The following is a 144,179-nucleotide window of genomic DNA, read 5'->3' as shown; positions in this document are numbered from 1 at the left end:
AGGCCCATGGAACATGGTGAGCGAAAAGGAGGGAGTGGGGGCATGCACACAGACATCAGAGCTTCAGGGAGCAAGAGGGTAGAGGCAGCAAGATAAGACAAGGGGCTAAGCAGGAGAGCAATGTTGGGGCAGATAATTGGGCAACAGAGAGCAGGAGGAATGGGCAAGGCTGTAATTAGGGAGCATGGTCTTGTAGAGGGTCAATGGATGGCAAGGAGAAGGGGGGAGGAGCAGCAGGCTTGGGTGGAGGTAGCATAATGCCAGGCCCTGCTTCCAAACCCCCTCCCACCGTGCTTATGAAGGGCATCTTACTTAACATAATAAACCCTAGAAATTTGCTGAAAAAAACTAAGGTTGCAGGGATGTTATAGATAGGAAATGGAATAAAAAAATGGTAGAAATTCACACAAAAAAACAAAGGTTACAGAACATTATAGTTAGGTTGAGATTTTACATGCACAAAACCATAGATATTCAGCTGTTATAGTTAGTTATTTAAAGTAACTATAACTTGTGCCCTATGGTAACTATAAATCACAACATCGCCATGCACTGCAAATAATCCCAGATATTATATAACTCATGACATCTTCTATGACATCATTGATAATATCGCTGTAACATTTGTGGTAAAGTTATTGATGAGAAAGAAACGTCATTATAAAAGCTTTATACTTGCTTGTGAAATACTTACATTTTTGTTGTAAAGGCATGCATGGTAATAATATATGCATGGTAAAATGCATGCCTTGTAAAGACTGTTTCCCAATAGTAAATGGTCTGGGATTTCTCTTTATTCAGATGTTTTAGGAATTGGGCTTGGTCTTCCACAACTTCCTTTTTTTCTAGATACAGAGTTTTCTCCGAAGGCAAATTGTAGTTGTGCAATTCAGTGTCTAGGAGTTTGTGGACATATTCTTTAGGCACTGCTACAGTTGGGGCAGTTGAGTTTGCGGAGGTTTCTTTAAGATCTTGAATTATATTGCTGACCATGATTTCTGCCACATTTGGCAGATGATTATGTTCAGTAGTATTTTCTACTTCTTCATTTATTGTTATTGCCCTTCCCATAGCATCCATTATAATAATATTTGGCACATTCCAATGTATCTTTGTCTTTTTGCTATGTTCTTTGCTGTAGGTGTAGCCTAGATATTTTGGGATAGCTTTTCCTTTCTGGAATACAGTGAACCCTGCTTATTTGGGCTTGTTGTGATCTATGTTTAATTTAAAAAATAAAATATATATGTTACATCAAATAGGTAATTCTTTAAATTTAATATGTTTACTTTCATTTTAACTTGCATGTTGGAGCAATTTTATTTTTTCTGTTTGGTTGCTTTAAGTTTTTAGATCTTCTGGTTTTCTCTGTAATTTGTGGTATTTTTTTTTTTTTGTTAGTGCCTCTGTAATTTTAACATAATGCATATATTTCATTAATTGATCAATATAAATAAGAAAATAGAAATGTGTTTGTTTTAAGGTCATTGTTTACTTAGTAATTTCCTGTATGTTTTTGGGCAGCTTGGCTAGCATTTTCCTTCTTAGTTAGATGTAGGCACAAACATTGTGCAAGAAATTGGTTTCTTTTATAGTTGTTTGTCCCTAAAGTGTGTTGTTGGTTATGTGTTTTTAGTGTTCTTAGTTGTTTTGTATTTTTCACATTATATTATAAATGCTAATTATTGCCTATTTGTGTATTGCTATTTTTTTCTTTTTATGCTATTTTCAAAAATAATAATTATATATCCACATATCTATATGCATACATATATACTATCTCTATCTATATCTATGTATATTTATTTGTCGATATTTAGTTATATCAGTATTTTTATGGTGAATAATTAGAAAGAGATTTGAGTATTGATATTGTGTGTTTCTTTATTTGCAGACTGAATATTTTTTCTTTCAGTATTCTTATGCTCACTATGATGATATTCAATATAGTTTCACATGGCACAGAAGGGCAATGTAAGGTCCATATGGTGTTCAGCAATGTTGTGGTTGTGATATTTGCATATGTTCATAATTTTATTCTCAATAATCAGTAGTACAATTGTACTGGACTTCACATTGTTTTAAAGCCAGGACTAGCAGAAGGTGCCACACGGGCAAATGATCCTCCAGGCAGCTATGGAAAACTAAGAAGTTATTAGCATATATCAATAAAGGGCTTTTACAGCCTTCTTCAGTTGCAATATACATGATAGAGAAGTTGTCAATTTTTTTTGCATGTAAGGAAAATTTATAACAATTTGAGGTTTGAACATAAAAGATCTATGTACAGATTTTGTAAGATTTTGTAAATAGCTATTACTATTTCTTAAACTGGCAAGTTCAAAGAAGGTGCACTGTCAGTCTGTAACTATATTTCTTCAAAGTATGGAAAATAGTTTGAGATTCACTGTACTTTGTGGTTGGTGTCATTGCCTCTTGAGAAAAATTCACATGTAAACTGCATCATGGGCATAGAAACACTATGCTCCATGAAAGTTGGCTGGTTTTCCAGCAGCCTGCCCAATTAAACTTTAGAGTGGAGCAGTGCTTAATCTGTATTGATGGTGTGAGTGTTTCAATTTAGGCCCTTCCCAGGTCAAGGCTATTCACCTTGACAGTGATGTCCTGTCAGGCAACTTCAATCAAGAAGTCCTCACCCACTCATTGATTCAGATCATTGGGGCTTATCAGCCTCTCCACCAACTTGCTTAAAGCGGTGTAGGAGGGCTGGGCTTCTCTGGCTTGGTGCTGCTCTGGTAATTTGCCTTGCAATGAAGCATCCTTGCCTTCAGTTCACCACATCCACTCTGTCTGCTTTAGTCTGGAGTCACTGATCCTCGAAGCTCTCTTGCTGCCAGGCATCCAAAGCCTAACTCTTGGAGTTCAGCTGGACATGCTATAGGTAAAAGTTTTCACAAATCTTGACAACAACTCCCCTATAGATATACGTCCATTGCTTTATGGATGTTGATTGCACTCACTGTTGACATATTTTTTCACTTTCTTCAGCACAGTGACAATCAGCAGTTGCTCAGTGGCAGATTAATAAGCAGATCTAGTTTTCCATACTGCCATTAGCAGGAGATTCTGCATATGGACAGACATAGATGAAAACTGGCAGCTCAGGAACTTCAAAAAGAAAGAGTGACCTAATATTACACTGACAGATCAGGAGCTTACAAAAGAGTGAGTGACCCAATGTTCACACTTAACTTTGTTTTTTAATAAACGTGTAATGACCTTGTAGCTTCACTCAAGATGCATTTGTAGTTGCCTGTACTCACAGGTTCTTCTGTGTTGCAAAATGCAAGTCACCCTAAGATTAAAATAAACGAGCACAACAAGAACTGTCTAAGGCAGTGCTTTCCAAACCTTCTAGAACCACAACCAACCTTTTAGTACAAGACATGTTTCTGAGCCAACTGGCTTTAATGGGCATAAGACCAGTGCTTTTTTTTTTTTTATAAATAAGGCATTGTGTGGTAGTGCATTCTCATTTACAGACACGCACATATTCCATTGAAATGGTCACTGAGTCCCATATTTATACTTTTTTAACACCGCATTTGCACCGCATTTTGATGCAAAAGCGGCGCAAACGAACAAAATACAATTGTATTGCATTTGCGCCGCATTTTGACGCAAAAGCGGCGCAAACGAACAAAATACAATTGTATTTTGTTCATTTGCGCCGTTTTGCGTCAAAAAGCGGCACACATGCGGTGTTAAAAAAGTATAAATATGGGACTGAATTTGACCAGATAAACTATGTTGTACACAAACGATAAGATGTGCTTGATTTGTACGTCTTTAACTGCTGAATGTGGACAGTTAATTTACTGATATTTACATTTTGTTGTGTGTTATGAAAAAGTTACATGCTACATCCTTCTCTTTCATTCTTCACGTACCCAAGAACTGTCACATAATTCACTCTACTTTTTGTCCTTGAACTGCAAAATGAGAGATCTTGTACACACCAGTCCTCAGGTTGAAAAATAGCAGCAGAAAACATTGCCTGATATTTGACCTCTGTCTTTGAACCCCAGCAAATGTGCCAAGATAAGTTCAGAATTTAAAGGCATCCTTATTTATAGCTTGAACTTTGCAACCCACCAAAAATCTACTCACGACCCACCTGTGCGTCATAAGTCACAGTTCGGGAAACACTGGACTAAGGCGGTAAACACTGGACTAAGGCTACTGGAATGTTGCTTTATTTCCCCAGGCAGCATGACCATTTTAAAAAGACCTTAAAACCATAGGACAGATGTACAAAGGATTTTGCATTGGCAACTCAGATTTGGAAAAGCAAATGGTTTGCAAATGCTTAAACTCATTTACTTATATATTAAATGCAGTTAGCGATTTGGAGAAGTTTTTCAAAATTGCTAAATGTGTTCAGTAATGGATACCAATTCGGTATCTGGATGGGGCATGTTGTAGGCTTTTCTTTCAAATATCAAATTGGTATCAAATGTACCAATATTTTGCGACCAAAATCTGCTTGAAAATCATTGATATTTTACTGACCCCCAAGTTGGGGTGGTAGTTGATTCTCAAAAGCAAAAGCGTCTCTTTAAAACCCCTTATCCCTAGTAAGTGAACAAAAAAAGTTTGTTTAAGAGGAGTCAGTGGTCCTTAGCACTACTGTCTCCTCTTAAACAAACGAAAAATAAAAAATAAACTTTCCTTTTTAAACACAGTTCGATGTTGTTTAAGGAAAACTGTCTGCCTTAAAAAAAAGTTGCGTTATTAAGTAGAAATCACAGACATGGTTGTCTGCTGACAGCAGCAGGCCACCATCCTTTTTATGGCCATTAATCTCTTTGATGTTCCCATTAATGTTCATGAGGTAGAACGAATTGCGACCCGCTACAATTCAATATTTTGTGAAACAAATTATTATCATCTAGGTCAGTTTGCGAATTCGCAACATACTGCATTGGTTGCGAAAATACTGTACATGCTGAGCTGATGCACAAAGGGTTTTTGTGATTCTTTTTTTTCCATCTACAGCGCATGTATTAACTGGAATAAAATCTCCAATTGAATGCATATGCTGTAGACAAAATCACAAAGAGGTATTTACTACCCTTGCTATCAGTCTTGGCTGTCTGGAGTCCATGAATTTACTCTCAGATTTTCAGAGCTCAGGTATGCACCGAAGATGAGAAAAAGAAGCGCACTGATCTCTTCTGCTTTGGAGCAGTGCAGAGAACAAGATCATGATATGGCTCCAACAGTGTGACAGGATAATGAGATGCTACTGTGTTGAAGCAAGAACATGAGCAAAGAAAACATAAATCTTTATTACTGCAGTGTGTGCAGCAATTAAACAGCAGTCTCACAGCACATGTGTTTCTTGTGATGGGTATCCTCACCTGTTTCTTACTATGGTTGTCAGTATGTCTTTTTTATTAAGATACATTTTGAACCTGGATCAAAAAGACTGAGCCATCCTCACAGTTTGAATGCTTGGGCAGCAGAGATAAGAATTTGTCAGGCACTCCTAAGGTAAGTGCATCCTATGGCAAAAAGAGCGAAGTTGCTGGGTTCCTGAATTCAGTGGGGAACCCATTGTATACTCCAAAATTCTAAATAAAGGCACGGCATCACTCCCAAATCCGACAGATCTGGAATCATTAATAAGCTAAAATATAGTAACATAATAAGACATAAATTCTCACTTGTGCATATCTGTGTTTTCATGCATTAGAAGACTGAGTAGTTTTGCAACTTACCACATTCTTACTTGGCAATGGATTAGTCAGCAGTCACATTTAGGGCCAGATGTACCAAAGGATTTTACCCATTTTGTGTCTATGGGAAAATGCTTTAGTACATTTGGCCTTAGATCCTTCAATTTTGACTGCCGAATCACCCACCTTGTGGCATGTAGGATAGTTGAGATATGTGCCACCATCAGACTAAAATTGTCAACAATAAACAATCTGATATACACAGCAGCTCACTGGTTCCCAGGTTAAGTATTTATTTTCTAATAATACAATCACAATTTATGAATATTTTAAAAGATTTTGGATGTATTTTGTGCAATAACTCAGACAGTAGCACAGTGAAAACACCACAAAAAGTGCTCCACACCACATCTGAATAAAACAAGTCCGGAATGACCAAAATCCACACAAGTCAAGCTATCACTTTTAGATTCAATGGCGGCATCCCTTCAGCACAAAGTACCTGGGATGCATCAAAAATAAAGACGTTGCTGGCCGTAGGGGAGGTGAGACATCGCAAAGTAAAGTGAAGCATTGATTTTTCTGGCGCGGCAAAGGTGATGCGTTGATTCCTTCCTCGCAAGCAAGGTGATATGTCCATTTTGGGCATGCAGCCTTGGTTCCTTACTGTGGTGGGCCTTTGTATGACAAATTGATGCCCAGGGAGAATGCATGGTAAATCCAAGCATGCTGTGATAATAAAACAGGCACTGCATTGATTCTGCAGGTACTGTGTCAATTTTTCGGTTGCAATACAGCAAAAGCAGCTGGCAGCAGGGCAACAAGCAGGAGGGCAGTCCTACCAGAATAGCAATCCAGATTAGACTTGTGGGTAGCACTGCAGTTCTAACAGTGTCCAGATGTAGGTCCTGAAATGTCTGATTTTAGGGGGTTACAGACCAGTATATATACCCAAATGTGCCTTTAAAGTGTAGGACACTTTAAAGAGTGGGTTTGAAATGCACCAGTTGCCCTTTCAACCCAATCCTGTCTACCAGGGGATCAATCCTTTGTGTGGGATCAGGCCACTAGCCCTTGAAGTTTAAGTGAGAGCCCCTCCATCCTTCCTGCCCATGAAGACCCATCGGTATGCGGATGAATGCAGATGCAGATGAGTGTCCTGTGTTTGTAGCTGTCTGGGTAGAATGCACAAGGAGAGCTGTCAACCAGCACAGACTAGATGTGGATTGGCTGTAAGGGACAGAGGGAAGTAAGTGCAGAGAAATGCCTTCTTTCTAAAAGTGAAATTTCTAAAATAGTGATGGTAAATCCAACTTTACCAGTAAACAGATTTTCTCACTACCATTCCAACCATACCAAACATGACAATGCCACTCCTTTTAGATCAGAAATGACCACTTAAAAGTATAGAAGAGAGTTCCCAATGTTGGCCTATGAGAGAAGTAGGCTTCACAATAGTGAAAAACAACATTTGGTGCTTTTCACTACCAGGACTTGTGAAACTTAGAATTACATGTCTTGCCTTTAATTACGGAGTACCCAAGCCTATGGGCTACCTCGGGCCAACCATAGGGGTGACATATCCTATTAAAGGGGAGTTTAAGGCTTGGCAAGTAGGTTTAAATGCCAAGTCGAAGTGGCAGTGAAACTACACCACAGGCCTTGCAATGGGAGGCTAGGTACAAGGTTAATGTGCTGCTTATGTTGGTGGCACAATCAGTTCTGGGGGCTCACTAGTAGCATTTAATTTACAGGCCCCGGGCTCATCTAGCGCACTTTACTAGGGGCTTATAGGTAGATTAAATATGTCAATTGGGTAGGAGCCAATGTTACCATGTTTAGGGAAAAGAGTGCAAGCATGGTAGCACTGGTCAGCAGTGGTAAAGTGTGCAGAGTAATAAAACCGGCAAAAACGAGACCAGAAAAATGCAGGGAGGCAGGCAGAACATTGGGTGAAGACCACCCTAAGGTGGTCAGCACTAAAACATATTATAAAACAGGAGGGCCTGAAATCACTCAATAGAACCCCACCTCTAATTTCCTTATTACTGACAAGTTGTGATATCTATAGTGACCTGTAACAATGTGACAAATGTGCTCATCTGTAATAAGTTACTATAAGTGACTTGTGACATCAGAATGCCTCTTGCCAGCAGCCAAGGAGAAGGGCACATCTCAGAAAATAATTAGAGTTGCAGTTTAAACAATGGAAGTGAGAACTGGCTTTTAGGTTTTCTTACCTGTTTTTCTGAAATTAACAGTGATTATCCAAAAGGAAATATATTTATGACAACATGTCTATTGTTACCTACTCTGCACATCATAACTGGAACATCGGGCGCATGTATGTTTCAACACTTTCTGCATGTTAGACTTTTCAACCTTGGTGTGGTCTCCCTTAACTTTTTGCCTCTGCTGCCCAGGTCGTTGATGTGTGCTGGGCTCTGATTTTACTGTTACTCTGGGCACTTTATCACTGATAACCAGTACTAAAGTGCAAGTGCTCGTTTACAAAATATGTATGTAATTGGCTTATCCATGATTGGCATATTTGATTCATTAGTAAGTCCCTAGTACAGTGCACTAGAGGTGCCCAGGGCCTGTAAATCAAATGCTACTAGTGGGCCTGCAGCACTGATTGTGCCACCCACATACGTAGCTCTATAATCATGCCTCAGACCTGCCATTGCAGTATCTGTGTATGCAGTTTTAACTGTAAATTCGACTTGGCAAGTGTACCCACTTGCCAGGCCTAAACCTTTCCTTTTCTTACATGTTATACACCCCTAAGGTAGGCCCTATGTAGCTCCAAGGACAGGGTGCAGTGTGTGGTTAAGGTAGAGCGAATAGTAATGTGTTTTATATGTCCTGACAGTGAAATATTGCTAAATTTGTTTTTCACTGTTGCAAGGCCTGTCCCTCTCATAGGTTAACATGGGGGCTACTTTTAAATCTGATTAAAGTGTAGATTCCCTTTGGGAGCAGATGGACATGTGGAGTTTGGGGTCTTTGAGGTCACAATTTAAAAATACATCTTTTAGTAAAGTTAATTTTAAGATTGTGTGTTTGAAAGTGCCACTTTTAGAAGGTAGGCATTTTCTTGCTTATACCATTTCTGTGACTCTGCCTGTTTGTGGAGTCACTGTCTGGGTCAGTTTGACAGTTGGGATGGTTGCCCCTCACACTAGACAGTGACACAATGGGAGCTAGTGTGTAGCCTGCATATCTTGATGAGCCATCCGTGCTAGGCGGGAGGAGTGGAGCGGTCACTCACACCTGAAAGGGCTGTGCCTGCCCTCACACAATGCAGTCTCCAATCCCCTGGTGAGTGTCTGGGGCCTGGCCTGGGCAAGGAAGGACTTCACATTCAAAAAAGACTTTACTTTGAGGTAGGCCTACTTAAAAGGAAAAATTGGGTATAAGAAGGGAACCCAAAACCACATACTTTAGAAACCCTTCTGGAAACAAGAGGGACCTCTACCTGGTGAAGAGCTGAAGAGATGAAGAAGAAGAGCTGCCCTGCCTGTGACTGTGCTTTGTGGAGCTATCCTGTAGTTGCTGCTTCTGCCAGAGTAAGAGGGCAAAGACTACACTTTGTGTGCCTTCCACCTTTAGAAGAAATCTCCAAGGGCTTGATTTAGAGATTGCCTCCTGTTGTTTGAAGTCTCAGGGAAAGCAAAGACTTCCCTCTGCCAACACCTGGAGTCTCTGGAGAGACTCCTACTCTGCCCTGTGGTGCCCATCCACTTCTTGGGACCCTGGCAGGAGAAGCTGGCAACCTAAAGAAACGGAAATCCACACATAGAGCGTCGTGCGGGGAAAAGATCGTCGAGACTCCGATTTGCGGCTGAAGAACCGACTCCCCGCCAGCTCCGCAGCTGAGAAACGACTCTCGCAGGAAACGCGACCGAAGAATCGACGCATGGAGCAGGACAAATGACATGCAGCATTGCTGACGGTGGCTGGGAGGTCACAACCCACGCTGCGGGGTTTTCAGATCATCATGCAGCGGGATTTCTGACGCAAGTACCGCTGGGCGTATAAAAACAGTGCAAGGCCTGCCCGGACCCGAGATTGCTGACCGGATCAACGCATCGCTCTCCTGTGGAGAGAAGAAATGACGTGACCGACCCGGCAAATGGAGAAATGACGCAAGGTCCCGCTCGTGAGTAGTGGAATCAACGCATCACAAGCCCTTTTTGACACGCACTCGCCCGTGCGGGGTTATTATTGACGCACCCAAGGTACTTTTTTCACACTGACAGTGTTAGTGTGTGTTTGAAACTACTTAAAGACTCTTTTTGATTTTTAATTGATAACTTGAATTGTGTATTGTGGATTTTTGTCGTTTTGGTCTTGTTTTGTTTAGATAAATATTTCCTATTTTTCTAAACTGGTGTAATCTCATTTTGTAGTGTTTTCATTGATTTACTGTGTGTGTTGGTCTGAAGTTAATCCTACTGCTCTGCCAAGCTACCAAGGGGGTAAGCAGGGGTTAGCTGGGGGTGATTCTCTTTTACCCTGACTAGAGTGACGGTCCTTGCTTGACAGGGGGTAACCTAACTGTCAACCAAAGACCCCATTTCTAACACTGCGCAACACCATTTTTTAGTCTGACATACTTTAAACTAAATGTAATATTATTTTGCCCTCTTCAATTTTGCCCTACTTGCATGTTTGCAAATTACTATCTCTTTGATATGAAAGAGCAAGACAACAGGGGACATATATTTGACAGTACATTTAATTCACATTAAATAACAAACATGGTAACATTGGTTCATACCCAATTGGCATATTTGATCTACTTGTAAGACCCTAGTAAAGTGCACTAAAAGTGCCCAAGGTCTTTAGATGGTATGCTACTAGGGGGCCCGCAGCACTGGTTGTGCCACCCACATAAGTAGCCCCTTAACCATGCCTCAGGCCTGCCATTGCAAGGCCTGCGTGTGCATTTTCACTGCACTTCGACTTGGCCTTTAAAAGTACTTGCCAAGCCTTAGAATTCCCTTTTCTACATGTAAATCACCCCTAAGGAAGGCCGTAGGTAACTCATACAGCAGGGTACTATGTAGGTAACATGTTCATGTGTGGTTTATAGGTCCTGGTAGTGGAAAACTCCTGAATTCATTTTCCATTGCGGTGAGGCCTGCTCCTTTCATAGGCTACCATTAGGGCTACCCTCCTATACTGTTTGAGGGGCAGATTCTGATCAGAAAGGGGTAAATAGGTCAGGGTAATTATGGCCAGACTGGTAATACAAAATCCTGTTTATTGATGAGGTTGGATTTTATGTTGCTATTTTAGGAATGCCACTTTTTGAAAGTGAGCATTTCTCTGCACTTAAAATCCATCTGTGCCTTACAGCCTGTCTCCAATCCACATCTGGACTGGACTGGTTGAAAGCTCCATTGTGCATTTCACCCAGACAACCATAAAACACAGGATACTCAGTCACACCTGCACTCATCTGCATACTTAAAGGGTCTTCTAGGCTGGAAGGGTGGAGGGGCCTGACACTTACATTTCAAAGGCTAGTGGCCTGCCCTGACACACTGGACTGCCGAAACCCCTACTGGGACCTTGACAGACAGACCGGTACTGAAAAGGGGCCTTGTGCACTTTAAAAACACTCGTTGAAGTCTCTCCCACTGCAAAAGCACTTTTGGGTATGTAACCTGGGTTCCTGACCCCACCAACTCAGACCCTTCCTGGGACAGACACTCTGAACCAGATCCTGCAAACTGCCAAGAGGAGCTACCTGGCTGCAAAAGGACTCACCTGGACTGCTTTGCTGTGAAGGACTGCTGCCTTGCTGTTGCCCTGCTGCCTTGCTGGCCTCTTGGATTGAGCTTTCCTCCTGTTCCTGAAGTCTCAGGGCCAAAAAGACTTCTATTCTTCAAAGAAACTCCTTGTGTGCCAGAAATCAACACAGCCAGCCTGAATCGATGCACAGCCTGCCCAGCAGTGAAAGGATCACTGCATTGCCAAACTGGAATGACGCAGCCCAGTTCCCCAAGTGGAGATCGTTGCAGTGCCTGCGTTGCAACTGGAACTTCGACACACAGCCCTATCAGATCAACGCATCTCCAAACCGGAATGATGCAGGCTGACTTCCTGCATGAGGAATCGATGCAGCGCCTGCCGTGTGACAGAAACTCAGATGCATTGCCACACCAGATTAATGCAACACCTGTGACTTCGCCCTGCACGCCCTGAATTTCCACACATCTTCCCTGAGTGTCTAAATACCCTGCATCGCAGTGAGGATCCAAACCTGCACGCCGGAAATCGACCCAAAGCCCTTGCCGCGTGGAAAGAAGCAACACATTGTCTGTGTGTGTCTGGAAATCCAACGCACACCTTCCTTTTTCCAAGCATCTCCTCCTTTACGGTCTTCGTGCATGTAATTTTGACACATACCTGTTAATTTGTGCACACAAGAGACATTTGTTGATTTTTAAAGACTTAAGACTCTTATCATCATTGCAAAAGTGATATTTCAAATTATGCTTATCAAATCTTGATTGTTTTTAACTTACTTTACTCAGATAAATATCTTATATTTTTCTAAACCTGTGAGGTGTATGTTTGTGGTGTTTTCACTGTGTTATTGCATGATTTATTGCACAAATACTTTACACATTGCCTTCTAAGTTAAGCCTGACTGATCAGTGCCAAGATACCAGAGGGTGGGCACGGGATAATTTGGATTGTGTGTGACTGACCCTGACTAGGATTGTGGTCCCTACTTGGGCAAGGGTGTATACCTCTGCCAACTAGAGACTCCATTTCTAACATTTCCCAAAAGAAAAACAAACTGTTTAATAAGGCCACAAAAACACACCAAATGCTACCTGAAAATAATTACATCAGGTCAGTGTCATTCAGCTGGACTGCAACTCCACAAAGTGCTACAAACAAAACCCTAAAACTATTGTTAGAGACAAATAAATATAACTATGCTGCAAAAATGTATTTCTCCAAAAACAAGTGCTTTGACTACAAGAAGAAAAATGCTGAAAGGAACCTGGAACACAGAAAAGACTACCTTGAAATTATTTATTGTGACTAAACCGTAAACTAACATTTAAAGTAAAAATAACCTTAAAACATAGTGTACGAATAAGCTAAAATCAACAAACTCAAAACTGCAAATTAAATCAACAAATAAACCAATAGAACTAACAAATCTCTTGTTCTCTACGGACTACATCAAATGAAAACTAGGTTTTAGTGGTACCAGAGGAAGAGGAATCTGGTTTGAAAGCGTTAAATCAGCAAGGTTACAGCCAGGGTAGATGCCTTTGGAAGAGATGTTTGCTCCTTACCAGACCACTCACTAGACTTCTTATCTCTTTCTGCTTTGGGTTAACATATTTGTGTATCCACTTGAAGAATTACCATATTGACACAGACATTTTATGCTGGTGGTCCTGGATTGTCCTCATTTTGTCACACTTTACAATTGATGTTTGAATCTAGAGGCATTTATAAAGTACAGTCCTAACTAGAGGCCTGACCAAGGGCGGGAACTCTGAGTTTTTAATTTAAAATCATATACAATGAAGCAAGATATTTGTCGGTGATGATTTGTGGGCAGTGAATCCTGTTATGTGGAGATGGCTTTTGCTCCTGAACTGATGTAAGGTTGAGGCAGTTCTAATGTTCTTGATGATCTTAGAGTATAGATGATAGATGCTGCATCAGTTCACAAATGGGCAAAGGGCTAGAAACCCAATTTTGTTTTTGCACCTCAACTGATATACTTCTGAAATTCAGAGGCCTTGTTATGTGCGCACCATTTCAAGGACTAATCCCAAACACAGCTTCAATGATAAGCTTGAGTGTACTCTTAAATGCACCTCTGTCACTGTAACAACAGATCAATTAACAACATCTTTAATCGTTCCTTTTAATATCAATATTGCTAAAATGGATTGGCCCTATTTATCAGAAGGCAACCAGGCAACTATTGTAAGGGCATTAAACTGATCTCAGATAAACTACTGTAGTTGCACATAAGCAAAATGTTGCAAGCAAATCAAAAATGGTATTCTGGATTTTCACTCTAACACAAAGAACGCCTTTGGTATGATCCAGTTCTAAACAAAAGGCTATATTGCGTGTACCTTCCTATATGATGCAGATTATGTAAATGAGTGATGGCACTAAAAAGACAACACTAGAAAAAGATCACCTCAAGCACTGAGTCAGCCCCAATAATGATAGCTATTACATAAGGATCGAATGAGACCGAGCTGAGTGGAAAGTGTGTACATTCAGGTCTGTGATGCTGTGGAATAGGTTATCAATTTAGAGCCAAAAAATCACATTCCAGATCTATAAAAGAGACAAATGTAACTGTTGAAAACACAATAGAGTAAATCATATTCACCTATTTTAATTTGTGTAATAGGGGAATGTAGAAAAACGTTTTTACAATGGTCTACATTTCGGAAATAAATTTGCAGTAGGGATAAATTAAGGTCTAGAGTGTTGGAAACATTTGTTACAAAATGAAAATAATCCATTAGGTATGAATAACATCACATGTACAGTAGAGAATTAAAAAAAGATTTTTGAGTAACAAACAGGTGATATTGTCCCATATTTCATCTTCATGTAATAAATAGATGAAATGTAGTGTTGTACCCCTTACTGTCTCTCATCTTAGAGGGCATAGGAGATGTACAAATAACTGTGCTTGATTTATATGTTACAGACTAGGAACGCTCCTTTCTGAGGTTGTTTTTTGACTAAGTACATCTGTGAGTACCTGATTGTCTAAATTCTTATAAGATGGCCCTTTGTGTTTTTGCTTTTGCTGGATTGTGGACAGTATCATCTGCTGTAGTGTAAATAGAGTGAATATAGCATGTGGCCCATCCAAATATATGTTTTACTTGTGGCAGGAGAGATAAGGTGTGTTTTTAGGCACTGATGACAAGGGAAACATATTCCAAATGCTGATGTAGAGCCACATACATCCCAAATGCCGATAAATTTAGAGTGATTCTTATTTTAAAAGCTGTATTTGAAACAATTAACTTTTCTTTGAGCAACAAATCAAGTTGAATCTCGGGGCAGACATCCTTTCAGATTGCCAACAGATGATGGTCTTTTGTTGATCAGGAAATGTATTTATAGTGATGGAACCTAGGGAAAATAAACTTGGTATTTCTAGTTCGATCCATCCCACATCAACATAGTAAGTTTAGAGATATGCTGCCCATGACGGTAAGGAAATTTGCCTATGTTGAAAACCCAATAACATGAATTGTAGTTTAATTTTGTAATCTTTCCAGACTATTGATTCTCTCCAAGACCTCATTTGCTTTAGGTTTGGTTTTATGTTTTGTGGCAAAGGTGATCCCTGTATTTAATATGGTAAAGGATATCTGAAATTTGGGAGGAAGCCAGATTTTATCCGATGGTCTGGGAAGACTGTCATATGCATGCATATTGGGGAGACATAGTGAACATTGTTAAAGAAGTTACAGAGCTGGAAATGTTGTTGACACCTCAGCAACAATGTTTGTTGGGAGTTCTTCATGCAGCTAAACCCAAAAGTCATTATAGATTTATTTTTTTGGCATTAGTAATTGCAGGGCGCAATATAGCAAAGAGTTTGAAAGCCAAGAAGTCCCCTGAGGTGCACAGATGGATGCACAGGGTTTAGAAGTAGTCGAAAACAGTACTAGCTACATTAATAACATTAACAGAAGACATAATAAAGGCACCTTCGACTTCTGAGACATCATATTATAGGCCTTTGAGGGTAAATCTGATACACAACTTCTGTCAAATTTTCACTTACACGTAATATATGGTTAGATACTATAAGAACTACAATCATTTTTCATTTCACGGTGCCAGGAATGCTCAATATATCTAGCATAACCACTGTACTATTATGAAAATGCCATGGAGGATGGCGGGCGTGGGTTTGTTATTACAAAAATGCGTGTTCATCTTCTTCAATCATATAGGCTGTCACCGTGTGTCATGGCAACTTGTGTGGCACTTTGGCCCGTATTTATACTTTTTGACGCTAAACTGCGCTAACGCAGTTTAGCGTCAAAAAATTTTGCGCCGGCTAACGCCATTCTGAAGCACCATGCGGGCGCCGTATTTATTGAATGGCTTTAGCCGGCGCAAGCAGACCGGCGCTGCCTGGTGTGCGTGGAAAAAAAACACGTACACCAGGCAGCGCCGGCGTAGGGAAAAATGGCGTTAGGGCGACTTAAAAATGGTGCAAGTCAGGTTGACGCTAAAAAATCACCTCCACCCGATTTGCGCCATTTTTTACGACGCCCAGACGCCATTTACATGACTCCTGTCTTAGTAAAGACAGGAGTTATGCCCCCTTGCCCAATGGCCATGCCCAGGGGACTTCTGTCCCCTGGGCATGGTCATTGGGCATTGTGGCATGTAGGGGGGCACAAATCAGGCCCCCCTATGCCAAAAAAAAAATATACAAATAAAAAAAATTATACTTACCTGAACTTACCTGAATGTCCCTGGGGTGGGTCCCTCCATCCTTAGGTGTCCTCCTGGGGTGGGCAAGGGTGGCGGGGGGGGTCCCTGGGGGCATGGGAGGGCAGCTGTGGGCTCATTTTGAGCCCACAGGTCCCTTAACGCCTGCCCTGACCCAGGCGTTAAAAAGCGGCGCAAATGAGGGTTTTTTTGACCCGCCCACTCCCGGGCGTGATTTTTGCCCGGGAGTATAAATACGACGCATTTGCGTTGCAGTCATTTTTGGGGACGGGAACGCCTACCTTGCATCTCATTAACGCAAGGAAGGCGTTCACGCAAAAAAATGACGCTCTTTACTCCTACTTTGGCGCTAGACGCGTCTAACGCCAAAGTATAAATATGGCGTTAATTTTGCGCCGAATTTGCGTCGAAAAAAACGACACAAATTTGGAGCAAACAGAGTATAAATATGCCCCTTTATGTATCAGTGTTACTATTCCGTTTAACAAATGTCCGCATTTGATAATACAAGATTCTTGTTGCATTTTACTGATTCGGCCAATAAAGAAAATAATAAAAGAGTACCTGCAATGTGTAAGATTCTACATTAGCATGTGTGATAAATGTAACTGGTATGTTTAAGTATTTGTACGATTCCTGTTTCTGCACTCATGCTAAACTATTTCTTTAGTTTTGTGAAAACCCTTAGATCTTTATCTACTTCAAATCACCCTGGCTGAAGAGCCAGGAAAATAAAAGCGAAGTAAAGACGTGGAACATGAAATACAACAGAAAATAATAATCAAAAACAGCTTGAACATGTATGCAAAATAACTGAATTACTGAAATATATGGTCTGAATGAGATAGGAAGAAGTACAAATAACAAATAAGTAGAACAGGTGAAGACATGGGAACTAATAGTGAAAGGGAGGCCTGTTGTGTTATCATTAAATCCCACTTTCTCTCCTTCTTAATGACACTTACCCAGAAGGTGAGAACTTTACCTAGCTTTTGCCATCTCATTTATTACAGCAGGACCACTAATGTTACCACTGACAGTTAAATATTGACACTCTACTTTTTTAACCCTATTGTCTAGGTCCAATAAGGCCTAGAAATTTTGCAATTATACCCTCTATGGACAAGGAGAGACAGGTGGCAATTGAGCCAGTACTCTTGCATGTTCCACAATAAACTGAAACATGAACATACGTATTGTGTGACACTGGCTACATAGGATCATGCCTCTTCTGAGTACAACATTTCTCAGATTGTTCCTATTAAACATTAGCAAAGGTTACTACTAGGGCTGTCATCATTTTTCCCAACTGTGGAGTAGTCAGAGAGTCACAACTTTGGGAAGTTGCAAACTCTGTCAACTTCAGGGTTTTCTCTGTTTCCTCTACAGCATGTTACAGTAGGAGAATTTACTTGATAAAACCTTTCTAAAAGAGAATGTGCTCGTTAGAACATTATTTTTTGGGAAAGTTCATCACCAAATGTAAGTTTCATGGGACTTTTGTATGCAAAATCCATCTTATTGTAAGAGATTTTCCATCTATAATTTTTAAACTTCATCCTTGTGAAGTTTGCGATGTTTAAAAATGCAAGTTCACAAAGTGAGCATAAGAAAAGTAGCCTGAATCCGCTTCAGCTACTTGATACCAGTAATATATATAGGCTTTGTGACATAACTTAACTTGTTCAAAAAAGTCATGACCCGCAGTGCCCTTAAGCCCTCCAACTTCTACAAATCCAAAATGTCAGTGTTGGTAAATGTACATTAATTGAATGATTTATTTTGGTGTATGGTAAATACCATATGTGACAGAAAATATCTGAAATAAACTGGGAAATTCTGTTAATCTAATACAAGTAGAGTGTCTAAAGCACTATGTATGAATTTTAAATAATTTATCATATTTATCCTAATTAATCTTGAGGGTATAGGGTCCTTTTTGTTTTACTTTTGTAGCACATACCATGTTGAGTTTGGTAAGGAATAAGGGTCTGATTAAAGAATTGGTGAACCTGAGTAAAATTTCCATGCCCAAAAAGTGAGATCTCCAAAACATTCCAATCCTAATCTGAATGGACAATGAAAGCATGGTGAATGCCCACAAATGCCCTTTCCACATGTTTTTAAACTTACACATACATAAAGTTTTCATATTCTAGATAGTCTGCATGGGACATTGTCCCTGATGCCCCCTCGTTTAAGGGACTTAGAGAAAGGGATTTCGTCACATGAAGCTATTTTTTCTGATGGAAACAGGGAAATCCAAAGCTTGTTCAGTTTTTTACTAAGGACCTCATTTTGACTTTGGTAGTCTTCCACGAAGACCACAGTTGAAGAGAGCACCAGAAGACTGCCAGTGTTGCCTGTCCGAAGACTGCCGTATTACGTGTCACCAACAGATTTCCACCCATAAACAGGCGGAAATCTGACATCGTCGGCCTGACCAACAGTGGGTGAGAGGCAGTTCCAATGCCAGCACCACCACGCCGGAAGTACTCCGCCCACCATGTTACAAGTACTAATATGGCACAACAGTCCTTGCACGGTGATGCAGCATTGGCGGTGGGACCACCCACATCCACCCCCTACCGGCAGACCACCTCAATGTGGGCTGCTGTGTGACCTTGACAGGTAGGTGGACCAACCGGAAGGGGTGTATGTGTGTGTGGTAGGTGCATGTGTGTAGTGTGTGCGTGTATGTGTGCGAGCATATGTGTTTTGGAATGGGTGTGTGTGACTGTATGCCTGCGTGGTGGTGTGTGTTCGAATGTATGCAGAGGAGGGTATGTGTGTGGAAGCATGCAGAGGGTGTATGTGTGTGAATGTATGCAGAGGGGGCATGTGTGAATGTATGCGGAGGGGGTTGTGTGTGACTGTGGAGGGGTATGTGTGTGAAAGTATGTGGAGGGGGTGTATATGCATGAAAGCGAGTGGGGGTGCATGTCTGTTTGTATGCAAGCAAGTGGGGGTGCATTTCTGTTTGTGTGCATCAAATGGGAGTGCCTGTCTGGATGTATACGTGCGGTTGGGTGGGAGTATCTGTATAATGCATGTGGTTGGATAGGGGTGTGTGTCTGCAAGAGTTTGGTTAGGTGGGGGGGTGTCTGCAAGTGTGTGGTTGGGTGAGGGTGCTACCGCAGGTGTTCTAATACAAATTATTAATGAGAAGTTCATGTATTCTGAGTAATGCATTTGTGTAGAAAATATAATAACATAGAAAAATAATGCACACATTTGAAAATTTGATTACGATGAGTGGCCCCCAATGTTCACAAAGTGTACTTATGAATAGTCTAATTCTATGAAATATTGAGCATATGTTTGTCTAATATAGTAATATGTCATATTAAAAGTTATGCATTATTTATGAGCTTTAATAGTTGTAGGCCTTAACTTAGCGAAGGTCTTGGCCTATTGGCCAGGCCTCATGTCAAGCTGCGTTTCTTAACATTTAACAAATGGCTGTCCTAGAGAGTTAAACTGTGATTTTCCATTGCATGTGTAAATGTGCTCGTAGCTGAGAAAGTTTTCTCATGAGAACGGACTGCTAGACTATGCAGTTCTTGCTAGCTGTAACATTATGTGTGTAATGTGCGTAAGACTGACTTTCTCAGGAGGAGAACAATGAAGACACTGACTGGAGTAGAAGCAGCAACAATATTGTTACCAGACGAGCCGGATGATGAGGACATTGCAGGGAAATCCAATCAGCGACATGTGAATGGAGTAATGGTAGAATTAATAGATTTGGAGTTTTAGTTTTACTGAACAAAAGGTGAACATGCCATCCCTTGGAAAATAGGGATTTGGGAAGTTGTTTTAGTGAATTTAATTTAACAAGACTGCACCCAGGGAAGACAGCCCATTGCCCATTTTCTTGCTGGCCGAAAGGTCAATGTTTTCGTGTCCATGTTAACAAGAGACATGCTTAACTTTATTGCCTAAAGACTTTGCGTTTTCTGAACTTTGATGCTGAATCCTGATGCCTTGCTGATCGACTGAGGTCCTGATGACGAAGACTATCTTGTCTTGCCGATCCAATTGAGGAGAGGTATTAATTGAACCTTTGTGTCTGTTATGCATATTTACTTTTTCTTTCTAGGTAGCAACCACACTGTTTTGCGAGAGCCATAGTTAGATGTTTTCCCAAATTCGAGTTACTAAATTATTTTGCATGAAACCCAACATACTGATGCTAATCTGGTCTTAGTTAGAAATCCTCACTAATGAAAATCTGCTAATAAGGAGTGATGTTTGATAAATTTCTTTGCTGAATCTACTTGTATGTGATCTCGTAGTGAGATTGTTCTTGTGCTTAATTTGCACTGTAACCTTAAAATGTGTAATAGTTCAAGCTTTGATTAGATTAAGTTCCTCCGTCGCTTTGGACAGCCATTTTTGTTTCTGTATGTGTATAATTTGATTTTAAGTTTAATTTACATGATGTTAGCATTATTACAGTAGGAAATAAATATTCTAACTTTTACTAAAAGGTGTGGTTATTCATCACTGAACGGTCATGGTGTGTGACAGTTACTGACTGTATTGATTATTAATGTTATTGATTATTGTTGATTATTGATATTGTGTATTGGTTATTGATTATTGATCTGCATGTACTGGAATTATGGTGAGATCATCTTAATTGCGAGTCAAAAGGTTCATCAACCTGTTTGTGTCCCCTTGTAAGTTTACTTATTAAGGTCAGACGCACTAAAAGTGATGGTAGCAGAGGTGATGGTTAGTCTCCTTAAGAGCCCATCATAGACATTCAGAGATAGTAACAGAGGTAAAGGCTTGTCTCCTAAAGAGCTCACCATTGACATCCAATACAGAGAAGGTATCAGAGACTGATGGTTCGGCTCCCTAAGAGCTTTTTGTAGGTGTTCCAATAGATGGTGGTAGCTTGATGATTTGGTCCTGTGAGAGTTCATTATTACTGAGATTTGGATTTTATTTTTCAATGATGCTAATTGGAGAGAAAATGTTTCCCTCAGTCCAGAAATGACTTTCCCGAATCTCGAATCTTGCTAATGATTGTCTGAGGATGTTCTCGGCATTCTAGTGACAGTGTGAATGAAGTAGGTTGCGCTTGAACAGCTTATGCAAATCGCAGGTGAATTGTGAGGTTTGTGAGGGTTCAGGGAGTTTGCGTACTCCAAATGAAGTTGTAGAAGTAGTGTGCGTACTCCGCAGTGTGAGAGTAGGGAAGTTGTCGAACTTCACTTGTGTGGCACTTTGGGCTCAAAAATTGTCCATGTGGTTGTTGATGTACGGATCCTACGTGGTCTAAGGCTCCGGAGTATATTGAAAAGTGTATGAGACACTTGGTTTTACGTTGTAGTTTGTCTGCTTTAATAGGTCGATCGGGCGTGGTCGACAAGTCAGAGTGTGAGTCAAAGTTAGTGAAAGCAAATTTCGACTGAGATCTATGTGCACCAGGACAGACCCACTGATCAGTTGAGAGTAAAATTTGAGGGTCGAATTTTGCTTGCGAATCTGGGAGACTGAGAAGAAGGAGTAGCTGTAAGTGCGGGAAGAGCCGTCGGTGAAAAATCCATAAAATTTCCAAAGCAATTGTGTTACCTTTCCTGTAGTAAACCAGCAGATTTGTTTTTTGGGTTTTGATTAGTGCTCATAAATTTGCACTAGTTTTATGTGAATTGTAGTTTGGAAGAATAAGCCGCAAGACTTTGTCAGCTGCAGTGCGCGTGAGTGTGACATCATTGGAGCCGTGCTGAGATAGGTCAGTTAATGAGAAGGGTTGCGCACGGATTTGCAGTTTTCCGTGAGAGGCAATTGGTTGAGAAAGTAGTGAAGGGAATTCTGGGATTAAAAGTCACTTCCTGGTTTGACTTTGAATAACAAAAATGTATAAAAGATGACATTTTTCAAAGCTTTAAGGAGTGCTTTAAGGGGAGATACGTATATTGCAACAAGTATAGGCGAGGCTACACTGCCAGAAGTTACACCAGCTTACATTGTAATGGAAAAGAAGGGTGGTGTTGCACAAAGTATTTGGCTAAAGCAATGGTGCAAAGTGACAGAGAAGGAAGGAATCTTAGCATTTCCTATAAATGGGATGTTCAATTTGAGGGTTCTAGAGCATTTAAGGATGCTGCTATATGAGTCAAATCCCCTTCCAAGACCAGCACAGTTTGAGGCATTAGCGATTTGGGAGCTAGTAGCCAAACAGCAACAGAAGTTCGAGAGGAGGATGAGAAAGGCAGAAAAGACTTTAACAGAGGCTAGGTGGGACAGTGATCAGAGAGTTTGGAGGATGGAGACTTTGAACGCAATTAAGTTGTTTCCAGCAATTACGAAGGACAATGAGAAGGAGGGAAAGAAAGCTACTAGAAGGACTAACAGAAGTCCGTCTGCAAGTAGGGAGGCTAGAAAGTCTTCAGCAGTAGAGGAGGAATCAAATGATAGTGAGTTTATTTTACAGTTATTGAGAAATCGCCCACCACCATATGCAGCCCATGATAGTGGTCTGAGCACCAGTGCTGATCCCACCGCTCTGACACAGGTTTAAGAGACAATGAGTCCGATGCAGGTTAATGCTAGCCTGACACAAAATGCGATGCAGAGTGGTATTAACATGCCTACTACTCCTGTAGTGCAAAATCAGGTGTAACTGCCACAGGTTCAGAGAATTTACCCTGATGTGCCCATTATGGAAACAACTTCGAACTTAATAGTGCCTACGGAACAGGTTTTCCTGAGACCAATGTTGGTTCAGAGTCAACCAACTCCACTTTTACTGCCCCAAGTTCAGCCGCAGGTAATGCCAAGATTCACTCCTGTAACAGGGACACAGTCAGATATGTCTTCAGTGATGAATCAGAACATGGGAGTTACTCTCCCACAGAGCTTAAGTACCAGAACAACCCCAGATGCTATATCGCTACCTATTACTGTTGGTCCAGCCGTATCCTTATTTACACAGAAGAAGCCTACTGTAGATGAGCATGTCCCAGAATATAATGAGGGGAGGACATAATGAAAATGCTCAGGTAGTCTCTCCTGTGAGACAGACTTTTGACGGATCAAGATCATTGTTAGAGCTCAGTCCATTTGAAGCACTTCCAGATACTGTGGTAGGGTCAAATGCCAGCCAAAGTTTGAAATTATTGACACCGCAGGCCCCAAATGCAGTTGCACAGCAGGTACCACCAGTCCAAGCCAGTAACATTTTGTTGCAAGGTTTGACATCTCAGCAGTTGACTGAATGGTTAGACAAGTTGAACACCCCACAGAGTGCTCCTAAAGGAGAGTAGTTTTTGAATTATGCTAGGCTAAGCATGGAAGCGGGTGAACTCATTGAGGGAACTGTGGGTGTGAACACGTTAGAATCCTACACAGAGGAAGAGTTGAGATATTTGTGTCTGAAGATTTTGAGGGAACTGAGCATCAGAAACTAGCAGACCTGGCAGAGAAGTACGGTATAGAATTAGAGAAAACGAAGAAATTGAAAAGGAACTAAAATTTGATTTTTAGGCTAAAGATGAGATCTGCCGGAATAAAGGCACACCTTAAGGAATTGTTTCAAAGTGCCCAGACTTGGGAAGCATTAGACAAGTGGGAAGGCAAATGGGTAAAGAAAAGAGACACAAGAAAAAAGGATTCTGTGGAGCTGGCTGCAACTGTGCAGCAAGGCCAAGATCCAATCAAATGTTTATCAATGAGAGAGATTCCAGGGGGGAATTTTATTCATGTCCCTTGGAACATTAATGACATTCTATCATTTACAAATGATTGTCCAAAATTGAGACAGAAGCCAGCAGAGTGGTTTCAGCAGACAGACAGGTTTATGAAACTTGCAAAGTGCCTGTGGGAGGACTTGAACACGTTACTAGAGATAGTGGTTCTAGCTGATCTGTGGATAGAGTGTTAGAGGAGTGTAGATTGGCCAACAGGCGAACCAGAGAGAGACAAAAATACAGGTGCACCGTCTCCTGAGGTGATGAAATATTACTATAAGGTGATTGAATTTTTGAAAATGAGAATTTCGCCGAAGGATATTGATTGGCAGAGGATTGACAGGATAGCTCAGGAAGCAAAGGAGTCAACACATGTGTATTATGAGAGATTGTTGCAGGCCTTCAAGCTTTACAGTGGTACAGAGACCATTGAAGCAAAATACATGATTCATTTTGTGTTCAGATTTGTAGAAGGGTTGAGACCTGAAATTAGCCAGATGATTAAGAGTCATTTGATTTGCTGCAAGCAAAGCCGATTTATGAGGTGTTGAAGTATGCAGTGATGAGATTGAGTTGAAGCAGAGAAAGCTGAAAGAGAAGGTGAAGGCGATGCAGATTAAAGTTGCTCAAAAGGGAATGCAAGGAAATTTTCCACAACAGTTACCGCAGCAGCAGCAGAGAAGCATGATGTTTCAGCTCCAGATGAGAGGTAGAGGTAACATAGGTAATGTGAATAGTGGTCCAGGCTTGGGTACTGTATTGGTTCAGAATGGTGTGCAGCGGATGAAGACATTTTTGCCATGTCACGTTTATGGAGCCGTTGGACATTGGAAACAGGATTATCCGATGATGGTGCAGGAAGGTGTCGTTCAACAAAATAATGACATCAATTTGTTCCAGAAAATGAGAGGGCTGAGAGTGAGAGGTCCTAATCCAAATTTTCAAAATAATGTGAATCACGGGCAGAATTTTCAACCAAGCAGCAGGTGCAAATTCCATGTGTACAAATGATACAGTTGCAGCCAATGCCACGGCAGGTTCCCATGGTACCTAGACAGCAAATTCAAATACCTCAAGCCCCAATCGAACAGCAACAGATGATACTTTCTCAACAGGTCACAGGTCAGAGGCTTAACTAAAGTAATAACCCAGTGCACTAATTCTCGTTACACAGTAAGAATGGGATAAATGATGAGTGGATGAGCGACAATTCCGATGAGGACCCATGTGTGCTAACAACTTCCTTAGAAGTAGATGAGAGAGGTCCCTAGGTGAAGGGAAAGGTTATGGGTCACAGAATTTCATTCTTGGTTGACATGGGAGCTACATAGTCTACAGTGAGAGGTGTAGGAGTTCCAAACTTGCCCCTCTCAGGTAAAACAGTTCAGATTGTAGGAGTAGCAAATCAGTATTTGACCAACCCAATTACGGTACCAGTTCAGGTTAAAATTGGCAACTTTCAGGGATTGAACAAATGTGTAGTCTGCGATTCAAGCTCGGTGCCCCTACTGGGAAGAGACTTGCTGTGTAAAATGAAATGTGCGATTACTTGCTCAATGATGGAATTGAGATACAGACGAATAGTGATGATGAAGATGACCAAGCCCCAGAGATAGAAGGTGAAATTACAAATGAGGAGTACCCTCTGATTGAATTTTTCCCAATGTTCACAGTGAAGGAGCTTCAGCCTGATTTGCAGGGAAAGGTTAAGGAGAAAAGTGTGGGATTTGACAGGATAAGAAGTAGGTTTGATAAAGGGAGTTGAGCCAGTTAATGTTACTGTAAAGCCGAATGCAGTCTTTCCTCAACTTCCGCAGTACCACATGCCACAAGAAGTCCTTATGAAGGTCAGCCAGATCATTGCAGACTTTGTAAAGCAATGGGTTTTGAAGGAAGTATTGAGCAGTCCATGTAATTCACTGATTATGGGTCTGCAAAAGAGTGTGGGAAAGTTCGAGCTGTCCAGGACTTGAAAAAAATAAATGAGATTGTGGTCAAATGTTGCCCCGTCATGACAAATCCAGCTGTAAAAATGTTTAAGATTCTGTGTGATGCTGAGTGGTTCACTGTCTTTGATTTGACGAAAGCCTTATTTTCTGTGCCTCTTCACAAGGACAGTCAATTTCTCTTTTGTTTCAAATTTCTGGATTGCCTTTATTGTTGGTGCAGAATTCCTCAAGGGTTTTCCATATTCAGTCAGATCTTGAAAAATAACTTGGAGTCGTTGGAATTGCCTTTCCAATCGACCTTGGTGCAGATCATTGATGACTTGCTGATTGCGTCTAAAACAAAAGACGAGTGCAAGTATGAAACGATTGCCTTACTGAACCATTTGGGAAAGATTGGTTACAAAGTGTCTCCACTTAAATTCCAATACTGTTAAAAAGTAGTGAAGTACTTGGGTCACCTGATTGAGAAAGGATAAAGAAAGATATCCAGAGAAAGGATTACAGCCATATTGCAGATAAATCCCCCAACCACACAGAGAGATGTCAGTATGTTTTTACGGATGGTAGGCTACTGTTGCCAGTGGATTCCAAATTTTTCAGTCATTTCGAGACCATTGCAGAAGCTGACTCATAAGGAAGTCACTGATTCTATATTATTAGACCAGTCTGGAATGAAAGCATTCACTGATTTGAGTCAGAGTCTGTGCAAGGCTTCAGCTTTGTGTATGCCTGACTACAAAAAGCCTTTCACATTGTCTTGTCATGCACGTGATGCATGTTCTTGTTTTGACACAGGTCGTGAAGGTGTAAACCGCCCAGTAGCATATTTTTCAGCTACCTTGGACCCAGCTGCAGCAGCCTTACCAGGTTGTTTGTGTGCAGTTGCAGCAGTTGGTCAAAGCCTTACATAGTGAAGGCATTTTGATGGGACATCCCCTGACTATAATCGTCCCTCACTCTATTGAGATTCTACTTACAAGGAAGAAAACCCAATATTTGACTGGTGGGAGGTTGACCAGATATGAAACGGGTATTCTAGGGTTACCAAATGTGTCAGCGAAAAGATGTACAGAGCTGAACCCGGCAACCTTACTCTCAAATAAAAATGTTGAAATTGAGAAATTGGCAGACGTCGAGCATGATTGTCTTGAAGTAACTGATTTGTGCACAAAACCAAGACCTGACATTAGAGACACCCGATTGATAGAGAATGACAAAATTATCTTTGTTGATGGTTCCTGTCTGAGAGACAATGCAAGGACATTGAGAGAAGGATATGCTTTGTGCACAATTACAGGTATTTTAGAAGCTTCTTGGCTTTGAGGAGTGCATTCTGCCCAAGTTGCAGAATTGGTAGCCCTTACTAGAGCGTGCCATGTTTCTGCTCAGCTGAAAATTACAATCTATATAGATAGCCAGTATGGATTTGGAATAGTTCATGATTTTGGCCAGTTGTGGTCAAAGAGAGGTTTCATGACCTCTTCTGGTTCACCAGTGAAAAACGGTGAAAGGATTAAAGTACTGTTACATGCTATTCAAATGCCTGAAAAGATTGCCGTGGTGAAATGCAGTGCATATCTGAAGTCGCAGGACTTTTGTATCATTGGGAAATGGATATGCGGATCAAGTCGCAAGGTTTTGCACATTGAACTGTATATAGTTCAAAGATAAGTAGGAACTGTTACCTGAAGAAGATGAAACATGTCTAAGTTTTGCATCGAAGTAATTGACACCTTGGAGGAATTGAAAATGTTGCAGAATAATGCTGACAGGGAGGAAAAACGTTCAAGGAGCAAAATGAAATGTGTACATAGACAAGATGAATTTTGGGTTTCAGAAGAGGGTCAGTTGGTTTTGCCAAATAGTATCAAATGGCTGGGTATTATCATGGTCAAGCACATGTTGGGAGGGATGCCATGATTCAGTTTTCGAACAAGATTGGTTCACCGGAGGTTTAGACAGGTTGCTGAAGCAGTTGCCATCTTTGTGCCATTTGCTGACAATTGAATGCGGGGAAAGGGACAGTGGTTAATTTGAGCCACATTGGAAGAGCAGGAGGTCCATTCAGCAGAATACAGATGGATTTTATTGAGATGCCTGTGTGTGGAGGTTTGAGATATGTGTTGGTGATTGTTTGCATCTTTAGTCACTGTATCAAAGCTTACCCTTAACGAAGAAATTATGGTATAACAGCAGCAAAACTACTGCTTAGGGAACTGATACCACATTTCGGGTATCCAATCTCTTTAGAATCAGATAGGGGAAGTCACTTCAACAATGAAGTAATTAAATTATTGTGTGCAGCATTGAACATTGAGCAGAAGTTGCATTGTAGTTGCATGGTATGTTGAAGTCAAGAGTTGCAAAGATGTGTGCGTCCACAAATTTGAAATGGTCTGGTGCATTGCCGTTAGTTTTGATGTCAATGAGAAACACATCCTACAGGAAGACAAGATTGTCGCCGCATGAGATCCTTATGGGTCAAGCCATGAGGTTGCCAGCTGTGCCTGGAAATACGCTTGTCAACATTACAGATGATATGGTGTTGGACTACTACAAAGGACTGGCTGATGTGGTTCGCTTTTTCTCTCAGCAGGTGGAAGCCACCACACTGCCACTGATTCATGAACCAGGGCACAACCTGACAGCCAGAGACTGGGTTGTGGTCTGGAAACACGTGAGGAAAACATGTTTGGAGCCTCGTTGGAAAGGACCATTTCAAATAGTGCTGACAACTAACACAGCTGTTAAGTGTGCTGGAATTCTGAATTGGATTCATGCCAGTCACACAAAGAAAGTGTCATCTCCACTGGATCATGAGGTAGAAGAGTTGTTGAGAGTGCCAACAACAGCAAAACAAGTCTCAGAGCAGGAAAGAGAACAAAGAGGAACTGAGACAGGATCTGAGCCCATTGAGGACAGTTCAGTCACACCTCTGAGAGATGAAGGAGAAGACCTCGAGGAGGTTAATGGGGAGCCTATCTCAATTGAGGCAGCAGGAGAGCTTAGTCAGAGGAGGGCTTTCCCAGAAGCAGATGATCTTTTGAGACAAACAGAGCAATTGCCAGACCCAGAGGGGAAAGAAGTTAAGGTGAATCAAAGTCATTGAGATCTGACACTTCCTGAACCTGTAGCAGGTCCGTCAAGAGAAAACACCACAGAACAAGGGGAAATTTCAAGTCCAACACTGAAGAGAATACTGACAAAAGGGCCACTGAAAGGAGATAAGTGGCCGGAGTCGCAAAGAAAAGGAAAGGAAGTGGTTGTTGAAACAACAATCGAAGAAGAAGTCAATACAACAAGGAGAGAAGATCTACGTGAAGGAGAATTGAATGGTGATCTGAAGTTGAAAAGAAAGAGAATAGCTAGTCAAACATACACACGTCCTGAATGGGTGTATGCAACTACAAGTGAATAGCAGCAAGAATATTTGTCTTTTTGTTTTGATAGAGACATTCCGGGTCAGTATTTTGGCACTTGAAGGAAGCTGATGAACTGAACTGTTTAATCAATTTGGGAGAAACATTTTGAGAAAGGGACTGTCAAAAGTAACCAAAAGAGACATTGATAACCTGATTTGACTCTTGAAGCCTGATTTTGACAAGGGATCCTGGAAGTGAGGCTGAAAGCTGTAAATAACTGCTGAAAGAGGAGTTGTTTGTTTTTGTGTTTTGCTGCAGTTGTTCTAAATTTCTTCTCCTTTCTGATTCTTTACAGATCATGAGTAACATTAACTAGCAGGGTAGGAATACTAGGCGTTGTAAATATATGAGTATTGTTTTGGCGATTATCTGTGGGATATTGTTTTTGGTGTTGAACATGGGCATGTCTGTTCATGATGAGAGTGAAGCCAACCACACTTCTGCATTTGAAACAACTTCTGCACTAACTGCAATAAGAGGTTTAGGTTAGATGAGAAGTATTTGCATGGGGATACTAATGCACAAGGAGAACTTTAAGCCACCAACCTCCACTTAGGTCCAGTTAGGTCTCATTAAATTAAACCCAGATCAACCCTTGGTAGCTTGGCAACGAGCAACAAGGCTGAACTAAGGAGACAGAGTGTAAGACATTAAAATATCACAAAACAGTCATTAATAAAACACAGGAAACAGTTTAAAAATCCAAAATCAATTTATAAAAATAGATTATATTTTTATCTTTAAAATGACACCAAAACAAATAAAACCGTCTAAGGGGAACCGGAGATTTGAATTTTTAAAGAATTAATGCTTTCTAGTGCATAGAAGCAACTAGCGCTCAAATGGTTAAAAAAGGTCGCACTGGAAAGGAACAAAGTCCAGAGTTCAGGCCACCCACGAGGTAACACTGTCACACTTACTTTCAGAAGTGTTTGATTCAGGAAAGTGGTCCACAGCACCAGCCAAGGGTTCAGAGGCTCTGGTATGCCTCTTGGGGTCTGGGACTACAACTCCCACAATGCACCCCTTCAATTTATGGAGTTGCGCCAAACGTTTCAAAACATCTGGATCTTCTTCCAGATGTCCGTTTTGTGTCCTTGAAGTGTCCACAACTTGATCCAAGGTTCCAGAAGCTCTGAGTTGCTCCTTGGGAGTTGGGACAACAATTCCCAGAATGCACCTGGTCAGAATCCTCAAATGGCCACTGGACGCTGGTCAGCTGGGCTCTGCTTGCAGGACCTGATGCAGGGGACTCTGGGCAGCTCATTTGTAGCTGTAGCAAACAGGGAGTCCCTTCTTGAAGCAGTAGAAGACAGGTAAAGTCCTTTTAGTGGTGAAGCCCAAGTGTGCAGCTGGTGCAGTCCTCTAGAGTGCAGTGTCCAAGTGCAGGTCAGGGGTCCAGCAGGGCAGGCCTTCTTCTCCTGTACTTCTTCTTTGTTGGAATCTGGTAGGTAACTGAGGTTTGGGAACAGGTCTGCCAGTTTTATCCCTGCTCCTGGGTGAAAAACAGGGTGGTCCTTCAATCAGGGGCAGGGTCCTTCCCCCTGTGATAACCACTTCCTGGGAAGTGTGACAAAACTCAATCCCAGGGAGCAAAATTCTTCAAAAAATCATCATGGCTGAAAGTGATTTTTGGAGGTACATCTGGCTGAGCCCACCCTCTGGTGTGTCTAAAAATCCTAAACACACCCCTCTCCTGCCCTCTCCTAATCTAATCAAGGGGGCAACTAATTGTCTGGGTTTGAAGGATGTGGGGGTGTTGCTGGGTTGCTCCAAATGTCCTTCTCTGCCTTTCAAGACCAGTTTGGCAGCCCTCCCCCCTCCTGCCTCACCATCTGCTGAGGGGAGATCTCCTCCCACAGGCACATCTCTTTGTGTGAAGCCAGGCCACTTCACACCTCATCAAGGCAGCCTGGCCAGGCTGCCAGAGGCTTGCCAATCATAGCACAGCAGCAAAAACACTGCAGGGCTGAAATTGGCAACTTTTCCGGTAACGTTTAAAACTCTTTACCTGAACAAGTTATATTAAATCCCACAACTGGAAGTTGTGGGATTTATTCTAACAATTAATGTGATACCAAACTTCTGGTATCTGTTACTTAAGGGGACTTTTAAAATTAAAATAAAGTCTCCCCATTCTAGCCTATGGAGGCCATTCACTACAATGAGGGAAAACGAGTTTGGCTGTTTTAACCTCCCTCACCAGGGCTTATAAAACTATTTTTATAAGGTCCCTGCTTAGAGTTACATGGCGCCCAGCCCTAGGGGCACATAGGGCACACCTTAGGGGTGACTTATATGTAAAAATAAGGTAGTTTAAGACTTTGGAACTACTTTTAATTCCAAAGTTGAATTTGCATCTAACTTTATTCTAAAAGCAGCCACCAAGCAGCCTGCAGCCTGCCTTTAAAATGACACTGGGCACCTCAGCAGTGCACCTCTGGGTGCACTACCTATGCTGGGGTCCCTAAACCTACATGCCCTACCATATACTAGGGACTTAAAGGTATGTTGACTTAGCCAATTATAATTAGCCTAATTTGCATACTGAGTTTACACAGAGCACAGACCCTGAGACTGGTTAGCAGTACCCAAGGCACCATCACAGTCAGGAAAACACCAGCAAAAAGTGGAAAATGGGGGCAAAAAGTTAGGAAGCCTATGCAATCACCCCTGTTCTCTCACACTCGAATTGTCCCTATAATTAGGTGTTTGAGTAGAGTAGCTAAGGATATTGACATAGTATTAGTTAGAGGTTTGTTTGAACCTACATTGATGTTTGGCACAGTTTATGCTCACAGGAATAATCTGACATGCTTGCTTACACCTTTAGAGAAAGGCTTCATAGATCACACAGATGACAGGAAAAAGGCATTGAAGGAGAAGCTAGAAAAAGGCTTAGAGAAAAGGACTTACAGTAATGATTATGCTTATAGTGCAATTAAAATGCAAGGGAAATTAGCTTTAGATGCGCAACATGTAGGGAAACATTGTATATATAGGCCTAACTCACGCGCTAACACTTCATTTGTGGGAACGAGTGAATGTATGCATGTGTTTTTGTTTCAGAGTAAATGGACATTTATGTTCAATGGACAGGACCCAGCTACTCCTGGGATTTATTACATCTGTGGTCTTAATGCTTATTACCGTCTTCCAAGAGGATGGTATGGGACATGTTATTTGGGAATAGTTTTCCCAAAGATTTATCAAATGAATGATTTGAAGAAGTTTCCGAAAGGGACTGAATTACATCATTTGAGACAGAGGAGGGAGTCACCTTCTGATATAGTGGGAGATATATTTGGAGCAATGATTCCTTCATTAGGAGTCATTCTGAATTTGATGAAGATTCAAAAGTCATCTACTATTGTGGATAGCATGCTGACAAATTTTGCAATAGCCATACTCCTGATACATACCGAACTAGCTGCTGAAAGATTTATGACTCCTCAGAATTGTCTTGCTTTAGACATTCTTTTAGCAAAGGATGGCGGAGTCTGTAAAATGAATATTTCTAAGCATTGTTGCTCGTATATTCCTAATAATAGTAAAGAAATTAGAAGCTTAATTACTAATCTGACTAATGAAAGTGCAGATTTGAAAGAACTGAAGGAACCAGGTGTTTGGGAAAAGATTGGCAGAGGTTTTGCTTCAGTTGTCGTGCTGCGGTGGCCCGTGGCGTCTCCTGATCGGGCTGCGGTGGGTGCGGTGGTCTGTGTTTGGGGCCACCGGCCCACCGCGGCCCTTTTTGCATGCCATGCACTGTTCTCTTCGCCACGGCGAGGCCTGGGGCCCAGACTCGGAGTCGGTCTTCGCCACACTCAGCGTGCAGCGCGGGTGTTGTCGTGGGGTGTCCTCGCCTCCCTCTCGAATCCCACACTTACCGGGAGTCCCATTCCAGGGCTTTCTTTTCTTCCTCCTTCTGGCTAATGGAGTCCTTCCCAGCACACCATTCATCTCTCTTTTTCCCTCCATGCATCTGTTCCCTTTTTTGCTATGGTATCTGTTCCTATCTGTTGCATCCCAATCAATAATGGTGGTGTTACTTTTTCGTGTCCAGGGGTACATAAGGGGAATCAATTCTTCTTCTCATTGCGTTGCAATACTTCTGCTGTTGTGGTCATGCTCCGGCTGGTATTTGCTAGGACTCCAGTTGCTCCTGTTTTTTCCTCTGCTTTCCAGTATTTCCAGGCTTCTGAGTGCTAATTCCTTGTGTCCTCCTTTCTGTTCCAGGGAGTTCCTGTTAGAGGATTTTTCCCCTTGGGGTTTTTCTTCTGGGACTCCTTCTGGAGGGCATGGACTGTGGTGGAGTACTGTTGTCCACAACACCGTGGCTACCGGAAGGGGTCGCCCCTGCTTCGGTCAGAATAGGACTTGCAAGAACCAGGGCCACACACCATCCCCCTCTGATCCGGATGGTAAGCCAAGGGTGAATCGTGACATCAGTAGGAAATTGGCTCAGCAACATTTGGAATGGTATTCTATTACAAATATTGCAGGGTGTATTAATTACTATGGTTTGCCTCATTGGAATATGGGTAATGTGTAAATTATGCAAAAGAATTGAGTTGAAAAGGTTGAAGAATAATCAGAGGGAGGAAGAAAAGAAAAGGGAAACATTGTGCAGGGAAAATTCAAGAAGGGAACAAAGGTATGAAGGGATTGAATTGACAGAATTTTAGCTGATGCAAAAATTTGTGGTTGTTAGTTAGTGTGATGACACATTTAGGCCCTCATAATGAACACGGCGGTTTTCTTACAAGTGACCGCCAGCTCCCCCGGATCCCCGCCTGCCGTATTAAGAACATTCCTCTGGGCCGGCGGGTGGAAACATTGATTCCGCCCACCGGCCCAGAGGAATGCCTGGCCGGGACATTGACAGCGGCGCCAATGCCTCTGTGTGGCAGGTGCAGCTGCACTCATCGCGCAGATCACTGCCCATCAATTGGGCAGTGAGCTGCACTCATCGCGCAGATCACTGCCCGTCAATTGGGCAGTGACCTGCACGATGGGGCACTGCACAGGGGACCCTGCACTGCCCATGCCAAGTGGCAACTGCATTGGCAGTGGAGGGCCCCCCAGGGGGGAAAACCCGCCAGGGAAAGGCTGGGGACTGCAAGATCATTATCCAAAGGGGTAGCACCGCTGTCCTGTTGGATGATGATGCCGACCGTCGCCAGGCTGCCTGACGGAGGCAGCCTGGCGGTGAGTGAGGGTTATCTCACTCACTGGCGGCCCTCCAAGGGTTCATTATGTGATGGTGTGGGCCGCCATGCCGACTGGTGGGTTTTCCCGCCAGCGCTGGCATGGCGTCCCACACCGCCATGATCATAATGACCACCTTAGTCATCAGAAGAGGGATTGTTAGGTGTTCTAAGAAAAATTAATAATGAGAAGTTAATGTATTCTGAGTAATGGATTTGTGTAGAAAATATAACAATGTAGAAAAATAATGCACGCATTTGAAAATGTGATTACGATGAGTGCCCGCCAATATTCACAAAGTGTATTTATTAATAGTCTAATGCTATGTAATATTGAGTATATGTTTGACTAATATAGTAATATGTAATTTTAAAATTTATGCATTATGTATTAACTTTAGTAGTTGTAGGCCTTAATTTAGTGAAATTAGCGAAAGTCTTGGCCTAGTTGCCAGGCCTCATCTCAAGCTGTATTTCTTAACGTTATATAAATGGCTGTCCTGGAGAGTTAAACTGTGATTTTCCATTGTATTGTGTAAATGTGCTCGTAGCTGAGAACGTTTTCTCATGAGAACTGACTGCAAGAAGATGCTGTTCCTGCTAGATGTAACACTGACTTTCTGAGGAGGAGAACAGTGGAGGCACTGACTGGAGTAGAACCTGCAACAATATTGATACCTGACAAGCCAAATGATGAGGACATTGCAGGGAAAACCAGTCAGTGACACGTGAAGGCATAGATTTGAAGTTTTTGTTTTATTGAACAAAAGGTTACCATGCCATTGCTTGACCAATAGGGATTTGGGAACTAGTTTTAGTGAATTTAATTTAACAAGACTGCACCGAGGGAAGACAGCCCATTGCCCATTTTATTGGTGACCGAAAGTTCAATGTTTTCTTGTCCGTCTTAATAAGAGACATGCTTAACTTTATTGCTTAAAGACTTTGCGTTTTCTGAACTTTGATGCTGAATCCTGATGCCTTTGCTGATCGACTGATGTCTTGATGACAAAGACTATCTTGTCTTGCCAATCCAATTGAGGAGAGGTATTAATTGTACCGATGTGTCTGCTATGCATATTTACTTTTTCTTTCTAGGTACTAACCCCACTGTTTTGTGAGAGCCATAGTTAGATGTTTTTCCAAATTTGTGTTACTAAATTATCTTGCATGAAACCCAACATGCTGATGCTAATCTGGTGTTAGTTAGGAATCCTCACTAACGAAAATCAGCTAATAAGGAGTGATGTTTGATAAGTTTCTTTGCTGAATCTACTTGTATGTGATCTTGTGGTGAAATTGTTCTTGTGCTTAATTTGCACTGTAACCTTAGAATGTGTAATAGTTCAGGCTTTGATTAGATGACGATTGTCTGTCGCTTTGGACAGCAAGTGTTGTTTCTGTATGTGTATCATTTGATTATGAGATACACTTACATGGTGTTAACATTGTTAATATAGGGAAATAAATATTCTAACTTTTACTAAAAGGTGTGGTTATTCATGACTAAGAGGTCCTGGTGTGTGACAATTACTGACTATTGTTTATTAATGTTATTGATTATTGTTGATTATTGATATTGTGTATTGGTTATTGATTATTGATCTGCATGTACTGGAATTATGGTGGGATCATCTTAATTGCGAGTCAAAAGGTTCATCGATCTATTCGCTTCCCCTTGTAAGTTTACTTATTAAGGTCAGATGTGCTAACAGGGGTGTGTGTCTGCAAGTGTGTGGACATGTGGGGATGTGTGTGCCAGTGACAGGAATGGGGGATCCTGTAGTTGGGTGTGTTACTGCCAGGGTTTTCGTGGTAGGGTGACCACTACTAAAAGCCTGGCGGTTTGCTGCCTCGCAATACAGCCAGCGGTCTTTGGCATGCACTGGCCCTGAGGAGCTCACGGTCAGTCACGCCAGTCTGACCGCACCGTGGGACTGGTAAGGTTGTGGCGGTTTGGCTTCGGCCAAACCGCCAAACTCGTAATGCGTCAGTCTTTACGGTCGGGACCGCGGCAGTAAGACCGGCACTACGAGTGTGGTGGTCTTCAGATTGCCACACTCAGGATGAGGGCCTAGGTCTGTAAATGTCTATACTGCTCCGATCTAGGAACTCCCATATACATTGACATTTATGTAAATCATTAATTCCCTGGAATTTGGTGACTAGAGGAAACGTATCAATGTTTGTAATACATATGATAAGTTTACACATCTGGGAATTCAGAGACTTTTTCTGTGAATTGAGACCTACATTTGTGGCACCCCATTTCTAAAGAAGAACTAAGACCCTCAAAATCAAGTTTTGGGAAGCCAGAAACTGACTACTAGACAGCTGTTCAGTGTCAAATAATTTTGTGGTAGCTAAGTGGGTTTACAATGCTGCTGTCCAGTATGCTGAAAACCTAAAACCCACAGAAAAGTCTAACATAATTATATGGGAAAATAATATAATATTTGAGGACACCAACTACAATCTGGCTTAACACAGGTTGTATTCATAGGACTAAGTGTATAGAATTTCTCAACTATGCAGTGAAAATGAACAAAAACATTGTTTTCTAAATGCATCAGCAGTAAAATGAAAGTATGTCAGGTATTTGACAGTCTAACAGAGCAATTTTTGCAAGAGAAAAAAAGCTTTGACAAGTCATCTTGATTTTGTTATTCTGCTGACCATCCCCTAAGTGCTGTATCACATGCTGCACAACTAGCTCTGCTGTTCCTTCTAGAGAAGATCACATTATTTTTTCACACAATAATATCTTACTAACTGAAATGAAACAATAAGTCCTGGACTTGTTTATGAACAAATGGATTGTTTATTTGTAAATGTTATATGTAACATTTTACAGGAATTTAACATTGTATAGATGGATTGCTACATCACATGTTGAGGTAAATTCTGAATTATTTAAAATAACACACTGGTGAACAGTGTTGTGGAAATCGTATCCTCTGTTTGGTTGCTCTTTGCAGCTCTTAATAGTTGTTCATATCAGCATTCTGTTGTGTCAATCAAATCTTTGCCCTTTACCTACTATCAGCAGGTGTCAGAGTAGAATCTAGATAGAAAGAGTGATATTATGAGCATGGAACAGCCAGGTTAATGCTGAAGTATGTACAGTATTTACCACTATCTGCAGTATCAATATCTTCAGTATCAACATCTGCACAACATACTATTACACATGCACAAAGTATACACTGTTTTTTGAGATGCAAGATCACAATTTATCGTTAGAACATGCTAAGACAATGCCAATGGCATAATTGTGCGTCTAATTATTTGGTAAAGTACTAACACATCCTCTACCACAGGGTACAGGATTTACTGGAATGTGATTTGTACAACTCAGAACTGTGAAATACTTGATAATTTTGCAAGTTCCCCCGTTCCAAACAGTGAAACAATAATTTGACAAATTCTTAATCCTGATTTTGATGCAGATTGCTATTTTATGTAACTTATTTTTTATAATAGTTTTAAGTTAGGCAAACAGTACTTTTTAGTGAAATAAGGTTAGGTTGTCTACCCTGTATTTTCCAATAGTGTATTTTGTTCAAGAATATAAAGCAAAGTAGTCTAAAACCCATTTACATTTTCACCTACCCAATTGAAGAGTAGGTGAACCACAGGTAGAAAAATAGGTAAACATTCAAGTCCATTGGCATTACCTAGAGGAAACCATTTCCTTAATCCATCATAAAAACGTATTAGCTATACATAGGTGTACTTATCCTTCTGACTTGTACATAGGTGCTCATTTCAGTCAAACAAACATAAAGCTCTCTGCCATGGAGAGCATACCACCTCCCTATGGTCACCTAGGCATAAGTACCAAAGAAATATAAAGTCACTTGGAGGAGACCTAAGGCAAAGCCTCTGAGACAAAGCCCAAAGAAGCAGAAAACTACCTGGAGTTGCTTGTTTATCTGTGTTGTGGCACAATCAGCTCTTTGCTTTATTGTGTCTGATAGATTTGTAATGGGTGATCAACTCATACATGGGTACAGCGAATTACAAGCACAGTGATGTACAGGTCATAGTCACATACATTACTATTCCAGATTTTTGAAATATGACATTTCTTGGAAATACTTTTTGAACAATGTTTGGCGAAACTGGCAAACATCAGATAGAGTCATTTTAATGGTGGTGTGTGTCAGTGTTTTTATGTATGTGTATATATTCATGTGTGTGGTAGTGTGTATGTGTTTGTTGTGTGTGTGCGGGGGGTAGCCATTCTCTTCCTGGATTCAGAACTTTGCTCCACATTGAAAGTCTTCCTTTACATCATTAAGAAATATACAAACATCTAAGGTGCTAAATTGTTAAAATATTGAACGCCTACCATTAAACTAACTACATCTGCATTGCGACAGTCCAATTGCTCTTCAGAATTTAAGATGAATTGTGCTTACATATTTGAAGTTATAATATTAGGTAATAACATAGAGTTTACTAGGACAGTACATTTGGGAAAAAGTACTTGAGAGAGCAGATACGTGTTATTGCATTGATTGAATTTCCACTAGTCTATGGGGTACAGTTGGTTCCTTGAAAATGTTGATCATGCTATGATGATGATGTTGGAGTTGTTACACTCTTTAAATGAATGAATTTTGTAAGCTTACCATGTGTTAACCTTCTATTACTGGCGAACAGTACAAGACTCTTCAGTAATCCAAGACTGGACAAAATTCTCCTCATCTTTAGCAACAAATCCATCTGGCATCTGATATTCCTGTTCCCGCTCATCATCATGATGACCACAAACTCCACAGGTCTTGCCCTTCATCCACAAAGCTGGTTTAACCTTTATCAGAAAGTAGGAAGAGAGATTGTTCATGTACATGGTGTAATATTGTCAATATGGCCAACCATGCATTAAATTAAATGGCTAGAATACCTGGCATGTCACTCTGTCGTAATAAAGCTTCTCAATGCCGAAGTCAGGTGCAATCAGGATGAGACCATCAGCCTCCTTTTCAATTTTCAAATGGGGTTCTGGAATCAAAAGAAGTGCACTGCGTTTGAATTTGAAAAGAACAAGACACTATATAATGTCAGGTAAAGCATAAGTTGCAGAGGTCAAACAGTGTTAGAAGCAAGAAAATAGATATTTCTATTAAGCATTTGGAAGAGAGTGAGAATCCTGCTTTATAACTTTCTCTTATCATTTACTATACTGCACATATATATTTGTATTTCAAATGTCTATTTAGAATTCAAAGAGCTGTCTAATAATTCTGCTTACTATTTATGAGGGGTATTTCTATTGATATGCAAGTACTATGCAGTCTTTACAGAAGGTGGTCAAAATAATTACAAAACAAATTGTGAAGACTTAAACCTGAAGTTAGGCCACATTAGAAAGTTGCTATTCTGGTACCATACCCACATTAATTTACTTTCTGGTGTAGTTCCTGAATTGCAACCTAGAAAACCTAAGAAATGTATTTGAAACACACTTCCCATGCCATCAAGAGAGAAAGCGCTGTCTAATACATCCTCAATTAAATTCAAATATAGATCTGTGCTGTAGATTCACCAGGATTATCCATAAAAAATCATTGTTCAAAACTTTTAAAATGCCATAATTGTAGGTGGTCAAAACAATTATAGACTATTAAATGCCTCTAGGAAGACTGAAAAGAATACAATCAGGTGTGTAACCAATTACTTATTTTATTATCAAGAAAGCATAGTTACTCTGGAAAACTTGGTTCTTGAGTGCATTTTATTGATTTTTGAAATCAAATATGCAGGGGCTGTAAAAAATCGACAAATTAGCGAATGGAATAGGGTGGTACAGGGGAGTACTCTGCAAAATGTAATTAATGTTTTGCAATTAGCTTACCTCCCTGGAAATGTATGTAAAGCTACTCCTACTACAAGCAAGTGTAAGTGCCTTTCTGGCACTGGGAAGGGAATAGAATACTCTGATATTTCATAGAAGCATAACAGACCAGACTAGATGTGTCTCCGAATGCTCCCCTCCAAAAATGTTAAAGCAGAAAATACACATTTGATCAGGGCTACTCAAGCACATTTCATTTTCTGGATGGTGAGAACCCAGACAAATACATTTTTGGAAGTAGGGGTACTCTTGGAATTGCATGACTGTCATGAATTTCCGAGATTAATTTCCAGGATTTGCTTGGCAATTCAAAAAAATCTAAAATGTGCTTTAAAGCTGGACTTTGTGAGTCGGAATGTACATAATCTATTCATTGTATTTTAGGTGTTTTACAGAGCACTACATTTTGCCCACTCTAGACTGATTTCAGGTTACATTGAAAGCAGGTGAGAAAGAAGGTGAAGAAAGCAGAATTTAGAAAATGATGGGGAGGACAGAAGAAAGGGTCAGGAGAGGGTTTGACTTATAAGAAAAGGACAATGACAAACTGCACAACTCTTAAAAAATATTAAATGAAGATTATGCTCTGATGTTGTTATTGATATTATAAAAGTGTGCAATATATGTAAACAGTTAGCATCATCTGCTAATAGAAGTAAGTGATGATTTTCTGGATGCAAATGATTATTTGATTATTGGAATGTCCAATAAACTCTGTCACCTACCAGAATGTGATTCATATGGCAGGCTGTTCACCTCAATGCCATTTATTGTCAGCTTCAGGGAGTCAGCAGAAGGATACATGTCGATATCGCTAAAGAAAACAAAAGAACATATCATATCTATGCTTTTTAATATTTTTCCTAGCTACAAAAAAAATCATACATCATATTATGACAAGTGTACAACCCAGTACGTACAACCCTCACTTCTGTTTGCATGATGGGCTTTGTACTTTGTAATTAATGGACACATGGGGCTTTATGTAAAATCACAGGGTTTTTCTGTTAAACTATAGGTGTGGTCCCTGCATAAGCACCAATGCTTTCAATTCAGAGCATATCAATATTTGCCTGATTTGTACCTCAGGAAACTCAAAGAATCTATAATGGCCTGTTGCACATTCCCAAGAAGAAGTACTTGTGTGATAGATATTGGGTTTCTGGTTGGCAGAGGTAAGTACCCTGCTGAAGCAGGATCTACAATACTAGTCAGGGTAAGTAATGAACACACACTCTAAATTAACCTATACTCAAAACCTGGTAGTTTGGCACAGAGAAGTCAGGTTTAACTTAAGAGGCAACAAATGAAATATTTGTACAGCAATGTAAACAATAAAACAGTGCAAACACCACAAATAAAGATACTACACATGGTTGGAAAAAAGATTTCAATTTAATGAACAAAACAAGACCAAAAGGACTAAAGTCCAATGAGTAAAGCCAGAGTAATGATTTTTTAAAGAATAAACTGAAATGAAGTACTTAAAACAATGAAGCTCCAACCGGGCATATCTGGTTGCACTAGAATGGGTCTATTCCAAACATTTAGCCCAACCGCAATGGAGCACTGGTCGTATACAGGGACTAGCCTTTGCCTGCTGCGAAGTACCTTGTTTGGGTTGATGTTGAGGGAGGTGCAAAGAGCAGGGGAGGATGTGTCATTACCGATCCTTAGAATGGAGGTGATGCATCAGCTCTGAGCCATGCAAAGTTGGAAATGCGTCAGGAATGGAGGTGGCATGTCATGCCATCGGTGATGTGATGCACTCAATCCTTGCAGCAGAGGCAATGTATGGATGGATATGCACAGGTTTCGAGTGGTGCAACAGCATTGATGCGTGGATTCTTGTTGCAGCAGCACTTTATACCCACTTCTGGACTGGATTGGGTCCACTTGGCAGGGCAAGACTCACAGATGGAAGAGTCCAGGTGTTGTAGCAGGTGAGTTGAAAGACTTTTGCATCCCCGAGTCTTCAGAAAACATGAGACCAGACCTTGGAGTCACTCTGGGTGTAGGATTCAAATGATGTGGGTCCAGTCCTTCTCACACAGGCAAGGAGGGCAGCAGACAGCAAGCCACCACAGCAAGAATGCAGTTCTTCAGGAGCAGCAGTCCAGCAGAATGGCAATCCTTCAGCAGCATAGCAGTCATTCTTCCTGGGAGAGTATCCACAGATCGAGAAGTGTACTGAGGCCCGTATTTATACTCCGTTTGCGCCGAATTTGCGTCGTTTTTTTCGACGCAAATTCGACGCAAAACCAACGCCAACTAACGCCATATTTATACTATGGCGTTAGACGCTTCGGGCGCCAAAGTGCCCGGAGTGTGCGTCATTTTTTAGCGTGAACCCCTTCCTTGCGTTAATGAGATGCAAGGGAGGCGTTCCCGTCTTAAAAAATGACTCCCAGGCCTTTACGTGGTATTTATACTCCCGGGCAAAAATGACGCCCGGGAGTGGGCGTGGCCAAAAACGGCGCATTTGCGCCGCTTTTTAACGCCTGGGTCAGGGATGGCGTTAAGGGACAAGTGGGCTCAAAATGAGCCCACAGTGCCCTCCCCTGCCCCCAGGGACCCCCCCTGCCACCCCTGCCCACCCCAGGAGGACACCCAAGGATGGAGGGACCCACCCCAGGGACATTCCGGTAAGTTCAGGTAAGTATTATTTTTTATATATATTTTTTTTTTTTGGGTGGCATAGGGGGGCCTGATTTGTGCCCCCCTACATGCCACTATGCCCAATGACCATGCCCAGGGGACATAAGTCCCCTGGGCATGGCCATTGGGCAAGGGGGCATGACTCCTATCTTTACAATGATAGGAGTCATGTTGATGGGGGATGGGCGTCGAAAAAAAATGGCGCAAGTCGGGTTACGACGATTTTTTCGACGTAACCTGACTTGCCCCATTTTAAGACGCCCATACGCCATTTTCCCCCTACGCCGGCGCTGTCTGGTGTACGTGGTTTTTTTCCACGCACACCAGGCAGCGCCGGTCCGCTTGCGCCGGCTAACGCCATTCCATAAATACGGCGCCCGCATGGCGCTTCAGAATGGCGTTAGACGGCGCAAAATTTTTTGACGCTAAACTGCGTTAGCGCAGTTTAGCGTCAAAAAGTCTAAATATGGGCCTGAGTTGGTAGGGTCAGAGGTCCAGTTAGTATACCTAGTGTTGCCTTTGAAGTGGGAGAGACTTAAAAGAAGGGATCTGAAGAGCATAGAGGTCCTCCATTCCTGCTTTGGCTCCGGGCTCACTCCTGGGGTTAAGCAGACCTTTGTGTAGGGACAGGACACAGCCTATTCAGGAGTAAGTGAGAGGGTACAGGCAGCTCCTCCCTCTCAGCCTGCTCAGGACGGCCCAGCAAGATGTGGATTGTCAGTCACACCTAAGCTCCCTATGTGTATGTCTGTCTGGAGTGAATGCACAAAGCCCAGCTGTCGCCCACCCTAGACATGTATTGAAGATAGGCTGCGGGCACACATGGCTAAGAGCAGGAAAATCCCAAATGTCTAAAATTGCCATTTTCAAAATTGCAATGATAAATCCAACTTTACCATTAAATAGGATTTATCTTTATAATTTCATAGGTACCTAACATGGCAGGTCTACCCCCTCCCAATCAGGAATTACAGCTAATTAATTGTAAAAAGGAATCCACAATGGTATCCTATGAGAGGGTAGGCCTCACAGTACTGAAAAATGAATTTAAGAGTTTTTCACTACCAGAGCATGTAAAACTTAAAAGTACACGCCCTTCTTTTTGATTACATAATACTCTGTCCTATGGGTTACCTAGACCCTACCTTGGAGTTGACATATGAATAAAAGGGATGTTTAAGGCTTGGCAAGGGGTTTTAAAAGCCATGTTGGTATGGTCATAGCTGTGTAACACTGCCTTCAGGCTGCAATGGCAGACCTGGTAGATGTTGTAAAGTCCTACTTAAGTGGGTGGCACAAGCAGTGCTGCTGGCCCACTAGTACCATTTAATTTGCAGGCACTGGGCATTTTCAGTGCACTTTTACTAGGAATGTATAAGTAAATTAAATGTGCCAATTAGGTATATACCAGTCAAGCCCTGTTTTAGGGAGAGAGAACTTTAGACATGTTTAGTAGTGGTAATCCTAAGGCCAACAAAAAAAGAATTCAGCAAAAGGTAGAGGGAAAAAGGGAAAATGTTTGGGGGTGACCTTGCAGAGAGGGCCATTTCCAACACTGTGCCAGACTGATGCAAGACCTAAGAGAGGAGCATAATATTTTGCACCAGAAGGTGGACTTGATCCACCACCCACACAACATTCCTGTTCTCTGGTAAAGTTGTAGGCAGCATGGGCAGGATTGGGGAGACTGGGCCTACATGAAGAACCACCTTGCATCACATACTTATTGCCTGCATGCTTATTTTCATCTTACTGTTGGTAAGTTTGTATGTTTTTTGGGGGATATGATGTGTTTTGGCCTATATAAAATACAGTGTCTCTTCTATTAGTTGTAACAAGCATTTATTTACTGCAGTCTTCTATGCTGCTAGATATATGTGTTCCCTCCCTCGGTCCACAAATATGTTGTTACACTGGTAGTACTCATCAAAGGCCCAAATTCAGAGTTGCATAAGTGTGATTTACAAGATAATATACCGGATTGAATGTGTCATCACTGTGATTCCCTAGCTGCAGAACACTCTTCCTTAACTTCAATTATCAACATATTCTCTCAATCCAAAGCTTCTACTACAAGAGTATGAAGTTCAGGAGGTATTGTAATTAGTTCATAGCTCATTGATGACACTGCTGACAAAACTGCCAGTTATCCTTAAACGTCAGTAAATCTAGAGAAGAAGACAGATGATCCTTGGAGTTCACTCTGATGCACACTCATTTGGTGGAGACTGTCAAAACCATCCATGTAAGGTAAACTGTAATGTAGTATTTTGCTACCCACTGACCAAAGCCCGATGTTCAATAAAACAAACATTTTTGGACAGCTATATTGTTCAAAATGACTGCTGTAATCTGCAAAATGTTAACCGCTTCTTTCAAAAGAGACATTCTGATTACCTGATGCCTAGACCTGGGCACAGTGACCTGCAATATAAGGTGGGGGTTGGTATCACCACTGAGGTGCTGGCACAATACAGAACATGCCTGCCCACAAATCTTGAGTATTTTATTAGAACATTGTAATGTTGAGAGCTTTATAGAAGGCAATGGGGTGCTCTGGGCTTCTAATGGCTGGTAGAAGCCCATAGCTCCAACATTCCACTGTTGTCATTCACAGATGTTGCTGTGAAAAAAGGCCTCACAGAGCCCAAGGAGATTTTAACCCCTTTGAGCTCCGTGAGGCCTTTGTTTCAGTAATTAAACATTTTGCCATTTAGGGACAGAATGTTCTAATTGCCCTGGAGGCTGCCATAGCAGGGTATACCGACGATTAAATGCCCCCTCTCTTGCTGTGGTGGGTTCTAAGGCTATAGTGATTCTGATATTCTTAGTTTTAGTTATTGATTGTAATTCAGAATTAGGTTGCTAGGTAGGCATGGCTCTACATTGACAATTTGCCATGACTGTCCTAAGTTCTTCTGAAAGTTTACATTTTTACATTCCCTTCTATAATACTTGCTATGAAAGAAAGGGACTTGTGTTCAGAAAATTATTTGGATTAACATGAGCTTGCGGTACATATACATATCTAAACAACTAAAAAAAGAAGTTGCCCTCCCAAAATAATTGTGAGGAAAATATCAACTACGAAATTATTGTGAAGATAAGTATATAAGTTTTGGTTTGCTATTCGTGACCCACAAATACGTTGTTTGAATGGATCAAGGATGAGGAATTAAGATATTTTGGTTCTCAATAGGTAGGACACAACATTTTTGTTGGGGGCTTTCTGTCACATTCTGAAACACATCCGTCATCTTCATCCACAGAGGCCATCAAACTGTGTCAAGAAGACATTGATTTTCGAATAGCTCAAAGACATTGCTCTATGTAATGTTTTATATAGAACATAAGTTGTTGGCAACTATAGAGTCAACCACCACTATAGTCTGTATAATCAAAATTATTATTATATTATCATGGTACAGAATATAACACGCAATGAAAAAGTTTCTGCTGATTTGGGGAGATGAACATTTAAAGCTACGACCACATAAGCACACTTTTGAACGTCCAGATTGTAAAACTAGAACTACTCACTAGCTGCCAAGTTTGATATTAATGGCCTTCAGGTCTGGAGACTCTTCCACTTTCTTCATCATTACCAGAAAGTTCAGCTCAGGAGTACAGTCTTGGACCAGGACATGGTAGCAGCTTCTGGGCATCGAGTAGTTAAAAGCGACATCATTGAAAGTGGTGATTCTATTTTTGGAAACCGTGCAGCGACCTAAGAAATAACAAATATGAAATACAATCTCAAATAGTTATATATGAGCACTTTGCAGTGAGAAAAACAGGCCTCTAAAAGTAGGACACAGTTTAACGATAATGCAAGTAGTATTGGACTCATTTTTTTAAACCCGATGTCACTACATATTTGAATCCTTCTTCGCCAAGATTTAGCTCCTCCGCAACTTTCTGTTTTGCTGACGAAGAGATAGAGGAATTGTTGGGATGGAAATTGCAGAAATTAAACTATGCTATGTTCCTGCCAACGTCTTCATGACGCTTGAGGCCAGAGGTATCAAATAAGGGGCAAGGATGCCAAAGTGGAAAAAGCAACTGTGGAAGTTGCTACACCTGACATCAATGTTCAAACACTTTGCTTCTCTGAAATCATGTATGTGCTGCAGACTTATAGCTCATGCATATGGATGTGAACCATAATATTGCTATTTGAGTGCAAAGTCATATACATACAGACACACATATTTAGATAGATAGATAGATAGATAGATAGATAGATAGATAGATAGATAGATAGATAGATAGATAGATAGATAGATAGATAGATAGATAGATAGATAGATAGAAGCGTTTACCTCTTATGTTGTCCAGGAGGTAGCCTGGGGCTTCTGTAAAAATATTCCAGCTTGGGGACTGAATGGCTGAGACCTGGGTTGGGTGACCAGCAGGGATTGCAAGTGGGAGCTGAATGGATCTGTAATAAAGTGTGAGCTGCAAAGGAATCAAAAAAAGTAATCAAATACGATGGATCCATCTTTTATGTAGCTAGAAAAGTGTTACTATCAGTAACTGTAATATTTACCCTTGGAACCTGCATAACTGCATCAATGGTTCTTGGAGAACTTAGTGACAGGATGACCGTTGCTTGCTTAGAGGGATTTTTCTGCAACTTTTCAGAGAACCCAGCCATAAGTGCAGCTCCTGGGACATACTGTGCAGTCCTGTATAATTGATAAAACATTAGTTTTGATGTATATTTACTCCTGTAGTTGAAACCTGAAATTAGGTGTTAAGTTTTACATAATTTTTACATAATTTTCTCTACATTGTATAGGAATTTTAAATGGCTGATGATACTCTTTAATAGGTGCCTTTAGCTCGGCCTAACTGAATACATTTGTAGGCGTCATTTATGTATGGTTGAAATTTTACAGTATATATATTTCAGCCTATTTTCACCTGCAATCTTTTCTTAAATCCTTTTAGGGTATGCTCTGTCCCTTTAGAGCCATTGACAATTACGTCATCCCCATCTCAGCATTGGTCACTGCCCCAGTTCCCCGACTGACTAGATAGTTCCTCCATTCTCCTGGCAGAGTATAAATTAAAAGATGTAGAGATTCCTGCCAGCCAGGCATAGATTTCTGTGCCTTCAATACATCTCTGCCTTGAAGGCTTCATTAAAAGCCAATGATTTATTGATAAGTGGGTGCCATGTTTGATGTGCCTGTTAAATAAAGTATTTTGTTTTGCAAAAACAAACTCCCAAGGGGAAGTTTGTTCTTAAGAACAAAATAAGGTCTCGGATATGCAGTGCAATTGTTATCTCGATGTGTGGACCTCTGTGCGATTTCTCTAACCAGGCCCATCATGGTCTCGCATATCAGTCCTGCATGGTTGTCCCAGTAGGAAATATGAGTGATGCCCGCACCACCCTAAATAGGCTCGGGCGACGCCACTATCGTCAAGTGATCTTATGGTCAACTGACTATCACTTAAGGGCTTCAACCCACAAAGTAGGGTTGGGCTCTGAAGAATCCTAAGTGTGTTTTACTGTTTGATTTCTTTGTGCCTATTCCCCATTAGAGGAAACACCCAATCCAGCCTTTAGGTCTGTTAATGAAAAATAAGTATTATTTATTTATTTCATGCACCCTACGTGAGACAAATACATATTGGTTGTATGTGTGAACATAATCTTTATGATTAGGTGTGTATTGTGATTAACTTAAACTAGACTAAGATGTTGCAGTGATTATAGCCTTGAAGGATATTAATGCATGTTGAAACAACTGAATGCATGTGTTTTGGGGTTAAACACAGTTAACAGTTGAGTGTTTTGGCACTGTATGACGTACATGATTTGCTGTGCCAAGTTAATTTAATAATGACATTAGTCGTTTTTTTTTAAAAGTGTGTAAAGAGACCGGTTTTCCTACCAGTTTCTTGCGATGTACACACATAAGGCAAGTTGTTAAAGATGCCCAAGAGAAAAGGCTCCGAATAAACCTGAAGATAACCTCCAGGTAAAGCAAAAATGTTAATATTAGTGGGAACTAACTTAATGAACAAAATCACTAGGCTCTTTGAGTAATCGGTCGAATTTTGTGGCTGAATATGACATAAACTTCATTGGTATTGAACATTGCAGTGACAGATTAGTATTTGGAATTTGTCAGTTTTATTTTAACTATTCATAAAACCTAACATTCTGTTTAACACTACTGAGAGATACTACATTGCTACTCCAATTTAAATGTGACGGCTTCGTCAGATTATATAACTTCTTGCGTTTCCGATTAATATTCAGTTAGTAAATTGCCATATATAATGAATAAAGATTACCATTTTCCAGCCGATTTCAGTTTCGATGGGATTTTTGGCCACTGTACTTTCAGCCTCAAGCCCGGTTGGCTGCCGAAGTGACCCGTTTGAGCCTTCGCAGCAATTTTGTAATCCTGACAATTCTGACCCCATTTCAGAGAAGCCTACATCATAATGTAAGAAATATCATACATTAAAGCCGACGTAATAAATACATAGGATATGTTGCTCGTCCGTAGCTTCTGTTTCCCACTGGCTAAATGTGGTTGCCTCACCTGAGCTTCGTGAGAGTTGAGTACAACAGCATTTGCACACGCACGCCATCTGCTGGAGCCGGTGATTTCCACGGCATAGGCCTGGATCTGGGGCTTGGAGCTGTGGTAGTCGGCATACACGATCACCTGGTATCCTTGTTTCTTGTTGTCATTTCTCACGGCTTGAGCAGTAACTGCCAGCACTGGGGGCTTGTTGTCTCCCATAAATGCAGGCTAGAGACATGTGACAAAAGTGGAAAACTATTGTTAAATTGAGGAGCATTAACCCTACATCGTTTTTTTGGTCAGGCTTGGTGGACAGGCATGTTTCAAAATGGATCTTTGTTCGGACTACACCTTTGCTCTATTTATCATGGAGCACTCTGCTCAGAGGAGAAAGCCTACCTCATAATAAGAAACAAGGGCCATGTGCAGACATTTTTGATTTCCAAAGATGGGACCTACACAATGTGATTGGTTAGCTTGTGTATACTCTGTAATGCACATGCAACTGGTTGCTCTCATTATACAGCAAAGTCCTGAGAATCCCTGATGCCTGGGCTTCCACAGTCCCTCATAGGAAACTTATACTCTCCTTTCTAAACAACTATTGCACAGTCATTACAAACGTCACCACCTTCTGTGAGAATCTGGATAGACCCCTCTTCTAGACCTCCAGCTCAAAAGATTACAAGTTTCCTCGGCCTAAGGACTTTAAAGAAGTATGAAGTATGATGGAAATGTTATTAGTCAACAATTCATAAATTGTAGTATGTTGTAGAGGAAACTAATGTTTCATTCAGTTTATCAAAGAGAGCAATAACAATTTCCTTGTTTTTTCCTTCAATGAAGTACATCTTCGCCAGTTTACCACTGAAACAAATGCCACTTCTCCAGTTTATTTTAGGGAGCATATAGAATTCAGAGTTGCAGGGAAAACTATTGCTTTAGCTAATTCTTCCTAGAGAACACAGAGATCTTCGAGATCGGTGGAGCAAAAACTGACTCTTACATGAGATTTCTGTAGAAAACAGCAATGCATTGTCAGGATGCCTTACAGGGAAACTAGAAAGTGATAAGTGCAATTCTTGAATTTATCAGAGCCACTTTTATTGCTTGGGCTTCAATAGTTTTCTCCTTAATGTGCTACACCAGACAGAGACCAACCAAAGTGTGATGGGTAAACCAGACATCAGTTCCCAGATCACTGAATCATTGGATTTCAGCAACAACTCACTGATAAATCACACACAACCTGTAACTTTTCATGGGTGCTTGTGTATGGGATCTGGCTTGGTGGCTCAGAATGGCTTGTAGTTAGTGGAGCAGAACCACGTTTGATTAGCAGACGGCAGGCCTGTGTCTAGACTGGCATAGTTGCAAAAACAACTAGAATGCGGCTAGAGACATCACCAGTGTTTAAACTAATGCAAGCATTTCACCCTTGATTTTCGGGTTGTCTGCAAGTCACGTATAGAGCAGAAATATATAATCTGAAATATTTACAAAACACTACTGCATCTTCTGGATTAAGAACAAAATAGTAAAACATCACCTAGATCACAGATTACCTACAGGACACTAGCATATTGTCAGAACTACATCCCAAACACCAATCATTTGTCTGGATAGCCTGTATTACAAGCATGTGGCTAATCCTTTTTGTCTTTATAGTTTGCAAAAACAGAATACTTCTTGATGATATGTACAGAACGCTAACCATGCAACGTCAAGGTTACACAAAGATCACCAGTAATGAATTGCCATGTGTGAAATGAACAATTACAATACGTTGTCTTTATTCCGTATGGACATTAAGGACTTTACTGGTTTATTACCAAGAAAGATAAATGATGTAACCTCTTATTTGCTGTAGGTAGCTCTAATACCTAGTTCAATTTTCAAATTTATTTTTCCACGGTTTTCTGTAGCGTGGGCTTTACTGGCTGGAAGATGGAGCGCAATATAAGAGAGACATATATAACGTACAAGTATAAATGTCCCCTTGTTGACTAAAGGCGGGAGCAAGGCCATTAACAATCAGGCATACAGTACTGACAAGTATCCAGCAATAATATCCTTTCAGGAACACGAGATTGTGCATTTTGTAAATCACTTAAAATCTGAAACAGGTAACATGCCCTTGTTAAATGGAGGCTGGCCGCTTCGAGATTCATAAAAATGAAAAGCAAACAGCAAGGAATATAATACGTAAAATGTGCCATGCAACAGATGCTAATCGTAAATAAGTTCATATGATATTTTTCAAGACAAAATAGAGGTAACATAAAATTAAATATACCATGCTGACACTAGACACTGTTAACTCCTCATCAGATCAGTTTTCATGTAACACAAGGCAGTTTGACGACCATGGCAGGAAACAATTTATCTTCTTGAAAGAACGTTCTTGTCAGAAACGTTTTTAGTTTATCTTTGAAAAGATTGCGAGTAGTTGCTTTTCAGGGGCAGAGTGGTCGACATTTCCATAATTTCAAGGAATCATCACAAAAAACATACTTCAAAGTCAAGTGTTTGAGTTTTAGGTATTTTTTCTATTTTCTTTTAGGATATTAATACGGACCGAAGACATGTACAGCTAAAAAAATCATGGTGTCACAAGATATCATAAAGAGATTAAAATAGTGGTACATTATTAATTAATATCAAGAAGACTTCAGTGCATCCGTTATAAGGATAATTATCACTACAGTGTGTTTCAAAAATAGATCAAAGGTTCCCAAACAATTTAGAAATGCTGTTGTGTGGGATTAGGGCAACCTCCATCCCACATATATCAATCGATTGATTCCACCAAATGCATTATGTCATTAGCCTGCTTCTCTTGGAGGAGCCGACAGACTCTTCCAATGATTGTCCTATGTTCTGAAGAAGCTAAGTTTTCAGTATATGGGATTGGCTCCAGACTGATAAGGGGGTAGGGTTACCTAAGAGATATCACTAAGTCTGAAGATAGTTAAAAATCCACTGCAAAGAACACAGCACATTGTAGCTAATGTATCAAAGAAGTGAAGTGTTTGTCCTGCATTTAATTTTCCCCGAGTTTGTAATTTCGAGCAAGCATAGAGTGGGACAAATATGTCATTGAAAAAGCTAGGGAAATATGGATTATTCCATAAAGATATATAATTGTAAATTTTAGGAGCAGTAATTTCTTCATTATGGTAGTCCAGATCTGATGTTATATGGATAGAGTTTAATATCTTGTCTTTTAAAAATGTGCGGGTTTGAAAAAAATTGAAACTGGAAATAAAATGTTGTTTTGATCTATGAATGGCTATATAGAGGTTGACAGACCAATGAACTGAGATAACTTGCTGAAAAACATGCCCAGTTCTAGAAATCCCAGCCACACTTGCATAGGGTTGTTGCATTTGAGAAATTATTCGTCTTTTTTTTGAACTGCCAAATAAACCAAGACCATATCCTTTCAATGTTTTAAATAAACTTTTTAGAACGGCAAGGGGTAAGTGCAGGGAAAGCAATAAACATTTTGGGGAAATTAGCATTTTCATAACATTGCAAAGGCCTTGGATCCCTAGTGAAAGTAATGTTCATATCAAATATCATTAGTAAATGGAGTTTTATTATATAAGATCTGAATCTTATTCATGTTGAGCAAATAGTCATCCATCGTGCCAAATCGTTTTGCTGCTAGTTCTGTTGCTGGTATTGATACAGTTGGATCAGATGTGGAAATGGCCACTTTATCTGCTCAAAGAGATGCTACATGTTGTATCACTGAGGTAAACCAGGGATATAGAGACTGACTGTTGTAACCTTTTATTATAAGGTTCCTGATTCAGGTACCTCTATAATTGCAAGTTTTTAAAATATTTTTTGCAGTACGATCTTTATATAAAGTTTGTATTCTTTTCAAAAATATTCTTCTGAAACCCATTTGAAGCAGAAGACACAATTAAGACAGTATCCAACAGGATCACCCTAGCAGGGTACAGATGCAATATTTAAGACTGATACTGCCAAATTTCTATGCAAGATGGTATTATGTTATGGTACAAACCTTTGCTGCATGGGATCGACCCACCTAGCAATCAAGGGAGAAATCTGATTGGCTATATCTTTTGTGTATATTTGTGAATGACTATTAGTTAATAAAATGGGGCAAAATGATCCACAGCTCAATGGATCTTTATTGTTTTTAAGAATATATGACATTTGTAGGCTGTCCACTATTGAACAGATTCACTGAAAAAAGTAATAAAACTGATATGAAGCTTTTATAGAACTCAATCGGCATGCAATCCAGACCTGCTGCCGTTCCTAAAGGTAAGTCTTTAATTTTATTACAAGACCGGAGGCTCATATTATGTAGTCTTTTTTTGCTTTAATTTTAATAGCAGCCAAGAAGAAACTACATTTCCCAATAAAAACAGAAACTACAAAGTGACATCACAAAGTAACCATCCAATAGGACGTCAAATACCCCTACTAGTATCTTAACTGCGAGCAACAAGTCCTCTTTTCTTGCTGCTCACAGTCAAGATAAGTATCACCATTTCATTTATTTGACAAAAGCTTTGATAAATGTTTAGTATTAACTATGTGGTACACTTCTTTGTACTTATTTCAATGCATGCTTAATGCCTCTGTTTGTTCCGCTTTGGGCGTTTTTCCTTTTTTGTTTCCTCTTTATTTGCGCGTCTACTAGCGGTTATTTTTAACCATTGTAGACGCGCGTGTGCACGTGCACTGCCGGCGTGTGCTCTCACCTCATTGTCAGCTGCGTTGTGAGCCGTGCTCGATATTGAGCTTCTTTTCAAGTGTATTTTCATTCGTTTTGTTCAGGACCTATTTTTAGAGCTGACGCTTCCCTCCGTGTCAACGACGTGCTCGTTGTTGACTCTGAAGTGTGTTTTTCATCACAAAGCCTTTTCCCTCGAGGCAGTTCCCTGGAGAGGGGCTGTTCTTATCAGGGACCGCCTCCGGCTCCCTGCTCAATAGTTTCTCCTCAAGCCCACCCCCTTTTGACTACAACCTCCCTTCTCAGCCTCACAATTTATCCATTTACTTGCCAAAATGTCATTCCACTCCAGAATTGTTGTCGTTTCAGCCCAGCTTTGTTTCTAGCATACATTAAGAGATTGTTTTTTCTTCATAATGGCTGAAGAAGAAGACTCTCAAATATTTCAGGAAAATGTAAAGTCCTTTATTAAAGATTCAGTTCAGCAAACAGTTTTTGTTTCTATGATAGACATAACAAAGAATTTGGAGGCCTCTTTTTCTAAGATTATGTCCGCCTTTGATGTGCCTTCTAACAAAGGCAAGTAACGTGCGCCCACCCTCCTGGGGCCTTCAAAAGGCGTTTCTTCTGGTCCTTCCACCCGTGAGGTTTTTAATTTTAAATCGGGATCTTCTTTTTCCCCACTCCACATTACCCAGCTAAGAGACACTGATGATGACTCTCCTTGTCATACGAATGATATGGATGGATCTTCTGATCCATATCTTTATGGGCCTCCAGAGAAAAGCCGCAGAATTTCTCCTGGTGACGGTGGTGACGTTCACCCTGTGTATCGGATTTTGGTGGACCATTCTGGTGAACCCTTGTTTGACCCTTCCCTAATGGTTCATCCAAATTCAAAGGAATGGTATACTACTGACCATGTGGCAGATTATGTCTCCTTTTTACGCCGTCCTCTAGACAAGACTACCCGAAATAAACTTAAGTCCGAATGCCCCGTCCCTCCTTACCTGACAATATCACTTCTACCCCGGTAATTGACCCTAATATGCTCATGTTTTTTACTAAATTTGGTAAGGACCCTAAGAAGGGTGTAGATAGAGCCTGGTCAGGTTGCCAGGAGAAACTTCTGGATTTGGTGGGTCCTCTCACCAGGATTTTTGATTTGGCAGAGGGGGCCAAAATGGACAACGTTCCAATAGACCCTGTGGTTCTTTCTAACTGGGCGCAACGCGCTATTGGTATGCTGGGCAATGCGAATACCCAATTGTCCATTGAAAGAAGGAAAATTCTCTTGTTGAAGATCGATCCCAAACTGGCTTCTTTGGCCTCTAAAGATGAGGGCCCGTTGGCTAAGGGCCAATTATTTGGAGACTCTTTTATCAAGGAGCTCGGCAAGTAGCTTTCCACCTTTGCCACCCTGGACAAAGCTCAGCTTTCTATTAAAAAGATTTCCTCGTCTTCGGTTTTTGCCAGGGCCGGTAAAGGCAGGAGTCGCTTTGCCAGCCATTCAATCAGAGGCCAATATACAAATAGAGACTCCTACAACCAGCAATCCCAGCTTGACACCTACACAGGATACAAGCCAAGGTTCTACCCCCGTCGGTCAAGAGGCTATCATCACAGGGGTTATGCCAATAAAGGAGAGCAAACCTCTGGTAAGTGTTTCCAATTCTGGCCTTCCTCCAGTAGGAGGCAGACTAGCTCTATTTCTAGACTCATGGCTTTCTCTCACTTCAGATCCCTGGATAATTCAATCCATTCAAGGTTACCTTTCAGAGTTTTACCAAACTCCAAGTCAATCCTGTTTTCTTCTTCCCCTTGTTTTTTCTCAAGAACAAATCCAACTTCTCCACGAGGTTCAATCTCTCCTCGACAAGCAAGCCATAGAACCTGTTCTGTTCGACTCTTCAGGTTTCCTCAGTACCATTTTTCTCATCCAGAAGAAAAATCAGAAATTTCGTTTAATTCGAAACCTCAAAAATGTCAACAATTTTGTGGTTTACCGGCACTTCAAGATGGAGACTATTCTCCACCTCAGAGATATTTTCCTTCAAAACGATTGGTTGGTCAGACTGGACCTTCAAGATGCTTACCTCACAGTACCAATTCATCCCTCACACAGAAACTTTCTTCAATTTCAGTGACAAAACTCAGTGACAAAACTCTTTCTACCAATTCAAAGTTCTTCCTTTTGGTCTTTCTTCCGCCCCTTGGTGTTTCACCAAGATTCTCAAACCCATCGCGGCCTTTCTCCGTTCTCACGGAGTTCGTCTGATTCTTTATCTAGCCGATTTTCTCTTGATGGCACAAGACAAACGTCTTCTCCTCGTTCATCTACAATTTTGTCAGAATCTTCTTCTCAAATTGGGTTTCCTCATCAACTTTCAGAAATCGGCTGTAATTCCAACTCAAAAATGTGAATTTCGCGGATTTCTCATAGACACTACTCGTTCAGTTCTCCAACTTCCCCAGCACAAAGTCTCCTTAATCAAAAAATAAATTTGTCAATCCCTGTCCCTTCCTCACATCTCCCTCAGAACTCTGGCTCTTCTAGTAGGAAGAGCCTACTAGTAGGAAGAGCCTGCTTCCTCTATCTCAATCCAAGCCTCTATCCAAGCCATTTTCCCAGGTCCTTTACACTATCACACCCTTCAACGGCTCAAGATCCACCATCTTCACCAGGGTCTCTCCTATTCTGATCCTTTGGTGCTAGATTCTGAATCCAAAGAAGAGCTTCTATGGTGGTTGACTCACCTAGACGCCTGGAATGGAAGAACTATCTTCTCTGCCGCCCCAGATCTTGTATTAGAATTCGATGCAAGTCGGACCGGTTGGGGCGCAAGATGTGGTCAGTTCTTGAACTGGAGGCGCATGGTCTCTGGAGGAGTCCTTCTTGCACTTAAACAGTTTAGAGATGCTTGCAGGCTTCTTTGCCATCCATACCTTTACAAAGGACAAGGCAAGTTGCACCATTCTTCTCAGGATGGACAACTTAACCGCCGTCAGATATATCAACCATCTAGGTGGCACCAGGTCCAAGATTCTGACCACTCTGGTGAAACATCTTTGGGAGTATTGTCTTCCTCGACAAATCTCAGTCAAGGCAGTTTATCTGCCAGGCAGTCTGAATACAGTAGTGGACTGGTATTCCAGACATCTTCACGACTCCAGCGATTGGCAATTTCACCCTTCAGTATTCAATCACCTTATTTCCATCTTTGGCGAAATGTCCATAGATCTTTTTACTTCTCGCCTCAATTCTCACGTTCCTTCCTTTTTCAGTTGGATCCGCAGGCTCTAGCCACAGATGCTTTCCTTCCGATTTGTCCGTCATCTCTTCTTTACGCATTTCCTCCGTTCCTGCTCATTTCTTGAGTCCATGCACAAGCACACAGACAGCTGTCCACTCTAGTTCTTATAACCCCATTCTGGCAGGCTCAGCCTTGGTATCCAACTTTATAAGAGTTAACAATCGACCAACCTGTCTGGCTTCCTCATTTCCCCAACCTCCTCTTAGATCCCCAAAGGCAACAACATCACTTGATTCTCAACAATTCCTTGTTCCTCATCGCTTGGAGGATTTCAGGTCATCCTGGAGAACCCCAGGAATTTCGGAGGATGCTATCAGACTCATCCAACAGGCCAGGGACCCGGGCACCTCCAAAGCCTACAACTCTGCATGGGCCATTTGGAGCAGCTGGTGTATGGACAGGAATTCAGATCCCTTTTCAGCTGATGTAGTGCTAGTTGTGAATTTCCTTGCTTCCTTGGCCTCCCAAGGTAGGGCCTATCGCACTATCAACACTTATAGATCTGCCATCTCTGCTGAACATCAAAGAGTCAATGGCAGACCGATTGGTGAACATCCTCTCATCTGCCACCTTTTAAAGGGAGTTAGATGTGTTTTTCCTCCGTTTCCTAAATATAATGTTATGTGGGACGTTAATCTAGTATTACATTTTTTTACAGTTTGGCCGGATAATAATTTACTCTCTCTTAAGCAACTTTCTGCGAAATTGACTATGCTTTTGTGTCTAATCTCTCTTAAACGTGTTTCAGATGTTAAGGCCTTAGATGTTACTTCCTTTTTCTTCTCTCCCCTTGGTGTTTCTTTTCAGGTCAAAAGACGTACTAAAACTAATTATGCACCTGTCAATTATCCATTTTTTTTCCCTCTCAACCCAAATTGTATGTTGGAAATTGTTTAAAAAGCTATGTGACTCATACTGCAGATTTGAGATCATCCTCTGCCTCCCAATTACTTATTTCCTTTCAGAAACCCCATAATCCTGTTTCTTCTCCTACCCTAGCTCGTTGAATTAAATGGATCATGTCTCTGGCTAGGATCGATGTGGAGTCTTTTGGTGCCCATTCTGCCAGAGGGGCTATGGCCTCCTAGGCTTTTTGGGCAGGATCCTCTTTACAGGATATTCTCAAGTCGGCAGATTAGTCTAGTGAAAGTACCTTTAGAACTTTATACTGTAAGCCAATTTCTCATGTTTCAGACTCAGTTATTGCTATGCTTTTAACATACATAATATGAGCCTCCTGTCTTGTAATAAAATTGAGATTTTCCTAGTCTTGTTGTCTGAAAGGCTAGATTTTATTAAAGACACGGAGGCGAGTATTATCCCGCCACTAGTTTAACCCTCCCTGTTCTTTTATTTCAGTTCCAACTCCAACTCCCTCTTCCAGCGTTGGCTCTTCATAATTTACATGAGGAACTTCCACCGACACTGGATTCTGTCATCAGTGGATATCCTTCCCGGACTCCTTTCTACACTCTCCATCTTCAAGATAGCTTTATGAACATTGTGACACTGATTTCTATTATCTATGTCATCTTGTGTGTTACTTCTCCTCTTTAGTTTTCGCATCAAGAAAATAGGACTTGTTGCTCGCAGTTAAGATACTAGTAGGGGTATTCGACGTCCTATTGGATGGTTCCTTTGTGATGTCACTTTGTAGTTTTTATTGGGAAATGTAGTTTCTTCTTGGCTGCTATTAAAATTAAAGCAAGAAAAGACTGCATAATACTCACCTCCGTGTCTTTAATAAAATCTAGCCTTTCAGACAGCAAGGCTAGGAAAATCTCAATTGCCAGTCGCATTTCATTTTTGAAGACAGGAGTCTCCAATATTTCAAATTGCAGTTGTTGTTAGTTGAACTCCCGATTAATTTATGTATTTAGACATTTCTTCCTTAGTGGTAAGCTGTTCCTTTTAATGTAGCTACTCATAGTGATCTTAGAATATAGACATTTTCTTAGTCTTATCCTGAGTAATGTTTCCCTGGGCTTCCTGTATGCTATCAATAGGATTTAAGTTTTTCTTTAAGTTTTTCTTTTTTTTCTCTGCTTTTCTTTAAGTTTCAGATAAACTATTTGGCCATATTGTCATTATTTTCAAAATGTTTTCACCTTCTACTTCTCCTGCCAGAAATCCCTCTTCTGATAATATAATCTGAATTTAATATTATAGGTTTTGTTCTATATATTTTTTATTATATAGCAGCTCCATGTAATTAAAAATACCCCTTTGCCCTCTGTTTACAAGCAAAGGGTACCCCTAACTTGCGTTGAAATTTTAGGAGTAACATGTGTCCTCCTGATTTAGTCATTCCCTTCAATTGCTATGTTTTGATTGTCCTATGGATGCACAGTGTATTTCCAGCATGCATTGACCTTGGTTGCCATGGCGCTGCAATAACACACCCGCCATGGCCACGCCCACATGCATGTGATGCATACTGAGAGCGCCAAACTAGAAAGCAACTTAAGTGCACACAAGGCTTTGTCGCAGCTCACGGACTATTTAGTTGAGAGCGATTTGGGGCTGAGTTAAGCTACTGAGGTCTGGATGCTGTGATGTAGGTACTGATACAGGTGATTACCCTTGAAAATGTAAGTGCAGGCTGGGGGGCAGAGTATTTGTATTTTGTTCCCTAGCCTTTCTCAGAAGGAAGGACCACTAATTGTGCATGTGACTCTTATCAGTGTGTGACTGGAGGGCTCGCCCCCTGGGAGCATTCATGGTGTAATGAGTTGCTGACTAAGAAGTATGTGATTATAGTATGTTTTCACAGTCCTTTCACACTGTGTTGTGTGTTTATCACTTTTTAAATGTTGTAAACCATATGGTCATAAGCGATGCATGCCAGATATGTCACCCTGCTGTTACTCTACGGTGCATAATTATTCACTAGGTGCTGCATAACGGTTACAGTGCAGATACTTCCTTGCACCCTTGATTGATTTGCATACCTCAGATATTGCTTTGCAGTGCATGCTGATTCACTATGTGCTGCATAAATATTACATTGCTGGTATCTTTCTCTGCTTTTGATTGATCTGCATAATGGGTTCATGCAGACCCACAAACAGCAATATTCTGCTACTTTTTTACACATTGGCTAGGTGGTTCCATTTTACTTGGAACTTTATGCCTGGGGGAAGCGTGCTGTGAGTGCTTTACCCTTGCCCTCATGAATGTGTTGTCTGCCACAGTATAAAATGATGTCTTTCTCACTCTTTATATTTCACACAGAAACTCGAAGGGAGTAACACCCAGACAAAATTGCAAATTATTCACCGTGTGATTATCGCATGCCTTAGCACGCCCGAGATTTTCAGTCCTGATGAAAGCAATACTGACCCCTGAACAGCTTACACATTATGATTGCAACATGTCGATCCATATTAAGGATGTAAGAGTTCATTGATTGCTCGCTACACATTCATCACTGTTTTTAACCCTTGCCCAAGGTTGCCAAGATTAAAACACACTATACAGGTGGGTAACCATAAGTCAATTTTAAATTCACTTCTTCTCTCATCTTGGACAAACAACTAGCCCCTGCTCCGCTGTAATCAGGCATTAAAGCACACCCCTGGCACGCTAGCTGTCACAGGTGGGACTCCAATGACGAAGCATGCCACTAACTGGTGGGTGAAGGGTCTTTTACAAAAAAAAAATAGTTTGTTCACAATTTCAGTGTGAGGACCATCTCATAAGAAATAATGAGACACTTGGTAGCATGCTCGCTTCCTCTCTCTCTCTCTTCTCACTCTCTTTATGTTACCCCTCATGATCATCTTTCTACATTAGTAGGGACAATGCACATTTGATTTCCAGTTCCAAAAGCAAAGTTTTGAACTCACAGGTTCTTAACGATTGTTTCTACTTTTGTTATAGCACATGGAAGGGTAGAACCCTTTACCACTGCCTTCATGGAGTCCCAGACCGTATTTAGAGCTGCTGCCTGAATGTTATTATTCCGGTAGTCTTGTAAGATTTGTTTTAGACATCTAATCTATATGACTTGCATCGTTTATGAGACTTCTATCGAATGTGCAAAGGGTGCAGTTAATTGGTAGGGAAAGCAGAGACCCTCTCATGCATTGTGATCTCAATCAATACATGGATAAAGATCAATAGTAATAGAGAGGAGCACGTTTTTGGATACAAACAAATGTTGATGCGGGAACATGGTCCAAGGGGAGCATATTAATATGTAAAAAAACAGTCCAGCTAATTGTATAACAGACATTGGCTAGGCCAAAGAAATCCATAATGTAAATAAGTGCGGCCCTTGTATGTCGCATAGGGTGCATGCTTTGGAGTTGTTTAGGATCTAGTGTAGCAAAAATTTTGAAATTGATGTCCCCAAAATAAATTATTTTCTCATTCCGAAAGCAGGAGCATCTCGATTGGAGAGATAATGCTCTCCGCAATTGATTAATTTTATTGCGAACCACCAGCCAGTGGCCTGAGAGTTCGGATTTATGCTTTAGCATCTCCGAAGTATGAGATTTACTTAAGTGGCTCCACTGGTTGTCCCTTCTTGATTAGTACAGGCAGGTCGTTGTCAAATTGAAACAGTCTGGACCATCATTTCCTACAGGTCATGACCCACTGGTGGGTCATGAGCTGAAATTTGAAGGGTCATGGAAATCCAAGCAATAAATAAAAATTATTTTAAATTCTATATTAATCTTGTCACATTTTCTGTGCTTCAAATAAGGGTCAGGCTATAACTTCTGACAAATTGCTGCTTATTTGCATTTAAAATGAATTTTGTGACAATCTTGCTAGGGGACAGGAAGTGTGAAAGGAAATGATGTTGGATGTCAATTTTTGCAAAATACAACAAAATGTAACCACCTGTAAATAAAATTTAGATATTCAGCAGTAAGAAATGCAAATGTGAAGCACATTGTTTTGTAATTCCGAAGAGTGATGGAAACAAGGAGCTCTGATTTTAACCCCATACATGGTTGCAAACTAACATGTCTTCCTGCTCAGGGCTGTTCACAGGATGAATAAAAATTCTATCTTCATCTCAAGAGAGTTGGTCTAAATTAATTTGTTTGACTACGGAATCAAAAACTTAAACACCCCAAGATGCCCGAAATAGGGAGATAATGTAGTTACTGATCTATTTTCATGCAGCACCTACCCGTTGAGATCTTCTAGCACTGGATGCACTACTGCTACTGCTGCTGCTTGAAGAGCTGGAGCTTGAATGGGAAGATGCTCTGTGCCCTGAGGTTCTCTTCTTCGGGCGCTGCATTATTACAAAGTAGTTTATGAAAGTTCACATTTCCAATAGAAACAACATAAGTGATACTTATGGCAATAACTTGTAAAAAGGCAACTTTCAAATAATTTTGCATTTGCAGGCCTGACTGCTAATTAGAATCACAGGACTAACAAAACCCTCTAAAATGAGCTTGATGGCAATGTATTTCTGTGTCTTTGTGAAACATTATTTTTCTCACCTTTCTGTCCTCCTGCTAAAGAGCTCCCAGCTAGGGGTATCTCAGTGCTAGATGTGTTGGAAGTTCTTCCTAGCAGATACAAGCAGCAGGCAAAGCATGTACATCCCTACTGCATAAACCGAACTAAGCAAAAAACATCAACTGACATGCCTTCCAGATTTAAACACGCTTACATGTCTATCTACAGAGCCATCCCAGGAATTCCCAAACTATATCCAAACAGTTTCAGCTCTAAAGGTGATTTTAATTTTAATATATGTATCAGAAACTAATGTGTCCTGTTTTTGTAACTTGTGCCACATAGTGCTAAACGTAGAGAAATGACATAGCCAGGGCCACTGAAATTATGCAGCAGGGGTGGCAAATATGCAGCAGGGCTGATTAAACTGAGAGGCAGAAAAGCAAACTATGCTGCATAAGGGAGCACATTTTGTGATACTATTACCACATTATGATGCCATTTTGGCACATTTTAACACTAACTGGGCATGTATTTCCCATGATATCTACCGGTTTGACACCTAAATGTAGCAATAAGCAACTGAAAGTTGAGAATTCAACCTTTGTGAAGGGCCTTTCCCTGCATGTGTCACTGTGTTTAGTAACTTTTGCTCTATTGAGCTAGAAACAATTTTTTGATTAAATCTGCAGATTATTCAGCAAATAATGGACTATGTAGCAATTGTGGCAAATTCATAATTATATGGAAAAAGCTGCAGCTCTAAAATCCCATAATTCCAGTGGCCTGTGGCAAGGTTTCAGGCATCAAAATTGGAAAATCTCACATTCTGTTTTTTGGTGACATGGCCAATATGACATTACCGTTAGAGAAGTATCATTGTCCATAACTTATGATTCGAGAAAACCAACACAAAGTATTTGATGACAAATATTAACTCCAGATTATTTAGAATGACACTTACATAGGTTCTGTATGCTGGGGTGAAACGTAGGTCATAAATTTCAGGGTTTGTCTGCAGGAGAAAAAATGCAATCAGACTTGTGTCAAGGGTGCAATGGACCACTGTTCATATATCTAAGTATGCTTTTGAACCAGATGCAACATATTTAATACCAGCTCCCTCATTGACAAGATTGTCAATACCAACATCCTTCCCTACATTTGCAGCCACGATCGGAACCTCGAGCATAACATAAACAATATGCAGGAGAAGAGTCTTCAGAATGCAAATGAGGAATTTTGAGAAGAAAAAGAGGTTGGAACAACACCCCAAATAAAAAAATGCAGGTCAGCTCACTGTTCCAGTTCTGGAAGGAGGCGAAGAATCATCTCTTCAAGAAGCTCCCCATCACTTCAGTACGCCCCACTGCCACTTCATCTGAGGTGCCCCATCTCCATTGACTCCCCTTCTCTCGAATGCGCCTTTGATGCAACTATTAGCTTCCTAATCCCATTTACTTTGTCTCCCACCACTATCCTCTCCTTAACCCAAAAAGCTGTATTTCTGCTTGCTTACAAGTATTGTAATGTGTCTCCTTTACAGCGCTTTGTTGCTTTGTAGCAAGGTTCACATATGTATATACTTGATTGAACTATATAGCATACTATGTAACATAGAATGCTTGCAGCACAAAGAACAAGACAGCTGGAGAGTCAACTGCATGTAGTTTAAAAAAGTCTATTTATGTAAAATCACAATGCAGAACAAATCTAAACTGACAGTGAATAAGGACATGATTAAGGTGTCCATGCAAACCGCAAGTGCAAATTTAGCATCTGCTAGTTATTGTTGATGAAGTGTTCAGTAATGAGTGATTGAACAATTTGCACTCAAATTCAATTTGCCCCACGTGGATTGGAGAATTGCTACTAATTTGCACATAATTTCACTCAATTTGAGGTGCTGGGAATTTGCGGCCTCCAGTTGCAACACGTTTTTTACCTGCCGCAAATCAAGGGTCCAAACGTAAGCATCGGCAGCAATTTGTGCTCAATTTCTAAACTAAATGGAACTTTTGTGCGTGAAACAGAAGGACGAGCCAAAATGTAATCAGCTCTTAAATGTGCATTACTGACTTTGGCTAAGTGTTCGTAAGCAGCTTCTAACTGCTGGACCTGAAAATTACACTGAGGTGCCTAAATCAATCAACTAGGCGAATTCTCAAGCTGTCAAATTGCAAAAATGCCAGACTCAGAAGCACAGTGCATGTGCGTGTGCCATTCCTTCCATTAGTAGTAAATATGCTATATTTGAGGCCGAAAACTAAAATTTACCAACAACGTTGCAACTTTTCATTATGTTTATGCTGCAAAATGAGCCAGATGTCACTTTCAATCAGCCTTAAAAAAAAAAAAAAAACATTTTAGTTCAGGAGATAATCACAAATTGTATAGAGAAAGGGGTCAAATGGGTTTAGAACTCAAGATGACAGGATTAAGGAACTTGAAAAAGGTTAGACCTTGGTCCAGGGCAGGAATGGATGCTGATTGTGGACCAAGTAGATTCGGAGATTATGGAGAATAGGTAATGCATAGAGATGAAAGGTGGCGAGTTCACAGAGTTGAGATATTGAGGATTAGTCTGTAATGGACTTGTGATGGATGCAAACTCCTTTGGGGGCGGGTTGTGGGATAGGATGCAAAGGCGTCTAGCAGTAAGGAAATGATGTTGAATATGATGGTTAATGGTCAGAGATGTTTAATTGCATTACGCAATTCAACTCTGCATCACTTAGGGACAAAGTTCTCAGAAGTCATCAATTTACAGGAAAATTACACATGTGGCATAAGGCCACGATAAACTGCACTGTTACAGATGTATCAGCACATAGACTACGAATCCACAAAGAGATGAATGAGAGTTGATTGAAAAGAACACCTTGTGTAAACAAAGGCATTATATGACATCATTAGAATCTACTAGAAACAGTGATGCGTGAATGTTAAAAGTATGTTCCATGATTGCCTTAGTGCAGTTCATACCAAACATTCTATCCAGCATAGGAACTGATGTCTTAGGGTACAGAAAGCTAATGTTACTTAATCTGGTTATTACTCACATATACTTACCAACTTTGCATGAGCCGCAGGCTAGAATGAGATTCTAATTCTCGTGAGTAAAGCCAGAGTCTCTTCCTTTCAACTGGCCAGCAAGACTGGACCTGCCTCCAAACACCTCTTTGAAAGTCATGATCCTGTGCATTCCCTTTAATGCTAGCCCCCTTTAAGTCCCCTAGTCAATGTAACCCTAAAGTATGTTAACTCGTAACTTTTCCCTACTCTTTAAGTGCTGAGTGACGGTGACTGAAATCACTACTGTAGCACAACTGAACTCCTTTAATTTAATTTACACCAAACTACCCTGGAATTTAATTCACATACTACAAAGACAAGGAAGCCAGCCACCGTGCGTATGTCAAAGGCAGGACCACATGCTGCCCATCTTAAAATTCCTCCAATAGCTTTGGTTCACTAATGTACCATGCGGTTTCACTGGTGGTTTATACTGGGTGAAACAACACCAGATCTCGACCCAGTTTTGAGTGTCCAATCTATACTTTGGAATCTTCATTTATGTAAACTCCCTCAGTATAACCACATTTGGCTGAAACTCTGAGTTAATCAAATGTCCACATCTGAAAATGAACACCTTTACTTGCTAAAAATGATTACGCCTTCACCTCACCCACACATTCTCACCATACAACTGAAACTGAAAGACCAAACACAGGTGATCTTCTGTACCAACACAAGCACATTAATTTATAATTAAGTACATATAAAAGGCACATGTATTTTTAATTTCACTATATTAACTCATCCTTAAAAAGAGAATAGTCTTATAAAAGATATTAGGAGTGTTGGGTGCTAAACATGGTTCCAAAATCATGAATACCCACCCATAAATGTATTTGTTCATAAATGTTGTCATTTGTTCTGATGAAAGTTTTGAATACCTATATGGAGCCCATTAGTGCACACATTTTAGTGAGATACGGATTAACTAGTATAGTATTGGCAATAGATAGATAAAATCACACAAATATGTCACTTTGAAGTAGAACACACGGACGACTCTGGGACACTCGAAGAAGGGGGGAGAAGAAGGCATAGGCAATACTGATGAAAACGTGCGGTAGGAGTTATTGATGTTCCCATGCCAACCATTAGTGAGGTCAGATTTTCAAGTAATTCAGTGGGAGATTTCCCACTGAATATACTACATTAGTGGTCAGGTAGAAAAAATGCAGTTCTACTACTGATCATTGTTTGGGAAGCAACGGTTAAGATGCACCTTCATGCACATCCCATGGAGCTGTCCAATAATAGAGAGGATGTAGGGAGAGGGTGTGTCTGGAAATGGAAGCAACATTGGGACTTCTGTGGAACTGAAAGCACCTACTGTACTTCTGGGTATGGGGTAATAAGCAATGTTACTTGGGGAAAAAGGTTCTTTTTAGATAAGGTGTTTTATAGCAAACAAAGCCATTGCACAAAAATGGAATGGTCACCAAACCTCTAAAGATTGATGACTGGAGCCATAGCATGACTGGTAAATGATGGTTGAGATTACATTGTATCCTAAAAGAGGCTGCTGGAGGAAATGTGCCAAGATTTGCAGGGGTTTAATTGGAATGTAATAGGCTGGAGGGCGAGCTATGGATATAACATAATGATGGACATAAAGATCAGAGTCTCAAAATCCCAAATGTTGCATGCCATGAATCAAAATTAATTAACTGCATGAAGAATGGTGATGTAGCATTATCATTGTGCTCTGCTCTAGCCTAATAGAGAAACTAGATTTGCTCTCAGTACACTCTTGTTTGAGCATATGAGTGGGACAGCAGCTCCGGGTCAATTCCCCTTCATGTTTTGTACGCTCAGAACACATTTCAAGGAAAATAGATCAGCTTGGCTGCCACAGCTATGTAGACTCATCTTTGAAGATTACTACTTTAATAGACCTTGTCAAAATTACATAGTTCATAGCAAATAGAATCATTACTTTACCTGTTTCTTTGAGGACTCGTTGCTACTGCTGCTGCTGCTGCTTGCACTGCTAATGCTCCATTGATTCCTACGATTATGCTGCTGTTGTTGTTGGCTTTTATGGTGAGAAGTTTGATGGTGCCTGGTACTTTTTCTTCTGCTGCTGCTGCTGCTACTACTACTGCTGCTGCTGCTGCTACTGCTGCTGCTGCTGCTACTACTGCTGTTTTGCCTTTTTTTGTTTCTGCTCTTACTGTTACTGATGCTGCTGCTACTGCTGCTGCTGCTGCTGCTGCTACTGCTGCTGCTACCTTTGTTTTTTCTATTGTTTCTACTGTCTCGTTGCTGGTTACTGCTTGAGGGACTACTAGATGACGAAGATGATGATGAGGAAGAGGAGGAAGAAGAAGAACTAGATGAACTTTGCTGCTTTCCGACCTTTGCAACCTCAGCGACATTTGGAGCATGCTCCTTAGAATGTTTGTCTTTTCTCTGATTTTTCTTCAGTTTTTTAATCAAGCTTTCATTTCTAACCTACAAACAGAACATGAATATAAATATGTTATTGCTGTATGAATTAGGATCAGTGTTTGCATGTTCAACAACACTCTCTTGCACAATTATATAATACAAAAAGATGTTTGGTGCGACCAAAGCAATTTTGGACAATGCACCACAAATTGCCTTTTCAAATGATGTTCTCATGTTTTTTAAAGTAGTATAACAGATATGCACACAGTAAGTAAAGTCAAACGCCCAATAGAAATATTTGTAAAATATACTTGTCCAATATTTGCTAAACGTTTCTCAAAACAGTTATAGTCAACATAATTTTAGAAGAAATGCAATTATTATGATGAAGAACAATTTCTTTAGTGAGGTGGGAGTGTATGACAACCAGTTACCTTGTATTCTTCATCAATTCCCAGAATTTTCTTCAGCTTCATTTGAACCACAGACTCTTCAAGCTCTTCACCTTCGTTTTCCTCTACAGTTACCATGGTGATTATTTTTGATGCTGCTTTTGGTCCTGCCTGGACCTCTAGCATCAGCTTCTCAATAGCTGCATCTGTATGAGCTGAAACCAACCAGAGGAATTACATTATTCCATGCAACTTTTTCTAATATCTTCAGATACCATCTTTTCAGCATTGTTTACCTGAAAACAAAAAAGAGGTTACACAAACTTGTTTATTTTAATTCAGAAGTGTACCTGGTTTTATGACAATCTTCGCTTCATTCTCCCCAATTAATTTGTACAGAGGTGAATTTCTGAGAAAGGCAGCATTTTGTGATTTGTACTCCAGGCAGACTTGGAAGCCAAAGGTTTTAGCCTTTGCACAGGCCTGATATGCATTAGTGCTTCTGGCAGCAGAGCGATGATCTCTATCCTCAGCGGAATAGGCATACCTCTTGGACAAAAGTTCTGATGACACTTCCTGATTTAAACACAGAAAAATAGATTATTGTTAGATGAATTATTAGTGTGTTTGACCTTGTGGTGCATACTGTGACTAGCCTACTAGTTTTGTATAGCTTGCGGCAATGTAGATAATTATGGTTAAATAGTTTACTTCTCTGTTTGTATGTCTGTTTGTGTGCCTATCTGTATATCCAGCTAACAAGTGGTCATTGAATCTGTCTGTCTTTTGTGCTTGTCTATCTGTTGTTGTCTGTCATGTACGGCTAGTTAAATAGCACTCCTTTGGAAATAGGTGCTATTTTGTGAACATGAATTTGAAAGTAATGCAATATCACTTTTGCCATATGGTGATCAATTCTCATCTTAATCTTTGACTTGGATTTCTTTTAAATTCCAATACATTCATGGAATTAGGTGAAGTTTAGCATTTTAGTCATATATATTTATAAATAGTTTTCACATCTAATCACTGATTATTCATTAAAAACTGAGCCGCATTTTGAACATTAGTTATGTGTGTCTTACTCTTCTATTTTGCCCTTATTTGATATGTAAGTCTTTGATTTACAATGAGCATTACGTTTGTAACCTTGTTCTTTCATTATTCATTTACAAAAAACAAAAGTTGAGCTATAAATAGAATTACAAGGAATTTATCATAGAGTATTTTCCTATTTAATTCCTTTTCAAATAGGATCAGTACAGTTTGAAGTAATATCGCCATATTACCATCATACTGGCAGCTTCTGCTGATGACTTTCCTGTTGTCTCAAAATGTTTCTTCAGAATGTTTGGCACAGCTCCTTGTGTCAATAATGGGATTCTCTTGGCTGTATCAAGGTCTTCTATATTTCTTGTAACAGCAAACACCTGAGCTCTGGGGACACAAAGATGAAACATTGGGGATTTGTCAGTTGGACTGGGGCTATATAAGAGCTTTCAGAAGTGAGATTAACATTCTACATTCTCATTTAAGTTACTTTTCTAACACACATCTGATACATCTCCTCAGAGTGTTCTGTTGCATTTCTTGCTTCTGATTAATTGTTATCAACAATTCATCTGCCAGACACTGAACTCATAGCTTATGTACTCTTGAAGTAGTTGGTCATCCATTAGGGGTTCTATCTGAAGCCTCCACTGTTTATGCTTGTATCATCTCAAAGTTGCCCATCACACTGTGGCTTAAAATATGTACAGCAATACTGGTATTACCCCAGAAGGCGTGGTACCAGAACCTAGTTGTCATGTTATCAGCAGATAGAAACATTCTGTACTACATATTCCCTAAAAATATATTGCCTCACTGGAGTGATTAATATAATTCTACACCAAACACGACAATATTTGTGTAATTGATATTTAGGACATGATATTTATGTCTGACTACATATTTTCACATACTGCCTCAAAGATATACTCTGTGCTGTCTTTGTGGAACCGAAGAAATCTGCTTCAATTCAAAGATTTAACAGTCAAAGGTTAAACATCTGTAAATGGGTGCAATGGACCTAAAGAGGATTTTTGGAGATGTGGGATAATGTGGAGATCTATTCACCATAAATTAAAGAAGCAGGCATGTTATAAATCACAGACTCAATTAAACAGCGGACTGAATTATTTCTTATTGCAATGTGTCCCTCAGAGTTCCCGTATTTAACTTTATCTGGACCTTGCCTTGTATAAGCTGTCTGTGATCTAATGATGGGGTGTACATATATGTGGTCTCCTTTCACAGCTTTTACATCTGTTTCCTGGATTACTAATATTGTCCTTATGATCTTTCAACACACTCACTGTAACGGGCATTGCCTCAAACCCTATTATAGCTACTGGTTAGTTCATGCATTATATAAGTAGTAGGTCTGTATTTATTGTTTTATTGTGATAAGCACAAGTAGCATATTTGTTCTACGAACACCTGTTCAATTAAACACAGAACTACTTTAAGATGGAGTCGAGTCTAATATGTAAGCTCCAGACAGGACTACCAGAAATGGGGTGAAGACAGGGCTCATTGTCGAGGGCCTATGCTAGGCAGTGCCCTGAAAAACAGATGAAAATATATATATGATTAATGGTGACGATCTCAAGGTATAACCATACCTTATAATTGTATTTAAAGAGTAATGGCTTTAAAAAAGGCAATTCCGTGGCTATAACAGTGACGAAGAGGAGGAGATTAATAGCATGGCTGGTTTCATGCATTTAACTGTTTGAAACCAATACTTCATGCTAATGCCCTCAAATAATAAAATTATAGGTGAGCGTGGTGATTATTTTCTCAGTTATCTTCAAAATGAAGGGAAGATGTCATGAAGTTAGACAAACAGCTGGGACATTCAGTACCAAGATTCGTTTCGGTGTATTTCAGTACTTTTGGCTTGTTGGAAAGGATGCCCCGAATCCTGATGATTTACTAGATGGACAAGGAGAAACATCGATTTCAACATTCTGTGTAAGGAAGCATTGCCAATGAAGAAAGTTAGCTTTATATCGGCAGCGGTTTCTGATCAAATGAGACTTGTTGAAAAAAAGGCCACGATCCGAACCTACATATCAAAGAAGATAATATTGTTTTAGGAATAAATGAGTGTAGACTGTTCAACAGTCATCAAATGCCCTCCTCTCTGGGGATGCTTAAGTTGTGCCTGACCTTCCCATCTTGCTAGCGGAAAGTACAATATTTATGATATTAAATTACCTTCTTATAACATGTTGCAATATAAAAGAAGACATTAGAATCTTTGGTTATGGAATGCAGTCATGTAAATTTCTCATTCAAAATGATTACAATAGAATGTTTCATTATATGAGAACAGCACTAGTGCGTTTGCAGAAAATACATATTTTAAATACCAAACAAACGGAATACCTGGTTACGAAGAGTTCATTTTCCTGTTGGCATGGTGTTGTCTCAATCTTCATGTTTTTGGCTTTCATGTCAATCTTGGCTGTGAACTTCATTGCAGCATTTGCACGGACCTTGGCATGAAACTCAATTCCAGCCTGGATGAGGTGGGTGTTGATACCCATAGTTGCCACTGTGTGCTTGGAGACACTGAAAGAGAAATTGTGAGTGCTCACAATCCAAAAAAACATTCTGAACCAGCAAACGGGGGCCGTTTCTGGTGTTTATGCCTACAATAACAAATACTCATCTCCACCTATATATGTAGAGGTTCTTCTTTGTTGACTCAATATGTGTGAGAGTAGGGTAGTCAGAGAAGGCCAGTACAGTGAGGTAATAGTTCAAATTCATGTAAATCGTGATCTAAGATCATGGCATCTGACACAGAAGATAGAGAAAAACAACAGTCAGATCATTATGCAAATTTAATATGCTGGCTACAGACTCTTGGATTATTGGTCTATGTAATGATAGAACAGCAACATTGTACTTCCAAAGTACTTCAAGTTAGAGTCATATGGGGGAAGGAGAAACAGATGCTAGAGGCATGCTCTAGAACATGACAGATGGGTTACTCCGTCATAAATGTGAAAGATATCCTGACCACCTTATGTAACTGGATTATATCCATGCACATGTGATAAAGCAGGCAGAACATCTGTCATGTCTCTGACAGAGTAACTCGTTCACCTAACACTAAATTAGGCCCCACATGTCTTTTCAAGAGCACTCCAACAAAGTGCTATAATAAGGCATAATTGCTACTCAGTACAACAGGTTCGGGGGAAAAAACCTCTGTTCACAACAGTTCCTCAAAAAACAAAAGGTGTGATAGTTATATCAGTTATGTGCAGAAGTTTGCTGATATAAAATGCTTGTAAATGGCATGCAAGGCCTCAAATGCACTTCAAATATTAGCTTGACACTGTTAGACAGTAATAACAATGCACTTACTCTTCCAAAACTGTATTTTGAGTATGGTGAGGCTGTTCTAGTTTGTGAGGACCAACCTGATTGGTCAACATTTTCCCAAAAAGATAAATGCCTGGTGTCTACTTACTAGGCATCTTACAAACGTTTCATATATTTGGATGCCTGCCGCATTCTTTCCAGGAGCAATATCTGAGGTACTGATTCTTCATCCTCATATTGGCAAGTAAGGCAACAAAAATTATCGGTTGTTGGATTGAGGGGCTGCTTGTCACCATCGTCTGTCTTTAGCATCTATAGATATTTAGCAGGCTATTTCAAATGATCACAATGTGCCAGGAGACAAAGTCATGTATTTCAGCCTTTTACCACTTATAACTTTATGGTATACATATAGGCCATTCCATTCATAGTGATCCTCCAATTAGAGGTAACCTCCTTATTTGCAGGACATCGTCATATTTGTGAAGAGCCAGGGCAAATCTAAAATCTGCAGGTTAACACTGTTACATGGAAGTGGAAGTTAATCTGCTCTACATCGCCAGAGTGTTTTCATATCAATGGCTCACAGTTAATTTTGTTTGATCCAGGTAACTCAGGCTGGATTCAAAGTTCAAAGTTGTAATCATTTAATAAGGTGCTCGTTTGCCAGAGCAGGAATCAAATCAAATCATTAACATTTATAAAGCGCGCTACTCACCCGTGCTGGTCTCAAGGCGCTAGGGGAAAAAGGGGGGGTTATCGCTGCTCGAACAGCCAGGTCTTTAGGAGTCTCCGGAAAGCGGAGTGGTCCTGGGTGGTCCTGAGGCTGGTGGGGAGCGAGTTCCAGGTCTTGGCCGCCAGGAAGGAGAAAGATCTCCCACCCGCCGTGGAGCGGCGGTTGCGAGGGACAGCAGCGAGTGCGAGGCATGTAATGCTCCTCTCTTTCAACCAAAATCCTACCCGTCACCTGCCCACCTCCTGACTCTACCCCAGTCCCAACCCAGCCTTCTAGCACTCATTTCCCACCTGCTAAGAGCATGTGGAATATGTGTGTGTTAAATCCCATGGAATTCTGACATGTAAATTTGAGTACTCAAAGTTATTCACCATTTCATGTGATATAATTCATAATAGGCAGTTATGTGCATGGATACTAGCCAGGATCATTAATTTCCACCATTTTGTATCTCAGCATCTAAATATGCCGGACTTGTAATTGGGGCCTAAATATTATATCTGACTAAGGGCCTTATGTAGAACCTGGTGGACGGATTACTCTGTCACAAAGGTGACTGTTATCCCGTCCTCCAAAATCTAAATCCTGTTCTATCATATGGGATTTAGATTTGGGGCGGACGGGTTCTCCATCAACATTGTGATGGAGTAACCCATCTGCCGAGTTCTAAATCTGGCCCTAAGTCACTAGAATTAGGGTGTTTTTTTCAAATGGAGACACAGAACTTTCAGAAATAGCCTCCCTGTATATTGATAGTGATAATTTTTCACACTCAGATGTCAGCTAGTCTTTATTGGCTAAATTATTATAAATATATTTTACCTTGGTGCTATATCAGCATGAACCTGGATATTAGACTCAAGAAGCTGAGCAAGGCTGAAATCCGAGGACGGTGAGGGAGACACCTTCACATCAACTGTAAAAGAAAGATTAGTATTGAAACAGAGATCAAAAAAATGTAAAAGAGGCAGACATCTCTGTGCAGCACTAGCTCAATAAATGAGTGCGTTTCTGATTGTCCTCCCATGCTATAAATATTTATCAATAAATATTAGAAACATACTGTTAACAGCAGCATTCGCCACCGCAGCAGAATATATGCTCAATTCCATGGGCAGACCAACACAGGTGGGAACGATCTGTCGGACCTCAGCTGCCAACACCGGTTGGGCATATTGCCCAGCAACACCATTAAGAAGTTTGTTGATCACAGTCTTCACCATACTGTGCCTTGCTGTTGGTTCATTGAGAGCCTGGGGTAAGACAAATAAACCAGAGAATCATTGAATGAGAAGTACTTTTTCTGTGGAAAGCAATGAGAATACAAAATAGAGCGGTGGTTACCTTAATGGCAGTCTGAATAAACTCCCTGTCAATGTCAAGGAAAGCCATCTCTTGACCAAACAGCTTGATGTAAGCTGAGATTAATGGGGCATCTGCAGGCAGCGCCTTAAAGCCCTGCATCTGTGGAAAGAGAGAACACAAGTTGTAGGAATTATGAAATAGCTTCCTAAAATCACAAAGCTTTCTATATCTAAGTTCACTAAGTAATTAGAATTTCATATAAAGCTGTTGAACACAGTTAGCAGTCGGGGTGGCACTGGCTAAGCCTCAGCCAATAAACCTTTACTCAGGACATGGGGAGAACAGACCTGTGTCTAGCACATACTCCTGCTGACCTCTCACTTTAACTTACATCCTGGTCAGTAGAAGAGGCACACAGAAGCAGTATGAACCTGGGCTTCCGTCAACCTGTTGAAATCTAGGAAGTGACACTCTCAGCTACTACTCCCAGGATTTTTGCTGACTTTGCAGGGATCGGGAAGGCATGACATTGCCCCGAGAGAATGCTATAGGCTCTCAGACCAGGCATTCAACATATTTTCATTTAGATGATCTCCCCTTGGGGATGCTGAGTACCTGGAGAGGCTTTTTAAGCTACTTGTTGCAGTCCCTCACATGACCTAGTGCAAGTGTCCTATATGTAGTGTGAGCTTTTGCTGTAGAATCTGTCACTTCAATAGTCACACACTAGCTAACTGGGTTCCAAGAGTACTTGTGTTTGAACTATCTCCCCTCTATTGCCAAAGAACTCTTCATCCTCTTTAAGTAATGAGATGCTAAGGGTACCATTTACAGACTGGCAGAACACTAGTCCTGTTGTAATTTGGTAGTACTCCTGTTGGGGTGACCTTTGCGTTTCCGTCTGCAGAACCTCAGCAAGTTCTGGCATGGGAGACTCCTGACCCAGTCAGCAATCTTCAACTGGGACCCTTGGTCTGTGCCTCTGTTGGACCCATATATAGAGTGGTCATTTCAATGCATATTTGTCCTCCATGGGATTGCCACCGGTAGGGAAATCAGTAGCCCCGATGGTCAGAGCATAAACAGCTTCCATATTGAGGCCATTGTTGTGCTTTGGGCCCACTTTGGAGGCTTGTTTCGGTGAAACAAAAAGTAATGATGAATAGCGTTACATTGTCTTTGACTGGCAGTAAAGCTTTTATAAAAAGTGCTCATGACATGTCAGCAGCAGTACTTTCATCAATATGCTTCTTGGCGACAATGTAGTGATCTCTAAATATGATGGGTGGTGGTCTGCCATGAAGATAGACACAAGGACCTCAGCTGCCAAGTGAGCTCTAAATTAGCTTCATTAAGTGCCACTGTCTTAAACTCAGATGGTGCACAGTGGCTATATTTATACCTAAATTGCACACTGTATTGCAACTTTGTAAAACTGAGTGACACAGTCTATTTAATTCTTCACCCCATGATAACTAGATTAAATAAAGTGACATGCATATAGAAAGATCTGCCTTTTCCAAAAGGCTGTGATCATTAGACAATCCCTTTCCGTATTTCTTCTTGTGACTCTGGCACGAAACCTTACTACCCTTGTCCTACTTTGTGACATATTTATATTGTTCTACATGTCAGACTCACTGTTGTTCTTCTGTGGAAAATAAATAAATGGTTCATAAAAAGGAGATACTTGTTTCCGAAGGCTGACTTAATATACTCTTTAAAGCACAGTCCACTGGTTTTTCGAAATTGTTGAATTGAAAATGAAGTGCTCCTAAACTCAACAATACCTCTAAATCAGAACCAACATTTCTTCGGCAATCTTAGCACAAGAAATTGGGAAAGCTTTGTTCATGTGAGATCCAATGAGTATCTGAAATGGTTAATGTGTGCGATAGTGCACCCAGTGTGAACTTGAGAGAGACATTCAATAGACGTATGCCCAATGTTTGACAGGAATTGACTGACTGAAGTAGAAATGGATGTGCCTTGGTATTTATGGAATTCATGCCATTAGATGTATTGTGTAAATAATAAATTCAACAAATGTAAAGGAATGCCTTACCATTTTTATAATCTGCTGGATTTTCTTGCGCATTGGATATTCTGCAAATGGAATATTCTGTTTCTTGAGAGTTTGTTCCAGGCCTTCTGCTCGGACCGCAATCTAGTAACATATTTAAATATAGGTATATGTATGACAGGGGTCATATATCAGTCAGAATCATACTGATCACTGTTTTTGCAAACCATATATTATACTAAGTATTCCCTTACAGCGTTATGCACAGATGAGGAGGTGTTTCCTTGCAAGTTGACCACTGATTTGCAAGGTGTCCGTGCATCTCCTAACACACTCTTTACTATATATGCTGTTGTTTTGGTTAAAAAGACAATTCACCCATTCTATATTGGTTGGTCTAAAAGTCTGATCTTTAACCGGGACAGTCTTTACCTCTAGAATATCAGCCTCTACACCAGTGAAGTACCCTCGGGTTTTGGCAAGCAGGAACACGGGGAACATTGTGCTGGCGCTGTTCATGATCAAGATATCTGCAGTAGCTCCAGCCATTAGTGCATCTATAGTAACAAAATAGATATATATATATATATTTTTTAAATAGCATAACGGTTACTCTTCCTGATGCTTTATTGTGGTACTCCCGTATGGTCATGACAACTCAAGACACCTCTCAAGATTCTCAGTTTTCAAGACACTTAAAAAGGACAATTCCATGTCACAACATCATAGTACTATGTATTGTGCTTGACATGTATAAAGGATTCAGACAAAATGTTCTCAGAACATATATATGCCCATAAATTCCCTATTTTCTTATATGTTCCACCTAAAGATGCTGTTCATCCATGCCAATGTGTGAAGAATGTGTAATTGACAAAGTGATGCAGACATCACGTTTAAAAAATAGAGAAAGTCAATATATTTAACAATGAAGGTTAAATAGGGCACCTTCCATGAAGAACCACAAGTGGAAACAATCGCTCACAACACTGCTCATCTTAATAGGCACATTCTTTGTGGTGTCTCAATCTGATCCAATGGCAGTCAAGGTTTACCACCTTAGAACTGTGTGCAAGTAGGTAAATCTCCATTAATGAGCCATTGTCACTGTTAGAGTATTTCCTAAATAATCAAATATCAATGTGCCTTTTCTGTGTCACCAACAAATAGGCGACGTAGACCCTTGACATCAAGTAGTCCGTAAATACTGCTTTTACTTCATCAGCCCAAATGCTTGGTATGCTCCTGGTATCAACAAGATGTGGAATCTAGGTATTGATCAGAAACCATTAGTTTTTTTTGTTTTCCTGTGTTTGTGTTAGAACTAATGTTGGGGGTGCAGCCAATCAGGACAGTTGGTTAAGGTTTGAAGGCTTATATAATTGCAGAATGTTTTCTGTCTGTAAAATTGTCATTGACCTTTGACAGTCTGCCGAATGAATGTAGTGAAAATTGTGATTTAATTGCGTTTTTCTTATACACATGTAATTCCTCTGTTATGGTTATAGTTCTGTAGGACTTCACATGTATGTTTGTACTGAGCATTTGTATTGAGCTACATGAAAGCTTGTAAGGTTTGAGAAGGGCTCAGAAAGATTATTAATGCAATTTGAAAAGGGCTCAAGTGCCTTGTATTCATTTCCTGTACTTACGCTGGAAGGAGCCCATGTGTAAAGCTTTGCTGTAACGATAGCTCATTCTGTCTAGCACGGGGTTCAACATCTTTACAGCAACACTGCTAGCAGCAGCCCTGAAGGAAATGATTGAGGTGTTGTTACAGTCGAGCTCCCATGTATGATCACATTTGATTATTAGTCTCTATTTCTTTTATACCTCGTACTTTGACACTTACACTTGATGGAGCGATGGGACTCGGTTTCTGGACAAGGCCTTCATCTGTGAATACACAAAACTTGCGAGTTGCAGGTTCACTTTGCTTTCCTTTGATGCGATGTTGGCGATGGTTGTTACTAAAGCGAGACCAGGTTTGGTTTCAAACAGAACCATAGAGGACATCATCCGGACTTCGGTACGAACCCGGCGGTCCATGAAGATCTGGAGCAGAATTTCCTGAACCTACAGAGAGAAACATAAAATATTTGTTGTAAAAATCAACCCTGAAAACCATGTCAGCAATATCCCGTAATGAACGTTTACCTTTGTACATAACGCTTTATTTGCAGTGAGAAATAGCTTGATGGGCAGAAGACACTGTGGTGTGTCTAGTTAGTGAAGAAGTGCCTGCCTTCAGTACAGCAATAACAACTGAAGCACCAGGCACTATGAACGTTCGACTAATACTCGACAGAAGTGGACAACAGACTCAATGTACTTCACAAGAAGTGCCAAATTGTGATTTAAAGTTTTGTTTCCAAAGTGTGCAAGTGATGAGACGTCAAGGAGCATCATAAGTAGGCACACTCTATCCAAGATGTCTCCTCCAATAGCACATTTACCATTCTCAAGGAGTGAACCAGTAGATGAGTTAATTTCTGTTACCATAAAGAACAGCTTGTTCTCTCTAGTTTCCTATTTTGGTCTGTAAAACACATCTGTGAGTAGAGCAGGCCTTTGTGTAAAAAAGTCATAAAACACAGCTTGTTCTCTCTAGTTTCATATTTTGGTCTCTAAAACACTTTTGTGAGTAAAACAGGCTTTTGTGGGAAAAGGTCAGAAACTCAGTGTGCCAAAGGGCCAGGTTACTGGCAACATCAATTTCACAAACAGAAGAATAACCTATGCACGGATATATCGCCACACTTCTACACATTTCTACATATTAATGAGTATCATGTACTATAAAACAGTGTCCTGGGTGTCTTATAAGAAAATTAAGTGTGAGGTCAACACTACGACATCTGTTACACTACGAATATTCACAAACGTAACTATAGAATTTTTCACATAAACCAGCACAGTTCTTGTTTTCTTAAAGAGACCGAGGTGTAGGTAGTTTTGATTTTGCGACTCGGAAATTGCGAGTCGGAGCGACTCGCAAATTCCGAGTCACAAAATTATGTGCAGAATGGTGTCTATGACACCATCTGTGAATCGCAAGGGGGTCGCAAAGATCCACCTCATTAATATTATTTTTGCGATTCCCTGCACTCACAGGGATGGTGGCCTGCTGGAGACAGCAAACCTCCATGTCTGTGACTGCTTTTTTAATAAAGCAGTTTTTTTGTATTTCAGCCAGCAGTATTGATTCCTTAAAGGAAAACGAGTTGCAATACAAAAGAAAAAATGAAACCATGTGGTTTCATTTAAAAAAAAAAAATGTTGGCCCATTCACAAAGGGGAAGGGATCCCATAGGGACCCCTTCCCTTTTGCAAATGAGTTAGCACCCACTTGACATGGGTGCTAACTGTGAATTGCTTTGTGACCGCGTTCGCGGTCACAAAGCAATTCTGCATCGCGGTGCGGTGCGAATCGAGTCGCATTCCCATTTTGCGAGTCGGTACCGGCTTGCAAAATGCGAATGTGCATCGCGAATCGCGTTTTGCATGGCGCCTTGCAAACCGCTTAGTACATCTGGCCCCTAATCCCTCCATGGAGAAAAGAGTAAAAGCGTTCAGTAAAGAAGTCAAGGCATGTTATTTAGAGTTTAGTCACCTATTTTGTGTCGCCATACTGGGTAAAAGTCTATTAAAACGTTGGCAGAGATAAGATACACGATTGTATCATATCGTATCCCCAGCAAACTATACATAGGGGGGGGATTCTGACAAGAGGCTTCTGGATCCTTGTGTTTTGTTTGTGCTATTTTATATTATGAACATAACTGAACAAAAAAATGACTTGCTTATTAGAAAGGCTTTCCTAGAAATCCAGACAGAAAGCATGGCTGTATTTGTAATCACCCACCCAGTAAACCATCATAGTATACTAAAATACAGCACTGAGGAGTTCAACTCATACTGGGTTTTACAGATGTGATCCAGTTCCGTTTTCTTGTGTATCTTTAAAAATGCCTAATCCAAAATTACTATCAAAGTGCGATAATAATGACCATCTATTTCAGCAGACTCCTTATACTCATACTGTGTGATGTGCATATAGAATACCACTATTTTGGAACTACAGAGACTTTCTATAAACCTAAGTTTAATATTATTCATGGGGGTTGCCCTTGCAAACCTGGGTTTGCATTAACTCCGTACATTCCTATACTACTGATATTTAAATCTGAACTCTAGAATAAAATGTCATCCTCTCAGGGGCAAGCTGGAGAAGAAAAATAGGAAAACAGTGTTTAAATAGCTGGGCAAATAATCAATTTGCATACAGTAGATCAATGAAGATTTGTCTGGCTAATTAGCAGTAGGTTATGGGGAATCTGAGATATCTTCAGGTCACTTCGTAAGTGGGATATATACTGACACCAGATGCGATATTGGAAAATTGACCAAAACATGGACAGATGAAAATAAGGCATGTAGACACATGATGGCAAGCTTATTCACATGGATTGTGCTTTTATTTCCAGGCCACAACATTTGGAAATATATCTATTAGAGGCAGTGTCACCTATGTGGGGAATGTAGCCAGGCTCTGACGGCTAAATAGTCCTTAGAGGACCCAATAAGCAATAAATCAGTGCACAAAGCTATAAATAATAATAATGCTGTTAATCATATTGTGTGTAAAGTTAGAAATCCTGAGCACAACTTGATGGCTTGCTATAGTGCTTGTATGTAGCCAAGCCAATAATGTGAAATTGATATTCAATTAACTATTGTGCTGATGGTGAACAATACAATTATTCTTTGGAATCTGGTGTGCATCTTGATATAATGGGTTCTTTGATGATTCTCACTCCTTCTCTCTTACCTTTCTCTGATCCTCCTTCGCGATGTTCCTCAAAGCCATCACTGCATCGGTCTGGATCCTGACAGGGAGCTGGTAAGCACTCGAAGAGAATCCTGGGAGGAACTTCTGGATGCGCTTGATACTGGCTGGCTGTCCTGCATTCCCCAGAGCCTTGAGAGCCAGCGCCATGTCCTCTTCATGGGCACTGTTAGCTGCCTCAGCTGCCAAGTCATGGAGGGGCTGCAAAAGAAGCACATCTAATGCGTCACATTTTGCCTCTCTTTCATTCTCATGCTCTCTCACTCATTCTTTAGTTCACCTTCTCTTCACAGAGTAGTCACATAAAGAGTGATAGAAGAATATCTATCAATAGCATAGTTTTTTCCACCTAGAATTGATGTCTCAGACAGTGAAAGTAAATCTTGAGATATCTATGAAGTCTATTGGCAGGGAGATGTGGAAAACTCATTCCACTGACACGTATTCATCCACCATTGTACATCGCACATGCTCCCCCATGAAAACCACTCAACACATTTCATGAATGAGCAGTGAAGAGGAAGTGGAATCATGAGAAATATCACACAAAATTCACCATCCCACAGCTTCTAAAGTCCACCACACTCAGCCTAGCTCAGTGTTTTTTCCTCAACCCAACAACAATAACTGATTTTCTGATTATTATTTTGGGCGAAGGCCTTTAAGAGCAGTAAACAGGAGTAACTATTACCTAATTTAACAATGCTGAAGTTACAACCTCTAAAGAATAGAAAGCTGATTAGGCCTTTTTAGGATTTGTCTTAAGATCTCCAGATAGCTCACAGAAGTAAGAGGCAAGAATTTAACTGGCTGAACCACCCTGCTTTATCCTTTAAATAATGTGACAAATGAAATTACCCAGCAGTCTGACACCGCCTCCAAAGACCTCTGTGTTTTACTTCCTTCCCCTTCCCGTCATCCAACTTAGAGGTAGTTTGTGTTTCTGTGGTTTTCACTGCAGTGAATAAGTGAGTTTCAAATCTCCACGAAAGCCACAAAAAATATCTACATCTTCATGCAGTGAACTTATTGTTGATATTGCTCTACTTATAGTACAATTATCCTTACAAAGTTTGATTTTTAGCCCTAATTAGGAGGAGAAAGTAATCTGTCCAACAGACACTCATGTTCTGCAAGCGTGATGGTCTCCTGGACATGCTCATTGCACGCACAATAATTTTTTCCACCAGATGCATGTGAGTACTAGTGTGTGGAAATGCAATTTGCCTCTGTTTTAGTACTGATGCTTATTAAGCAATGAAAACATAACATGCTTATTCCTGTTTTTTTGTGGACACTTTCCACTGGTACCTACCTGCTGGTACAAATGGCCACAAAATGGCCACAGATGCTGTTGTTTTCATGATAAAGCACATACTTAAGCGCAGTTTCAATAAGGCATGCTGATTGTGTTAACAAAATAAGTGTGTTCCATGTAAAATCATTTTCTCTGTCCCTACTGAAAAGTTACTCACGGATAGCGCTTCCTCGGGGCAGGAAGAGTGTGCACCGCAGTACTTGTTCACCATGGACCCGTAGGCCAGGATCGTTGCCTTGTAGACGGCAGGGGATTTCTGATGTACTGCCACTTTCACTAAATCCTGCAGATTTTTAAACAGCAGTCAAATCACTGACATATAGATCATGTGTATTTTACACACCACACATGGTATGGACATTTTCACTACATTTTTGCAATTATGGAGAATATGGTTTCAAATAAAACATGGCAAACATATTACAAAAATACATCATCTGGTTACATCTTATGGGTTTGTGCTCTACAGAACTCCCATTTATGAAATTATTTTACAAGAGTGGACTGGGTTTACATGACATTTTGGGCTACTTGTTGAGCATCATACACTGATGCCACATAGACTAGGCAGCTAAGTATGCATTGGTGAGCCCAAAATGTTATGGGTGCATAATCGCGCGTAAGGGTGATTCTTAAAAGTCCTTGATGGCATGGAGGTATTGCGCAAGCAGTTATAATACGGGTAATGTCAGAATATCACTTGCTAATAATAGTATCAAATACATGAATAGAAATGCCTCAAAAAAGCTTCTGAGTACGCAATTAAGAAAATAAATCTACATGTGAAATTTAGAATATGCATCCTAAGTGTGACATTTTCACAAATGGCATCAAACAATAAAGTGATTAATGGAATGCTAGAATTATTCTCAGCCACTGTAGATTGCTTGGGCTGCATGCTAGTCCATCGTTTCCCACCCACTATGCCGATCTAGCAGAGGACAGTCACATGAAAATCCATCATGATCCTGCTCCAATGGTAACAGTGTAGCTTACACTGCCAGACTGGTCCCTAATGACTCAAGCATCCCCAGACCAGTAGAAGTGGTATAGTGGTGTAAACATTTTTGGGTTCCTTATATGCTCATTCAGAGGGGACCTGGCCTGAAGTTCAAGCTCGACTGTTCCTACTGGAGCAGGACCATTGCAGACTTGCATAAGGCTTGTGTGTGAAGTGGCATACTAGGAAAACATGATAGTCTGGGGTGCAAGTCAAGTGTTTATTAGTGGCTGTGGCTTTTTACAAGCATTTCACCCATCATCTTTGTGTTTTACTTCATAAATTTGCGCTAAGTGCTACAGGAATGTCCAGTCTTGGCCCCATGCTCATTGTGTCCCTGTGCTGAAGTTGTACCTCACTGACAAGACACAAACGTGCCCATTAACTTGGTGTTTTTTTATTTTTGCAAATTGGACACTAAAATAGTATATCCTAATCTGGGATGATGGAATAACACAATTAAATGATATTTTAACACTGTACAATCAATGACACCACAGTTTATACTGCTGGAATCTTGTGTACCAATCTGCAAATCTTAACTCGATCAGGAAAACAAACGTGTCCGGGTCTCTTCACGGATAATAAAAGCCTAAGCAGTCAAGTTGGGAATAGAAGTGGTATGAACCAGAGATGGATGTGTAAGTGGGATCTAAATTATCCTTGCAATGGAAAATATATATTTAGCTATTGGTGACTCAAGACCTGACTTTAAAATTAACTGTGGTCGAGTGCCCCTAGGGAATTACGCGTCCTGACAATTGTTCCTGTTGTTTTGCTGTAGATGAGATCCAAGATAATGTATTGATCAAAATGACGTTTCTGTAACACCCATTTGACGGTATTGCAAATATGGAATAATGGGTGACACTGGCCCCAGCTGGGGGAGTTTTTAAGTGGGGACATTTGGGTGATTTTTTGTCATGCATTCTAAGACATGTAACATTGTCCTCCACTCATGATTGTCAAAAAAAATATGCTGACGAACATGAAGGAATAGAATGGAAATATTTGAATAGACTTACTTGAGCCACTTGTAAGGTCTGGTGATCTGCTTTTGCAAACTGGACAGCCAGAGTAACAGCCTGTGCTGCCTCCCAAGGGTTCAGCTCCTGGTTGTGGATCTTCTCCTTGATAACCTTCAGTGCATCAATGGTTCCCACTGCTGGGATGGCATTCAGCAACCAGCGCCTGCAGGTAACATAGAAACCCCAGGAGTTACACAGACAAATTTCCAGTGTTACAAGCCATAGGTGTGAGATCATGACAACACATCACCTGTACTGAGGTCTGTCTGCAAACTGCTTCCATATGGCCTGAATATTTTCATAGTTTGCCGCACGAAGAATCTGGACGAGCTGTAGGAATTTGGCAGGAGCATCGGCATGTACCTGTTGTTGGTTATTCTGCACTAAATGCTGTAGCGTTTCTGCAACCTGTGCCCAAAAGGGAAATAGATGGAATTTATTTCCAAACAGCTCATAGAAAGGATCATGAAACATACTGTGACATATATTTGAAAACGCAAGAGGAAAGGATGGGAATCACAAATTGAAAGATATGAAATTGCTAAAGGCAGGTTTTTCTGCCTCTGCTCTCAAACTTCCTCTGTAAGGCCATAGGTGCCTGTTTTATTAGTTGCAGGATAATTTCTGTTTTTCTAGAATTTTCTAGAGATGGATGCACTAGAGGTGCAGCATGCATCAGAAGGACAAACAACATTTTTCATATAAAACACAGAGACAAGAACAGAAGATGGAAAATCTTCAGCACCATAACTGAATAATCTTTAGGTTCTTTTGAAATTGTCCCAGGAAGGTCTTCTGATTTCTGAAGAAAGTGATTCATTTCAAGGAGAATCAAATGTTCTACTTTCTTTCACCACAATATCATCATGGTGTGTGAACTTCCTCGGGAGAATATGCACGAGATTTAAAACCTTGTCTTTAAATTTGAGGAATTACATCACCATCCAATTCTTAATCAGACCCTGGTGTACAAAGCTTTTCTCTCTGTCTAAAAAATGATTCTATAACTTCCCCACCTCTCCCCCAGTAGTAATTTCAATCTGTGGGTTTTTAGTAGCTATAATTACAATGTTGAATTTATAGTGATAAAGGCCCTCATTACAACATTGGCGGTATTGACAGCCTACCGACAGGCGACGGCCGCCAACATACTGCCGCCGTGGCTACCAGCCATCTACGTGTATCATGACTGCTGACAGTATTCCACCAGAATGCTGGCTGAACACTGAAAACGGTCATGGTGGCAGATAGCGATAAGGCAGCGCTGCTGACAGCAGCACCGCCGCGCCAGCAAAACACCGCTGTTCGTATCATGAGCATTGATACAGCTGGCGGTGTTTTGCTGGCGGACCCTGCTGCTGACAGCAGCACCGCAGACCGTCTCCAGCCAGAGGACCCCCTGCAAGCAGGTAAGTCAGGTTCTCTGACCAGAAAGGGGGTGGGGGGTGTTGTGTGTATGTGGGGGGGTGTATGTTTTGGTATGCGGGTGTGAGTCGCATAGGATGCATGCATGAATTAGTGATTGTGAGTGCTGTGTGTTGTGAATGCATGTGTGTGACAAGGTATGTTGGTGTGTGTTGTGGTGTGTGAGTATGTATGTGTGCATGCGTGGGTGGTGGTGGGTATGCGTATGTGCATGTGTGTATATGGGTGCGTGTCTGGGTGTGTTTTTGTGGGAAGAAAGAGTGGGAAAGAGAGGGTGGTGGAGGACTCTGGAGAGGGGGAGGGGGTGGAGGAGACCCGTATCAGTGCCAGGGAAGCGATTCCCTGGCACTGATAGTGCCTATCGCCATGATGTATCTCAATTGAGTCAGTCTGGTGTCATCCAAATTTTCTCCTCGTCCAAGCATTTGTTAAAGGTCTTAAACCATTGTGGCTTGACCTCTACCTGTACAGGAGCAGAAGCCATGTTCATGAGTACAAACTGCCACCTCTGGATTCGATAATTGGTAAAGGCATTGTAGGTAAGCCCTGTACAAGGCCTATAGGTCCTAGAAGGTGTTGAGACCTGGTTGTATGGTTTGATGTGATTTTTTAAGCGCTAAAGGGGACTACATACTTGTTTTTTTTATTAGAGACCTTCTAAGCATTCTAAAGGACCATCTGGCGAATAATGCCTCAATATATTTTAAAGCCCAAGCAGACATCATCAAACGAAGAACATTCTAGAATACTTATTGTTGATAATTGATAATGATGCGTATCTGGGTAAAAAGAAACGTTCTTTTGTCAGGCATGGCTTCCATGGGAAGCCTCTGTTGTTTAAACCAGATTCTAAATCTGATAACTTATTGCTTTGATGTAGCAAAAGTTGATAACAAAGCCCATAATCCGCTTGTTAGAAATGGGGTTTATAGTTGGCAGAGGTATATATTCTTGTCCAAGTAGGGACCACAATCCTAGCCAGGGTAAGTCACACACAATTCAAATTATCCTGTGCCTACCCTCTGGTAGTTTGACATTTAACTTAGAAGGCAATGTGTAAAGTATTTAGTGCAATAAATCATGCAATAACACAGTGAAGACACCACAGCAATACTATACACATGTTATCTAAGTAAATTAAGGTTAAAACAATCAAGATTTGATAAGCAAAAGTTGAAATATCACTTTTGCAATGATAAGAAGGGTCTTAAGTTCTTAAAAATCAGCAATTGTCTCTTGTGCGCACAAAGTACCTATTTGCATCAAAATTACACACACAAAGACCGCAGAGGAGGAGATGCATGGAAAAAAGAAGGTGTGCATCAGATTTCCTGACGCAGCACAGATGATGCGTTGATTACTCCCACACTGCAAGGGCTTTGTGTTGATTTCCGGTGTACAGTCTTGGATCCTCACTACAATGCGGGGTCTTTTGACACCCAGAGACAATGCCTCGAAATCCTGGGCGTGCTGAGTGAAGTCACAGGTGCTGCGTTGATCCAATGTGGCAATGCGTCAGGGTTTCTGTTGCACAACAGGTGCTGTGTCGACTCCTCATGCAGGAAGTTGGGCTGCGTTGCACTGGCTCAGCGATGCGTTGATCCGGTATGGCTGTGCATCAAAATTCCCATCACAACGCAGGCGCTGCATCAATCTCCACTTGGGGAGCCGGGCTGAGTCTTTCTGGTTCGGCGATGCAGCAATTTTCTCACCGCAGGGCAGGCTGAGGGTCGATTCACAGCAGGCTGTGTGTCGATTTTCACAGTATAAGGAGTTTCCTTGAAGAGGAGAAGTCTTTTTGGCCCTGGGACTTCAGGAACAGGAGGCAAGCTTAATCCAAGCCCTTGGAGAGCACTTCCCAGCAGAGTCAGAGGCCATCAAGGTAACAGCAAGGCAGCATTCCTTCACATTAAAGCAGTCCAGGTGAGTCCTTTGGGCAGCCAGGCAGCTCCCCTTGACAAGTTGCAGGATCCGGTTCAGAGTGTCTGTCCCAGGAAGTGTCTGAGTTGGCGGGGTCAGGGACCCAGATTATATACCCAAAAATAGCTTTGAAGTGGGGGAGAATACAAAGAGTGGTTTTAAAGTGCACAAGGCCACCTTTCAGTACAGGTCTGTCTGTCAGGGTCCCAGTAGGTAGTTTGGCAGTCCATTGTGTGAGGGCAGGTCACTAGCCTTTGAAATGTAAGTGTCAAGCCCCTCAACCCTTTTAGCCCAGGAAGACCCATTCAGTATGCAGATGAGTGCAAGTTTGACTGCGTATCCTGTGTTTGTGGTTCTATGGGTGAAACGCACAAGGGAGCTGTCAACCAGCCCAACCCAGACGTGGATTGGAGACAGGCTGTAAGGCACAGATGGATTTTAAGTGCAGAGAAATGTCCACTTTCTAAAAGTGCCCTTTCTAAAATAGTAATATAAAATCCAACCTCACCAATCATCATGATTTTCTAATACTATTCTGGTCATACTAAACACAACCTGTTTACTCCTTTCCTATCAGAATCTACCACTCAAACAGTATATGAGGGTAGCCCTAATGCTAGCCTATGAAAGAAGCAGGCCTCCCAGCACTGGAAAATGAAGTTAGGAGTTTTCCCTTATCAGGACATATAAACCACACAGGTATATGTCCTGCCTTTTACCTACACAGCACCCTGCCCTATGGGTTACCTAGGGCCTACCTTAGGGTGTGACTTATATGTAGAAAAAGGGTGAGTTTAAGGCTTGGCAAGTATTGTTAAATGCCAAGTCATAGTGGCAGTGTAACTGCACACACAGGCCGTGCAATGGCAGACCTGAGACCTGGTTAAGTGGATACTTATGTGGGTTGCACAATCAGTGCTGCAGGCCCACTGGTAGCATTTAATTTACAGACCCTGGGCACATGTAATGCACTTTATTAGGGACTTACAAGTACATTAAATATGCCAATTGGGTATGAGCCAATTTTACCATTTTTAAGGGAGAGAGCACATGCACTTCAGCACTGATTAGCAGTGGTAAAGTCCGCTGAGTCCTAAAGCCAGCAAAAATGAGGTCAGAAAAAGAGAAGAAGGAAGGCAAAAAGTTTGGGGGTGACCCTGCAGAGAAGTCATTTCCAACACCACTGTTGCCACATTCTGAAGGATTTTCAGGTCAGGCTGACAGAGCTCTCTGAAAACCTGCCAGCACATCGCTGCATGTCTGTTTAGACTTTAAGCAGAAAGAACAACTACAGGATTGAAAAGGAAGGCAGGGAAATGGGTGGGGTGTAGTTAAGGATGGCAGGTAAAGTATTTTTTTCACATTTGCATCATGAAGAAGAGGTTATGCCCCCTATTAATCCTCTGCCCCTTGGGTAGCAGTGATAAGCAGGGGCAGATGCTTTTGGGGACCATTCATTACATTATAGATGGGTAAATGTGAATCACAGGGTTGTTTTTCACAGAATCTCTCAGTGAGAAACATCCCTGTAACTCACACTTACTCATCTTTAATTCTATGTGCTGTGTAGGGCTTCCATTGGAATGAATATCAGATTCTAAATATGGTTGTTCACAGGTATGAAGGAGCAACATTGCGAATAAAAGGTTGCTGCTTTCAGTTGGTACATCATAAAAGAATTCCAGACTCTTCTGACAGGGTTCTCTCTGAGCCTGTTACCGCAGCACTGGTTCTAGCGCAGCTTTGGAAGGGTAGGGAGTGCAAGGACATAGAGCGTGTTGGACTTTGGTGGCCAGGTATTCCTCTTTCACATATGGATATTTGGAACAGTGAGCAGTAGTGATGTTACGTACAACTCCTCAGTTACTCCTCTTCCTCTACGTAGTAGCTGAAAGCAGGGGTACAACATTTTCGAGGCCACAGATAACATACCATGCATACAGAACATAAACTTAATAAATGGGTGTAAAGTGAACAACAGCAATATTTTTCACCTCTGGGTTCTGAGTGACATCATCACAACTTGGCCTTTGCTTTAGTTGTTTGCTTAATTAACTCAGAACCCCTCAGTGAGAAACATGCCAGTTATTCCATGTCACCAAAATATAATTCTATATATAGTCACTAGATGGCCCTGTAAAAGGTTAGTATCAAATGTGATGAAACCTAATCTGTTTGGTAAATAGGCACATATCGGGTATATCACACCATGCAGTAATTTCCACTGCACATGTGTAGGAAGATGGACTGAAAGTGACAGGAAGACAGCTCATTGAAATAAGATCTCACTGCTGAACATATCTTGTGATCAGTGTGTGAAAGGTTTCAGTTCTGGTGTGTCTGACACTGCCCTTCATCCTTGCAAAGCTGAGGAAGTGAGTGCTATTGACAATTATTTACAGCACTGTGAAATAAAAAACTGATTGTTGTAAATAATGAATGTGTCCTTTAGTTATGTTGTTCAGTACAATCTACAGTCCTTAGTTGAAATGCAAAGTAAGTGTATGTGTGACAATCTGAATTTCACATGCACAATATGTTGAGATTTACATACTTGTGTTTCAGGACTTCTCGTCTTTACTAACTGAATAGGCATCTGGAAAATTTCAGAAGCAAACTGGTACTGAAGACCACCGCGATTCTGTAGCTCAGTCTGAGGAGCATTCACTCGATTGCTTTTAGTTTCCACAAAAGTGAGCACTTGCCTGAAAGAAAGGTGAACAGAACATGTTAGCTCTCCAGTTGTCTTGTCAAATACCATAGCTTGCATAAGGACATGTAAGCAGTGGTCCTAAAGTGCCATCTGCTTGGAGTGTGCCAATCCTGACTTTGTCTTTGTACGTGTGTGTTCATCTGCATATAGACTAAAAATAATGGGTTTTTGACTGTGGGATGAGGGCAGATGTTCAGTTCCTCCTGCTTCCTAACTGAGCTTTTTAGAATAGCAGATGCCCATTGTCTTCCTCACTAAGAAGCTTAATTTCCTCTGACCCTACTAAACGTTCCTTCAGCCCAGATCCCCTCACAGTTCTCAAAATAAGCAAATACAGATTCAATGCCAGAGCTGTAGCATAAGACTCAAACATGGTTGTGTTTAACTTCATCTCATTACAATGGTTTGGTGAGCTGGGGATATGGAATCCCTATTCCTCGCCACCTTTCAATTTCTATGTACAGCTCCAGGTTGTGAAAGATGTTTTAGGCAGGGACCCTCTCAGTCTTCCCTCTATGTTGCAGAAGATACTGCAACATAGAGAGGTGCTGAAAATCAATTTAGAGACCACACCACACTAAACTGTTATGGTTGTATACCAACACAACTATGTTAATGATATGTAGAGACACTCCCCAGCAGAAAGTTGAAAGACAACAGTTTACAAGCAAAAATCTAGTCAGTCTTCTGCTACAGCATGTTTATCAATCTGCTAATCCCTTTTTGTAGATGCTACCATGGACACCAATTCATCAGGGTAATGGAAGGGACATTCCCCATTCCCTTGACCACCACTGTCATCACAAGCCCTGAATGTTTCTCAAGCTAGCCCCTCAGAAGACTCATGTTTGCGGCCAAGTGCCTAAAGGTAAGTCAGATAGTGGAAACTCCCAAAGGTGAATAGGGTTTGCAGATCCTTATTTTTCTTTCTGTTGCTGATAATCCCTGCATAATCCCAGAGGCCCGGAGAGCAAAGAGAGTGCCAGGGGTACCAAAAGACAAGCAAGAGGTACAAACTGCTAGCCTTGGCTACTTCAAACTCATGTTTATGGAAAATAGCACAATAAAGAAACAATATTACCATGGTGGGTGAACTTCCTTGGGGTAATAGCCTCAAGCTTTAGAAAATCGTCTTTAAATTTGAGGAATTACATCACCAACCAATTCTTAGTCGGACCCTGGTGAACAAAGCTTTTCTAACTGTCTAAAGTGTGTAGCATCTATAAGTTCCCCACCTCTCCCCTGGTAGGACTTTCAATGTGTCGGCTTTAAGGAGCTATGGATCCAACGTCTAATTTATAGGGACACAGTACCTTTTTGTGCACCACTGTATTCAAATTCAAATTTGTGTGGGAATCTTGACATACACTCCAAAGTTACCTTCTAAGGGGCAAGCTTTTGAATGTCTAAGAGAAAAGTCATCTCACATAAGTAAAACAAAGGGTTCTCCTCTAAACATTTACTTTTAATTGCATTTGAAATGTTGACTCTCTGAAATTATCCGACACCAAAGTGATTATTAATTCTATAAATCAAAAACCTTTCCTTTTTTCACTCAAACCTCTGAGGCAGATGTTGCCAAATGCTTTTTCAACCTCTTCTGTATTCTGGAAACGTTGTGTAATTTTACAGCTTACCTCTAGAAAGAATTATCTTAATTGAACAATACATTTAGATCTCAGACATATTCTAACATGACTCAGACAATGCACCCGTTGTCTTTCAAGGATCCACTTCCAATAGCACAAAGAACCATGCAATGCAGGGAAGTCTCTGCCTTTCCCTTAGCAATAACTGGGTGACAAGTGGCAACTGGACTCAATACCCCATTAAGAGATGTCATGCACTTTTGGCAAATGTGGAAAAGTAAAACTGTTGAAAACATGATTGTATTTTAAGCCAGTTTAATATTCCCTCAAGACTCATACATTTCATTTTCCAATTACGAAACACCCAAAATGATAGATGTATTTTTTATAATTGCATTTTTTCATTACACAAATATTAATCATGATTATTTCATGTCAGTGAACTTTTAGATTCATATATTTGTATAGGAGAGCTATAATTTAAAAATACTTTGGGTGGTTCACTAGGTTACTTTGGACCATAACTATGAAAAAAATCTCAAGGTTATCCTTTGCTCACTGCTGTTTGCCAACATATGTGTGGCTTCATGAAGTTGTAAGGGTGGGTGCTATGTGCTTATGATGTACAGGATGGTTATTGAGTGAACAGATATGTTTAGCTGTTTCTAAAAGGCCACCAGGTTTTTATGAGCTCAGGTTGAAAGTGGCACGGTATTCCATCGCTTGCCTGCTGAAAGTAAGATAGCTAAACCCCATTATTACCTTATTTTACATTAGAACACATAAGATGTTTTAGCAGTGATGATCTGGATGATAAACTATGATATAACAAGTCTAACTAAGTGGTAGCATTTAAGAACCAAGCCTATTCCTTGATCTGGTACGACCTTTGGCAAGCAGCAAACAAAGTTGAAATGAAATACTCCTTGTCATCCTAAAAGCTATCTCAACATTATGGATATGTCTTAGCAGTACATGAAATATGAAAGCATTTGTAAACACAAAACATTTCCAATTGAGAAGGCAATGAAGACGGAGGTGTCAGTTGTACTTTCATTGGCAGGTAGATATATTTTTGTTTTTATGGCGACAAAACCGGTGCAATGAGATGCACATTGAGGGTAGCTGACTCTCAAAATGGAAGGATCTAAACTATCAATGATGAATTGAATATTATGCGTTTATTATGAAAGCATTTAAACCTTTATGTGCATAGGTAAATGACCTTGCCGGTCTATCTCTGAATCACCTTAATATGGAGGCTATTTCAAGCATTTTGAATAGCTGCTTCACTGAAAAATAATCTCTTTAATTTAGGTTGAAATAGCTACATTTATTATTACACTGATATGATCCTTTCAGGACAGGATATCTAATTTCATGATGATCTTACACAAGACAGTACACAGAGAGACTAGGGAATATATAAAAAACACACACCTGGCTTCCATTACAGCTGCACCATAGAGTTCGTAGAATGGGGAGAACTGATACACCTGTCGTGCAGTCACTTCAGTGATTAGAGCACCACCATCTCTGGGCTTCATCTTGTAAGTAAATGTTGCTGCCCTTCTTAGATTCTTTACCATCTACAGAAGTATAGAAGCACATAAAATTATCACAGAGAGCGACGATGTTAAAAGGCAAGTTTGAGGCAACAAATGTGACATGGATGTACCTTCTGCCAAGAATTGCTTTTGTCCACGTAAGCCATGCCAATGTTCTTCTCCACTTTATCCTGGCAGTTGTTCAAGTCTCTGGATTTCACAACAAGTATTCTATCTGTTCTCTTGTCTTCTTGGATCACATACCTTGTGTGGCACACACCGGTAACACCAGACTGTAAAAGTTAGCAGAGACAATTAAAACTGCTGGGCTGAATTCTGGATATTGGTTTCTTTATAGGAACATATAAAGAAATAGTTACTTTGGCAGTTATCATAAGTTTCTGCTGTACATAGCCCATTACCTAATGCAACCAACTGATCTACAGGCCATGAGCTAGCAATCGGTGGTCACCTGATTTTCTGCAAGTGGGATGTTCTATGAAACATCCCTATAAGTCATTTTACTGATCCTTAAGGGCGAACACCATGCCACTTTCAGATGTGTGAGTGATGCAAACAAGTTTCATTACTTCACATCAATTGTATCGAGTCTGCATCGGTTACCTTTGGGTGTAAGGTTCTATTGAGAAAATGAACTGTCTTGTTTCTAGTAAAATAGGGTTAACAACTCCATCATGACTGTTGCTTAAATTTCGGAGTCTCAGTGTTTTCAGGTCCACCTTTGGAAGTTAAAAGCTAATTTATTTTTTAAAAAGCACAAAACTCAAAGAGTACCTTGCTGTCTCTCTGTGTGCCAGCAGGAAACAAGTTGCCTGGACATTTTTGTTCTGTAAATAATTTTAGTTGAGTGCATTAGTCCGATTGGCTCCAAGAAAGCAATCTCCTGGAACACACTAGGTTAGCAACATGCAGAGCATGCTCTGCCACTGTGATACAAGATGGAAATTATACATTAAGACAGTCTTAGGAGATGCGCCCTTATCACTCTGGAGATATATTGTGAGGGTTCATTCTCTACACTAAAAAAATATTTTCTAGACTGTTGATTGACATCATCACATCAGGTATGAATCTAGTTGAAAACAATGAGAAAGACATCCAGTGTGTTGTTGACTAGGTTCCCATCACACTTCAAATTACGTCATGGAAACAATGGGAGGTGTACATCCTGGACATTATGGGTGAAGGTGTACATTTACCAATCTACTATGTGTAGTTCTGGAAAGAAATACGAATTACTGAAACTAACCATTCTTACATGTCCCATTGCAGCTCAAACTGGGCCCAACTTTCAGACCCCACTTTACTCAACTGACAGCGTTTTTATATCCATGAGGCAGCCTACGTGAAACTTTAAGTTGCCTTTATCATATTTTACAGGCGAGTTTATAATTTTGGGCATGACACTTAGATCCAAATTTAAAAACGCATTTTCACATGACATTACTAATGCATCTCAATGTTTGCTTACAGCTTCTTTTCAAAATAATGGAAACTAACCTCTTGCAAGTCGTAGACGTTTTGTGTTTTCTTGATGGTGACCTGCAGCATGTTCACGATTCCTCTGTAAATGTTAAGTATAGTTTCAGAAACACTGTCTGGAGCATAAATCGTTCCGACGCGTCCATTGCTGTACTCAAACTTTACAGGTCTGGCCAGCTGAGCAGCAATACTTTGGGTCAGCTTTGAGGAGCGAGTGAATGGATCCTTGGGCCAGATGCCATTGTACTCTTTGATTTCAGGAGATGTGATCTGGAAAATAAAATAGTTATTTTTAGAATCTTTGAAAGGTGTTATTATGTATCTTGAAGACAGTACCATTAGAAAGTGTAAGGTGCTGTCTGCATCCTGTAGAATATAGATGCTTCTGATTTACACACAATGCTCGCACCTGTGTGTTACACTGTACACTTCTATCTGTAGTACTGCTCACACGGTGTATAAATAAAGTATTCCTAAATACAAATATGTATATCATTAACTTTATAAGAATTATTTTAGACCAACGTAAGTGCTTAAGGATTATGATTCTGAAATCATACTCATTTGTAAACCATGCGCTTCAGTGTATCCTAATTTACATATTTATAATGTAAATATCTAAAAAGCAAAGCTGTTTTGTGATGCCTAGCATTTAACCAAGTTTAGCTGCGTCAGCCCCCTCACCCCTGTTCTATATACATAAAAAAATTATATTCCTGCTATTTATTCCCATCCCATTCTGGCTGCCTTTCCCCAACCCAATTGAAAAACAAAATGTCTGTCATCCTCTTAACTTCTCACACCACCCTCAGCATTAACCAACACTCCACTTCCAAATACTGAAAGAAAATTCGGAAATACCCCCATCACCCTCTCTTCATTGCCCCTCCCAACTTCACCCAAATCTAACACATTCACTGCTGGTGATCTGCAACCTTCCGTGCTTTCCCCACCATCACCTAAAGCTGTGCTTTACTGTAGGCCCACTGCCAGTTGTGGGTCTCTCATGGACACATCGGCATGTACTGGAGTTATCTGCCTTCGGTCTGTGCAGAACTGTGGCTGACTACGAAGATGTTGGCTGTGGAGCAGCAGAGTAAGAGTTTCTGCACCTCCCTCAGGTTTGTGGAGACCTGACAGAGGTGGGATAAGGCTGGTGAGGCAGAATCATGTGTCATTCTGCAATTTCACGGGATCTCTGGTGACCTGGGTAAGATTGAGGAACACCAGGGAAATGAGAACTATCACTGGTGACATTGGAGCCGAGGAAAATCAACTTACTTATGTAATATCAGAGGAGTGACTTGGAAGATGTACAATCTGGAATGTAACATTCCTGCTGTAAAAATCATTCATCTAAAATAATCTCTTCTCGTTAAAAAACACATTAATTACTCAAAGTTTCTGATTTTTTCTCTATAAACACGTATCAATGTTTGCTCTGCTCTAGACAACCCAGAAGAGGAATCATTGTCAGGTGTGCCCAATATATGTTTTTTAAGTTAATATTTATACTTGTATTTGGCTGCGAAGCAAGTAGGGTTTTTTATCTTTATGAAAGGTACTGTAGGAACAACAGTCATAATAAAAAAATAACAATACTTTTGAATTGTAAGGTGGCTAGGTCTACCATATTAGTTTCACTTTTATTGAAAATGCTATGATTGTAGTGGAACCGCTTCCCATTGCATACCTCGCGCCATCTCCTCACTGCACCCTTAACACTGTATTCATTATTACCTTGAGGAGATACGCCTTCTGTGCAAATCCACTGATCTCCACCTTGCAATTCAGTTTCATTCCAGATCTGGCCAGGCCAACTTCCGGTAACCCATTCAGGATAATGGCCTCGTACTGGAAGACGTAGGTCTTACTTTCACTGAAGACGGGTTCTGGAAGAAAACATAGAGCTGAGCGCTGAGACAAACATTTCACCTGGTAGTGACCCAAGATAATACGATTCATTGATGTAATTACAGGTAAACACACCACTCATAAAGAAAAAGATACATACCATAGTTGTACTGCTCGCTGCCTGTAGGAGGAAACCAAAGAGGAAAGGTGAGAAACAGTTCAGAACCAAATACATAGGTTAACTGTATATTGAGGGTCGCTATATTAAATAAATGAAGCTTCTCTTCATTGTCCAACTGTTCTCTTTCTCACAAGCTCTGGAAGACACATTTAGCTTTAGCAATTCTATACAAAAAAAAAAAAAAATATATATATATATGTATATGTATCCATCACCACATCTTTCCATTGAAAAGACCAGGACTGCGAGCTTACCCACAAGAGCAACCAGAAGGGCTAGGATGATTCCCCTCATGGTGGCGGTGAATAGAGGTGAGCGGTTGTGCTCTTGCTTTTATAGGAGAAAAATAGGGGAATGTGGGTACTTGCCAGCTTATTTTGGCTGATCTGTCAGGTTTTTATCACAGGGCAAACATTCGTTTTCACCCACAGTGAAAATAAATGTTTAACCTTAAATAGAGATACAAAAAGGCTTGACATAGCTATTATTGTTTTTTTAAATAATGGATACAATAAAATAATGCACATTTTCTTTTGTAAAGATGTATGAAAAGTCATTGCTTGTCACACAATGATGCAAAAAATGCGTGTTTGGTCATGCTGATGAGATTTACCTGAGGATTTTGGCAGGCCGTCCTGTATACCTATGAGAGGTTGCGATAACCTTGTTCTGGTCATTCTGACTCGTCCAGACAGATTTTATCTAAATGATAGTGAATCCAAAGGATTGTGCAAACTGCATGATGACACCAGTAGAGACACCGTTCTCCATTAATTTATTTTGTGTTTGCAGTAACGTATTTTAACAAATTGGTTTATATATAAAATAAATGTGTGGATTATTGCTGCGTGCTCCTGAATCCGGTGATAAGTGCAGCTGTCGCCCTTAATTCATCCTGTCTTTGTACACAATACACCACAGACATTGAGGTCACTGCTGTGAGGCACAATGATATATACAAAATGCCTTATACCTCAGTATGTATTTGCACACAAGCCTTAGACTCTAGTAGTAACATTGCTACTTCACTGCAACAGACAAAAGCAACACTGATATTATAATGTGGGGAAAGCAGCTGCCTGCGCACATCACCAAGAGCCACGTAAACACTTAGCATTCACAGTTTTCATATAATAAGGACATATATCGATGTCAGCGTGTGTATTTAATACTCTACTTAAATTCAATGTAAGAGGGCAGTAATTCGTTTGCATGTTGGCACACATTTTGCACATCAAAGTTGCTTTAAGCTGTCTTTAACAAGTCGCAAGCTGCATTTTATTATATATTTTCAAAGTACCTATTCTAACTTTATTCTACGTTCGTGCGACAGGAAAATCTTTTCTATGTAAAAGTTAGTTACCAAGCATTTTTGGGAGAGTGGTGTGAGGATGATTGTATCGACATGTATGATATATAACGACAGGTAAACTATTCCCTTGCAGTACTGTGCAAGCCAAATCACCTTATGGTGGAACTCTTGCGTTACCTTCAGTCCTCTATAGGGTCACCTCATTTCTCTGTGACTTGAAGTAGGCTTAAAGCTTGATATAAATCACTCCCATAAATCACTCTTATTTAGAAGCATGGCACACTCTGCAATGTCATAAACGCCCTAGTAATATTGATACAGTATATATCAGAAGGCGGATGAAAATACTAGTGTCTTTTAGCAATTTGTTCCTTTGGAAGTAGTTTGTCCCAAAGACACCCCATGCAATTGTCATCAAGTAGCAGCGAATGCTACACTGCTAAGCCTTTAGCTACAACATAAATAACAGGGGGAATATTACAGAAAAGTGAGGTATCTAGTGATCAATGGAGCACTCAACAGTGAGTGAAGCCTAGAAATACCTTTTGTGTAGTGTAGGGTGATCGTGCTCTCTGAAGAGATGTCTTCATTGTATGTGCAAGTGTGATGCTAATGTGGATGCTGTTCCAGACCCCGCGACCATACATGGAAGAAGCTAGATGTTTTGGTCATTTCTTTCTTGTATTTTGTGCCCCCTATGCCTATATGTCCAGTTTATTGGTGAGACATTCTTTGGCAAGAAAAATAGTTTTCTGAGCCAGGTAAGCAGGGGCACTGTTTCTGATAGGATAGTAGGTAAAATCGGTGGCTAGGATGGGAAGCCATTGAATTTTCTTCAGCATTTGAGGGAAGTGGTCTAACTTCTTCAAGCACTTGATGAGATGAGTAGTAGTGTTTAGCCTGCATCAAGGTGGGACAGCGATAAGGTTTGAACTGTTAATTAGTTTTAGGTCGGAACGGTTGAAGAATGTTAGAAAACAATGCCAGGGGTAGCAGAAGTGACATTTCATACCCTTTGACCACCGATGATATCATAGGAAGTTATACCATGTGACCTTTGATCCTGATGGTGGTAAATGTTATTGAATTTAATAAAAAACATATGTTATTTATGAATAATTGTACCCAAAAAATAAAAATAAAATAAGTCTAGGTTATTGTTGTCAGATAGAATAATCTTATTAACCCCTTCGCTGCCAGGCCTTTTCCCCCTCCTGTGCCGAGCCTTTTTTTGGCTATTTGGAGCAGTTCGCGCTTAGGCCCTCATAACTTTTTGTTCATATAAGCTACCCACGCCAAATTTGCGTCCTTTTTTTCCAACATCCTCGGGATTCTAGAGGTACCCAGACTTTGTGGGTTCCCCAGAAGGAGGCCAAGAAATTAGCCAAAAAACAGTTAAAATTTCGTTTTTTTAAAAAAAAATTGAAAAATGGGCTGCAGAAGAAGGCTTGTGGTTTTTTCCCTGAAGAGGGCATCAACAAAGGGTTTGTGGTGCTAAAATTACCAGCTTCCCAGCTTTCAGGAACAGGCAGACTTGAATCAGAAAACCCAATTTTTCAACACAATTTTGGCATTTTACTGGGACATACCCCATTTTTACGATTTTTGTGCTTTCAGCCTCCTTCTAGTCAGTGACAGAAATGGGCATGAAACCAATGCTGGATCCCAGAAACCGTAACATTTCTGGAAAGTAGACAAAATTCTGAATTCAGCAAGGGGTAATTTGTGTAGATCCTACAAGGGTTTCCTACAGAAAATAACAACTGAAAAAGAAAAATATTGAAATTGAGGTGAAAAAAACATCAATTTTTCTCTACGTTTTACTCTGTAACTTTTTTCTGCAATGTCAGATTTTCTAAAGCAATATACCGTTATGTCTGCTGGACTCTTCTGGTTGCGGGGATATATAGGGCTTGTAGGTTCATCAAGATGTCTAGGTACCCAGAGCCAATAAATGACCTGCACCCTGCAGTGGGTTTTCATTCTATGCCGGGTATACAGCAATTCATTTGCTGAAATATAAAGAGTGAAAAATAGCTAACAAGAAAACCTTTGTATTTCCAAAATTGCCACAAGATAAGGTGCTGAGAAGCAGTGGTTATTTGCACATCTCTGAATTCCGGGGTGCCCATACTAGCATGTGAATTACAGGGCATTTCTCAAATAGATGTCTTTTTTACACACTGTCTTACATTTGGAAGGGAAAAATGAAGAGAAAGACATGGGGCAATAACACTTGTTTTGCTATTCTATGTTCCCCCAAGTCTCCCGATAAAAATAATACCTCACTTGTGTGGGTAGGCCTAGCGCCCGCGACAGGATATGCCCCAAAACACAACGTGGACACATCACAGAAAACAGAGCTGTTTTTAGCAAAGTGCCTACCTGTAGATTTTGGCCTCTAGCTCAGCCGGCACCTAGGGAAACCTACCAAACCTGTGCATTTCTGAAAACTAGAGACCTAGGGGAATCCAAGATGGGGTGACTTGTGTGGCTCGGACCAGGTTCTGTTACCCAGAATCCTTTGCAAACCTCAAAATTTGGCTAAAAAAACACATGTTCCTCACATTTCTGTGGGAGAAAGTTCTGTAATCTGAGAGGAGCCACAAATTTCCTTCTACCCAGTGTTCCCACACGTCTCCCGATAAAAATGATACCTCACTTGTGTGGGTAGGCCTAGCGCCCGCGACAGGAAACGCCCCAAAGCGCAACGTGGACACATCCAAATTTTTAAAGGAAAACAGAGGTGTTTTTTGCAAAGTGCCTACCTGTAGATTTTGGCCTGTAGCTCAGCCGCCACCTAGGGAAACCTACCAAACCTGTGCATTTCTGAAAGCTAGAGACCTAGGGAAATCCAAGATGGGGGGACTTGTGTGGCTCGGACCAGGTTCTGTTACCCAGAATCCTTTGCAAACCTCAAAATTTGGCTAAAAAAACACATGTTCCTCACATTTCTGTGGCAGAAAGTTCTGGAATCTGAGAGGAGTCACAAATTTCCTTCCACCCAGCATTCCCCCACGTCTCCCGATATAAATGATACCTCACTTGTGTGGGTAGGCCTAGCGCCCGCGACAGGAAACGCCCCAAAGCGCAACATGGACACATCCACATTTTTGAAGGAAAACAGAGCTGTTTTTTGTAAGTGCCTACCTGTAGATTTTGGCCTGTAGCTCAGCCGCCACCTAGGGAAACCTACCAAAGCTGTGCACTTCTGAAAACTAGAGACCTAGGGGAATCCAAGATGGGGTGACTTGTGTGGCTCAGACCAGGTTCTGTTACCCAGAATCCTTTGCAAACCTCAAAATTTGGCTAAAAAAACACATGTTCCTCACATTTCTGTGGCAGAAAGTTCTGGAATCTGAGAGGAGCCACAAATTTCCTTCCACCCCGCGTTCCCCCACGTCTCCCGATAAAATTTATACCTCACTTGTGTGGGTAGGCCTAGCGCCCGCGACAGGAAACGCCCCAAAGCGCAACGTGGACACATCCAAATTTTTGCAGGAAAACAGAGGTGTTTTTTGCAAAGTGCCTACCTGTAGATTTTGGCCTGTAGATCAGCCGCCACCTAGGGAAACCTACCAAACCTGTGCATTTCTGAAAACTAGAGACCTAGGGGAATCCAAGATGGGGTGACTTGTGTGGCTCGGACCAGGTTCTGTTACTCAGAATCCTTTGCAAACCTCAAAATTTGGCTAAAAAAACACATGTTCCTCACATTTCTGTGGCAGAAAGTTCGGGAATCTGAGAGGAGCCACAAATTTCCTTCCACCCAGCTTTCCCCCATGTCTCCCAATAAAAATGATACCTCACTTGTGTGGGTAGGCCTAGCGCCCGCGACAGGAAGCACCCCAAAGAGCAACGTGGACTCATCCAAATTTTTGAAGGAAAACAGAAGTGTTTTTTGCAAAGTGCCTACCTGTAGATTTTGGCCTGTAGCTCAGCCGCCACCTAGGGAAACCTACCAAACCTGTGCATTTCTGAAAACTAGAGACCTAGTGGAATCAAAGATGGGGTGACTTGTGTGGCTCGGACCAGGTTCTGTTACACAGAATCCTTTGCAAACCTCAAAATTTGGCTAAAAAAACACATGTTCCTCACATTTCTGTGGCAGAAAGTTCTGGAATCTGAGAGGAGCCACAAATGTCCTTCCACACAGCGTTCCCCCACGTCTCCCGATAAAAATGATACCTCACTTGTGTGGGTAGGCCTAGCGCCCGCAACAGGAAACGCCCCAAAGCGCAACGTGGACACATCCGAATTTTTGAAGGAAAACAGAGGTGTTTTCTGCAAAGTGCCTACCTGTAGATTTTGGCCTGTAGCTCAGCCGCCACCTAGGGAAACCTACCAAACCTGTGCATTTCTGAAAACTAGAGACCTAGGGGAATCCAAGATAGGGTGACTTGTGTGGCCGGACCAGGTTCTGTTACCCAGAATCCTTTGCAAACCTCAAAATTTGGCTAAAAAAACACATGTTCCTCACATTTCTGTGTCAGAAAGTTCTGGAATCTGAGAGGAGCCACAAATTTCCTTCAACCCAGCGTTCCCCCACGTCTCCCGATAAAAATGATACCTCACTTGTGTGGGTAGGCCTAGCGCCCGCGACACGAAACGCCCCAAAGCGCAACGTGGAAACATCCAAATTTTTTAAGGAAAACAGAGGTGTTTTTTGCAAAGTGCCTACCTGTAGATTTTGACCTGTAGCTCAGCCGCCACCTAGGGAAACCTACCAAACCTTTGCATTTCTGAAAACTAGAGACCTAGGGGAATCCAAGATGGGGTGACTTGTGTGGCTGGGGCCAGGTTCTGTTACCCAGAATCCTTTGCAAACCTCAAAATCTGGCTAAAAAAACACATGTTCCTCACAGTTCTGTGGCAGAAAGTTCTGGAATCTGAGAGGAGCCACAAATTTCCTTCCACCTAACGTTCCCCCACGTCTCCCGATAAAAATGATACCTCACTTGTGTGGGTAGGCCTAGCGTCCGCAACAGGAAACGCCCCAAAGCACAACATGGACACATCCAAATTTTTGCAGGAAAACAGAGGTGTTTTTTGCAAAGTGCCTACCTGTAGATTTTGGCCTGTAGCTCAGCCGCCACCTAGGGAAACCTACCAAACCTGTGCATTTCTGAAAACTAGAGACCTAGGGGAATCCAAGATGGGGTGACTTGTGTTGCTCGGACCAGGTTCTGTTACCCAGAATCCTTTGCAAACCTCAACATTTGGCCAAAAAACACATGTTCCTCATATTTCTGTGGCAGAAAGTTCTGGAATCTGAGAGGAGCCACGAATTTCCTTAGACCCAGCGTTCCCCCACATCTCCCGATAAAAATGATACCTCACTTGGGTGGGTAGGCCTAGCGCCCGTGACAGGAAACGCCCCAAAGCGCAATGTGGGCACATCTAAATTTTTGAAGGAAAACAGAGGTGTTTTTTGCAAAGTGCCTACCAGTAGATTTTGGCCTGTAGCTCAGCCGCCACCTAGGGAAACCTACCAAACCTGTGCATTTCTGAAAACTAGAGACCTAGGGGAATCCAAGATGGGGTGACTTGTGTGGCTCGACCAGGTTGTGTTACCCAGAATCCTTTGCAAACCTCAAAATTTGGCTAAAAAAACACATGTTCCTCATATTTCTGTGGCAGAAAGTTCTGGAATCTGAGATGAGCCACAAATTTTCTTCCACCCAGCGTTCCCCCACGTCTCCCGATAAAAATGATACCTCACTTGTGTGGGCAGGCCTAGCGCCCGCGACAGGAATCGCCCCAAAGCGCAACGTGGACTCATCCAAATTTTTGAAGGAAAACAGAGGTGTTTTTTGCAAAGTGCCTACCTGTAGATTTTGGCCTGTAGCTCAGCCGGCACCTAGGGAAACCTACCAAACCTGTGCATTTCTGAAAACTAGAGACCTAGGGGAATCCAAGATGGGGTGACTTGTGTGGCTCGGACCAGGTTCTGTTACCCAGAATCCTTTGCAAACCTCAAAATTTGGCTAAAAAAACACATGTGCCTCATATTTCTGTGGCAGAAAGTTCGGGAATCTGAGAGGAGCCACAAATTTCCTTCCACCCAGCGTTCCCCCACGTCTCCCGATAAAAATGATACCTCACTTGTGTGGGTAGGCCTAGCGCCCGCGACAGGAAATGCCCCAAAGCGCAACGTGGACACATCCGAATTTTTGAAGGAAAACAGAGGTGTTTTCTGCAAAGTGCCTACCTGTAGATTTTGGCCTGTAGCTCAGCCGCCACCTAGGGAAACCTACCAAACCTGTGCATTTCTGAAAACTAGAGACCTAGGGGAATCCAAGATAGGGTGACTTGTGTGGCCGGACCAGGTTCTGTTACCCAGAATCCTTTGCAAACCTCAAAATTTGGCTAAAAAAACACATTTTCCTCACATTTCTGTGTCAGAAAGTTCTGGAATCTGAGAGGAGCCACAAATTTCCTTCAACCCAGCGTTCCCCCACGTCTCCCGATAAAAATGATACCTCACTTGTGTGGGTAGGCCTAGCACCCGCGACACGAAACGCCCCAAAGCGCAACGTGGAAACATCCAAATTTTTGAAGGAAAACAGAGGTGTTTTTTGCAAAGTGCCTACCTGTAGATTTTGGCATGTAGCTCAGCCGCCACCTAGGGAAACCTACCAAACCTGTGCATTTCTGAAAACTAGAGACCTAGGGGAATCCAAGATGGGGTGACTTGTGTGGCTGGGGCCAGGTTCTGTTACCCAGAATCCTTTGCAAACCTCAAAATCTGGCTAAAAAAACACATGTTCCTCACAGTTCTGTGGCAGAAAGTTCTGGAATCTGAGAGGAGCCACAAATTTCATTCCACCCAACGTTCCCCCACGTCTCCCGATAAAAATGATACCTCACTTGTGTGGGTAGGCCTAGCGTCCGCGACAGGAAACGCCCCAAAGCAAAACATGGACACATCCAAATTTTTGCAGGAAAACAGAGGTGTTTTTTGCAAAGTGCCTACCTGTAGATTTTGGCCTGTAGCTCAGCCGCCACCTAGGGAAACCTACCAAACCTGTGCATTTCTGAAAACTAGAGACCTAGGGGAATCCAAGATGGGGTGACTTGTGTTGCTCGGACCAGGTTCTGTTACCCAGAATCGTTTGCAAACCTCAAAATTTGGCTAAAAAAACACATGTTCCTCATATTTCTGTGGCAGAAAGTTCTGGAATCTGAGAGGAGCCACGAATTTCCTTAGACCCAGCGTTCCCCCACGTCTCCCGATAAAAATGATACCTCACTTGGGTGGGTAGGCCTAGCGCCCGTGACAGGAAACGCCCCAAAGCGCAATGTGGGCACATCTAAATTTTTAAAGGAAAACACAGGTGTTTTTTTTGCAAAGTGCCTACCAGTAGATTTTGGCCTGTAGCTCAGCCGCCACCTAGGGAAACCTACCAAACCTGTGCATTTCTTAAAACTAGAGACCTAGGGGAATCCAAGATGGGGTGACTTGTGTGGCTCGACCAGGTTGTGTTACCCAGAATCCTTTGCAAACCTCAAAATTTGGCTAAAAAAACACATGTTCCTCATATTTCTGTGGCAGAAAGTTCTGGAATCTGAGAGGAGCCACAAATTTCCTTCCACCCAGCGTTCCCCCACGTCTCCCGATAAAAATGATACCTCACTTGTGTGGGCAGGCCTAGCGCCCGCGACAGGAATCGCCCCAAAGCGCAACGTGGACTCATCCAAATTTTTGAAGGAAAACAGAGGTGTTTTTTGCAAAGTGCCTACCTGTAGATTTTGCCCTGTAGCTCAGCCGGAACCTAGGGAAACCTACCAAACCTGTGCATTTCTGAAAATTAGAGACCTAGGGGAATCCAAGATGGGGTGACTTGTGTGGCTCGGACCAGGTTCTGTTACCCAGAATCCTTTGCAAACCTCAAAATTTGGCTAAAAAAACACATGTGCCTCATATTTCTGTGGCAGAAAGTTCGGGAATCTGAGAGGAGCCACAAATTTCCTTCCACCCAGCGTTCCCCCACGTCTCCCGATAAAAATGATACCTCACTTGTGTGGGTAGGCCTAGCGCCCGCGACAGGAATCGCCCCAAAGCGCAACGTGGGCACATCCGAATTTTTGAAGGAAAACAGAGGTGTTTTTTGCAAAGTGCCTACCTGTAGATTTTGGCCTGTAGCTCAGCCGCCACCTAGGGAAACCTACCAAACCTGTGCATTTCTGAAAACTAGAGACCTAGGAGAATCTAAGATGTGGTGACTTGTGTGGCTCGGACCAGGTTCTGTTACCCAGAATCCTTTGCAAACCTCAAAATTTGGCTAAAAAAACACATGTTCCTCACATTTCTGTGGCAGAAAGTTCTGGAATCTGAGAGGAGCCACAAATTTCCTTCCACCCAGCGTTCCCCTACGTCTCCCGATAAAAATGATATCTCACTTGTGTGGGTAGGCCTAGCGCCCGCGACAGGAAACGCCCCCAAGCGCAACGTGGACTCATCCAAATTTTTGAAGGAAAACAGAGGTGTTTTTTGCAAAGTGCCTACCTGTAGATTTTGGCCTGTAGCTCAGCCGCCACCTAGGGAAACCTACCAAACCTGTGCATTTCTGAAAACTAGAGACCTAGGGGAATCCAAGATGGGGTGACTTGTGTGGCTCGACCAGGTTCTGTTACCCAGAATCCTTTGCAAACCTCAAAATTTGGCTAAAAAAACACATGTTCCTCATATTTCTGTGGCAAAAAGTTCTGGAATCTGAGAGGAGCCACAAATTTCCTTCCACCCAGCGTTCCCCCACGTCTCCCGATAAAAATGGTACCTCACTTGTGTGGGCAGGCCTACCGCCCGCGACAGGAATCGCCCCAAAGCGCAACGTGGACTCATCCAAATTTTTGAAGGAAAACAGAGGTGTTTTTTGCAAAGTGCCTACCTGTAGATTTTGGCCTGTAGCTCAGCCGGCACCTAGGGAAACCTACCAAACCTGTGCATTTCTGAACACTAGAGACCTAGGGGAATCCAAGATGGGGTGACTTGTGTGGCTCGGACCAGGTTCTGTTACCCAGAATCCTTTGCAAACCTCAAAATTTGGCTAAAAAAACACATGTGCCTCACATTTCTGAGGCAGAAAGTTCGGGAATCTGAGAGGAGCCACAAATTTCCTTCCACCCAGCGTTCCCCCACGTCTCCCGATAAAAATGATACCTCACTTGTGTGGGTAGGCCTAGCGCCCGCGACAGGAATCGCCCCAAAGCGCAACGTGGGCACATCCAAATTTTTGAAGGAAAACAGAGGTGTTTTTTGCAAAGTGCCTACCTGTAGATTTTGGCCTGTAGCTCAGCCGGCACCTAGGGAAACCTACCAAACCTGTGCATTTCTGAAAACTAGAGACCTAGGGGAATCCAAGATGGGGTGACTTGTGTGGCTCGGACCAGGTTCTGTTACCCAGAATCCTTTGCAAACCTCAAAATTTGGCTAAAAATACACATGTGCCTCACATTTCTGTGGCAGAAAGTTCGGGAATCTGAGAGGAGCCACAAATTTCATTCCACCCAGCGTTCCCCCACGTCTCCCGATAAAAATGATACCTCACTTGTGTGGGTAGGCCTAGCGCCTGCGACAGGAATCGCCCCAAAGCGCAACGTGGGCACATCCAAATTTTTGAAGGAAAACAGAGGTGTTTTTTGCAAAGTGCCTACCAGTAGATTTTGTCCTGTAGCTCAGCCGCCACCTAGGGAAACCTACCAAACCTGTGCATTTCTGAAAACTAGAGACCTAGGGGAATCCAAGATGGGGTGACTTGTGTGGCTCGACCAGGTTGTGTTACGCAGAATCCTTTGCAAACCTCAAAATTTGGCTAAAAAAACACATGTTCCTCATATTTCTGTGGCAGAAAGTTCTGGAATCTGAGAGGAGCCACAAATTTCCTTCCACCCAGCGTTCCCCCACGTCTCCCGATAAAAATGATACCTCACTTGTGTGGGCAGGCCTAGCGCCCGCGACAGGAATCGCCCCAAAGCGCAACGTGGACTCATCCAAATTTTTGAAGGAAAACAGAGGTGTTTTTTGCAAAGTGCCTACCTGTAGATTTTGCCCTGTAGCTCAGCCGGCACCTAGGGAAACCTACCAAACCTGTGCATTTCTGAAAACTAGAGACCTAGGGGAATCCAAGATGGGGTGACTTGTGTGGCTCGGACCAGGTTCTGTTACCCAGAATGCTTTGCAAACCTCAAAATTTGGCTAAAAAAACACATGTGCCTCACATTTCTGTGGCAGAAAGTTCGGGAATCTGAGAGGAGCCACAAATTTCCTTCCACCCAGCGTTCCCCCACGTCTCCCGATAAAAATGATACCTCACTTGTGTGGGTAGGCCTAGCGCCCGCGACAGGAAACGCCCCAAAGCGCAACGTGGACACATCCGAATTTTTGAAGGAAAACAGAGGTGTTTTTTGCAAAGTGCCTACCTGTAGATTTTGGCCTGTAGCTCAGCCGCCACCTAGGGAAACCTACCAAACCTGTGCATTTCTGAAAACTAGAGACCTAGGGGAATCCAAGATAGGGTGACTTGTGTGGCCGGACCAGGTTCTGTTACCCAGAATCCTTTGCAAACCTCAAAATTTGGCTAAAAAAACACATGTTCCTCACATTTCTGTGTCAGAAAGTTCTGGAATCTGAGAGGAGCCACAAATTTCCTTCAACCCAGCGTTCCCCCACGTCTCCCGATAAAAATGATACCTCACTTGTGTGGGTAGGCCTAGCGCCCGCGACACGAAACGCCCCAAAGCGCAACGTGGAAACATCCAAATTTTTGAAGGAAAACAGAGGTGTTTTTTGCAAAGTGCCTACCTGTAGATTTTGGCCTGTAGCTCAGCCGCCACCTAGGGAAACCTACCAAACCTGTGCATTTCTGAAAACTAGAGACCTAGGGGAATCCAAGATAGGGTGACTTGTGTGGCTGGGGCCAGGTTATGTTACCCAGAATCCTTTGCAAACCTCAAAATCTGGCTAAAAAAACACATGTTCCTCACAGTTCTGTGGCAGAAAGTTCTGGAATCTGAGAGGAGCCACAAATTTCCTTCCACCCAACGTTCCCCCACGTCTCCCGATAAAAATGATACCTCACTTGTGTGGGTAGGCCTAGCGTCCGCGACAGGAAACGCCCCAAAGCACAACATGGACACATCCAAATTTTTGCAGGAAAACAGAGGTGTTTTTTGCAAAGTGCCTACCTGTAGATTTTGGCCTGTAGCTCAGCCGCCACCTAGGGAAACCTACCAAACCTGTGCATTTCTGAAAACTAGAGACCTAGGGGAATCCAAGATGGGGTGACTTGTGTTGCTCGGACCAGGTTCTGTTACCCAGAATCCTTTGCAAACCTCAAAATTTGAATAAAAAACACATGTTCCTCATATTTCTGTGGCAGAAAGTTCTGGAATCTGAGAGGAGCCACGAATTTCCTTAGACCCAGCGTTCCCCCACGTCTCCCGATAAAAATGATACCTCACTTGGGTGGGTAGGCCTAGCGCCCGTGACAGGAAACGCCCCAAAGCGCAATGTGGGCACATCTAAATTTTTGAAGGAAAACAGAGGTGTTTTTTGCAAAGTGCCTACCAGTAGATTTTGGCCTGTAGCTCAGCCGCCACCTAGGGAAACCTACCAAACCTGTGCATTTCTGAAAACTAGAGACCTAGGGGAATCCAAGATGGGGTGACTTGTGTGGCTCGACCAGGTTGTGTTACCCAGAATCCTTTGCAAACCTCAAAATTTGGCTAAAAAAACACATGTTCCTCATATTTCTGTGGCAGAAAGTTCTGGAATCTGAGAGGAGCCACAAATTTCCTTCCACCCAGCGTTCCCCCACGTCTCCCGATAAAAATGATACCTCACTTGTGTGGGCAGGCCTAGCGCCCGCGACAGGAATCGCCCCGAAGCGCAACGTGGACTCATCCAAATTTTTGAAGGAAAACAGAGGTGTTTTTTACAAAGTGCCTACCTGTAGATTTTGGCCTGTGGCTCAGCCGGCACCTAGGGAAACCTACCAAACCTGTGCATTTCTGAAAACTAGAGACCTAGGGGAATCCAAGATGGGGTGACTTGTGTGGCTCGGACCAGGTTCTGTTATCCAGAATCCTTTGCAAACCTCAAAATTTGGCTAAAAAAACACATGTGCCTCATATTTCTGTGGCAGAAAGTTCGGGAATCTGAGAGGAGCCACAAATTTCCTTCCACCCAGCGTTCCCCCACGTCTCCCGATAAAAATGATACCTCACTTGTGTGGGTAGGCCTAGCGCCCGCGACAGGAAACGCCCCAAAGCGCAACGTGGACACATCCGAATTTTTGAAGGAAAACAGAGGTGTTTTCTGCAAAGTGCCTACCTGTAGATTTTGGCCTGTAGCTCAGCCGCCACCTAGCGAAACCTACCAAACCTGTGCATTTCTGAAAACTAGAGACCTAGGGGAATCCAAGATGGGGTGACTTGTGTTGCTCGGACCAGGTTCTGTTACCCAGAATCGTTTGCAAACCTCAAAATTTGGCTAAAAAAACACATGTTCCTCACATTTCTGTGGCAGAAAGTTCTGGAATCTGAGAGGAGCCACGAATTTCCTTAGACCCAGCGTTCCCCCACGTCTCCCGATAAAAATGATACCTCACTTGGGTGGGTAGGCCTAGCGCCCGTGACAGGAAACGCCCCAAAGCGCAATGTGGGCACATCTAAATTTTTGAAGGAAAACACAGGTGTTTTTTGCAAAGTGCCTACCAGTAGATTTTGGCCTGTAGCTCAGCCGCCACCTAGGGAAACCTACCAAACCTGTGCATTTCTTAAAACTAGAGACCTAGGGGAATCCAAGATGGGGTGACTTGTGTGGCTCGACCAGGTTGTGTTACCCAGAATCCTTTGCAAACCTCAAAATTTGGCTAAAAAAACACATGTTCCTCATATTTCTGTGGCAGAAAGTTCTGGAATCTGAGAGGAGCCACAAATTTCCTTCCACCCAGCGTTCCCCCACGTCTCCCGATAAAAATGATACCTCACTTGTGTGGGCAGGCCTAGCGCCCGCGACAGGAATCGCCCGAAAGCGCAACGTGGACTCATCCAAATTTTTTAAGGAAAACAGAGGTGTTTTTTGCAAAGTGCCTACCTGTAGATTTTGGCCTGTAGCTCAGCCGGAACCTAGGGAAACCTACCAAACCTGTGCATTTCTGAAAATTAGAGACCTAGGGGAATCCAAGATGGGGTGACTTGTGTGGCTCGGACCAGGTTCTGTTACCCAGAATCCTTTGCAAACCTCAAAATTTGGCTAAAAAAACACATGTGCCTCATATTTCTGTGGCAGAAAGTTCGGGAATCTGAGAGGAGCCACAAATTTCCTTCCACCCAGCGTTCCCCCACGTCTCCCGATAAAAATGATACCTCACTTGTGTGGGTAGGCCTAGCGCCCGCGACAGGAATCGCCCCAAAGCGCAACGTGGGCACATCCGAATTTTTGAAGGAAAACAGAGGTGTTTTTTGCAAAGTGCCTACCTGTAGATTTTGGCCTGTAGCTCAGCCGCCACCTAGGGAAACCTACCAAACCTGTGCATTTCTGAAAACTAGAGACCTAGGGGAATCTAAGATGTGGTGACTTGTGTGGCTCGGACCAGGTTCTGTTACCCAGAATCCTTTGCAAACCTCAAAATTTGGCTAAAAAAACACATGTTCCTCACATTTCTGTGGCAGAAAGTTCTGGAATCTGAGAGGAGCCACAAATTTCCTTCCACCCAGCGTTCCCCTACGTCTCCCGATAAAAATGATATCTCACTTGTGTGGGTAGGCCTAGCGCCCGCGACAGGAAACGCCCCAAAGCGCAACGTGGACTCATCCAAATTTTTGAAGGAAAACAGAGGTGTTTTTTGCAAAGTGCCTACCTGTAGATTTTGGCCTGTAGCTCAGCCGCCACCTAGGGAAACCTACCAAACCTGTGCATTTCTGAAAACTAGAGACCTAGGGGAATCCAAGATGGGGTGACTTGTGTGGCTCGACCAGGTTCTGTTACCCAGAATCCTTTGCAAACCTCAAAATTTGGCTAAAAAAACACATGTTCCTCATATTTCTGTGGCAAAAAGTTCTGGAATCTGAGAGGAGCCACAAATTTCCTTCCACCCAGCGTTCCCCCACGTCTCCCGATAAAAATGGTACCTCACTTGTGTGGGCAGGCCTAGCGCCCGCGACAGGAATCGCCCCAAAGCGCAACGTGGACTCATCCAAATTTTTGAAGGAAAACAGAGGTGTTTTTTGCAAAGGGCCTACCTGTAGATTTTGGCCTGTAGCTCAGCCGGCAACTAGGGAAACCTACCAAACCTGTGCATTTCTGAACACTAGAGACCTAGGGGAATCCAAGATGGGGTGACTTGTGTGGCTCGTACCAGGTTCTGTTACCCAGATTCCTTTGCAAACCTCAAAATTTGGCTAAAAAAACACATGTGCCTCACATTTCTGTGGCAGAAAGTTCGGGAATCTGAGAGGAGCCACAAATTTCCTTCCACCCAGCGTTCCCCCACGTCTCCCGATAAAAATGATACCTCACTTGTGTGGGTAGGCCTAGCGCCCGCGACAGGAATCGCCCCAAAGCGCAACGTGGGCACATCCAAATTTTTGAAGGAAAACAGAGGTGTTTTTTGCAAAGTGCCTACCTGTAGATTTTGGCCTGTAGCTCAGCCGGCACCTAGGGAAACCTACCAAACCTGTGCATTTCTGAAAACTAGAGACCTAGGGGAATCCAAGATGGGGTGACTTGTGTGGCTCGGACCAGGTTCTGTTACCCAGAATCCTTTGCAAACCTCAAAATTTGGCTAAAAAAACACATGTGCCTCACATTTCTGTGGCAGAAAGTTCGGGAATCTGAGAGGAGCCACAAATTTCCTTCCACCCAGCGTTCCCCCACGTCTCCCGATAAAAATGATACCTCACTTGTGTGGGTAGGCCTAGCGCCTGCGACAGGAATCGCCCCAAAGCGCAACGTGGGCACATCCAAATTTTTGAAGGAAAACAGAGGTGTTTTTTGCAAAGTGCCTACCAGTAGATTTTGGCCTGTAGCTCAGCCGCCACCTAGGGAAACCTACCAAACCTGTGCATTTCTGAAAACTAGAGACCTAGGGGAATCCAAGATGTGGTGACTTGTGTGGCTCGGACCAGGTTCTGTTACCCAGAATCCTTTGCAAACCTCAAAATTTGGCTAAAAAAACACATGTTGCTCTCATTTCTGTGGCAGAAAGTTCTGGAATCTGAGAGGAGCCACAAATTTCCTTCCACCCAGCGTTCCCCTACGTCTCCCGATAAAAATGATATCTCACTTGTGTGGGTAGGCCTAGCGCCCGCGACAGGAAACGCCCCAAAGCGCAACGTGGACTCATCCAAATTTTTGAAGGAAAACAGAGGTGTTTTTTGCAAAGTGCCTACCTGTAGATTTTGGCCTGTAGCTCAGCCGCCACCTAGGGAAACCTACCAAACCTGTGCATTTCTGAAAACTAGAGACCTAGGGGAATCCAAGATGGGGTGACTTGTGTGGCTCGACCAGGTTCTGTTACCCAGAATCCTTTGCAAACCTCAAAATTTGGCTAAAAAAACACATGTTCCTCATATTTCTGTGGCAAAAAGTTCTGGAATCTGAGAGGAGCCACAAATTTCCTTCCACCCAGCGTTCCCCCACGTCTCCCGATAAAAATGGTACCTCACTTGTGTGGGCAGGCCTAGCGCCCGCGACAGGAATCGCCCCAAAGCGCAACGTGGACTCATCCAAATTTTTGAAGGAAAACAGAGGTGTTTTTTGCAAAGGGCCTACCTGTAGATTTTGGCCTGTAGCTCAGCCGGCAACTAGGGAAACCTACCAAACCTGTGCATTTCTGAACACTAGAGACCTAGGGGAATCCAAGATGGGGTGACTTGTGTGGCTCGGACCAGGTTCTGTTACCCAGATTCCTTTGCAAACCTCAAAATTTGGCTAAAAAAACACATGTGCCTCACATTTCTGTGGCAGAAAGTTCGGGAATCTGAGAGGAGCCACAAATTTCCTTCCACCCAGCGTTCCCCCACGTCTCCCGATAAAAATGATACCTCACTTGTGTGGGTAGGCCTAGCGCCCGCGACAGGAATCGCCCCAAAGCGCAACGTGGGCACATCCAAATTTTTGAAGGAAAACAGAGGTGTTTTTTGCAAAGTGCCTACCTGTAGATTTTGGCCTGTAGCTCAGCCGGCACCTAGGGAAACCTACCAAACCTGTGCATTTCTGAAAACTAGAGACCTAGGGGAATCCAAGATGGGGTGACTTGTGTGGCTCGGACCAGGTTCTGTTACCCAGAATCCTTTGCAAACCTCAAAATTTGGCTAAAAAAACACATGTGCCTCACATTTCTGTGGCAGAAAGTTCGGGAATCTGAGAGGAGCCACAAATTTCCTTCCACCCAGCGTTCCCCCACGTCTCCCGATAAAAATGATACCTCACTTGTGTGGGTAGGCCTAGCGCCCGCGACAGGAATCGCCCCAAAGCGCAACGTGGGCACATCCAAATTTTTGAAGGAAAACAGAGGTGTTTTTTGCAAAGTGCCTACCAGTAGATTTTGGCCTGTAGCTCAGCCGCCACCTAGGGAAACCTACCAAACCTGTGCATTTCTGAAAACTAGAGACCTAGGGGAATCCAAGATGGGGTGACTTGTGTGGCTCGACCAGGTTGTGTTACCAGGAATCCTTTGCAAACCTCAAAATTTGGCTAAAAAAACACATGTTCCTCATATTTCTGTGGCAGAAAGTTCTGGAATCTGAGAGGAGCCACAAATTTCCTTCCACCCAGCGTTCCCCCACGTCTCCCGATAAAAATGATACCTCACTTGTGTGGGCAGGCCTAGCGCCCGCGACAGGAATCGCCCCAAAGCGCAACGTGGACTCATCCAAATTTTTGAAGGAAAACAGAGGTGTTTTTTGCAAAGTGCCTACCTGTAGATTTTGCCCTGTAGCTCAGCCAGCACCTAGGGAAACCTACCAAACCTGTGCATTTCTGAAAACTAGAGACCTAGGGGAATCCAAGATGGGGTGACTTGTGTGGCTCGGACCAGGTTCTGTTACCCAGAATCCTTTGCAAACCTCAAAATTTGGCTAAAAAAACACATGTGCCTCACATTTCTGTGGCAGAAAGTTCGGGAATCTGAGAGGAGCCACAAATTTCCTTCCACCCAGCGTTCCCCCACGTCTCCCGATAAAAATGATACCTCACTTGTGTGGGTAGGCCTAGCTCCCGCGACAGGAATCGCCCCAAAGCGCAACGTGGGCACATCCGAATTTTTGAAGGAAAACAGAGGTGTTTTTTGCAAAGTGCCTACCTCTAGATTTTGGCCTGTAGCTCAGCCGCCACCTAGGGAAACCTACCAAACCTGTGCATTTCTGAAAACTAGAGACCTAGGGGAATCTAAGATGTGGTGACTTGTGTGGCTCGGACCAGGTTCTGTTACCCAGAATCCTTTGCAAACCTCAAAATTTGGCTAAAAAAACACATGTTGCTCACATTTCTGTGGCAGAAAGTTCTGGAATCTGAGAGGAGCCACAAATTTCCTTCCACCCAGCGTTCCCCTACGTCTCCCGATAAAAATGATATCTCACTTGTGTGGGTAGGCCTAGCGCCCGCGACAGGAAACGCCCCAAAGCGCAACGTGGACTCATCCAAATTTTTGAAGGAAAACAGAGGTGTTTTTTGCAAAGTGCCTACCTGTAGATTTTGGCCTGTAGCTCAGCCGCCACCTAGGGAAACCTACCAAACCTGTGCATTTCTGAAAACTAGAGACCTAGGGGAATCCAAGATGGGGTGACTTGTGTGGCTCGACAAGGTTCTGTTACCCAGAATCCTTTGCAAACCTCAAAATTTGGCTAAAAAAACACATGTTCCTCATATTTCTGTGGCAAAAAGTTCTGGAATCTGAGAGGAGCCACAAATTTCCTTCCACCCAGCGTTCCCCCACGTCTCCCGATAAAAATGATACCTCACTTGTGTGGGCAGGCCTAGCGCCCGCGACAGGAATCGCCCCAAAGCGCAACGTGGACTCATCCAAATTTTTGAAGGAAAACAGAGGTGTTTTTTGCAAAGTGCCTACCTGTAGATTTTGGCCTGTAGCTCAGCTGGCACCTAGGGAAACCTACCAAACCTGTGCATTTCTGAAAACTAGAGACCTAGGGGAATCCAAGATGGGGTGACTTGTGTGGCGCGGACCAGGTTCTGTTACCCAGAATCCTTTGCAAACCTCAAAATTTGGCTAAAAAAATACATGTGCCTCACATTTCTGTGGCAGAAAGTTCGGGAATCTGAGAGGAGCCACAAATTTCCTTCCACCCAGCGTTCCCCCACGTCTCCCGATAAAAATGATACCTCACTTGTGTGGGCAGGCCTAGCGCCCGCGACAGGAATCGCCCCAAAGCGCAACGTGGACTCATCCAAATTTTTGAAGGAAAACAGAGGTGTTTTTTGCAAAGTGCCTATCTGTAGATTTTGCCCTGTAGCTCAGCCAGCACCTAGGGAAACCTACCAAACCTGTGCATTTCTGAAAACTAGAGACCTAGGGGAATCCAAGATGGGGTGACTTGTGTGGCTCGGACCAGGTTCTGTTACCCAGAATCCTTTGCAAACCTCAAAATTTGGCTAAAAAAACACATGTTCCTCACATTTCTGTGGCAGAAAGTTCTGGAATCTGAGAGGAGCCACAAATTTCCTTCCACCCAGCGTTCCCCTACGTCTCCCGATAAAAATGATATCTCACTTGTGTGGGTAGGCCTAGCGCCCGCAACAGGAATCGCCCCAAAGCGCAAAGTGGACTCATCCAAATTTTTGAAGGAAAACAGAGGTGTTTTTTGCAAAGTGCCTACCTGTAGATTTTGGCCTGTAGCTCAGCCGCCACCTAGGGAAACCTACCAAACCTGTGCATTTCTGAAAACTAGAGACGTAGGGGAATCCAAGATGGGGTGACTTGTGTGGCTCGGACCAGGTTCTGTTACCCAGAATCCTTTGCAAACCTCAAAATTTGGCTAAAAAAACACATGTTCCTCACATTTCTGTGTGCAGAAAGTTCTGGTATCTGAGAGGAGCCACAAATTTCCTTCCACCCAGCGTTCCCCCACGTCTCCCGATAAAAATGATACCTCACTTGTGTGGGTAGGCCTAGCGCCCGCGACAGGAATCGCTCCAAAGCGCAACGTGGGCACATCCAAAGTTTTGAAGGAAAACAGAGGTGTTTTTTGCAAAGTGCCTACCTGTAGATTTTTGCCTGTAGCGCAGCCGCCACCTAGGGAAACCTACCAAACCTGTGCATTTCTGAAAACTAGAGACCTAGGGGAATCCAAGATGGGGTGACTTGTGTGGCTCGGACCAGGTTCTGTTACCCAGAATCCTTTGCAAACCTCAAAATTTGGCTAAAAAAACACATGTGCCTCATATTTCTGTGGCAGAAAGTTCGGGAATCTGAGAGGAGCCACAAATTTCCTTCCACCCAGCGTTCCCCCACGTCTCCCGATAAAAATGATACCTCACTTGTGTGGGTAGGCCTAGCGCCCGCGACAGGAATCGCCCCAAAGCGCAACGTGGGCACATCCACATTTTTGAAGGAAAACAGAGGTGTTTTTTGCAAAGTGCCTACCAGTAGATTTTGGCCTGTAGCTCAGCCGCCACCTAGGGAAACCTACCAAACCTGTGCATTTCTGAAAACTAGAGACCTAGGGGAATCCAAGATGGGGTGACTTGTGTGGCTCGACCAGGTTGTGTTACCAGGAATCCTTTGCAAACCTCAAAATTTGGCTAAAAAAACACATGTTCCTCATATTTCTGTGGCAGAACGTTCTGGAATCTGAGAGGAGCCACAAATTTCCTTCCACCCAGCGTTCCCCCACGTCTCCCGATAAAAATGATACCTCACTTGTGTGGGCAGGCCTAGCGCCCGCGACAGGAATCGCCCCAAAGCGCAACGTGGACTCATCCAAATTTTTGAAGGAAAACAGAGGTGTTTTTTGCAAAGTGCCTACCTGTAGATTTTGCCCTGTAGCTCAGCCAGCACCTAGGGAAACCTACCAAACCTGTGCATTTCTGAAAACTAGAGACCTAGGGGAATCCAAGATGGGGTGACTTGTGTGGCTCGGACCAGGTTCTGTTACCCAGAATCCTTTGCAAACCTCAAAATTTGGCTAAAAAAACACATGTTCCTCACATTTCTGTGTGCAGAAAGTTCTGGTATCTGAGAGGAGCCACAAATTTCCTTCCACCCAGCGTTCCCCCACGTCTCCCGATAAAAATGATACCTCACTTGTGTGGGTATGCCTAGCGCCCGCGACAGGAATCGCTCCAAAGCGCAACGTGGGCACATCCAAAGTTTTGAAGGAAAACAGAGGTGTTTTTTGCAAAGTGCCTACCTGTAGATTTTTGCCTGTAGCGCAGCCGCCACCTAGGGAAACCTACCAAACCTGTGCATTTCTGAAAACTAGAGACCTAGGGGAATCCAAGATGGGGTGACTTGTGTGGCTCGGACCAGGTTCTGTTACCCAGAATCCTTTGCAAACCTCAAAATTTGGCTAAAAAAACACATGTTCCTCACATTTCTGTGGCAGAAAGTTCTGGAATCTGAGAGGAGCCACAAATTTCCTTCCACCCAGTGTTCCCCCACATCTCCCGATAAAAATGATATCTCACTTGTGTGGGTAGGCCTAGCGCCCGTGACATGAAACGCCCCAAAGCGCAACGTGGACTCATCCAACTTTTTGAAGGAAAACAGAGGTGTTTTTTGCAAAGTGCTTACCTGTAGATTTTGGCCTGTAGCTCAGCCGCCACCTAGGGAAACCTACCAAACCTGTGCATTTCTAAAAACTAGAGACCTAGGGGAATCCAAGATGGGGTGGCTTGTGTGGCTCGACCAGGTTCTGTTACCCAGAATCCTTTGCAAACCTCAAAATTTGGCTAAAAAAACACATGTTCCTCACATTTCTGTGGCAGAAAGTTCTGGAATCTGAGAGGAGCCACAAATTTCCTTCCACCCAGCGTTCCCCTACGTCTCCCGATAAAAATGATATCTCACTTGTGTGGGTAGGCCTAGCGCCCGCGACAGGAAACGCCCCAAAGCGCAAAGTGGACTCATCCAAATTTTTGAAGGAAAACAGAGGTGTTTTTTGCAAAGTGTCTACCTGTAGATTTTGGCCTGTAGCTCAGCCGCCACCTAGGGAAACCTACCAAACCTGTGCATTTCTGAAAACTAGAGACGTAGGGGAATCCAAGATGGGGTGACTTGTGTGGCTCGGACCAGGTTCTGTTACCCAGAATCCTTTGCAAACCTCAAAATTTGGCTAAAAAAACACATGTTCCTCACATTTCTGTGTGCAGAAAGTTCTGGAATCTGAGAGGAGCCACAAATTTCCTTCCACCCAGCGTTCCCCCACGTCTCCCGATAAAAATGATACCTCACTTGTGTGGGTAGGCCTAGCGCCCGCGACAGGAAACGCCCCAAAGCGCAACGTGGACACATCCGAATTTTTGAAGGAAAACAGAGGTGTTTTCTGCAAAGTGCCTACCTGTAGATTTTGGCCTGTAGCTCAGCCGCCACCTAGGGAAACCTACCAAACCTGTGCATTTCTGAAAACTAGAGACCTAGGGGAATCCAAGATGGGGTGGCTTGTGTGGCTCGACCAGGTTCTGTTACCCAGAATCCTTTGCAAACCTCAAAATTTGGCTAAAAAAACACATGTTCCTCACATTTCTGTGGCAGAAAGTTCTGGAATCTGAGAGGAGCCACAAATTTCCTTCCACCCAGCGTTCCCCTACGTCTCCCGATAAAAATGATATCTCACTTGTGTGGGTAGGCCTAGCGCCCGCGACAGGAAACGCCCCAAAGCGCAAAGTGGACTCATCCAAATTTTTGAAGGAAAACAGAGGTGTTTTTTGCAAAGTGCCTACCTGTAGATTTTGGCCTGTAGCTCAGCCGCCACCTAGGGAAACCTACCAAACCTGTGCATTTCTGAAAACTAGAGACGTAGGGGAATCCAAGATGGGGTGACTTGTGTGGCTCGGACCAGGTTCTGTTACCCAGAATCCTTTGCAAACCTCAAAATTTGGCTAAAAAAACACATGTTCCTCACATTTCTGTGTGCAGAAAGTTCTGGAATCTGAGAGGAGCCACAAATTTCCTTCCACCCAGCGTTCCCCCACGTCTCCCGATAAAAATGATACCTCACTTGTGTGGGTAGGCCTAGCGCCCGCGACAGGAAACGCCCCAAAGCGCAACGTGGACACATCCGAATTTTTGAAGGAAAACAGAGGTGTTTTCTGCAAAGTGCCTACCTGTAGATTTTGGCCTGTAGCTCAGCCGCCACCTAGGGAAACCTACCAAACCTGTGCATTTCTGAAAACTAGAGACCTAGGGGAATCCAAGATAGGGTGACTTGTGTGGCCGGACCAGGTTCTGTTACCCAGAATCCTTTGCAAACCTCAAAATTTGGCTAAAAAAACACATATTCCTCACATTTCTGTGTCCGAAAGTTCTGGAATCTGAGAGGAGCCACAAATTTCCTTCAACATAGCGTTCCCCCACGTCTCCCGATAAAAATGATACCTCACTTGTGTGGGTAGGCCTAGCGCCCGCGACACGAAACGCCCCAAAGCGCAACGTGGAAACATCCAAATTTTTGAAGGAAAACAGAGGTGTATTTTGCAAAGTGCCTACCTGTAGATTTTGGCCTGTAGCTCAGCCGCCACCTAGGGAAACCTACCAAACCTGTGCATTTCTGAAAACTAGAGACCTAGGGGAATCCAAGATGGGGTGACTTGTGTGGCTGGGGCCAGGTTCTGTTACCCAGAATCCTTTGCAAACCTCAAAATCTGGCTAAAAAAACACATGTTCCTCACAGTTCTGTGGCAGAAAGTTCTGGAATCTGAGAGGAGCCACAAATGTCCTTCCACCCAACGTTCCCCCACGTCTCCCGATAAAAATGATACCTCACTTGTGTGGGTAGGCCTAGCGTCCGCGACAGGAAACGCCCCAAAGCACAACATGGACACATCCAAATTTTTGCAGGAAAACAGAGGTGTTTTTTGCAAAGTGCCTACCTGTAGATTTTGGCCTGTAGCTCAGCCGCCACCTAGGGAAACCTACCAAACCTGTGCATTTCTTAAAACTAGAGACCTAGGGAAATCCAAGATGGGGTGACTTGTGTTGCTCGGACCAGGTTCTGTTACCCAGAATCCTTTGCAAACCTCAAAATTTGGCTAAAAAAACACACGTTCCTCATATTTCTGTGGCAGAAAGTTCTGGAATCTGAGAGGAGCCACGAATTTCCTTAGACCCAGCGTTCCCCCACGTCTCCCGATAAAAATGATACCTCACTTGGGTGGGTAGGCCTAGCGCCCGTGACAGGAAACGCCCCAAAGCGCAATGTGGGCACATCTAAATTTTTGAAGGAAAACAGAGGTGTTTTTTGCAAAGTGCCTACCAGTAGATTTTGGCCTGTAGCTCAGCCGCCACCTAGGGAAACCTACCAAACCTGTGCATTTCTGAAAACTAGAGACCTAGGGGAATCCAAGATGGGGTGACTTGTGTGGCTCGACCAGGTTGTGTTACCCAGAATCCTTTGCAAACCTCAAAATTTGGCTAAAAAAACACATGTTCCTCATATTTCTGTGGCAGAAAGTTCTGGAATCTGAGAGGAGCCACAAATTTCCTTCCACCCAGCGTTCCCCCACGTCTCCCGATAAAAATGATACCTCACTTGTGTGGGCAGGCCTAGCGCCCGCGACAGGAATCGCCCCAAAGCGCAACGTGGACTCATCCAAATTTTTGAAGGAAAACAGAGGTGTTTTTTGCAAAGTGCCTACCTGTAGATTTTGGCCTGTAGCTCAGCCGGCACCTAGGGAAACCTACAAAACCTGTGCATTTCTGAAAATTAGAGACCTAGGGGAATCCAAGATGGGGTGACTTGTGTGGCTCGGACCAGGTTCTGTTACCCAGAATCCTTTGGAAACCTCAAAATTTGGCTTAAAAAACACATGTGCCTCATATTTCTGTGGCAGAAAGTTCGGGAATCTGAGAGGAGCCACAAATTTCCTTCCACCCAGCGTTCCCCGACGTCTCCCGATAAAAATGATACCTCACTTGTGTGGGTAGGCCTAGCGCCCGCGACAGGAATCGCCCCAAAGCGCAACGTGGGCACATCCGAATTTTTGAAGGAAAACAGAGGTGTTTTTTGCAAAGTGCCTACCTGTAGATTTTGGCCTGTAGCTCAGCCGCCACCTAGGGAAACCTACCAAACCTGTGCATTTCTGAAAACTAGAGACCTAGGGGAATCTAAGATGTGGTGACTTGTGTGGCTCGGACCAGGTTCTGTTACCCAGAATCCTTTGCAAACCTCAAAATTTGGCTAAAAAAAAACATGTTCCTCACATTTCTGTGGCAGAAAGTTCTGGAATCTGAGAGGAGCCACAAATTTCCTTCCACCCAGTGTTCCCCCACATCTCCCGATAAAAATGATATCTCACTTGTGTGGGTAGGCCTAGCGCCCGTGACAGGAAACGCCCCAAAGCGCAACGTGGACTCATCCAACTTTTTGAAGGAAAACAGAGGTGTTTTTTGCAAAGTGCCTACCTGTAGATTTTGGCCTGTAGCGCAGCCGCCACCTAGGGAAACCTACCAAACCTGTGCATTTCTGAAAACTAGAGACCTAGGGCAATCCAAGATGGGGTGACTTGTGTGGCTCGGACCAGGTTCTGTTACCCAGAATCCTTTGCAAACCACAAAATTTGGCTAAAAAAACACATGTTCCTCACATTTCTGTGGCAGAAAGTTCTGGAATCTGAGAGGAGCCACAAATTTCCTTCCACCCAGTGTTCCCCCACATCTCCCGATAAAAATGATATCTCACTTGTGTGGGTAAGCCTAGTGCCCGTGACAGGAAACGCCCCAAAGCGCAACGTGGACTCATCCAACTTTTTGAAGGAAAACAGAGGTGTTTTTTGCAAAGTGCCTACCTGTAGATTTTGGCCTGTAGCTCAGCCGCCACCTAGGGAAACCTACCAAACCTGTGCATTTCTGAAAACTAGAGACCTAGGGGAATTCAAGATAGGGTGACTTGTGTGGCCGGACCAGGTTCTGTTACCCAGAATCCTTTGCAAACCTCAAAATTTGGCTAAAAAAACACATGTTCCTCACATTTCTGTGTCAGAAAGTTCTGGAATCTGAGAGGAGCCACAAATTTCCTTCAACCCAGCGTTCCCCCACGTCTCCCGATAAAAATGATACCTCACTTGTGTGGGTAGGCCTAGCGCCCGCGACACGAAACGCCCCAAAGCGCAACGTGGAAACATCCAAATTTTTGAAGGAAAACAGAGGTGTTTTTTGCAAAGTGCCTACCTGTAGATTTTGGCCTGTAGCTCAGCCGCCACCTAGGGAAACCTACCAAACCTGTGCATTTCTGAAAACTAGAGACCTAGGGGAATCCAAGATGGGGTGACCTGTGTGGCTGGGGCCAGGTTCTGTTATCCAGAATCCTTTGCAAACCTCAAAATCTGGCTAAAAAAACACATGTTCCTCACAGTTCTGTGGCAGAAAGTTCTGGATTCTGAGAGGAGCCACAAATTTCCTTCCACCCAACATTCCCCCACGTCTCCCGATAAAAATGATACCTCACTTGTGTGGGTAGGCCTAGCGTCCGCGACAGGAAACGCCCCAAAGCACAACATGGACACATCCAAATTTTTGCAGGAAAACAGAGGTGTTTTTTGCAAAGTGCCTACCTGTAGATTTTGGCCTGTAGCTCAGCCGCCACCTAGGGAAACCTACCAAACCTGTGCATTTCTGAAAACTAGAGACCTAGGGAAATCCAAGATGGGGTGACTTGTGTTGCTCGGACCAGGTTCTGTTACCCAGAATCCTTTGCAAACCTCAAAATTTGGCTAAAAAAACACATGTTCCTCATATTTCTGTGGCAGAAAGTTCTGGAATCTGAGAGGAGCCACGAATTTCCTTAGACCCAGCGTTTCCTCACGTCTCCCGATAAAAATGATACCTCACTTGGGTGGGTAGGCCTAGCGCCCGTGACAGGAAACGCCCCAAAGCGCAATGTGGGCACATCTAAATTTTTGAAGGAAAACAGAGGTGTTTTTTGCAAAGTGCCTACCAGTAGATTTTGGCCTGTAGCTCAGCCGCCACCTAGGGAAACCTACCAAACCTGTGCATTTCTGAAAACTAGAGACCTAGGGGAATCCAAGATGGGGTGACTTGTGTGGCTCGACCAGGTTGTGTTACCCAGAATCCTTTGCAAACCTCAAAATTTGGCTAAAAAAACACATGTTCCTCATATTTCTGTGGCAGAAAGTTCTGGAATCTGAGAGGAGCCACAAATTTCCTTCCACCCAGCGTTCCCCCACGTCTCCCGATAAAAATGATACCTCACTTGTGTGGGCAGGCCTAGCGCCCGCGACAGGAATCGCCCCAAAGCGCAACGTGGACTCATCCAAATTTTTGAAGGAAAACAGAGGTGTTTTTTGCAAAGTGCCTACCTGTAGATTTTGGCCTGTAGCTCAGCCGGCACCTAGGGAAACCTACCAAACCTGTGCATTTCTGAAAATTAGAGACCTAGGGGAATCCAAGATGGGGTGACTTGTGTGGCTCGGACCAGGTTCTGTTACCCAGAATCCTTTGCAAACCTCAAAATTTGGCTTAAAAAACACATGTGCCTCATATTTCTGTGGCAGAAAGTTCGGGAATCTGAGAGGAGCCACAAATTTCCTTCCACCCAGCACTCCCCCACGTCTCTCGATAAAAATGATACCTCACTTGTGTGGGTAGGCCTAGCGCCCGCGACAGGAATCGCCCCAAAGCGCAACGTGGGCACATCCGAATTTTTGAAGGAAAACAGAGGTGTTTTTTGCAAAGTGCCTACCTGTAGATTTTGGCCTGTAGCTCAGCCGCCACCTAGGGAAACCTACCAAACCTGTGCATTTCTGAAAACTAGAGACCTAGGGGAATCTAAGATGTGGTGACTTGTGTGGCTCGGACCAGGTTCTGTTACCCAGAATCCTTTGCAAACCTCAAAATTTGGCTAAAAAAACACATGTTCCTCACATTTCTGTGGCAGAAAGTTCTGGAATCTGAGAGGAGCCACAAATTTCCTTCCACCCAGTGTTCCCCCACATCTCCCGATAAAATTGATATCTCACTTGTGTGGGTAGGCCTAGCGCCCGTGACAGGAAACGCCCCAAAGCGCAACGTGGACTCATCCAACTTTTTGAAGGAAAACAGAGGTGTTTTTTGCAAAGTGCCTACCTGTAGATTTTGGCCTGTAGCGCAGCCGCCACCTAGGGAAACCTACCAAACCTGTGCATTTCTGAAAACTAGAGACCTAGGGGAATCCAAGATGGGGTGACTTGTGTGGCTCGGACCAGGTTCTGTTACCCAGAATCCTTTGCAAACCTCAAAATTTGGCTAAAAAAACACATGTTCCTCACATTTCTGTGGCAGAAAGTTCTGGAATCTGAGAGGAGCCACAAATTTCCTTCCACCCAGTGTTCCCCCACATCTCCCGATAAAAATGATATCTCACTTGTGTGGGTAGGCCTAGCGCCCGTGACAGGAAACGCCCCAAAGCGCAACGTGGACTCATCCAACTTTTTGAAGGAAAACAGAGGTGTTTTTTGCAAAGTGCCTACCTGTAGATTTTGGCCTGTAGCTCAGCCGCCACCTAGGGAAACCTACCAAACCTGTGCATTTCTGAAAACTAGAGACCTATTGGAATCCAAGATGGGGTGGCTTGTGTGGCTCGACCAGGTTCTGTTACCCAGAATCCTTTGCAAAACTCAAAATTTGGCTAAAAAAACACATGTTCCTCATATTTCTGTGGCAAAAAGTTCTGGAATCTGAGAGGAGCCACAAATTTCCTTTCACCCAGCGTTCCCCCACGTCTCCCGATAAAAATGATACCTCACTTGTGTGGGTAGGCCTAGCGCCCGCGACAAGAAACGCCCCAAAGCGCAACGTGGACACATCCGAATTTTTGAAGGAAAACAGAGGTGTTTTCTGCAAAGTGCCTACCTGTAGATTTTGGCCTGTAGCTCAGCCGGCACCTAGGGAAACCTACCAAACCTGTGCATTTCTGAAAATTAGAGACCTAGGGGAATCCAAGATGGGGTGACTTGTGTGGCTCGGACCAGGTTCTGTTACCCAGAATCCTTTGCAAACCTCAAAATTTGGCTTAAAAAACACATGTGCCTCATATTTCTGTGGCAGAAAGTTCTGGAATCTGAGAGGAGCCACAAATTTCCTTCCACCCAGCGTTCCCCCACGTCTCTCGATAAAAATGATACCTCACTTGTGTGGGTAGGCCTAGCGCCCGCGACAGGAATCGCCCCAAAGCGCAACGTGGGCACATCCAAATTTTTGAAGGAAAACAGAGGTGTTTTTTGCAAAGTGCCTACCAGTAGATTTTGGCCTGTAGCTCAGCCGCCACCTAGGGAAACCTACCAAACCTGTGCATTTCTGAAAACTAGAGACCTAGGGGAATCCAAGATGGGGTGACTTGTGTGGCTCGACCAGGTTGTGTTACCAGGAATCCTTTGCAAACCTCAAAATTTGGCTAAAAAAACACATGTTCCTCATATTTCTGTGGCAGAACGTTCTGGAATCTGAGAGGAGCCACAAATTTCCTTCCACCCAGCGTTCCCCCACGTCTCCCGATAAAAATGATACCTCACTTGTGTGGGCAGGCCTAGCGCCCGCGACAGGAATCGCCCCAAAGCGCAACGTGGACTCATCCAAATTTTTGAAGGAAAACAGAGGTGTTTTTTGCAAAGTGCCTACCTGTAGATTTTGCCCTGTAGCTCAGCCAGCACCTAGGGAAACCTACCAAACCTGTGCATTTCTGAAAACTAGAGACCTAGGGGAATCCAAGATGGGGTGACTTGTGTGGCTCGGACCAGGTTCTGTTACCCAGAATCCTTTGCAAACCTCAAAATTTGGCTAAAAAAACACATGTTCCTCACATTTCTGTGTGCAGAAAGTTCTGGTATCTGAGAGGAGCCACAAATTTCCTTCCACCCAGCGTTCCCCCACGTCTCCCGATAAAAATGATACCTCACTTGTGTGGGTATGCCTAGCGCCCGCGACAGGAATCGCTCCAAAGCGCAACGTGGGCACATCCAAAGTTTTGAAGGAAAACAGAGGTGTTTTTTGCAAAGTGCCTACCTGTAGATTTTTGCCTGTAGCGCAGCCGCCACCTAGGGAAACCTACCAAACCTGTGCATTTCTGAAAACTAGAGACCTAGGGGAATCCAAGATGGGGTGACTTGTGTGGCTCGGACCAGGTTCTGTTACCCAGAATCCTTTGCAAACCTCAAAATTTGGCTAAAAAAACACATGTTCCTCACATTTCTGTGGCAGAAAGTTCTGGAATCTGAGAGGAGCCACAAATTTCCTTCCACCCAGTGTTCCCCCACATCTCCCGATAAAAATGATATCTCACTTGTGTGGGTAGGCCTAGCGCCCGTGACATGAAACGCCCCAAAGCGCAACGTGGACTCATCCAACTTTTTGAAGGAAAACAGAGGTGTTTTTTGCAAAGTGCTTACCTGTAGATTTTGGCCTGTAGCTCAGCCGCCACCTAGGGAAACCTACCAAACCTGTGCATTTCTAAAAACTAGAGACCTAGGGGAATCCAAGATGGGGTGGCTTGTGTGGCTCGACCAGGTTCTGTTACCCAGAATCCTTTGCAAACCTCAAAATTTGGCTAAAAAAACACATGTTCCTCACATTTCTGTGGCAGAAAGTTCTGGAATCTGAGAGGAGCCACAAATTTCCTTCCACCCAGCGTTCCCCTACGTCTCCCGATAAAAATGATATCTCACTTGTGTGGGTAGGCCTAGCGCCCGCGACAGGAAACGCCCCAAAGCGCAAAGTGGACTCATCCAAATTTTTGAAGGAAAACAGAGGTGTTTTTTGCAAAGTGTCTACCTGTAGATTTTGGCCTGTAGCTCAGCCGCCACCTAGGGAAACCTACCAAACCTGTGCATTTCTGAAAACTAGAGACGTAGGGGAATCCAAGATGGGGTGACTTGTGTGGCTCGGACCAGGTTCTGTTACCCAGAATCCTTTGCAAACCTCAAAATTTGGCTAAAAAAACACATGTTCCTCACATTTCTGTGTGCAGAAAGTTCTGGAATCTGAGAGGAGCCACAAATTTCCTTCCACCCAGCGTTCCCCCACGTCTCCCGATAAAAATGATACCTCACTTGTGTGGGTAGGCCTAGCGCCCGCGACAGGAAACGCCCCAAAGCGCAACGTGGACACATCCGAATTTTTGAAGGAAAACAGAGGTGTTTTCTGCAAAGTGCCTACCTGTAGATTTTGGCCTGTAGCTCAGCCGCCACCTAGGGAAACCTACCAAACCTGTGCATTTCTGAAAACTAGAGACCTAGGGGAATCCAAGATGGGGTGGCTTGTGTGGCTCGACCAGGTTCTGTTACCCAGAATCCTTTGCAAACCTCAAAATTTGGCTAAAAAAACACATGTTCCTCACATTTCTGTGGCAGAAAGTTCTGGAATCTGAGAGGAGCCACAAATTTCCTTCCACCCAGCGTTCCCCTACGTCTCCCGATAAAAATGATATCTCACTTGTGTGGGTAGGCCTAGCGCCCGCGACAGGAAACGCCCCAAAGCGCAAAGTGGACTCATCCAAATTTTTGAAGGAAAACAGAGGTGTTTTTTGCAAAGTGCCTACCTGTAGATTTTGGCCTGTAGCTCAGCCGCCACCTAGGGAAACCTACCAAACCTGTGCATTTCTGAAAATTAGAGACCTAGGGGAATCCAAGATGGGGTGACTTGTGTGGCTCGGACCAGGTTCTGTTACCCAGAATCCTTTGCAAACCTCAAAATTTGGCTTAAAAAACACATGTGCCTCATATTTCTGTGGCAGAAAGTTCGGGAATCTGAGAGGAGCCACAAATTTCCTTCCACCCAGCACTCCCCCACGTCTCTCGATAAAAATGATACCTCACTTGTGTGGGTAGGCCTAGCGCCCGCGACAGGAATCGCCCCAAAGCGCAACGTGGGCACATCCGAATTTTTGAAGGAAAACAGAGGTGTTTTTTGCAAAGTGCCTACCTGTAGATTTTGGCCTGTAGCTCAGCCGCCACCTAGGGAAACCTACCAAACCTGTGCATTTCTGAAAACTAGAGACCTAGGGGAATCTAAGATGTGGTGACTTGTGTGGCTCGGACCAGGTTCTGTTACCCAGAATCCTTTGCAAACCTCAAAATTTGGCTAAAAAAACACATGTTCCTCACATTTCTGTGGCAGAAAGTTCTGGAATCTGAGAGGAGCCACAAATTTCCTTCCACCCAGTGTTCCCCCACATCTCCCGATAAAATTGATATCTCACTTGTGTGGGTAGGCCTAGCGCCCGTGACAGGAAACGCCCCAAAGCGCAACGTGGACTCATCCAACTTTTTGAAGGAAAACAGAGGTGTTTTTTGCAAAGTGCCTACCTGTAGATTTTGGCCTGTAGCGCAGCCGCCACCTAGGGAAACCTACCAAACCTGTGCATTTCTGAAAACTAGAGACCTAGGGGAATCCAAGATGGGGTGACTTGTGTGGCTCGGACCAGGTTCTGTTACCCAGAATCCTTTGCAAACCTCAAAATTTGGCTAAAAAAACACATGTTCCTCACATTTCTGTGGCAGAAAGTTCTGGAATCTGAGAGGAGCCACAAATTTCCTTCCACCCAGTGTTCCCCCACATCTCCCGATAAAAATGATATCTCACTTGTGTGGGTAGGCCTAGCGCCCGTGACAGGAAACGCCCCAAAGCGCAACGTGGACTCATCCAACTTTTTGAAGGAAAACAGAGGTGTTTTTTGCAAAGTGCCTACCTGTAGATTTTGGCCTGTAGCTCAGCCGCCACCTAGGGAAACCTACCAAACCTGTGCATTTCTGAAAACTAGAGACCTATTGGAATCCAAGATGGGGTGGCTTGTGTGGCTCGACCAGGTTCTGTTACCCAGAATCCTTTGCAAAACTCAAAATTTGGCTAAAAAAACACATGTTCCTCATATTTCTGTGGCAAAAAGTTCTGGAATCTGAGAGGAGCCACAAATTTCCTTTCACCCAGCGTTCCCCCACGTCTCCCGATAAAAATGATACCTCACTTGTGTGGGTAGGCCTAGCGCCCGCGACAAGAAACGCCCCAAAGCGCAACGTGGACACATCCGAATTTTTGAAGGAAAACAGAGGTGTTTTCTGCAAAGTGCCTACCTGTAGATTTTGGCCTGTAGCTCAGCCGGCACCTAGGGAAACCTACCAAACCTGTGCATTTCTGAAAATTAGAGACCTAGGGGAATCCAAGATGGGGTGACTTGTGTGGCTCGGACCAGGTTCTGTTACCCAGAATCCTTTGCAAACCTCAAAATTTGGCTTAAAAAACACATGTGCCTCATATTTCTGTGGCAGAAAGTTCTGGAATCTGAGAGGAGCCACAAATTTCCTTCCACCCAGCGTTCCCCCACGTCTCTCGATAAAAATGATACCTCACTTGTGTGGGTAGGCCTAGCGCCCGCGACAGGAATCGCCCCAAAGCGCAACGTGGGCACATCCAAATTTTTGAAGGAAAACAGAGGTGTTTTTTGCAAAGTGCCTACCAGTAGATTTTGGCCTGTAGCTCAGCCGCCACCTAGGGAAACCTACCAAACCTGTGCATTTCTGAAAACTAGAGACCTAGGGGAATCCAAGATGGGGTGACTTGTGTGGCTCGACCAGGTTGTGTTACCAGGAATCCTTTGCAAACCTCAAAATTTGGCTAAAAAAACACATGTTCCTCATATTTCTGTGGCAGAACGTTCTGGAATCTGAGAGGAGCCACAAATTTCCTTCCACCCAGCGTTCCCCCACGTCTCCCGATAAAAATGATACCTCACTTGTGTGGGCAGGCCTAGCGCCCGCGACAGGAATCGCCCCAAAGCGCAACGTGGACTCATCCAAATTTTTGAAGGAAAACAGAGGTGTTTTTTGCAAAGTGCCTACCTGTAGATTTTGCCCTGTAGCTCAGCCAGCACCTAGGGAAACCTACCAAACCTGTGCATTTCTGAAAACTAGAGACCTAGGGGAATCCAAGATGGGGTGACTTGTGTGGCTCGGACCAGGTTCTGTTACCCAGAATCCTTTGCAAACCTCAAAATTTGGCTAAAAAAACACATGTTCCTCACATTTCTGTGTGCAGAAAGTTCTGGTATCTGAGAGGAGCCACAAATTTCCTTCCACCCAGCGTTCCCCCACGTCTCCCGATAAAAATGATACCTCACTTGTGTGGGTATGCCTAGCGCCCGCGACAGGAATCGCTCCAAAGCGCAACGTGGGCACATCCAAAGTTTTGAAGGAAAACAGAGGTGTTTTTTGCAAAGTGCCTACCTGTAGATTTTTGCCTGTAGCGCAGCCGCCACCTAGGGAAACCTACCAAACCTGTGCATTTCTGAAAACTAGAGACCTAGGGGAATCCAAGATGGGGTGACTTGTGTGGCTCGGACCAGGTTCTGTTACCCAGAATCCTTTGCAAACCTCAAAATTTGGCTAAAAAAACACATGTTCCTCACATTTCTGTGGCAGAAAGTTCTGGAATCTGAGAGGAGCCACAAATTTCCTTCCACCCAGTGTTCCCCCACATCTCCCGATAAAAATGATATCTCACTTGTGTGGGTAGGCCTAGCGCCCGTGACATGAAACGCCCCAAAGCGCAACGTGGACTCATCCAACTTTTTGAAGGAAAACAGAGGTGTTTTTTGCAAAGTGCTTACCTGTAGATTTTGGCCTGTAGCTCAGCCGCCACCTAGGGAAACCTACCAAACCTGTGCATTTCTAAAAACTAGAGACCTAGGGGAATCCAAGATGGGGTGGCTTGTGTGGCTCGACCAGGTTCTGTTACCCAGAATCCTTTGCAAACCTCAAAATTTGGCTAAAAAAACACATGTTCCTCACATTTCTGTGGCAGAAAGTTCTGGAATCTGAGAGGAGCCACAAATTTCCTTCCACCCAGCGTTCCCCTACGTCTCCCGATAAAAATGATATCTCACTTGTGTGGGTAGGCCTAGCGCCCGCGACAGGAAACGCCCCAAAGCGCAAAGTGGACTCATCCAAATTTTTGAAGGAAAACAGAGGTGTTTTTTGCAAAGTGTCTACCTGTAGATTTTGGCCTGTAGCTCAGCCGCCACCTAGGGAAACCTACCAAACCTGTGCATTTCTGAAAACTAGAGACGTAGGGGAATCCAAGATGGGGTGACTTGTGTGGCTCGGACCAGGTTCTGTTACCCAGAATCCTTTGCAAACCTCAAAATTTGGCTAAAAAAACACATGTTCCTCACATTTCTGTGTGCAGAAAGTTCTGGAATCTGAGAGGAGCCACAAATTTCCTTCCACCCAGCGTTCCCCTACGTCTCCCGATAAAAATGATACCTCACTTGTGTGGGTAGGCCTAGCGCCCGCGACAGGAAACGCCCCAAAGCGCAACGTGGACACATCCGAATTTTTGAAGGAAAACAGAGGTGTTTTCTGCAAAGTGCCTACCTGTAGATTTTGGCCTGTAGCTCAGCCGCCACCTAGGGAAACCTACCAAACCTGTGCATTTCTGAAAACTAGAGACCTAGGGGAATCCAAGATGGGGTGGCTTGTGTGGCTCGACCAGGTTCTGTTACCCAGAATCCTTTGCAAACCTCAAAATTTGGCTAAAAAAACACATGTTCCTCACATTTCTGTGGCAGAAAGTTCTGGAATCTGAGAGGAGCCACAAATTTCCTTCCACCCAGCGTTCCCCTACGTCTCCCGATAAAAATGATATCTCACTTGTGTGGGTAGGCCTAGCGCCCGCGACAGGAAACGCCCCAAAGCGCAAAGTGGACTCATCCAAATTTTTGAAGGAAAACAGAGGTGTTTTTTGCAAAGTGCCTACCTGTAGATTTTGGCCTGTAGCTCAGCCGCCACCTAGGGAAACCTACCAAACCTGTGCATTTCTGAAAACTAGAGACGTAGGGGAATCCAAGATGGGGTGACTTGTGTGGCTCGGACCAGGTTCTGTTACCCAGAATCCTTTGCAAACCTCAAAATTTGGCTAAAAAAACACATGTTCCTCACATTTCTGTGTGCAGAAAGTTCTGGAATCTGAGAGGAGCCACAAATTTCCTTCCACCCAGCGTTCCCCCACGTCTCCCAATAAAAATGATACCTCACTTGTGTGGGTAGGCCTAGCGCCCGCGACAGGAAACGCCCCAAAGCGCAACGTGGACACATCCGAATTTTTGAAGGAAAACAGAGGTGTTTTCTGCAAAGTGCCTACCTGTAGATTTTGGCCTGTAGCTCAGCCGCCACCTAGGGAAACCTACCAAACCTGTGCATTTCTGAAAACTAGAGACCTAGGGGAATCCAAGATAGGGTGACTTGTGTGGCCGGACCAGGTTCTGTTACCCAGAATCCTTTGCAAACCTCAAAATTTGGCTAAAAAAACACATATTCCTCACATTTCTGTGTCCGAAAGTTCTGGAATCTGAGAGGAGCCACAAATTTCCTTCAACATAGCGTTCCCCCACGTCTCCCGATAAAAATGATACCTCACTTGTGTGGGTAGGCCTAGCGCCCGCGACACGAAACGCCCCAAAGCGCAACGTGGAAACATCCAAATTTTTGAAGGAAAACAGAGGTGTATTTTGCAAAGTGCCTACCTGTAGATTTTGGCCTGTACCTCAGCCGCCACCTAGGGAAACCTACCAAACCTGTGCATTTCTGAAAACTAGAGACCTAGGGGAATCCAAGATGGGGTGACTTGTGTGGCTGGGGCCAGGTTCTGTTACCCAGAATCCTTTGCAAACCTCAAAATCTGGCTAAAAAAACACATGTTCCTCACAGTTCTGTGGCAGAAAGTTCTGGAATCTGAGAGGAGCCACAAATGTCCTTCCACCCAACGTTCCCCCACGTCTCCCGATAAAAATGATACCTCACTTGTGTGGGTAGGCCTAGCGTCCGCGACAGGAAACGCCCCAAAGCACAACATGGACACATCCAAATTTTTGCAGGAAAACAGAGGTGTTTTTTGCAAAGTGCCTACCTGTAGATTTTGGCCTGTAGCTCAGCCGCCACCTAGGGAAACCTACCAAACCTGTGCATTTCTGAAAACTAGAGACCTAGGGAAATCCAAGATGGGGTGACTTGTGTTGCTCGGACCAGGTTCTGTTACCCAGAATCCTTTGCAAACCTCAAAATTTGGCTAAAAAAACACACGTTCCTCATATTTCTGTGGCAGAAAGTTCTGGAATCTGAGAGGAGCCACGAATTTCCTTAGACCCAGCGTTCCCCCACGTCTCCCGATAAAAATGATACCTCACTTGGGTGGGTAGGCCTAGCGCCCGTGACAGGAAACGCCCCAAAGCGCAATGTGGGCACATCTAAATTTTTGAAGGAAAACAGAGGTGTTTTTTGCAAAGTGCCTACCAGTAGATTTTGGCCTGTAGCTCAGCCGCCACCTAGGGAAACCTACCAAACCTGTGCATTTCTGAAAACTAGAGACCTAGGGGAATCCAAGATGGGGTGACTTGTGTGGCTCGACCAGGTTGTGTTACCCAGAATCCTTTGCAAACCTCAAAATTTGGCTAAAAAAACACATGTTCCTCATATTTCTGTGGCAGAAAGTTCTGGAATCTGAGAGGAGCCACAAATTTCCTTCCACCCAGCGTTCCCCCACGTCTCCCGATAAAAATGATACCTCACTTGTGTGGGCAGGCCTAGCGCCCGCGACAGGAATCGCCCCAAAGCGCAACGTGGACTCATCCAAATTTTTGAAGGAAAACAGAGGTGTTTTTTGCAAAGTGCCTACCTGTAGATTTTGGCCTGTAGCTCAGCCGGCACCTAGGGAAACCTACAAAACCTGTGCATTTCTGAAAATTAGAGACCTAGGGGAATCCAAGATGGGGTGACTTGTGTGGCTCGGACCAGGTTCTGTTACCCAGAATCCTTTGCAAACCTCAAAATTTGGCTTAAAAAACACATGTGCCTCATATTTCTGTGGCAGAAAGTTCGGGAATCTGAGAGGAGCCACAAATTTCCTTCCACCCAGCGTTCCCCGACGTCTCCCGATAAAAATGATACCTCACTTGTGTGGGTAGGCCTAGCGCCCGCGACAGGAATCGCCCCAAAGCGCAACGTGGGCACATCCGAATTTTTGAAGGAAAACAGAGGTGTTTTTTGCAAAGTGCCTACCTGTAGATTTTGGCCTGTAGCTCAGCCGCCACCTAGGGAAACCTACCAAACCTGTGCATTTCTGAAAACTAGAGACCTAGGGGAATCTAAGATGTGGTGACTTGTGTGGCTCGGACCAGGTTCTGTTACCCAGAATCCTTTGCAAACCTCAAAATTTGGCTAAAAAAAAACATGTTCCTCACATTTCTGTGGCAGAAAGTTCTGGAATCTGAGAGGAGCCACAAATTTCCTTCCACCCAGTGTTCCCCCACATCTCCCGATAAAAATGATATCTCACTTGTGTGGGTAGGCCTAGCGCCCGTGACAGGAAACGCCCCAAAGCGCAACGTGGACTCATCCAACTTTTTGAAGGAAAACAGAGGTGTTTTTTGCAAAGTGCCTACCTGTAGATTTTGGCCTGTAGCGCAGCCGCCACCTAGGGAAACCTACCAAACCTGTGCATTTCTGAAAACTAGAGACCTAGGGCAATCCAAGATGGGGTGACTTGTGTGGCTCGGACCAGGTTCTGTTACCCAGAATCCTTTGCAAACCTCAAAATTTGGCTAAAAAAACACATGTTCCTCACATTTCTGTGGCAGAAAGTTCTGGAATCTGAGAGGAGCCACAAATTTCCTTCCACCCAGTGTTCCCCCACATCTCCCGATAAAAATGATATCTCACTTGTGTGGGTAGGCCTAGTGCCCGTGACAGGAAACGCCCCAAAGCGCAACGTGGACTCATCCAACTTTTTGAAGGAAAACAGAGGTGTTTTTTGCAAAGTGCCTACCTGTAGATTTTGGCCTGTAGCTCAGCCGCCACCTAGGGAAACCTACCAAACCTGTGCATTTCTGAAAACTAGAGACCTAGGGGAATCCAAGATAGGGTGACTTGTGTGGCCGGACCAGGTTCTGTTACCCAGAATCCTTTGCAAACCTCAAAATTTGGCTAAAAAAACACATGTTCCTCACATTTCTGTGTCAGAAAGTTCTGGAATCTGAGAGGAGCCACAAATTTCCTTCAACCCAGCGTTCCCCCACGTCTCCCGATAAAAATGATACCTCACTTGTGTGGGTAGGCCTAGCGCCCGCGACACGAAACGCCCCAAAGCGCAACGTGGAAACATCCAAATTTTTGAAGGAAAACAGAGGTGTTTTTTGCAAAGTGCCTACCTGTAGATTTTGGCCTGTAGCTCAGCCGCCACCTAGGGAAACCTACCAAACCTGTGCATTTCTGAAAACTAGAGACCTAGGGGAATCCAAGATGGGGTGACCTGTGTGGCTGGGGCCAGGTTCTGTTACCCAGAATCCTTTGCAAACCTCAAAATCTGGCTAAAAAAACACATGTTCCTCACAGTTCTGTGGCAGAAAGTTCTGGATTCTGAGAGGAGCCACAAATTTCCTTCCACCCAACATTCCCCCACGTCTCCCGATAAAAATGATACCTCACTTGTGTGGGTAGGCCTAGCGTCCGCGACAGGAAACGCCCCAAAGCACAACATGGACACATCCAAATTTTTGCAGGAAAACAGAGGTGTTTTTTGCAAAGTGCCTACCTGTAGATTTTGGCCTGTAGCTCAGCCGCCACCTAGGGAAACCTACCAAACCTGTGCATTTCTGAAAACTAGAGACCTAGGGAAATCCAAGATGGGGTGACTTGTGTTGCTCGGACCAGGTTCTGTTACCCAGAATCCTTTGCAAACCTCAAAATTTGGCTAAAAAAACACATGTTCCTCATATTTCTGTGGCAGAAAGTTCTGGAATCTGAGAGGAGCCACGAATTTCCTTAGACCCAGCGTTTCCCCACGTCTCCCGATAAAAATGATACCTCACTTGGGTGGGTAGGCCTAGCGCCCGTGACAGGAAACGCCCCAAAGCGCAATGTGGGCACATCTAAATTTTTGAAGGAAAACAGAGGTGTTTTTTGCAAAGTGCCTACCAGTAGATTTTGGCCTGTAGCTCAGCCGCCACCTAGGGTAACCTACCAAACCTGTGCATTTCTGAAAACTAGAGACCTAGGGGAATCCAAGATGGGGTGACTTGTGTGGCTCGACCAGGTTGTGTTACCCAGAATCCTTTGCAAACCTCAAAATTTGGCTAAAAAAACACATGTTCCTCATATTTCTGTGGCAGAAAGTTCTGGAATCTGAGAGGAGCCACAAATTTCCTTCCACCCAGCGTTCCCCCACGTCTCCCGATAAAAATGATACCTCACTTGTGTGGGCAGGCCTAGCGCCCGCGACAGGAATCGCCCCAAAGCGCAACGTGGACTCATCCAAATTTTTGAAGGAAAACAGAGGTGTTTTTTGCAAAGTGCCTACCTGTAGATTTTGGCCTGTAGCTCAGCCGGCACCTAGGGAAACCTACCAAACCTGTGCATTTCTGAAAATTAGAGACCTAGGGGAATCCAAGATGGGGTGACTTGTGTGGCTCGGACCAGGTTCTGTTACCCAGAATCCTTTGCAAACCTCAAAATTTGGCTTAAAAAACACATGTGCCTCATATTTCTGTGGCAGAAAGTTCGGGAATCTGAGAGGAGCCACAAATTTCCTTCCACCCAGCACTCCCCCACGTCTCTCGATAAAAATGATACCTCACTTGTGTGGGTAGGCCTAGCGCCCGCGACAGGAATCGCCCCAAAGCGCAACGTGGGCACATCCGAATTTTTGAAGGAAAACAGAGGTGTTTTTTGCAAAGTGCCTACCTGTAGATTTTGGCCTGTAGCTCAGCCGCCACCTAGGGAAACCTACCAAACCTGTGCATTTCTGAAAACTAGAGACCTAGGGGAATCTAAGATGTGGTGACTTGTGTGGCTCGGACCAGGTTCTGTTACCCAGAATCCTTTGCAAACCTCAAAATTTGGCTAAAAAAACACATGTTCCTCACATTTCTGTGGCAGAAAGTTCTGGATCTGAGAGGAGCCACAAATTTCCTTCCACCCAGTGTTCCCCCACATCTCCCGATAAAATTGATATCTCACTTGTGTGGGTAGGCCTAGCGCCCGTGACAGGAAACGCCCCAAAGCGCAACGTGGACTCATCCAACTTTTTGAAGGAAAACAGAGGTGTTTTTTGCAAAGTGCCTACCTGTAGATTTTGGCCTGTAGCGCAGCCGCCACCTAGGGAAACCTACCAAACCTGTGCATTTCTGAAAACTAGAGACCTAGGGGAATCCAAGATGGGGTGACTTGTGTGGCTCGGACCAGGTTCTGTTACCCAGAATCCTTTGCAAACCTCAAAATTTGGCTAAAAAAACACATGTTCCTCACATTTCTGTGGCAGAAAGTTCTGGAATCTGAGAGGAGCCACAAATTTCCTTCCACCCAGTGTTCCCCCACATCTCCCGATAAAAATGATATCTCACTTGTGTGGGTAGGCCTAGCGCCCGTGACAGGAAACGCCCCAAAGCGCAACGTGGACTCATCCAACTTTTTGAAGGAAAACAGAGGTGTTTTTTGCAAAGTGCCTACCTGTAGATTTTGGCCTGTAGCTCAGCCGCCACCTAGGGAAACCTACCAAACCTGTGCATTTCTGAAAACTAGAGACCTATTGGAATCCAAGATGGGGTGGCTTGTGTGGCTCGACCAGGTTCTGTTACCCAGAATCCTTTGCAAAACTCAAAATTTGGCTAAAAAAACACATGTTCCTCATATTTCTGTGGCAAAAAGTTCTGGAATCTGAGAGGAGCCACAAATTTCCTTTCACCCAGCGTTCCCCCACGTCTCCCGATAAAAATGATACCTCACTTGTGTGGGTAGGCCTAGCGCCCGCGACAAGAAACGCCCCAAAGCGCAACGTGGACACATCCGAATTTTTGAAGGAAAACAGAGGTGTTTTCTGCAAAGTGCCTACCTGTAGATTTTGGCCTGTAGCTCAGCCGGCACCTAGGGAAACCTACCAAACCTGTGTATTTCTGAAAATTAGAGACCTAGGGGAATCCAAGATGGGGTGACTTGTGTGGCTCGGACCAGGTTCTGTTACCCAGAATCCTTTGCAAACCTCAAAATTTGGCTTAAAAAACACATGTGCCTCATATTTCTGTGGCAAAAAGTTCTGGAATCTGAGAGGAGCCACAAATTTCCTTCCACCCAGCGTTCCCCCACGTCTCTCGATAAAAATGATACCTCACTTGTGTGGGTAGGCCTAGCGCCCGCGACAGGAATCACCCCAAAGCGCAACGTGGGCACATCCGAATTTTTGAAGGAAAACAGAGGTGTTTTTTGCAAAGTGCCTACCTGTAGATTTTGGCCTGTAGCTCAGCCGCCACCTAGGGAAACCTACCAAACCTGTGCATTTCTGAAAACTAGAGACCTAGGGGAATCTAAGATGTGGTGACTTGTGTGGCTCGGACCAGGTTCTGTTACCCAGAATCCTTTGCAAACCTCAAAATTTGGCTAAAAAAACACATGTTCCTCACATTTCTGTGGCAGAAAGTTCTGGAATCTGAGAGGAGCCACAAATTTCCTACCACCCAGCGATCCCCTACGTCTCCCAATAAAAATGATATCTCACTTGTGTGGGTAGGCCTAGCGCCCGCGACAGGAAACGCCCCAAAGCGCAACGTGGACTCATCCAAATTTTTGAAGGAAAACAGAGGTGTTTTTTGCAAAGTGCCTACCTGTAGATTTTGGCCTGTAGCTCAGCCGCCACCTAGGGAAACCAACCAAACCTGTGCATTTCTGAAAACTAGAGACCTAGGGGAATCTAAGATGTGGTGACTTGTGTGGCTCGGACCAGGTTCTGTTACCCAGAATCCTTTGCAAACCTCAAAATTTGGCTAAAAAAACACATGTTCCTCACATTTCTGTGGCAGAAAGTTCTGGAATCTGAGAAGAGCCACAAATTTCCTTCCACCCAGCGTTCCCCTACGTCTCCCGATAAAAATGATATCTCACTTGTGTGGGTAGGCCTAGCGCCCGCGACAGGAAACGCCCCAAAGCGCAAAGTGGACTCATCCAAATTTTTGAAGGAAAACAGAGGTGTTTTTTGCAAAGTGCCTACCTGTAGATTTTGGCCTGTAGCTCAGCCGCCACCTAGGGAAACCTACCAAACCTGTGCATTTCTGAAAACTAGAGACGTAGGGGAATCCAAGATGGGGTGACTTGTGTGGCTCGGACCAGGTTCTGTTACCCATAATCCTTTGCAAACCTCAAAATTTGGCTAAAAAAACACATGTTCCTCACATTTCTGTGTGCAGAAAGTTCTGGAATCTGAGAGGAGCCACAAATTTCCTTCCACCCAGCGTTCCCCCACGTCTCCCGATAAAAATGATACCTCACTTGTGTGGGTATGCCTAGCGCCCGCGACAGGAATCGCTCCAAAGCGCAACGTGGGCACATCCAAAGTTTTGAAGGAAAACAGAGGTGTTTTTTGCAAAGTGCCTACCTGTAGATTTTTGCCTGTAGCGCAGCCGCCACCTAGGGAAACCTACCAAACCTGTGCATTTCTGAAAACTAGAGACCTAGGGGAATCCAAGATGGGGTGACTTGTGTGGCTCGGACCAGGTTCTGTTACCCAGAATCCTTTGCAAACCTCAAAATTTGGCTAAAAAAACACATGTTCCTCACATTTCTGTGGCAGAAAGTTCTGGAATCTGAGAGGAGCCACAAATTTCCTTCCACCCAGTGTTCCCCCACATCTCCCGATAAAAATGATATCTCACTTGTGTGGGTAGGCCTAGCGCCCGTGACAGGAAACGCCCCAAAGCGCAACGTGGACTCATCCAACTTTTTGAAGGAAAACAGAGGTGTTTTTTGCAAAGTGCCTACCTGTAGATTTTGGCCTGTAGCTCAGCCGCCACCTAGGGAAACCTACCAAACCTGTGCATTTCTAAAAACTAGAGACCTAGGGGAATCCAAGATGGGGTGGCTTGCGTGGCTCGACCATGTTCTGTTACCCAGAATCCTTTGCAAACCTCAAAATTTGGCTAAAAAAACACATGTTCCTCATATTTCTGTGGCAAAAAGTTCTGGAATCTGAGAGGAGCCACAAATTTCCTTCCACCCAGCGTTCCCCCACGTCTCCCGATAAAAATGATACCTCACTTGTGTGGGTAGGCCTAGCGCCCGCGACAGGAAACGCCCCAAAGCGCAACGTGGACACATCCGAATTTTTGAAGGAAAACAGAGGTGTTTTCTGCAAAGTGCCTACCTGTAGATTTTGGCCTGTAGCTCAGCCGGCACCTAGGGAAACCTACCAAACCTGTGCATTTCTGAAAATTAGAGACCTAGGGGAATCCAAGATGGGGTGACTTGTGTGGCTCGGACCAGGTTCTGTTACCCAGAATCCTTTGCAAACCTCAAAATTTGGCTTAAAAAACACATGTGCCTCATATTTCTGTGGCAGAAAGTTCTGGAATCTGAGAGGAGCCACAAATTTCCTTCCACCCAGCGTTCCCCCACGTCTCTCGATAAAAATGATACCTCACTTGTGTGGGTAGGCCTAGCGCCCGCGACAGGAATCACCCCAAAGCGCAACGTGGGCACATCCGAATTTTTGAAGGAAAACAGAGGTGTTTTTTGCAAAGTGCCTACCTGTAGATTTTGGCCTGTAGCTCAGCCGCCACCTAGGGAAACCTACCAAACCTGTGCATTTCTGAAAACTAGAGACCTAGGGGAATCTAAGATGTGGTGACTTGTGTGGCTCGGACCAGGTTCTGTTACCCAGAATCCTTTGCAAACCTCAAAATTTGGCTAAAAAAAACACATGTTCCTCACATTTCTGTGGCAGAAAGTTCTGGAATCTGAGAGGAGCCACAAATTTCCTACCACCCAGCGATCCCCTACGTCTCCCAATAAAAATGATATCTCACTTGTGTGGGTAGGCCTAGCGCCCGCGACAGGAAACGCCCCAAAGCGCAACGTGGACTCATCCAAATTTTTGAAGGAAAACAGAGGTGTTTTTTGCAAAGTGCCTACCTGTAGATTTTGGCCTGTAGCTCAGCCGCCACCTAGGGAAACCTACCAAACCTGTGCATTTCTGAAAACTAGAGACCTAGGGGAATCTAAGATGTGGTGACTTGTGTGGCTCGGACCAGGTTCTGTTACCCAGAATCCTTTGCAAACCTCAAAATTTGGCTAAAAAAACACATGTTCCTCACATTTCTGTGGCAGAAAGTTCTGGAATCTGAGAAGAGCCACAAATTTCCTTCCACCCAGCGTTCCCCTACGTCTCCCGATAAAAATGATATCTCACTTGTGTGGGTAGGCCTAGCGCCCGCGACAGGAAACGCCCCAAAGCGCAAAGTGGACTCATCCAAATTTTTGAAGGAAAACAGAGGTGTTTTTTGCAAAGTGCCTACCTGTAGATTTTGGCCTGTAGCTCAGCCGCCACCTAGGGAAACCTACCAAACCTGTGCATTTCTGAAAACTAGAGACGTAGGGGAATCCAAGATGGGGTGACTTGTGTGGCTCGGACCAGGTTCTGTTAC

The 144,179-nt window shown here is 42.8% G+C and overlaps 1 protein-coding gene across 1 annotated transcript; it reads right to left on the bottom strand.

Annotated features, from left to right (window-relative positions):
• Positions 1 to 37,294: 37,294 nt before the first annotated feature.
• Positions 37,295 to 98,551, bottom strand: LOC138293203 (vitellogenin-A2-like). The gene is made up of 34 exons (XM_069232291.1): positions 98,503 to 98,551; positions 98,228 to 98,248; positions 97,954 to 98,105; positions 96,232 to 96,483; positions 94,842 to 95,003; positions 94,604 to 94,752; positions 91,416 to 91,566; positions 85,767 to 85,924; positions 85,514 to 85,679; positions 83,646 to 83,771; positions 82,153 to 82,371; positions 79,174 to 79,397; positions 78,974 to 79,071; positions 77,754 to 77,878; positions 77,364 to 77,465; positions 75,338 to 75,457; positions 75,057 to 75,246; positions 74,816 to 74,909; positions 72,310 to 72,495; positions 70,164 to 70,311; positions 69,225 to 69,450; positions 68,917 to 69,089; positions 68,033 to 68,545; positions 63,981 to 64,031; positions 62,736 to 62,843; positions 49,571 to 49,783; positions 49,317 to 49,459; positions 47,554 to 47,692; positions 47,327 to 47,462; positions 46,545 to 46,731; positions 41,072 to 41,160; positions 39,396 to 39,493; positions 39,121 to 39,302; positions 37,295 to 37,547 (listed from the first exon to the last, which is right to left on the bottom strand). The coding sequence occupies exons 1-33, from the start codon at positions 98,540 to 98,542 to the stop codon at positions 39,138 to 39,140; spliced, it is 5,124 nt and encodes a 1,707-aa protein (XP_069088392.1). The 5' UTR covers positions 98,543 to 98,551; the 3' UTR covers positions 37,295 to 37,547; positions 39,121 to 39,137.
• Between the last annotated feature and the right edge of the window lie 45,628 nt (positions 98,552 to 144,179).

The sequence above is a fragment of the Pleurodeles waltl genome, chromosome 4_2 (genome assembly GCF_031143425.1).
Source record: "Pleurodeles waltl isolate 20211129_DDA chromosome 4_2, aPleWal1.hap1.20221129, whole genome shotgun sequence".
In the NCBI taxonomy this organism is placed as follows: domain Eukaryota; kingdom Metazoa; phylum Chordata; class Amphibia; order Caudata; family Salamandridae; genus Pleurodeles; species Pleurodeles waltl.
This window is presented reverse-complemented; position numbering and strand designations above follow the sequence as displayed.

Bases quoted from the DNA above. Each gene is read 5' to 3' on its own strand.
- LOC138293203 (XM_069232291.1), bottom strand. From the start codon at position 98,542: ATGAGGGGAATCATCCTAGCCCTTCTGGTTGCTCTTGTGG. The intron at 77,466-77,753 runs GTAAAGACTGTC...ATATGTTACTAG, and splicing joins TAGAGGCTGATATTCTAGAG to ATTGCGGTCCGAGCAGAAGG. The intron at 64,032-68,032 runs GTAAAGTAATGA...TTTCTCCTGCAG, and splicing joins ACGAGTCCTCAAAGAAACAG to ACAAACCCTGAAATTTATGA.